The following is a 144,179-nucleotide window of genomic DNA, read 5'->3' as shown; positions in this document are numbered from 1 at the left end:
GGCACCTTTCCAGCAGTAAAATAGAGGTAAATGAGGTTTTGCATTGAGAAATTACAGTGAAATTACAGCTGGATCAGTAGTAAGACCTCTGGTAAGTTATGAATTGATTTTATTACTAAGCATGGAGTGATCTGTTTACAAGAAACATGTGTCACAACTAACACCTTTAGCTTAGATTGTTATAGATCTTTTTCCATCGCTGCTGCCCCTTCTTCCACTGGCTGAGCTAAGGGAGAGCTGATGAATCTCGAGGCACTTTCTATAAAAGGAACCTGGATGGTCCTCTAATCTACTGGCAGCAATGTTCTTCTTTCCAAAGTCTTTTAATGCTCTTTTTTGTTTTTTAATTTTATTTCTATATGTTTATGTAAGTGTTCGGTCTTCAGAAAAACCATTACACAAAGCAGCATGTTTTGCAGATTATAGTTTTCCTAATAAAAAATCATTAATACAATTTTAAAACAATGAATTCCCGTTTCACATTTGTCTGATCAGAAAAAAAAAATCTTGTTAAAATTGAGAAAACTTATCCTAATAAAAACCCTTTATAAGACAGTTCATTTTCCTTACAAGTTTTTTTGTTGTATTCCAGTAATTCTAAGAATCTATTTGGGTTTCCAGGGGATTTCGACCTATTTCCTTTAAATAAAGATTACAATTTTTTACCCCCTACAGACAAGGGGGATTGAGGTCCCTCCTAGCCAGGTGATTTCTGCTTCTCTACTTGTACGAACGTTCATGTTGTTCAATATTTCTTTTAATAATAACTTCCTTTCTTTTAATAACTTTGGGCATGTGCAGAAAATATGTTGGAGAGATTCATGTTTATAATCACACAGTCTGAAGTCTCGGTTGTGACTTTGATCTTTCCATGAAGGGATGAGATCCTTTGTTTCCCACATGCTAAAACACAATCTCATAAATTGATGGTTTAAAGCCAATGAGAAATATAATGATAAATATTCCTGAAGCTTCATTAGACCATATGAGCTGATCACCGTTCAGGTGTGACGTCTTTGTAATAAAATGTTCTCATCTGTCGAATGTGTTAGAAGTTTTACTATTGAATTGATTAATTTGTTAGAGGCCATTTTCCCAATGCTGGAGTTCCAGATGTCTTGAGCACCCAGGTCCTCTATCATCTGGTTTAGATAGCAGCCCCAAGATCCTTGAATGTTATTTACTTTTTGCGTGTCTATTTCTTTCCAGCACAAATAGTCGATGGAACCTGTTTTGGATACAGGCAGCCTCCCACATCATTTAATGAATGCACCTTGTTCAAAGCTAGAGATACTCATCTACGGGAAACACTGTCAAAAATGGACTTAAGGTCCACAAAACAGGCAAACAAACGATTTTTCTTATATTTGGCTTTTTCAGCTAATAGCGTTAGTTCTGGTAAATTTGTTATAGTGCCTGTACCCGCCCTAAAACCTGTTTGTGTCATTTTTTCAGATGGGCCAGCAGGCAGGCCGCATATAGCTTGGCTTCCACATCTATCAGTGCAATAAGTCTGTAACTGGTCGGCTTTGTTGGATTTCCGCATTTGAAGATTGGTTGGAAAATGCTACCCCTTCATAATTCAGGAGTTCTACTTGATGAGAACAGCTCATTAAAAAATGGTGTATTTTGCCCAGTACGTTGCTTCTCCTTTAAAGAGTGCGTTTGGAAGTCTTTTAGGGCCTGGTGCCCTCTCTGTTTCTAATTTATTTATGATTTTCATTAGTTAGTCTACTTCCGTTGCATCAGAGAGGTTTTTGCTTTGGAGGGCAATATGCTTATTGTTCACGTTGATGTCTCCTAGGGCTGTCTGTATTGCTTGTATGATGCTCCACCTACTATTGGTTCTTGCATTTTGACTAACTGGTTTTAATTTGAGCTCTGGTTCTTTGTACCTTGCTCTTATATGGGCCTCCCATGTATCCTCATTTATCCCTGAGATTTCTTGTTTAGATTTCCCAAGTGTCAGGGAGTTTATCTGATGCGAGAATTTTTTTCCATTCCGTTGCTTGCTCGACAGAAGAAGTTTGTTCCACATTGTGCCGGAATGGCTTATTTTTGCTTTGCGGCAGCTTTACGTATATTGTGTTCGTAATTTTTTAAGCTTGCTTTTGTATGATCTCTCTTCTTGTTTTTTTTTAAAAAACTGTTTTTATTGAGATAACAGTAGAGGTGGCAATACATACAGAAATCAATTACGATTTGATATTTTCCAATTATTATCTTCCAAAAATGACTCAGTGTGTTAACATTATGTACAACCTATTACAGTCTCTATGTTCACCTAGGTAACTACCACCTCCCCTCTCTTCTATCTCCTCATCTTAACTATCTTCAACGGATTCTGGCAATGGATCACAAATATCTCCTCTGAATTTATTCCAAGCTGCCCGTATCCTATTCCATTTCCGCAGGCATTTTCTAGTGACATACACAGTACGTTCAATGATGATTGTTAGGTCCATGTTTCTGCACCATATGGGCAGCGTTGGTGCCTCTGCCGCTCCCCATTTCTGGGCAATGTCTCTTTTGGCCATTAGTAGACCCAATGTAAGCCCATATTGTGAGAGGTCATTAGGCTCCCATATGTTTAGCAAACACCTTCTTGGTTCGGGTAGGAGGGATGTTTCCGTGGTCTGGGAAATGGTGCGCAGCACCTGTCTCCAATAGTTCGCAATTAAGGGGCATTCCCATATTGTATGAAAGAAGGTCCCCTCATCTCCACAACCTCTTAAGCAAAATGGGTGTGGCGCCCTCTGTATTTTGTGTAGGGCCGTCCTAGTATAATATATTCTATGCAGGATTTTAAGTTGCACCAATCTCAGCCTTGCTGAGATGCCTACTTCTTTAGGCGACGCTAGGGCCTCCCTCCATTCCGGTTAGTCTATGTCTACTACTTCCTCTGTCCATTTCTCCTTCAATACACCTGTGGGATCTGGCAGATTATTTATAAGTTTCCGGTATGTAAATAAAGTGGCACCTTGGGGCATATGTTCCGTCAGTAGTCTGTCCTCTAACAGGGTGGCATCAGGGACTTCCGTGTATGGTGTGAGTGCCGTCAATAAAGCGTGTCTTATTTGTATGTATCTAAATTTCTCATTCTGGCCTAGGTTGTACTGCTGTTGCAATTGTGTAAATGGGATCACCGTACCCTTGCCCCACAAATCCCCCACTGTGGAAATTCCTATGTTATCCCATGTGGTAAAGCCTTTGTATCGCCTCAACCGTCCCAGGGCCTTGGTGTCCCAGAGCGGGGTCATTTTCGTTATGACCCCTCTCCAACCCAGCTTGGCATGTGCAGCATACCAAATCAGCGCTGTGTGCTTAGTAAGGTCCACCAGTTTCTCGCACAGACTTCTGTCATAAAGCGCCGCCATCATGTTATTGGTTCCCAATTGTGCCCTATCTGCACTATACGCGGGGTCGTCATGGGGTGCATGTATCCAGTAGTTTATAACTTTGAGTTGCGCTGCCCAATAATACAGTTGGAGGTTTGGGAGCGCTATCCCTCCGTTGCCCCAGCTGTTATATAGTTTCGCCTGGGCTATGCTGGCCGGGCGATTGCCCCAAAGAAGGACTGAGACCTGTGCCGCAACTTGCTTAAAATATCGGGGCGGGATTAACGCGGGTGTATTTTCAAGGGCGTACAAGAACCGCGGGAGGGCCTTCATTTTATACAGTGCTGCCCTGCCGGCAAGTGTGAATGGTAGGGATGCCCAGTGTGTCACGTCACGTTTTAGTCTCTCCAGCGGGGGGCTAAGTTCTTGTAAAAGAAGTCTGTCGTGGATTTAGTGATGTGTATTCCTAAGTATTTGAACGAGTCTTCCGTGGTTAGCAGCGGACATTGCGCCGGAGGGATGGGTTCCGGTCCTCTGAGCATGAACATAACCGATTTAGACCAATTTATCGTATAACCTGAGAGTTTACCATGCGTGTTACATATGCTAAGTAATTCCGGTATGCCGCCATCAGGTTCCGAAAGGTAGACCAAGATGTCATCCGCATATAGCGAGACACGGTCCTCACATCCTGCCTTCCAGGTGATCCCCTTTAACAATGGTGTTTTTCTAATCAGTGTGTCTAGGAGTTCCAGCACTAGCGCGAATAGCAGCAGCGATAGGGGGCAGCCCTGCTGTGTACCCCGAGCCAGGGTTATTTCCTCCGAAATGTGACCATTGGCCGCAACTCGAGCTATCAGCTTAGTGTTTAGGAGCTTTACCTAAGCGCAGAATTTGGGGCCGAAGCCCACACGCAACAGGACTCCAAATAGGTACTGCCACTCCACCATGTCAAACACCATTTTCGCGTCTAAGGACAGTATCATAGCCGGTTCTACCAGGTCTGAGGCCCGTGCTATTGCTCCCTGCACCCGTCGAATATTGAGGGCTGTGTTTCTGTGGGGCATAAATCCCGACTGATCCGGGTGTATCAACTGGGGCAGGTGGGTTAATAATCTGTTCGCTAATTGTTTCACTAGGATTTTGCCCTCCGCATTTAGTAATGAAATCGGGCGATACGATGTACACTCCGTTGGCGGTTTCCCAGGCTTTGGGATCGCCACTATTGTCGCGATCCATTGGTCTAATGGTAACTCCAGACTCTCTTCGAACAAAGCCAAGAGAGGTGGGGCCACCGTTTCTGCCATTATTTTATACCACTCCACGGGTATGCTGTTCGGGCCCTGGGCTTTCCCTGATTTTACAGAATCTATTGCAGTTTGAAGTTCATCCAGCGTTAAGTCCGCCTCAAACTCCAAAACCCCCTCCGATGTAAGGGTGGTCATCTCTATGTGCCTGAGAGATTCTTGTATGTCCGTTTCTATTAGGCCCCCCTGGGGGGTGTACACCTCCCTAAAGTGATGTGCTAGGACACTCACTATGTCGTCAGGGTGCGAAACCAGCACCCCTCCTCTCGTCCGTAGCTGCTGTATCCCTCTTGCGCCTTCCCCTTTCTTATCTAGCCAGGCTAGCATTTTGCCAGCTTTGTCCCCTACATCATAGACTTTATCTCTCGTTGCCGTAACATTCTCAACCATCCGTAATCTCAGATAATCTCAATAGTGTTGTTGGCATAACTGCAGGGAGTGGGCTGTGTCTGGGGTTGGGTCTGTCGAGTGTGCTGTTTCTGCCACCAGAAGCTCCACTTCTAGCTCTGTCAGTTCTTTGTAGCGCTCCCGTTTGTACCCAGTGATAGAAGCAATTGCCTGCCTCTAAATACCGCCTTATATGCCTCCCAAAGTATGTTTGCTGAGTCTACTGACGCCATGTTTTCTGCAAAGTAGAGTTTGGTCACTTTACGGAGCGTTTTCTTGACACTCGGGACTGTAAGATATCCTGGATATATGGGGTTCAAACGTCTACGGGGTTTTTCTCGACAGGAGAGTGTAAGTAGCACTGGGGAGTGATCCGAAATTCCTCTAGGTTTTATATCTATGTCTTCAATGTCCTGAAGTCTTGAGTCAAGCATGAGGAAGCAGTCTATACGGGAGAGACTGTTGTGGACTGTGGAGTGGTATGTGTAGTGTTGCGTCTCTGTATGTGTGTGTCTCTAAACGTTTATGAGGCCCATAGCTTCTAGGAACCCTCGGAAGCGTGAAGGGCCAGGGGCCTGTGTTCGAGCTGGGAACCTGTCAAGTGTTGCATCTACCACAGTATTGAAATCCCCGCCTATGATGAGATCTCCTTCTGGCAGCCCCAGGAGGAAGTCACCGAGCGCCTGGAGCGCCACTGTATGGAGTGCCGGTGGTATGTAGACCAACACAATATTCAGGAGTCTGCCTTCCCACTGACCTTGCACCGCTGCAAACCTTCCCTCGTCGTCTAGTCTGCAGTATTATGAAGGTTGACGTATTTTTAATTAGAATGCCCGTGCCTCTAGACCCCGTGGAGAATTCAGAGTGCACAACCATTTTGTAACCCCAACTGTCCATTGCTTTACACGCCGACCCTGTGAGGTGTGTTTCTTGTAGGAGTGCCAGTGCTGGGCTGTGTCTCTTAAGTGCCTGTAGGACCAATCCCCTCTTTATATTGTCTCCCAGCCCTCTTACGTTCCAAGTTATAACTTTAAGGGGATGGTTGAGGCCCCATGTGCCGTCACGTCAGCTTCGTCGGGCTGTGGGTCATGAGCCATAAGTATGGCGTTTTACTGAGGGGGACACAAAGGATCGCGTCAGTAGGTGCTTGTGTGCCGTGCCCTTCCATCGTGTGTGGGACAGTGCAGGACTCATAGCGAGTAATGTGGTTTGGAGCTCTAGCCTATCCAGTGGTCGTAATTCTCGTTTGTTATTATTGCCTCTAACAGTTACAAACAAATGACATAAACTGATAACTTCCCTACCCCTATTCCTCCCATCCCTCCCTGCCTCCCTGCTTCGCGGTTTGAAAACGTCCTGCCACCCCAACTTAGCAGAGTGCTCTTTCCCTCCAAACATTACAATACTTGCGTGTCCGGGGTAGAAGGTCCAGTGAAGTCCCCAGACCCTCATGTACTCCAAGTCCGGCCCTCATTCTGCTACCAAAGCCGCCCCAGCCGTGGTTCCATTACAATGTTGCTGTCTGCCGGTAGTTGCTTGATTCAGTGTTGTTGCGTCCCAGCCTACTCCTCTTCCTCTTGCCCTGGCGAGCGTTCTGGGTCCGAGTTCCTGGCGACCTGCGTTTCAGGTAGGTCTTGTCCCTTGTGTCGGCGGGGCCGCCTGCCCCCTCGATTATCGCTTCCCACTTGCCGCCATCCGTCGATCCAGTCTTGCACTTCCTCCGGTGTCTCAAAGAACCATGTCTTACCATCAGCTACAACTCTGTGTTTTGCCGGGAAGAGCATAGAATAAGGCAGGTCCCTCGCTCTCAAAACATTTTTCACCTCTAGAAAGCTCCTCCTGCGCTTGGAGAACGCCGCTGTGAAGTCTGGAAGAAAGGTTATTGTGAAGTTTTGCATCAGCACCGGCGGAGAGGTTCTGGCGGCCTGCAGGATAACGTCTCGATCTCGGTAGTTAAATAATCGTGCAAGTACTGGTCTCGGCGGGGCCCATGGCTTCGGCCTCCCACCAGGAACTCTGTGTGCTCGCTCCACTGTGAAAAAGTACAAGAGTCCTTTGGGTTGCAGTCCCTTCCTCACCAGCTCCTCCACATATAGGTCCATCACCTGCTTGCCTTCTGTCTCCGGAATACCAATTATGCGCACGTTATTGCATCGTGCGCGCCCTTTCTGGCTCTCTAGTTTGTCAGCCAGCAACTTATTTTCTTTCTTGAGTAGGGAGACTTCAGTTTGCAATTCGGACGTGTCTGTCACCAGTGATTTCGCCACTATTTCCACTCTCACCCTGTCCGCCATTTTGTGGAGGTCCGCCTGTAGGAGTGAGACATCTGTGGAGATCGATCCAACCGTGGCTTGGACACCCGTTAAGGCCGTCATAATGTCTTCCAAGGTGATCTTTTTCGCTCCTGCTCCTTCTTGTTGTTTGCCCGTGGATGCGCGTCCTTCAGGTTGCGTCACAGGGTGTTTTTCGAACGCAAATTTGTGCAGCTTAGCTTGGGCGGCAGCGTTCCTAGGTCCCTTGCCCGCCATGATGGCGTTTGATGCGGAGCGGGTTGCTTCTTGCGTGGCAATATGGTGCCGTCCCTGACTTGTGGTGCAGGGGAGGTAATCGCGTGGCAGCTTGTAAGGTCAGCCGGGATAGGGCGACCTCCTCACCTACTGTTGTTTCTTACTAATGCGGCTGCATCCCAGCGTCACTCCGGTACGCAGGTAGTGCAGATAGAGGTGCCCCTGTGATGCAGGAGGGGAACGTATGGTGAGTCCTTACCGTGCAGTGGCCCAGTGTATGAGGTCACTCTTTGCGGTGTATTGTCCTTTGCCATCGTCGTTCTGCCTGCTGGTCTTGATTGTCCCCCCAGGCAGCGCTCGTCGTTAAAGTTGCCCTATGCCACGTGGGATGGTAACTGATGGCCAGTATATTTTCCCCCAGAAAGGTCACTGATGATGTACCGCGTTTAGCAGGAGCCGCCGCCCGCCCATCAGCCGCACCGAAATTGCCTAATTGAGGCTCTGTAGTGTCCCTGCCGCTAACCGCCCTTCTGGAGGCAGCGCGACTCTTGCCGGCGCGGGGACAACTTGCACAAACTTCCGCCCAACCTGTGCCGAGTCAGTCTCCCTGGGTCCCGCAGATCGCGGTTCGGCGTTTCCTGTGCTTCTCCTCAGCCTCACTCCCGCACAGTCCGGATTGCCACTCTCCTTGTTTTAACTGATTTGAGACTGTTCTGATTTCTAATGCTCTATTCATTCATTTCTAAAGCTCCATTTCTCCTGTGAGGTTTTAGAACATCTATACACTCTTCATGGATTTTTGGAGCAGTGCATAGCTAAACATGATGAGTTTACCTATTATGATTTATTAGGAGATTTCAACATTCATTTCGGTAAGGATGGTGATATAGGAAAACATTTCCATATTAATAGTTGCCCATACACTGATTAATATATAGAGCCCCCAGAACAGGTGGATTTTAAAACATCTTGATCCATGACTGTAATCTTACTTTATCCTTAGATTTTATAATTGATGATGACCCTTATTGTGTATCGCCTAAGTTCACCGGTTATGTTAGTACAACCACAATTTATTTCACTCCACTGGCTCCCAGTCCACAAGAGAGTCACTTTCAAGCTCCCCACTCATGACTACAAAGCTCTACACAACGAAGGACCAGCATACCTGAACCACGCCTCGCATTCCACGTACCCGCCAGACAACACCAATCCTCCCAACTAGCCCTCGCCTCGCCCCCATGATCCACAAGAGTAGAACCGGAGGACGGTTATTCTTCTACTTCACCGCCAAAACCTGGAACACCTAACGCCTGCACCTCAGGCAATTTGCGTCACTGACACAATTCAGGAAGGACCTCAAGACCTGGCTCTTCAAATGATCCTCCACCCAGTCCATCCAGAAGCCCATCTCCCCCAGCGCCTTGAGAAGCTCATGGGTGAGTAGCCATGCTTTACAAGTCCCTGATTGATTGATTTCATCCTGGTATTGGCCTCACTTTATAACATCATTAGTGGTCTATGAATTGATTGTCTTGGATTTTGCAATCACAATCCAGTATCTCTTTCCTTTAATTGGGTCAGCAACGTATGAACCACAACCCAGAACATGACAAGTCCAGTGAGCAATACTGTTAGGGGATGTCATTTTAAAATGATCCAAATCAGTTCCTGATGATTTTTGTTTAAGGGAAAATTAGCTTCTAACTAGATCTCCTAGACCCGATTCGGTGTCCAGATAGTTGGGCATTGACTGCTCTAGGGTCCACCATGACTTGATTAAGGCCTTAAGGGATAAGGATAGGGTTACATCCTGTTGAGCTATATATATGTGAGTGATCAAACATTGGAAATATCTCTTGTGAGAGGATGCATGGAATCACCTTCTATAAGCTAGCCAACTCCCTAATCATACCCTATTTTTGGAGGTAGTTAATTGGACAATATCTGCATAAACAGATGAGGGTTTCCCTAATTCTCATATCTCTCCTGATTCTGGGAGAAGTGATTTTTCAGGAATATACAATGATGCAAGTCAAGTTGCACCTCATGGAGTCTCAAATATTTATTTCTAACTAAAGGAAGTGATTGAAGCCATACAGTAACCATCCTGACTGTGATGAGATTCCTCCAGATCTTTATATTTCTGTTCCTGAGGTGTAGACTCTACTTTTACTCCAAACGATAAGGTCTCCCATAAAAGTGGTAATCCAAACACCATGGTCGCAACCCATTATTATTCCGGTCTTTAAGAAGGGTAACAGAAGTAAACCTTATTGTTATTGTCCTATTTCCCTAATAGATTCCATAGTAAAGGTCATAGGAAGGGACATTCTCAAAAGACTAACTCTTTGGGCCGAGGAACATCTAATCTTGTCAGACCTGCAATATGGGTCAGGGCAGGGTTGGCAAATATAACCTGGGTCCTAATCTTTATCTCCTTGTTAGTAAGTATTCAGTGGGTAAATTGTGCTCCATTTACATGTCTTTTATGGAGCTCATCTTGGCTCATCATGTTAATTGGGATAAACTCTGGAATATTTTATTGACCCTAGGAGTTGACCCAGACATTTTTCATGTTCTTAGGGATCTGCATTCCAACATGGCCTCAGATGTACACTATGATGTTGATGCCTCCACTGCTGAGGTGTTTGCTATCAAATGTGGTGTAAGACAGGGTTGTATTCTTACCTCTATTTTGTTTACTATATATATGAATAATTTTGGAATCATTTTGCACTCACCCTATGGTGATTTTTCCCGGGTGACAAGCCATGTTGTGCCTGCATTATTATGTGAGGACAGCGCCATGATTTTGGGTAGAACTGCACCATGCCTGAGGTGGCTTCTTGATAGCATTATTACTTCTATGGACTGATTTGAATTGACGGAAGGTGGTATTCAGTTATAATGTATGGTAATACGATAGTTGCACTTCTGTTTTAAAATTGTAGTTTTTTATAGAGGTGTTACAATGTTTAACATTTGCACAAATCATGAATTGTAAATATTGTGTATATATTCGAACATTTGTAAAACTGCACACCTATTTATTTGTATATAGTATATTTTTTAAATTGTAGCTTTCATAGCGGTGCTATAAAGTTTGTTATCAGCACAAATCATGAACTGTAAATATTGTGTATATGTATGAACAGCTGCTAAAACTTTGTACACTTATTTATTTGTACATTACTTTTTAAATTTTCTTTTGCAACTTGTATGTATGTATGTTTGATGCTGCTTTTATGATTTTAATTATTCGAAATAAAGACTTTGACTTACTGACTGACTGACTGACAACTGTTAGACCAGTCAGCCTTTGGGGGGGTCTACCCCCAAAAATGTTGCCTTACTGCTCCCTTTTTGCTGATCTTGTTTTTGTTGGCATTAGGAATCTGTGCACTCTACCACTGCTAACCAGTGTTAAAGTGTGTTTGCTCACTCCCTAAAACATGGTAACTTTGGCTTACATCCACTTGGGACAATTTATTTACTAATAGGTCTCTAGTAAAGGGCTAATATGTGTACCCAGGACCAGTAAATTAAATGCTACTAGTGGGCCTGCATAACGAATTGTGCCACCCATTTAAATAGCACCTTAAATCAGTCACAGTCCTGGCACTGAAGCCTGTGTATGCAGTTTTAACTGCCATTTTGACTTAGCAAAATAAACCTTTTGCCAGGCCTAAACCTTCCTTTTTAGGGCATGTACGTTTTCCCTAGGGTAGGCCCTAAACAGCTCTTAAGGCCGGGTGCAGCGTATTTCAAAAAGTTGGACATGTACTTTTAACTTTTACATGTCCTGGTTGTGAAAAACTCCTGAATTCGTTTTTCACTACTGCAAGGCCTACTTCACCCACAGGATAATATTGGGTTTTAATATTACATTTCATAAGTGGTAAGTTTCAATTGGGAACACTGGGTCTCACGCCTAGGTGTAGCTGACAGTTAGTCAATGTGTATTGCTCCCAGACAGTAAGACAAAAGGGGATAGGTATTGGAAGGATGGGCCATCACTGACTTGATGAGAGTGAAAAGCTGTCTCCTACCAGACTTGCACATCACAAAGGCTCAGCGTACTCAAAAACAGTTTTGACACTAGCATTTTGTGTCAAGGGAACCTGGGGCGCAGGGAAGCTAGACATTCCAGGAACCTCTGGGGGCGGAAGCCTCTGGAAACTTCTCTTAATTCAAAGTGAGCATAAATTATAGACCCTCAGACCCAAATCTTTAGTACACCTCTTGACCTGTGGAAGACTCAGAAGGACTGCTGCGCTTCTCTGCAAGAAGGACTGCTACTCTGTTGCCCAGCTACCTGATTGAAAGGACCGGATCTGCATCTTGAACCCAGCACCACCAGAGCGACTCCAAGGGCTAGTTTACTGGCCTCCTGATCAGAGACTCAGGGACAGAAAAGGCTCCACCCACCATGAACCCAGCATCTGGACTCTTTCTGCTGTGAATCTTGCCCCTCACGTGGTTCTACCACTGTCCTGGACCCTTTGAAAAGGACCAGCCAGCTGTGGTTCTGTGAGAAGAACCAATGCAGTGCAAGGCATCTCCTTGAAGCAGCATTCAAACTACGTATGTACAATACATCCCTGATGCAGGACCACAAATCACAGCACCATAGCTCCCTAGGAACAGCTGTTGTGCTTTACACTCGATGCTGAATCTCGGCAAACCAGGATTCGAGGTAGTTTGTTCAGCTGGCCTAACTTGATGCCTCTATCCGGTCTGCGCTCCATGGCGGTTAATAAAGGTATTTTAGTAAAATGCAAAATTAATATAGTTAAAATTTGTGTGCTGAATAAAGGTACAATATATAATGAACTGTAAAATATGTTTAAAAATGTACAAATGTACTAGGCAGATACATCTATTCATAATAGGCCTAAACAATGCTTAAAGCAGCATTGCTTCACAAATAGCTTGACAAGATGTGCTAAAAAACAGACAAAATGTTTAATTCTTCACCTCTCATTGATCATGCTTCATATACATCTTCAACATGTTTCTGCTTTTAAAATATTGTTTTGAAATGTTTGATTACAAATGATCATGTAATAGAATTATGAAAAATAACCAAAGAAGAACTGTAGTGAATGGAATAAGATTGACATCTTTTAACATATGTGTCTTATTTTTAACTAGAGATGCCATCCTAATTTTTTCTCCCGTTACAGCTGATTTTTCTATTTTCATGTAGCTCATTGTTAACTAACATACAATTTGCTTTATCAGAAGGTTAGAGATTTAATCAAATTCATGGGAAAGGAGGTTTAGATTGAAATGGCCTCATGTGTAGTCTAACTTAATTCAACAAAGTTGCACATTGCTGTCTGTAATCTATTGTATTTTGCCTGAAATGGGAAAGACTTATCATGTTCCCAGGAGAACACTGAAAGCCGATTGGACGAGAAGATGCAACATGGACTGCAACATTTCTTTTGACTGTTTAGAATAATAGGTAATCCTAAATGTAAATGTAAATGTATAGGCATTTATATAGCGCACTACTTACCCAGAGGGTTCCAAGGCGCTTCGACCGCTGCGAAACCCTTCCTGGCTTCCCTGAGAGATGGTCCCTTAATGGGTATCTCCAGGGCGAGACCAGGCATCCCCGGCGGTCTGGTGGGGCCGTTAGTGAGGATGAGGCAAGCTAATGCCCAGAGTTGCCGAGTGTGATCGCTGATCAGAGTGGGCACCGAGGCGAGAGAATTATCGAGTCCGCTGACCCTGGTCAGAAACCTGCCGCGCCGGGAATCGAACCCTGGTCCCGGGCCGTCCTCTGCTCTCGGGTCTGCCGCCTCTAACCAGTGAGCCACACTACCTCACCTACAGTAGACACACATGTCCCTACTACTTTCCAGACCCTTTTGAAGACTGTGGTTGCTTCTGCTACTGCACATTTATCCTGCCTTATTCCTTATTGCTTTGAGACTTTACAGAGTTCTTGTGAACTTCTATTTATGGGAAGTTCTGCTTTATTAGAATGGACTTTTGGGGATTCGCCAGTCCCTGGGGCCTCTTTTTATTTAAAAAAAACTGTGTGGGGGGGGTTTCAAGCCCCCCACACACGCCCCGGGGAATGCCACCTCCCCGGGGCTCTAATATAGAAAATAGGGGGGACGGACCACCTAGTCACGGGGACTACCACCTCTCAGGGCTTTTGAATGTTGGGAGGGGGGCCGCGCGGTCCCCTTCCTGGAGCCTTTGATGGCCCTGGGGACCACCACCTTTCAGGGCCGGCTTCTGCAGTGTCCCGAGGTGCCTTCAGTGCCGCCTTCTGCAGTGCCCTGGGTGATGAAAAGCAATGCCGGCTCCCGAAGAACGCGGGGAGCCGGCTGGGACCGTGGGGGCTCATAAAAAACAGTTCTTTTCAGAACTAACTTTACTGGTAAAAAAAGAGCTATATTTCTATGATAGTATGTAAAATTTTCTGTTTTTTTGCTGCACCAGTTTTACTCTCTACGCATGCGCAGCCTTGTTTCCAAGCCCACGGTTCTTTGTTTTTCTTCTATTTCGCCAAGCAAACCTCTCCTCATTTCAGATATTACATTTTCCGCTTTCTTCTGCCGGGTCGTGTGCCTCATCCGCTGCTATACTTTTGTAATATATTATTAATCATATTCTATCTATATTTATTTGAAACGTATTGCAGAGGCCCCAAATGTTAATTGCATGCTCCGTCCTCCGCCATTTTAGTAGTTTTCTTCTGTTATTTTTATTATACTTGCTACTTTCAATTTACCCCTCGCCTATCTTCTCTGTGATCCATGAGATTTCCTGCCACAGACACCACAGTGTTTGTCCTTGCCCTCCAATCTTATCAGACTTGGTCACACGCATACCTAAAAACTAATTTGAAGCATGTAAGGCACAGCCATTACAACGCGTGACCATCACCACAAAGCCATTACCGTGCTTATTCCTTTATCATGCGTGGTAAATGTATAGTAGTTGTAAAAGCATGCGTGGTAAAGCCATATGCGTGCTAATGAATTTGTGTTGACGTCACGCGTGGTTATGACCACGATGTAATGGCTGTTTCCCTCCCAGGACACTGCAGCAACCGGGTCTGGGCGTGGGGGACTCCAGGGCATCAGGCAGTCTCCCTCACACAATATAGAAATCTCCGGGGGGTGGTGGTTTTCATGGTTTGAGGGGCGTCATTGAGGCCCACACAGTTAATTTTATAGGGGGGTAGGTTTGCAAGCAAAAATGTCGCAAGAGGTTTGTAAATGTGGTACACATTGTTTTGTTTTTCTTTGATTTCCTTTCTATGTTGTAGTCCAGTTAACAATCTACAGAAGAGTGACATCATAACTGATAGAAAAACAGAAAAGCAAGAAGTAGTATAGTTTCTACCACCAAAAGTAAGTTACCTAGTTAGTAGAGAGGTGAGATAAGCATGCTCAGTGAGAAGAAAAGGACCCTCAGGCCCCAACTGAAAGTCGGTAGCCAGTTGTCTGATTGAAAAGAAATGAAATGAAAAATTGCACTTGTATAGCGCATAGCTACCCGGAGGCCTCGCAGCGTCTCGCAGCGTCCTTGGGTCCTTGTAGAAAGGAATAGTAACAAAATTGTGATGAAAAAATGTGAATTAAAAGGAGTGTGGACTACTCCCCAAACTGAAACATTCTTTTAATAAGAGGGTAGTTCTAACTCCATTAAAATCAGTGAAAACAGCGGACTAATGAATGGTTATGTTAGTTTGAACCATAAAGTCCTATAAACCTACAGAAACGAAAAAAAGGGGGTCGACATGTTTCTGCTAATGAGCTATAGTCAGCTCAGCACTCATCAGGACCGAAAAAAGTCCTCACACCGCGGTTGGCGCCCGCTAAGGCGCCTGAACCAATGGCGCGGGACAAAAGAAACTATTATAACCTTACCTGTAAAAAGTTTACACAGGTGTTGTCTTCTTTGGCCTCTCCAAGGTGTGTGAAACAGGAAAATCTGTAATACAAAAATCAAACAACAGATTTTTACCACATTGAAAGGGTTATATTAATTTCAAGACACGCTGACTCACACTAAAGTAGACAATTTCGCTTGTTGTGATTGCAAAGAATTATTTTGCAACAAAGTAAAATCTCTGCTGTAACTTAGCAGTGTAACTGGCATTAGATTTAGCCGATCTGGTCTATGCCTCAACATGACACGTGAGAAATTATATACTTGTCGTGAGGCAAGTCATTTGTTAACATTTCGAAAAGTGCTCGTTTAAAAATAAATACAATAAAAACACCTTCGAGATAACGGAAGAGTCAATAAATCAAATTTTTGATCGGAATAGACACTCCCAATCAGTTAGTGGTGGAAGTACCCCTTAGGCTTGTGGCAGGGGGAAACCTTCACGCCCAGAGTATCTGAGGAAAAATAGGTGAAAGATATTTACTTCAGATAGTCAAATTTTTGGAGTTTTTTTTATATAGTTAAAGTGTCACGGAAAAAAGGAAAACGGCTCTAAGCCGGAGACCGGAGAGTTACTTCAGTAAACTTACTTGCTTTCGGGCGACTGCCCGCCGTGAAACCTAAAGCGTCCACATCCACAGCCCGAAACAACAGAGTAGCCGTTCCGAACGTAGATCTTAAGTAGGGAACGTAATCAACGTAACTCGCGATCACGTGATTAATTCTTAGCATTCAGTCCTTAAAGGAACATCGTTATTTGTTTACGTGTTCACTTGTATTGCACTGGGACAAAAACAGATAGCTTCAACGGGAAAAGAGGTTACCTCCGCATCACTGACCCCCATGGTATATCATCATTGAGCCCATGTGTGTGCATGGAAAGACGGTATATCAATCTTTGTTCCTTCTCAAAGATGCTACCCTCGTTGATTTGATTCAGTTGCTCTATTATTGTCCATTTCAGGTCATTGGGACAATGGCCGCGTTCTAGGAAGTGGGCAGTTAGCTTTGTGGTACTCCTGCCGCATCTCACATTGCTGCGATGTTCCCCAATGCGTGTTTTTATCTTCCTTGTGGTCATTCCCACATACCTAAGGTCGCAGGGACAAGTTATCAGGTAGATGACATTACTTGAATTACAGTTGGTGTGTCCCCTGAGATGCCATACTTTACCCTCCTCTAGATTGAGAAATTTAGTTGCTGTGGTGAGGTGGCAAACACTGCATCCCCCGCAAGGGAAGTGGCCCGTTACAGGGGGTAAACCCCATGCATTCAGAACTGTATGATCTTGCATGGTCTGGTCAGTTCTGGGGCGAGTATGTACAAGGGAGTCTTGCAGACTTCTCTCTCGTTTATACGAAAACAGCGGTTTTTGCCATTTACGCCCACTACTTGTAAGGATGCGCCAGTGTTTGCTGATGCAGCGGCTCACAGCATTGGATATATTGCTGTAAGTCGTTACACAAGCCAGTGGAATCTCAGCTTCATTCTCCTTGCTATGATCTTCCAGCAAGGCCTCCCTGTTGTTGTTTCTTGCTCTCTTGCGGCTTTTGTGCAATATTCTTTTAGGGTAACCTCTAGTAAGTAACTTGTAAGTAAGTAAGTAAGTAAGTAGCTCTGTAAGTAAGCTCTGGACTGTCCCGCCTGGTGAAGCGCTGTGACCGTCCTGACTCGTTCAGAAGCGGTCGCTCCCCCACGCTCCCTGGCCACTTAAGTATCACTGCACTTCACTGCTCTCGTTGCTCACTGCTGAAACTGCATTTGCTGTGCTTGTCTAAAATCGTAAGCGTCGCTTTGCATCTTAAATTCCTCTGTGCTTTAATCTAATCGTAGCGCTTCACTGCTCTCAGTGCTCACTGCTGAAACTGCATTTGTTTTGCTTGTTTTAAAATCGTAAGCGTCACTGTGCATCTTAAATTCCTCTGTGCTTTAATCTAATCGTAGCGCTTCACTGCTCTCAGTGCTCACTGCTGAAACTGCATTTGCTGTGCTTGTCTAAAATCGTAAGCGTCGCTTTGCATCTTAAATTCCTCTGTGCTTTAATCTAATCGTAGCGCTTCACTGCTCTCAGTGCTCACTGCTGAAACTGCATTTGTTGTGCTTGTTTTAAAATCGTAAGCGTCACTGTGCATCTTAAATTCCTCTGTGCTTTAATCTAATCGTAGCGCTTCACTGCTCTCAGTGCTCACTGCTGAAACTGCATTTGTTGTGCTTGTTTTAAAATCGTAAGCGTGACTGTGCATCTTAAATTTCTCTGTGCTTTAATCTAATCGTAGCGCTTCACTGCTCTCAGTGCTCACTGCTGAAACTGCATTTGTTGTGCCTGTTTTAAAATCGTAAGCGTCACTGTGCATCTTAATTTTCTCTGCGCCTGAATTCAATCGTAGTGCTCTATTGCCCATTTCCATCATTGCTTGGCTCGCACTGATCGGTAAATTAAATTTTGACTGATCGTGCCGGTGCCACTACTGCCCATAGCTTACTCCACACCCCAATCTCGTCCTGTTTTGGTTTTGTTTATTTTGCGGCCATTTTGCTGTTGTTGTTCTGCCTCCTGGCCCGTCTCTACACCCCTCCCCCGCCTCCCAGTTGACCCTCCCTTGCCCCTCCCCTTCCACTATCCACATATGACAGATGCATTTGCGCGCAGCGTTCATGCGCAGCGGTCGCGCCCCATGTGCGCCGAAGGTGCGCCAAAAGTAAGCCCTTCTACGCCCGTCTGCGCCTGGACCGCGCCCAGCGCCAAACCCCCTGGCCTCCGCAACCCGCACTCCTCCCGCATAACGTATGACGCTGCCAACCTCCTAGCCCTTAACCCCGGACGCACACCACAATGCTACGAAGCTGCCCCTGGACATACCCACGGTCCCTTCGCCTGCCACTCCTGCAAGTTCGCCTGCATCAAGACCCACACCAAATCCACTAACTCCAAACACAGCTCCCACTCTAACCACCTAAAGTGCATCCTGCTGAACACCCGCTTGGTCCACATACACTCCACTGAACTCTGGGACCTACTCGACACTGCTTCACCGGACATCGCCTTCCTTACCGAAACCTGGATGAACGCATCATCAACACCCGACAACGCCATAGCCATCCCGGACGCTTACAAGATCATCCGAAAAGACCGCACCAACCAAACAGGAGGAGGCATCGCCATCGTCCATAAGAACACCATCAGAATCACGACCAGCTTCGACGATAACCTTGCAACCGCCGAACACCTCCACTTCCAGATCCACACCGACCCCAGGACCACACTTAGAGGCACCCTCATCTACAGACCACCAGGAACCCGTAAACAATTCAGCGAAGACATCACTGACTTCATCAGCCCACATGCCCTCACCTCCGAGAACTACATTCTACTGGGAGACCTCAACTTCCACCTGGAAAAGAAAAACGACAGCAACACCACCACCCTTCTGGACAACCTGGCCAATCTCGGACTCAAACAACTTGTTGACACCCCCATTCATGTAGCCGGACATACGCTCGACCCAATCTTCACCTCCAGCAAGCACATCTCCTTCGATCACACCACAGTTTTCCATTGGACGGACCACAGCTGTGTTCACTTCAGCTACAAAACTACCTCGACCCTCAACCTATTCCGCGAAGAAACTGGAACAAAATCACCACCGACCAACTCCTCACATCGCTCAACCAAAACCCTCCCGCCCTCTCATCGGACCCAAACCAAGCTGCCACCAAACTCAAACAATGGATCACTCACAGCGTTGACGAATTAGCCCCCTTGAAAAACCACCAAACCAAACAGGGTAGCAAAAAGGCCCCCTGGTTCAACAATGACCTTAAGAAATCCAAGAAACTATGCCGTACTCTCGAGAAAACATGGAGAAAAAACCCAACCACTGACAACCTGACCACCTTCAAGACAGCCACCCGCAAACACCACCAATTGATTCGATCCACCAAGAAATCAGCATTCAAGGATCGACTCGACAACAACGCCCAAAACAGCAAGGAACTATTCAACATCGTCAAAGAATTTACTAACCCCACTGCAGCCTCAAACGACATTACTCCCTCCCAAGACCTCTGCGATTCGTTATCCTCTTTCTTCTACAACAAAATCGCCAACATACATAACAGCTTTGAGAACATTTCCAAAGAACAGTCCACTTCACCCACCTCCGAACCTAATCAGCCCTCTAACAACCTTAGCGCCTGGAACCCGATCACCACTGAAGACACCATCCGCCTAATGAACTCCATCCACTCAGGGTCGCCAACCGACCCCTGTCCCCACCACATCTTCAACAAAGCAGACTCCATCATCGCACCCCATCTCCGTGATGTCATCAACTGCTCCTTCAACTCTGCTACCTTCCCAGAAAGCTGGAAACACGCCGAACTCAGCGCCCTCCTGAAGAAACCCACAGCAGACCCTTCTGAACTTAAGAACTACCGCCCCATCTCCCTCCTCCCATTCCCTGCCAAAGCCATTGAGAAAGCCGTCAATAGCCAGCTCGCCGCCTTCCTTGAATCCAACAACTCCCTCGATACCTCACAGTCCGGCTTTCGAGCCAAACACAGCACCGAAACTGCTCTCATTGCAGCGACAGACGACATCCGAACGCTACTGGACAACGGAGAAACAGTTTGTCATAACACCCTCATACAACGCCACAGCAACATCGGCATACAAGGAAAAGCCTTGGACTGGATCATCTCGTTCCTCGCCGGGAGAACCCAGAGAGTCCGACTCCCCCCATTCAAATCAGAGGCCACCGAAGTCATCTGCGGAGTACCACAAGGATCATCACTCAGTCCCACCCTCTTCAACGCTTACATGAGTCCCCCCCCACACCCAGCTGATCCTTTCCCTCACCAAAGACCCTAACACCGCCAAAACCAATCTTCACGAAGGCATGAAAGAAGTAGCCGAATGGTTGAAAAACAGCCGCCTAAAACTTAACTCAGACAAAACGGAAGTCCTCATCCTAGGTTCATCCCCCTCTGCCTGGGACGACTCATGGTGGACACCGGCCCTGGGCACAGCACCCATATCCACAGACTACGCACGTAACCTAGGCTTCATCCTAGACTCCTCCCTCTCGATGACCAGACAAGTCAACGCCGTCTCATCCTCTTGCTTCAACGTACTTCGTATGCTCAAACAAATCTTCTGTTGGATCCCCACCGAAATAAGAAAGACTGTCACCCACGCACTGGTCACTAGCCGACTGGACTATGGAAACACCCTCTATGCTGGAACCACAGCCAAATTACAGAAAAAACTCCAACGCATCCAAAACACATCAGCCAGACTCATATTGGACATCCCTCGCCAAGCTCACATTACCGGTCACCTGAAAGACCTCCACTGGCTTCCCGTCAACAAGAGAATAACGTTCCGTCTCCTCACCCACGCACACAAGACCCTCTACAAACTAGGACCCAAATGCCTCAACACACGGCTGTCCTTCTACACACCCACCCGCCAACTAAGCTCCTCCAATCAAGCCCTCGCCACTGTTCCGCGCATCCACAGATCCACCATGGGAGGAAGATCCTTCTCCTACTTGGCTGCCAAGACCTGGAATTCTCTCCCCACTCACCTCCGCCTTACACAGAACCACATTTCCTTCAGAAAGGAACTTAAAACCTGGCTATTCGATAAATAATGCACCCCCTCCCCCAAGCGCCTTGAGACCCTCTGGGTGAGTAGTGCGCTATACAAATTGCTGAACTTGAACTTGAACTTGAACTTGTTCGTAAGATCTTCTGCTTGAGTGTTAAAATCACTGAGGTTACTGCAATTTCTACGTATTCGTAGATATTGACCAAATGGTAAGTTTTCCCGTAACAGGCGTGGATGGAAACTTGAGAAATGGAGAAGGTTATTTTTACTTGTCGGTTTGTAGTAGGTTTTACTGGTTAAATGGTCACCTTCCCTAATTAGTGTAACGTCCAGAAAGACTATGGAATTTGGGTCATATTGATGAGTGAATTTAAGATGGGGATCGCAGGTATTCACCCAATCAAAAAATACCAGAAGGCTTTCCTCTGGGCCCTTCCAAATTAAAAGCACATCATCAATGTACCTCTGCCACAGGATAACATTGAGAGCGTAAGGATTGGTGGCAGCCAAAATGTGGGTCTTCTCAAAGTTGTACACATAAAATCTTACAATGCTCGGGGCAAAAATACTCCCATCGAAGTACCTGTCTTTTGCAAATAGATGGTGTCTTTGTACTGAAAGAAGTTGCGTTTCAAAGCCAATGTGGCGCAATCAATAACAAAGGCTCTAGAGGTGATATAAGACCAGGTGGTCTGCTCTAGAACATCTGCCAGTACTTTCAATGTTGCATCTTGCGGAATGAAAGTATATAAACTTTCAATGTCTAAAGAGACCAAAAAACATGGCTCCTCAGGTAACTGGACAGTAAGTAACATTGAAAGAAGACTTTTGGTATCCTTAATGTATGTACTGGTGGACATTGGTTTAAAAAAGAAATCGCAGTATTTCGAGAGTGGCTCCAACTGAGAAACAATCCCTGAGACAATCGGTCTTCCAGGAGGTGGAAGCCGATTTTTATGAGTTTTGGAAGTGTTTTTAAAATAGGGGATTTTGCCCTCAGAGTTGGTTAGGAAATCAGCTTCCTGTTTACTTATGTAGCCATCCCTTTCTGCTGTCGTGACCAGTTCCATTATTTCATCTTTCAGGAAAGGAGAAGGATCTTGTTGGAGGATGGTATAACTAGTAGTGTCACTCAGGAGTCGTCTGCACTCCTGATCGTAAGCGGAGGCATCCTGGATGTTGTAGTCCATCCAGAGAAAATATAACTTATTGTACAGCCAGTACTTTTCAACCCTACTGTCAAACATCTTACTATAGTACTTCAAATGATAAATATTATTTTTGTTGTGGACCGTTCCCCCACCCCAAAAAAAAACCAAGTATATCGTTTTTTTATTAACTTTTATTAAAACAACAATAACTGTAAACGTAACTTAAAGATAACATAATAAACAACTAGAAAAATAACTTTAATAAAACAGTATTATAAACAAATTATGATGTGGACTCCAAAAGACGTTGGGGAGGTAATCTGCAAAACAAAAAAGAAAAAAAGATTTTAAAGTTATGTATATGTGACTAAATAAGATGAAGCATTACAAGTGAAGATAACACTACGATTTTACGAGTGCAATGTGCCTAGTACATTTCATTTCTGTTATAGTCCCGCGTTCAAGTGGTGTCTATATGGAAGTGCCTACTGCGTTACTGACACAAAAGTGGCTCAACGGGATTGTAAATACGCCGATTTATTTCTAATGCATTGCAATGAAGGCATTGTATATCTAGGCCGCTGTGCTTACCTTGTATAAACACTGCGGCCACCGGAGTTCACAACTTCAATTCAACTCTGCTTCTACATTTCGAAGTAGACAGCAGTGTCTATAAGTTTAAAAGAGAAAGAGAAATTATGTCACAGAGAGTGAGAGAGAGAAAGAGAGAGAGAGAAAACAACATTAAAACTGTCTTGCAGAGTCTGGAGTTGAGATTTTTTCTTGAAAAGTCAGACGCAGAATTACAAGCTCCTTGCGCCTCTTTTCCCCTGTTTAAAGTGACACAAAAGTGGCGCAATAAGCTTGTAGATCTGTTTCTCAGTCTGTTGTAACCTATCTATTGTCACTGCTCGGAGGTAATTATACATTTCTACCCAGTCAAGATACTGCACACTACCCACTCTCTCCTTTCACACATTTTTTATTGTTGTTTCGGAAACAAAATTATTTGCTCACCTAGTGCCAATGGCGTGATTGAAAGAGGGTGCTCTACGTGTCGAAGAAGCCTTCAGTGTAACCAAGAGAGTTCACCACTTCAACTCAGATAGGGTTTTATACAGCAGACTGCAGATAGCAGCGTCCAAAACTTAAAAAAAGAAAGAGAAACAATGTGAGAGAGTAAGAAAGAGAAAGAGAGAAAAAAGGGCATTAAAACGTGGGAGAGACACATACGACAGGGGGAGGGTTCCTGAAGTCAGAGGTGCAACCACAGTCAAAAATATGGGAGGGGGGCTCGAAAATTTTGTTTTGGGGGGGCTTAACTTCAAGCAAAAATAAGAGTGGAGCTGCAGGGGCTGTAAGCGGGGGGGACATCAAAGCCTCATTAACAAGCAAAATGTCTTTAAAAGACCTGTGAAGTACTCGGGTGCTACTGTGTGTGGGCCCAGGAAGCTATCTCATCCTAGCTGAAGTCCGGTTAGCCCAATGTGTGTTTTGCGCACCTGCTGCATACTACACATTTTCCCCTTTCACAGATAACTTGTTGTTCTTTCGGAAACAAGGTTCTTTGCTCACCTTGTGCCATTGCGGTCTTCCTTGTTACATATTCCATCCTGAAGGTCTACATCTAAAAGATATTAAAAGAAAGATGTTATGATTGGTACTGTTAATATATTAATTTGGAGTTAGATAACATTGCGCTTTTATACACGTTCCTTCTCACATTTCTACGAACTGTTTGTATTGGTAATATTCTGGACATTTCAGCAATTATAAAAACGTTCCTGCTATTGGAAAAAAAATGTATACATCTAAATTAATACACTATATAGAAGTTCGTTTGTCTGAAATACTAAGTCGCGTTTTTGTATCTAGTCTGATACAACCCTTTGACTCCTTCAGATGCGTACTCAAGCATCACTGCTCACCTTTTTGTGGAAAAGACGCCTTCTTCATGATGTAGTTCCGATCTCCTTCAAAGAAGTCTCATATATGGTGCCGAGTCTTGATATCTCTTTGGCTAACGACAAACTCCTGCTCCCATCATCATCATCGCAGGTTCTTCACCCGCTCAGTGCTTCGGGCACCACTAACTCAGTGACCAAAGAGGCTTTGCATGTAGTAGTAGGCCCCTTGTTTGGTACTTTGGGAACAACTCTAAAATGGCGTACAACACGTGCGCTCCGTCTTTTTTATACATAGGGTCACGTGTGTAGTGACGAATGCGCTGGATGGGTATGGTGTAGTTGTATACCAGCCATGAGGGAGTGTGTGTGTCGATCTGACAACTAGACCTGCAACCAAGAAATCACTACAATGGAAATCTGGGCCTTGTACTGTTGTTGTGTTTTCCTGGTAGCGTAAGCGCTGTAGGCTGTACAAACGTATTCAGTCTTGATTAATTTACCACCTCCCCCAGGGGCTTTTAAATGCTGGGAGGGGGATCAATAATTGAGTTGACTTTTCTCCTTTAGCGTGCAGTACTATATTGTTTTATAAAATGTATAACTCTTCAAACCATCTTTGCTCCTACGACGCATGGCCACAATTTCCGTAATTGCTTTTAAAAGCAAGATAAAGATAAAGATAATGTCTTCCCTGAATATGTACATTAAATACATAAATATATGTTTTTGAACAATTAGAAATTTTTGCGCCGTATGCGTACGGGGCGCCGTACATGACGTCACGCAGATTTTGTATTTTATTTTTTTTAAATGCGGGGTACGCGTTTTGGGCGAAAAAGAAAGAAAAAGGCGAAGCCCGCTTTATTGTTAATTAGCCTCCGGGGGGGCCAAATCCCGGGGGCAATTTTTTTTCATAATGGGGGGCCCAAAGGGTCCCACCTGCGTGGGGATGGCTACCCCACGGGTCTTTAACTATATGTATGCAGGGGGGCTCATGGCCTACCGGAGTTCCAGAGACCACCTTCCCCCGCCCCCCCTCACGGGCCTCTATTTATAAAAAAAAACTGTGCAAGGGGGTTGTAAATGTGGTATTTTGTTTTCCTTTCTGTCTTGTAGAGGATCCAGGGTAATTTAATGTTTTTTTTGTACAGCCAGTACCTTTCTGCCTGTTACCATAGTAACAGTTCATGGATCACTTGCGTGAGTACAGAGGTTAGAAGTTCACCACAATATATTGCTAATTAAAACAGTTACTGTGCTGGAGATTTACATTTATTTTTTTCATAGGAACCGTTAGTCATAGAAGAAGTCAGTGGAAAGGTTTTGTAAGCGATTCCTTCCTGTTCGGGGAGTATTAGGGTAACGTGCTCCAAGCGGGACTTTACAAAGCTTAATGTTCATTGGCTGTGAAGTATTAAAAGTAGAAGTTTTGGCAGTTATTCCTTGCTCATCTGTGCAACAACATGGACATTTTATTGGCTAAAGTGTTCCGAGCACAAGTTTGCTCTTTATTGTGAGGGAATGGTTCACTGTTGTCAGTGATATTGTGATGCATTTTCCAAAGGAGTATGGCTTAAGAAAGTAGTAGAGGACAGGTTAGGAACACTATTAACTTTGTACAGTGCCCATAAGGTAGTGGAGAGGGATTATGAGGGAAACAATTTTTTTATATGTTTCAAGGTCCATTTATATAATTGCCGTGTGGTGTATAAATCACGGCGGAAAAATGACAGTATCTTGTGCTGTTTTTTTTTATCAAGTTTGTCGGTGACAAACTTTTTAAGAGTACTATTTACTTATAATTTGGTGTTTACTTTCCTGATGGGGAGGTGTGGTTGCGCAGCAAAAAAAATCAGTCTAGGTTTGAAACAGTTTTTATTAAGCAAATACAAATAAACTTTCTTCAGAAACTGTCGCTGTATATATGAAAGGGGTGACAATTAAAAATGGGATTTCATAAAATATCACTTAAGCGTGGCTGTATACTTCTTTTTTGTGCTACAGTTTGTAAAATTGTTGCCCCACATTCTTGATGATGTAAGAGGGCATCAGTTACTTTTAGATAAAGTAGAATAGAAGTGCTACAACAAACACTCCCGCACTACATTATCTCAGATCAAGACAACAAGTAAAAAACAGTTAACTACAAATTATTTCATATTACATAGAAATGCATGCATTATTATTTTTCAAATTTGTATTCTGTACAATTCAGGAACGTGCTGTCGTAGTGCTTAGAAGTTGAAGACTGTTCCGCTAATAAATCACATACTAACTAAAGAATATATAGGATGGTACTGTTATAATATAAAGTATAGGTCCTATATATCTTTAGGGAGAAGGTGAATAGGAACCGCAAATAAGAATATAAATTAGAAAATAACATTCAGAAATGTAGGGTTTATTAAATATTTAAAGTAACAAAGTAGGCATGATAGCTATATTTTTGTGAAAAGCAGTTTCGTAAAATATGTTTCTTGAAAAAAATATCTGATAAAGAACTTTTAATTATTTTAAAGTTATATTATAGATGGCGCTGAAAAATCTCCCATTCCTCTTCTGTAGTAATAGGACAATCTATTATAATATAATGATTGATACTATTGTGTCAGTAAAAAGAAAAGGAAACATAAAGTTATGTATTTAACAGAACATCCATAATGAAATACTTTCTAGCGGTATATATTTACTGAACTTCTTTTCTCCGGTAGGTGAAAAAGTTTGATCTTCGTGGTGACGGGTCATAAACTCCTCTGAGATCATGACGGTGCGAATATTAATATGTATGTATTCTCACAGCACATGATCAGAAGGGGAAATTAGACTGAAAAGTGCAAGCCGGTATTGTTGCTTACTTATCGTTACTCTTTGTGACGACGGATCGTGAAGTCCACTAAGATCACCAAGACTGTTAATGTTATAATATACATATTAACAGTATGTTATCTCTAGGGGAAAACACAATACCAAGTGGAAGATGGTGACGTTGATTGTCATTTTTTAGGGTTTGCGTCAACAGGTCACCAACACCTCTCAAGCTAAGTACAGTGTTAATATTATAATAGAAAAACTCCCTATATATAAGGTGAAAGGAGCCAGAAAAGGAGCAATGTTTGTTATAATCTGTCTGTTTCTAAAAACAAGCTGCTGTCGTTACAGAAAAAAAGCAAAAAACATGCAATAACATTTTTTTTCTACATATAAATGTTTCAATATTGATAAATAGCTACAAATTAAAACTAAGTACTATGCCTATGCCATATTGAAACAACTTACAACTCCAGAATATGTTTATTGTCACAAAAAGAGAATCCGATGTTAGAAAACACAACCTGCAACACAGATTGGCGACTCGGAAATAACTCGCGAAAACGAAACTAATTGCACAGCAGGTGTGGTTTATATAGTTTTTGGTTATGTAGTAGTCTACGGAAGGAAACTGTGGGTCCGCCTATTTAGATGGCACGTTTTGCAGTTTACACATGCTCACGTTTTAACTGTTTTTCTTCTGCACGTGTTCGGAAAAGTTACAAACTGTGAACCTGTAAAGGTTTCGATTTTGATCGCAACACGTATAAGGTATTATATACGTTGGAGAGTTTAAAAAGTGTTACTCATTCACTGTTGTATACAGCAGCAAACTTGCCTTTTATATCTTCAATTACCCAGTGTGTATCTTTACACTTTCATCAAACACTCTAACACTACTGTTTCAAAATTGTAGTGAGCCATTCAGCAGTATATGCTTATCTATACACTGTTGTAAAAGTAAAGCTGCTATACATTCAGCCACACACTCTCCTTTCAGAATTGTAATTATTCAGCCAGTACCCAAGTTCTCATGGTGGAAAGTGTGCCTAAAGTCATGGACTGCTTCAAAACCCTATAGACTATGCATGCATTGTTCTATGCACTGCCAAACTTGTCTTTTATACCTTCAATTCCCCAGTCTGTAACTTTACACTTTCACCAAACACTCTAACACTACTGTTTCAAAATTGTAGTGAGCCATTCAGCAGTATGAGTTTATCTATATCTATACTACTATTATAAAGGAAGAACTTTGAACCTTTGAGGCGGGTAAACTCGGGAACCACAGCACCAATCCACACACCCGATACATTGTTGTAATCGTCAGGGTGTGCAGCTGGACATAGGCTATATAAACGTAATAAATATACGTTATTTAAAAAATTTACCGAAAAAAAAGTAGTCCCTTGGAAGAAGCGCCGGCCGCGACGTGCGTGCCGGACGTGAGGAGCGCGGGGAGGAGCGGCGTCCAGGAGCGCGAGGAGGACCGGCGGACATGGCGCGGGGAGGAGCGGTGAGGAGCGGCGGACAGGCGGTGAGGGGCGGCGGACAGGCGGTGAGGAGCGGCGGACAGGCGGGGAGGAGCGGTGAGCGGCGGATGAGGTAGGTTATTTATTTATTTATTTAGGAGCGGTGAGCGGCGGAAAAATGAAGCCAAAATGAAAATCGTGAGCAAGAGGAAGCAAACGGAGCATTACAAAAGTGAGCCAAACGGTGCATTACAGGAGGAAAAAGTTACGTGTGCAGGTTACAAAAGTGTACATCGTGAGCAAGAGGAAGCAAACGGAGCATTACAAAAGTGAGCCAAACGGTGCATTACAGGAGGAAAAGTTTTCGTGTGCAGGTTACAAAAGCGTAGAAACTAAACATAGAGGTATAGGAGGAAAAAGTGACGTGTGCAGGTAGCAAGAGGAAGCAAACAGAGCATTAAAAAAGTGAGCCAAACGGTGCATTACAGGAGGAAAATGTTACGTGTGCAGGTTACAAAAGCGTACAAAGTAAACATAGAGGTATAATACTGCAATATATGGAGGAAGGCTCCGGGGGACCCACAGACAACGTCGGGGCGGGCGGGGGCCCTGAAGCCTAATTGCTCCCGGACAACGTCGGGACGGGCTGCTAGTACTGTGGTAAAACTGAGGCTGTTATAAATTTAATCAGGCTCTTTCCTTGCAGAACTGTAATCATCCACTCACTACCTAAGTACTCATTCATTAAAATAGGCCTTAGGCCATAGACTGCTTCATACCCCTATAGACTATGCATGCAGTCTTCTATGTACTTGCAGATTTGTCTTTTATACCTTCAATTCTCCAGTTTGTATCCTTACACTTCCACCAAACACTCTGTCACTGCTGTTTTAGTTTTGTGTTGACTCATTCATCGGTATGTAGTAATTCATTCACTACATTAAAACACTAATGCGCACATATACAATTACTGGCATATCCCGAGGAATATGCCAGTTATTGTGTACCGTGACTCCACCACCATGGATGCGCCGTATTTACAATGCGGTGCACCATGGGACAAAAATGGCAGAGATATGTGATGTATCTGTGCTGTAAAGGTGGTGCATTGTTTGAGTTATGTTGCAAGTGCAACGCATCTCCAGCAATGCTCTGGGGGCCCTATGCTCAGAATGCTGTGTCAATCCTTACACCTGATTCAAGCTAGTGCAGGGTTTTGACACAGCATGAGCCGAAAAGTGACAAAGTGAAATCGTGTAGATTTCACTCAGCCACTTTTAGGAGGTGTTCCTGCACCGGAACGCCCCCCCCCTTGTAGGAATGTCTCCTTCTGGTACAGGGATTTACAATGTGACACACCTCCCAGATTAGTCACATTCTAAATACCACACACCATGACGCATATTTTGCACCACTGCTGCATCAGAAAAGTGATGCAACAGTGGTGTAAAAGAGGCACAAGGGGGTTGTAAATCTGCCCCTATCAAAAACTTACAAATTCACCCAGGCAGTTTCACTAGCAGTGCATTCTTTTTGAATTTACTTCTGTTTTTATTAATTTACATTAAAAATATGAAATGTAACTTCAAAAATAAAATAAATATAAGTATTTATAATAAAAATATAGGAAATTGCTATGAAAAGAAAGAAATATAATAATTAATACATTTTCAAATTATCATTTACAAAACCTTTCAAATTCACTGAAAAAAACCATAGGTTTCAGCCACGTTATAGTTAGGAATTAGCATTTAAAAAACCTGGGAAATTCACTGAAAAAACCATAGGTTTCACACATGTTATAGTTAGCTGGACATTTCACTCATACAAAACCATTGAAATTCCCCCGTTATAGTTAGTTCACCTAACTATAACTCGCGTGCCCGCAATGCACTGCTGATGACGTCACAAACTACATCACTCATGACATGGTCAGTGACATCACTCATGACATAACTGATCACATCTCAAATGACATCACTCATGACATCACTGATGACATCATCTAGTGAATGTGTGTTGTCTGAAATTTAAATATGTTTTATATATGTATATCTCAAGGTCGATGGAAGAATAAATGGTTATATAAGTGTCTAAATGGATGATTTTTTTGTAAAATAATTGTATAACTGACTGATTAATTGTATCTTAGTGAATACATGGGTTAGTGAGTAATGTTTAAATATGTAAATATCTGTATCAGTCTCACACTTTTTGCCATCTTCTGAAGATCCTGTAAGACTGCATCGTTAAATACATCTACTGCATCATATGTGGCAGGTGGAAGGACCCGTGACTTCCTTTGTAAGTTGCTTGGATCACGTTTTTGACTTATTTCTTCCCTCCTTAGGTTGTTCATGGAATTAGGGATATCTTCTATGCCAGCTAGATTATGCGTTGTCATTAGATTTTTTAGATCATTGTCTCTAAGTTCTATTTCCTCGTTGCTGCTATTAGTAGAACTCATATTTGTAGTCATTGCCGGTTTCATTGCAAAGATCTTCTGGAACTTAAGTTTGCTGATGAACTTGAAAAGGTCTATTCTTGTTTCTACATGGTCAAATTTTGCCGTGGGGCAAAAAGTTAGGCCTCTTTTTAGTACCATTTCTTCGTCTGTAGTGAGCTTCCTGTCTGATGGGTTTATGGTTAGAAAATTCTGAATATGTTGTGACTCTTTCTGACGTAAACGTATTTCCCGGTGGCCACCTCGGTCGGATAGGGACATTATTTCAATACCAAAGAACTTTAAAAGTTTCCAGTTCATGATGGCTCTCCATATGTTTGGCTACTGCGTTGTTCCTGTCCTTATTCATTGTAGCACGTTCGTGTTCTAGTATTCGTTTTTTAAGTTCACAGGTGGCCACCAGGAAAAACTTTTACGTCAGAAAAAGTCACAACATATTCAGAATTTTTGAACAATGACACCCTTTGGTTTGAATCAGTCGGAAGAACTGTACATACATCTGTAAAAGGAATAAACTTTTGACTTCTCGAAACTCACAATGTATTCCCCTTACCCCTTACCCTACCCTACCCCAATACCCCCGGCAATGTCACTTAGAACTGGGATAGATACAAACATGGTTGTGTCAAGGAAGGGAAACATAGGCCCACTGGAGGGCAACACTAATAACTAAAAACAATGTATTTAATGCGCAGTATAAATGTATGAAATTCAATACATAACACAAGAAGTTAAAATGATAAACCATTGGCGGGGTTTCTTCATTGACATCTAAACATGAAGCGCAAAGTTTTGTAAACTAATGACCAATTGATTTGTGACTATATTTGCCGACTCATAACGATGAAATGGGTTTGTGAAAGTAAACAATAACAGTCACGGTAATGGATGAGGACTACAGGGTCCAGAATTCCTGTGCGTACATCGTGACAAACAGGAAGAAGTTAATCACATGTTTCCTGGGGGTTAAGGGTCTACTTAAACAGTGTGTAACTATAGCACAAATTAACCGTGAACAAGGTAGAAGGAACTACTGAAATGCGTTGGTGTAAGTCTGAGCTGAATATGGAATAAATACATTTGTCTGAATAGAAAGTGGCTGGAGTTGTGGCTGATTCGTTTTTTTGTTCAAAAAAACGTTGTTGGAATTGGTAGCGGCAAGGTTCTACCGCAAGAGCTACGCACCGACTGCGCAGCGCTGTGCGGGGGAAAAGGGAACCACCCAGTTGAGAGATATATGTATATACATAAAAGCACAGGTCAAAATACCAGCAGTAAAAAATACATACACTATAAAGAAAAATACACAGTGCGTGAAGCAGCAACATCATAAAAGCAATATTCAAGTGGAGACTTATATCACCTACCAAATAGCAGCAATACAAATAAAAAAATACATACTTTATAAAAATACACAGTATGCAAAGCAGCATCATCATAAAAACTGTGTCCAAATAAAAACTTATAGCAAGTATCAAATAGCAGCATAATGATCTAATAATATGAAAGTGCAGTCAAGTAAATAACAGTGCAATGATCTAAAGTAATTCAAAAAGGGGCGCATAAAGGTTAAACATAGAAGCTATCAGGGCAAATACAAAAATAAATAAATACACATAATTAACCTGAATAATTTTACAGAGCATCAAAAGTTAATAAGTTAAAAACGATGGAAAATTGCCATTAGGGGGTGCTCATTGAAGCACTTGAGCGAACTGCCACTTTCAAAAAGGATCCCGCACGGAAAACCAGATCACCCCTCTCCCGTTTAAGAATTACCATGTAGGCTACTTTGTAATCAGTGATGGCAGTTACTTTAAAAAAGGGGATAAAAATTGTTTGGTGTATTTTTTTTTAAAAAATTACAAAAGAAAACAAAATGTAGCGTTGATTGGTTGCTCTGATTGTCACAGGGGCAAGGCATTTGCTCAAGATTAACATTAAACCCAAAGGGGAAACAAAGCAGAAATGTCAAAGTGCCAGCCCTTAGGCGAAAAAGCAGACTCCTTTCCCAGTGACCTATATTTTTTAAAAGATAGCTAGATGGCAGGTATGATGAGGAACGAATTGCGTCCACTAGGGACATATTCCTTGCAACTGAAGATTTCGAGGACTCTTTTTCATATCTTGCATTACTATACCATTCATACAAAGCATCCTGAAGGGATTTTTTGTTTACCCCTTCCATCTCATTTGGATTTAAAAAGATAAGTTAATTGTTCACGCTGATCAGGCTTTTTTCTTACAGGGGCAAGCCAAGGTATGTCCCTGCGCTTATCAGATTTAAGGCAATCAGCTATTATATCTCTAGTAAGGGTCGATGCTGGGGTTTGCCAAACTTTTAGCCAGAATATGACTGGACAAGCTCGTATATAATATTCAATATAAAACAATTTCAATTCCTTATGACAAACATACTTTGAGGAAGAAATTTGGGCCCCCAGGAGTTTGACAAAATCTATTTTCCTCGCCCTGGATACTACTGCACTTTGTAAAACTCCAGACTTCAGCGCCGTATGTTGCGGTGGGGATGCACTGTGATTTATAGATTTTAATAATAGATAAATCCACCTCGGCCCATTTTTGTTGCGGGAGGCACAGAATTGAATTAGTGGCTTTTAAAAACTTGCTCCTACTATATGCCACATGATCTACCCAGGAACCGTGGGCTGACAATACCAACCCCAGTTAAGGGAAAGTGCAAGCACAAAATAAATGTTCGGAACCTAAGGAGATTGAGTTAATAATGTGCTTTTTAGGGCCACAGGCCATTAAAAATGATTTTTTATAATTGGTACAATGATCTAGGCTGATTGATCATACTGAAACTAACAAGAATAACATTTGTGATTCTGAATAAAGATGATTTACTAAACTTTGATTAATAAAACCCTTAAAAATACTTAAACTCTCATCATTGACTAAATTTGCATTTGAAGCTGTGATTGATAAACTATGATTTGCTCCTGATCTTCGCAACTTCAATGTCCAAGTTCTGTCAACCTATTGAACGGGACAAGTAAATGTGGATCAGATGCATGTGAGAAGGCGGGAGCCCTCTTACCTGCTGACCTTGATTTTCATTTGGCTGCACCAGAGATTGCCATCGTTGCCCAAGCCCCCGGCCCACTTGCCTGCTGACTTTTAACCTGTGTGCGGCGACGAGGTCCGCTATTGCCGCCTGAGCCCCTGGGACTCCATTTCCCAGGATTCTGTGCGGCGTGCACACCACGCTGTGCAACGCCCAGCACCAGGAGGTGCTCAAAAGGGGGGCCAGGGCTCCCGCCGGATGGGGGGGGGCAGGGTCCCGCGGGACGGGAGCCCACTTACCTGCAAGCCTTGATTTTCATTTGGCTGGTCAGGGATTTCCATCGCTGCCCAAGCCCCGGGCTCACTTGTCTGCTGACTTTTGGCCTGTCTGGGCACCGAGGTCCGCTATTGCCGCATTGCAGCCTGAGCCCCTGGTACTCCATTTCCCGGCATCCTGGAGAGGCGCGCACGCCGCGCTCTGCAACGCCCAGCGCCAGGAGGCGCTCAAAAGAGGGGCCAGGACTCCCTCGGGGTAGGGGCCCTCTTTCCTGCTGACCATGATTTTCATTTGGCTGCACCAGGTATTGCCATTGCTGGCCCGAGCCCCGGGCCCACTTGATTGCTGACTTTTGGCCTGTCTGCGGCGCCGAGGTCCGCTATTGCCACCATTGCCACCTGGGCACCTGGGACTCCATTTCTCGGCATCCTGTGCGGCGTGCACGCCGCGCTCTGCAACGCCCAGTGCCAGGAGGCACTCAAAAGGGAGGCCAGGGCTCCCAATGGGCGTGCCCAGGCCAAGGGCGGGCCTTCTTCGGGCCCACGTTATTTTCATTTTTTGATCAAAGCTATATGGTTAATCGTTTATATTACATGTTGATCTCCTTCTCCCTCTGGTTTTAGCAGGCTTTTAAAACGTACTATTCGAGTTCCTGCAGGTGGGAGAAGTGGACTCCTTAGGGGATCTTACTAAAAAATAAAAAATAAAAAAACTCACTTTTGATTAGTATTTGTATTGTGGTAAACTTGATAAAGGTTATAAATAGCGGGCCATCTCACTCTCAGAGGTTTCGGAAAAGTATATAGAACAGCAACTATGGGGAGGAGAAAGACCCAGGTGAATCAAGAGGGGACTATTGTTGGATCTAGAGCAACAGTAACTACCATGGATGCCTTTTTGTCAAGGGCTGCTTCAGTCATTGACGAAGAGATTGAATTGGTTAATAGGCGTCTTTCTAGATCCTCCTCCAGTGGCCTTTATCCCCTTCTGGGTGGCAATAATAACTGTTCTAAGGAATTTATTGACAAGCTACAGAGTACTCCTCTTTCCCTGGGGTTGGGCAGTGATACAAAGGTCAAGGACGTGCTTTTCCGCATCCCAGAAGTCCTGGGGGAGGTACCCCCTAGGCCCTTGTCCCCGGTAGTGATAATAACAAACAGGAAGGGTGCTGCTCACGCTGTTACAGCAGGGAAGGGTGGGACTGGTGGGAAGAATATTGACTCTTTAACAAAGGTACCCCATGGCCCTATCCCATTCCAACAATTGGGGGAGGCTAGTCGTTCCACTGGAAGCCTGAAAAGCAAAGTGTAAAGCAATAGGTAGCCAAGCCAAAAAGTCAAAACCCAATGCTCCGCTAAAACTTCCATCTGATATAGGGGTGTCTCTGGTAGTAGTGTCCCCCATGGTTGATCACCCCACGTTGGAAATTTTTTAATCTATTTTGAGCTCCATGTTGGAGGAAAAGTTGTCTCCTGTTGTAGCCAAGTTAAATTATATAGAGCAAAGTATAGCAGATCAGCTTAAAATTTTGAAATCAACCCGATCATCAGATAGCATTACTACTGTGTTAACTAAACCCAAAACTACAGTCGGCATTCCGCCTCCATCAGGGGTAACAGGGGACCCTTGCTCCTCTAGTATTACTGCAATCCGTGGTATAAATTCGGACCACAGCAGCATAGGGGGGCTGCCCGATGGTATAATTGAGGGCTTGGTAACAAATGGGGTCCGACCAGCAAGGCAACATGGTCAAGCTACTCAGGACTATGGGAATAACACGGGAAAGCCGCAGGGACATTCCACCAATGCCCTACCGAACTCCGTAGTCATTAACTTACCACCTCAATCTACCCTGTTGGTGGTCATCCTCAGGAACGTCCTGCCACTCTAAAGGGGTACTAATGAGGATTTTTCCCAACTTAAGAACAAGGTTACCCACTGGTTGCCTATTAATACCTCCGTAGGCCAGCAGTGGAAAGAAGTATCATTATGGTGCGCCATGTGGGGGGGGGAGACTGCATAATTGTGAATTTTAATAATCCAATGATCCTGGAGAGAATCTTTAGGGAGGTCCTTGCCGGTTTGGCTAATAGGGACCCCGGTATCCAGATCCTTCCCCTGGGCTTTTTTTTATAAGCCTGAGCTTCCAAGGGGTAATAATCCAAATTTACTACGTAAATAGCAGCTTTAAGGACCTGTTGAAGCCCTTGGGGCCAGACAATTTATCCCCCCGTAGTGATGCATAACATCTCGGAGGACCGCCATTTTTCCCCCATTCCGCAGGGGTCAAACAGATTCGCAGTACTCTTGAGACTGGGTGACTGCGATTGACTGAATACAAGTTTAGAATCTAAGGTGCCATATGTTCAATACCAGGTGTCATCCCACCCCTCCTTCATAGTACCGGGTCCTTTATGCAGATGTTGTCCGGGGCGCCTATTCCTGAGTAAAAAGAGGTTTTATCTACTGTATTACGGGGGAGTCAACAGAGCAAGTTGATTATAATGTTCTTTCTTGGAACATTGCAGGGCAAGCAGGGAAGTTTCAGGATCCAATGTGGCTGCTGTTCATCAGGCAAATACCTGTGATTTGCCTCCAGGTGACTTGGCTGGTGAACTGTAACTTATTTTTAGAGGGTTATAAAGCCTTTTTTGTGCCGGCCTCCCCGTTAGATAGTGGCAGAGCCTAGGGTGGCTTGGTTATTTTTACAGCATTAGCTTTGAATTGCAGGATCAATTAACATCCCACCCCTCACAATGATCTCCAAGCTGTCATCTTAAAGTGAGGAAACGTGAGCCTGTGCATGATCAACTTTTATAATGCAGTAAATACTCCAGGGGTTTGCAAGATTGCTCAGCTGAGCAACTTTGTTAAACAGTATTGCAGTCATGTCGCCCATAGCCTCATGATAGTAGGGGATTTTAATGTTCACTCGTGTGGTGACCCTGCAACCACTAGTATGGGTGAAATGGGCTGTGCCAGGATGTGGGGAATCCACTTCGAGCACTCTGCTCAGGGGGATGCACTTAATGATCTACTTAATGAATTCGAATTGATTTCTTCTATGTCTTCTGTTGTTGTATTTAGCAAACAGTCCGTTCCATCCTTTAAAGGACGGAACAGTGGGATCTTTATAGACCATATTTTGATTTCGGCTGGTTACCAGTGTATTCTTTGGAGATTTACAATATTAGAAAGCATTTTTAGTGCTCATAACCCTGTGTGCGTACGCCTGGAGGATGGTTTGTTGAAAAGGCAGGCAAGAGTGTTAGCATCGGGTGTGATGAGACCCACGGATGGGAGGCATCGCCTTAAGTGGTCTCAGGTGACCCCGGATTTGATTTATGATAAGGTATACGAATTATGTGTCTCTGAATTAGCATTATGTGTGTCCCCTGATTCTCCTGCCGTGGGTGTTCTCAAAGCTATTGAGGGGATTGTTTCAAAGGTGGGGGCCCTATTAACTGTCCCTGCACTAAGAACACCATTTAGGGATCCTAAATGGTTTGACTATGTATGCTCTAAAGCTGCCAGAGAGCTAAAGGTAGCCTTGAACGCAAGCCTGAGAGACCGACCCCGGATCCGGGCCCTCCGACTCAGTCATAAAAAGTAATTGGCAAAACGCAAAGCCAAACTAAGGGATGCAACATGGAGAGAACTCCTAGATCCAAGCCCGCTAGGTAGCAGTATGAGATTTTCGGGACTAATTAACAGACCCTTGTTTGAGAGGGAGGGGGCCAATGATATAGGCACCAATATAACCGAAGATGAATGGGTGTCCCATTTTGGGTCCATATTCAAGACTGCCACAACCCAAATATATCCCCAAGTGGGAGGTCAAAATTTAACCTTGATCCTATTTACGCAGAGGTAGGGAAAGGTATCTCTTGGCTGACGTGTAATAAGGCCTTTTTAAATCAAATCCATCTCTCTGGTCCCGGTCCTTGCGGCCGTGCTTAACTCGGCGGGAGAGGCCGGTTGTCCAGAGTCATGGGGGAGTTCAACAATTGTCCCAGTATTCAAGAAGGGCAATCGCAACAGTACTACTTGCTGTAGACCGATCTCCCTTATTGACTCCGTGGTCAAGGTCATGGGCGGAGTTGTGCTGAACAGATTGGCAGCCTGGGCAGAAGGTAACAGGATTATTTCTGATATTCAATATGGGTTTCGCCCAGGGCACTCTACCTTAGCACAATGCCTTAACCTATACGTGATTCTCGGGAAGTACACGGTTGCCCGCCAGGGTATGATCTACATGGCGTTCATGAATCTTTCCTCCGCTTTTAATTCTGTCAATCGGGGGAAATTGTGGCAGTCCATGAGGGCCATGGGGGTGGAGGCCAGCCTGGTTGACTTCCTGAGGGACCTGCATAGGGAGTGTGTAGGTATATCCCTAGACAATCTGAACAGTACATAGATACCTCACGCTAATTGCCAAGCTTGTAAATTGTCAAACGAAAACAAACAAAACAAATATAAGAAATCTAGATTTATTATGTATTTAAAAAAGGTTAACAACATACAAGATTAAAAATCTTTGTGTCTCTAAAATGCAATGCATGAGATATTCAATCATAATGTTCAGCATGCATTAAATGAATATACAAGAAATCATCAATAAAGAAATACATTATTTAAACAGTGCATGATACTGTATGGTCAAGGGTGTGGCGAGATTGAAATAAATTCCGACGCGCGTTTCGGCGCTATACCAGCGCCTTCTTCTAGGGAATCGAGCCACAGATTCCTGGGTTTCTAAAAGCAGATAGGAAGTAAGGGCGTGGAACTCTTCTTGTCTTGAAAATACGAACACAATGGTTGTTCTGTGAGGGAGTACCAATAATTCCTCCAGTGGTTCTATATATCGTGTTGTTCTTGGCGAATATAGGTGGAGGATGTTCCTCTATTTCATCATGGAACTGGGGAAGAGGTACTTTACTTCAATTAGATGAACTTAATATTGGCAATTTCTAGGGGCAGATGCCGGCCCGTCCAAGTATGATAATATGATAGGCAGGGTTGCTGATCAGAAACCAAAAGGTAGTGAAAATCGGGATAAGTGATCAGTGGATGCGTTTTTTTGCTGGTGTAGACCGCTGCCAAGGCCGTGATGGTATATTCAAGTAAAACCTGCATAGGGATACAAAGGCAAACATAAAATTCGGTCAGGGTCATAGGGTATCTAGGAATTTTAATGTCGAAAGGGCAGTATGGCAGGGGTGTATCCTGGCCTGTTTCTTTTTAATTTGTACATTAATGATTTGGCTAAGACCCTGGTAGAAACTGGGGCCGATTTCCCCTATGTGGGGCATAGGGGTCTACCCGTCCTGCTTTATGCAAACTACGCGGTCCTCCTCCCCAGAACCGCCAGAGTTCTGCAGTCTTTACTCAATACCTTTCGTAGCTTCATAGCTGAACGTGACCTAGCCATACATAATTCGAAATCTTACATAATGAAGCCACAACGCACTTTATTTGTGGTTTTCATATTTGAAATCTTCATTGAAAATCAGAAACTGCATGGAGAACTAATACATCCCATTATTGTAGCTGTCATCCCAGTAGCTATACCCCGAGAGTTTACATGTTTTTTATAGGTTACTGTTTTTATTGTATATCTATCCCCTTATCTCTACTGGAATTAACTTTTATGAATTGTGATTACGAATTATGTATATGAGCTCTCATAGATTCTATACCTTTTATTGGATGTAATGTTGCTTTTATGTTTTTTCGATTTTTAAAACCGAATAAAGTATTTTGAAATGAAATGAAATGAGAAGGCAAACCGCATTTATTCAAACCAATTTCCGCTCCAGCATGGTCGGCTTGAAGGTATAGTTCAACCAGATATCCACAGTTGGCGCTTTGTGCTTCTACAGAATATTTTCCATTAAAACGTTGACTTCCAAATCTCTGGTACTACTTATTGGATTTTTCTCATTTTGATCTCTAACAATTTATACAAATTTTAGTCTATGTTTCTAAATTGGTTTGGGAATTTTCCTGTGTTGTTTTTTCACTTAATTACTGTTTGAAGTGTTGCATAAACTCTGCCAAATAACATCTGGTGCTGTCTCAAGAGCTTCAATTTATAGGAGCTCCATTCAAGACCACTATAAGAAAAATCTTTATCCCTGCCTCACGGCAGCTAAATGTGGTATCTGAGAAATCTTTTGGACTCCCAAGAAGCCCTAGGAAGGAAGTGGTTGACAGTGAGGAGGACATGGCGGCAGCCATTCCCCTGGTTCCTTGGACTCACCTTGGTTTGTTTCATCTGGTTTAGCACTTTCTGGCATTTTGGGTACAAAGCTCTCAGAATTACGAGTCATTAGTGCCTATTCTTCTGATGGTTGTCCAGAGACTTCAATGGTGGCAGGATCCCAGGAATCTGGCAGTGGTATCTTCCCCCTGTTAAAGCTCTTGCACCAGAGCCTGAAAATCTCGTAGAAGTGACTGTGCCGTGTAAGTTGCACATGGCCAAGCTTTAAGGGCAAAATTAGAGGTGGAATAGGCCCTTTTTACTGTAGCGTCCACTTTTTTATCAACTTGGTCAGATGTCAACCGTCTTCTGAGATTATGCTAATGCTGGATGCCAAACCAGTCATGAGGAAATCAACCAGGATGTAGGAAATTGTTCAGGGAAACTTGGCAGGGATTACTGTTTTTTCCATGAATCTTGGAAATTTTGTTTTTTTCTACATTAGACCACTCTATTGATAAGAGACCTCGTACTGCCTTTTGGATCAGCAATGGATCCGGCTCCCTTCTTCTGTATTGTGAGAATAAACTGTCCTCTTCTTGCTGTTACGAAGTCACTGGAGAAGAGAGTTATTATCTAAGGTGTGAAATACACGCCTGTAATTTTGTCACCTGAACATGTCTGCCCCTTTGTTTCCCTTCCTTCTCAGAATGACCATAATCATCTTGATGTGCAGAAGACACCTTAGACATCTTGTCAGGAAGATGGCCCTTCATTATGGCTGCCTCTAGAGTCTTATTTACTGTGCGCTGTGAGATAGCCAAATCAGATACTGAGCCTAAGTCTGTATTATAAACATAGACAGGACCCTTATCCCCTCAAAAGCATTCTGACGTGGGCTTCCTCTTACTAGGTCTTCCACTCTATGGGCCAGAGGTACGACTATTTGCTTTTGCGACTCGCAAATTGAGAAAAATTTCGAGTCGCAAAAGCAAATGTACAACAGTGTCAGAGACACAGTTAGCGATTCCCAAATGGGTCGCAAAATGCGAGGCTCATGAATATTAATGAGACACTCACAATTTGAGACCCCATTGGGAATGGCTGGTCCTCCCAGGGATGGTAGCTTGCTGGGCTCAGCAGACCTCCATGTCTGGGACTGCTTTTAAATAAAGCTGTTTTTTTAAATGCAGCCCGTTTTCCTTAACCCGTCCCACGCTTGTGACGGAACCGTTCCGTTACGCCCCTCGGGTGTGCTGTGCTCGTGACGGAACGGTTCCGTCACGGCCCGCTTGCCGCGCCCGCGCTGATTTCGCGCCTGCGCGGCGCGTTCTATTGAGCGGGCGAGGCCGTGACGGAACCGTTCCGTCACAAGCACAGCTCACCCGAGAGGTGTGATGGAGCGGTTCCGTCACCAGCACGGGAACGCCGCGCAGCCCCCCCCCGCCCCTTAGCACTGCGGCGGAATAGCTGCGGCAGTGAAAGGGTTAAAGGAAATAATGATGCATTAAAAAAAAATAATAGTTTTCCTTTAATTTTTTTTAAGGGCAGACCACTGCCTGCCCTTAAAAAATATTTTCCCATTCATTCATTCCCTGTTTGCGAAGGCTTTACCACCTACTTGAAGTAGGTGATAAATTTCGACTGTTTTGCGCTCTCAATTGCGGTTGCAAAACTTTCATAAATAGGGCTCAGACTCGCTATTAGGAAGGGATGCCCTTGTAATGCCCCTTCAAATAGCAAGTCACAAATCCTAATTAACGAGTCGCAAATAAATTGCGACTCATTAATTAGGGTTTGTACATGGCCCTAAGGTATTTTTGCATGTGCAAACAGGTCGCAAACCCGTTTGCGCATGCAAAAATACTTTGTACATTTGGCCCTATTTCACATACATGAAGCACAGTGAAAGGGAAGACTTGCTTTAAAATATGTGCCTCTTCTTCCAAGGTTACCCATTGGTAAGCAACGGGAACACAATATCTGCAAAGTCTTGCGGAACCCCGGCCATCTTATAGTCAGGCAGAGCGGTCCAGCTTCAGCCAAATTGAAAAAAAAATTCCGTTTGCTTTGTGCTCTTTTTGGGCAAAAAAAACCACAGACCGTGCAGTAGCAGTGAAGAAGAGGAGGTAGCTTGTTCAATAGAACTTGTGGTCCCTATTCAGTATTCTAATCGGAACGTGGTACTGATGGAAGACCCTAACAGAGTGAGCCACTACACCATTCAATACATAAGAAAAATAATGTATAATTAAATTAAACATATATATTATACCCAAAACAATACTTATCATGTTTCCTGGGTGAAGTCTCGCCAGGAGCTATAAAAAAAAACAGGAAGTGTCCAGCTCTGCTCCTGCTATATGGGGTCATCTTGTGACAGCCATGTTGGGATAGGTAGGAGTTTATAGTTTATCTTGTATGGGTAATACTGTGTGTGAGAGGCATGACGCTCATTATGTGAAGACAGGGACGAGGAAGACGGATGAAGTAGGTAATGTACTATTAGTAGGGGTGTGTGTGTGTGTCTTGCAGAATTCCGTAATCACGTAGAATTACCTTGTGCAAAACTAACCCTTGCACCCAAAATAGTCTTGAGGATGCATTTTGCGCAAAGAAAATAGCACTAAATGCAACAGAACACAAACAGCAGTGCTAGCAATCGCTCGTATCTAAATGTGCTTTTGTTGTAGAATTTTTCCCTCCAAATTACTTTAAATTACACGAGTGGGAGTAATTGTATTATTGGCAATTCCACATCAAAGAGTAATGAGGAATTACCGAAATTACTCCAATTACTCCAGAAAAAGTTCGCTGATACAAGGGAAGAGAAAGATATGAGGGGGAAACAGTTCAGTACAGAATAAAATGAAGACATGGCTGGCTGCAAAGAAAAGCGAGCAGTGTTTCATCCTTGTTTACTACTGAGCTGAACATTGTTTGAATTTTCTAAAACGCAAAATGTCAAGTAGGGAGCTGCTGTTAAGCAGTCTTGTGAAGCAAGGCTCTTATGATCTGTCAGTACTCGCCGCGCGGCAATGCCTGCCAGCAAAGAATGGGGCCCATTGTTGCCTTACACAACATGTACACTGAAGAGCACGGAGGTCTCTCCCACTGACACTTCTCTGCGCACCTTGCGCACAACATGCCAGCCGCAGTCTGCCATTCTGTGTCTGTGAGTGCGCCTGAGGAGGGTGGAGTTACGTAAGTCATAACTGGCTGTTTCAACTTTTTTTTTTTCCTCAGCAAACGTAAAGTCTGAAGGTTGCCACTGTTGCTCAATTAAGAGAAGTAGGCCATAGGGTAATCTTTTCCGCCCTTCGTCCCCCGCCTACCAGTAGCTCAGTATCTTTTCCTGCCCCCCTCTTCCTGGCTTTCTTTGCCAATTTGCTTCTCGAAGATTTAGATGCCCCAGAGACTCTCCCTGCTTCTCTGCCTTTAATCACCTGTAGGTTTCTAATGGAGTGAGTCGGCAGAGAAGATAGCGTTGATGTTGTAGGTTTAACTGTTCCAGAGTCCCCCCTCCGACTCAAATTGCGCAAAGAATATAGAGGAGAGGACTTACCAAGCTCAAGGACACCCTGGGGCCCAGGTGCCTCGTGAACAGGTGTCTCTTCCTCTTCTGTAGCAGTGGAGCTTCGTGCCCTTCCTTCAGCGTCCGCCTCCTCTCCCACCCCCGCCACCATCGTCTCTCCCTCCAGCACGAACAACCCGGCTACCGCCGCGTGCCCTGTACTGTCCCTGCTTTCCGCTCTTCCAGAACCTCTCTGAGCCAGGCCGCCATGGAGAAGACCGCGCGCCGCGAATACCCAGCCTCGCCTCAGCTCAACGGCGGCTCCAAAGCAGCGCAGGAGATCGAGAAAAGAGCTGACACACATCCCAAGTAGGGAAGCTATGCAAATATACAATTATAGCGTTGCTAACAGCCAGCCATTCTTCATAACTCTCGGTACAGCCTGATATAGACCAAAGGAGCAGCAGAGCTGCCTAGCGCAGACACGTGACCGCTCAGCTCACGGCCGCCATGTATGGCCAGGGACTGCCGGAGGACCCCCACCCTTCCATTAACCAACATTATTAACAGGACGTGAGAGGGTTTTCTTTGGAAGGCGGGGGATCTTTCGACCCCCGGCCGTATTTATCAAGACATACAAAATAAATCAAAATTGAAAAAAACAATATTTACACAATTACGCGGAAAATTTTACAATTGATATATACAGGTATTCAGATGGCTAACCTCAAATTATTTCTAGTACAAGGTATTTCCTAACCAAAACTAACATATCAATTCATAGTGACTCAATCACTTCCGGGTCACCAGGGGACCTCGGGCGAGTGGGGGCCGCGCGCCCCGCAATAACTGCGGCGGAGCCGATGTCGGCCCCGCCTTTCCTTTCTCGCTGCTTCCACATTTACTGAGCTCTGAAAAGAGCCCACGAATAAGCAATGAAGAATGTTCTAAATCAAGCTGCTGTCATCCAAGTGTCCGTTGCAAAAAGAACAATTGATGGACAGAATGCAGAACAATGTCATACCTTCACCCCAGTAAAGAGATCTGGGCCTAAATCCATCGTTTTTTTGCTCACCATCCCATTCAAGTTTGGACCCAGCCATATGCAAATCAGTTTTGACCCTGCACCCAAGTGTCAATTGACAAGGATCATACATGCCAACCCTCCCAATCCAGGCGGTAGACTACTGATTTCATGGGTAGTCTCCCACCTACCGATTCCTGCATGCAGAAAATCGATTCGGAGTTTTGTAAAACTGTCCAAAAATGATTTTCACGCACATCATGCTCGCTCCAATCTCCCACTTCAAGAACTACTTCTGACATCAGAGTTTCACGGTTTGTCCTTATTGTTGGAGGGGGAGATTAGAGCATGTGAAAGGCCTCGACATTTTATATTTGGCAATTTTGCACAGCGCACACAAAATCGACGTTTAGAACTTTTTTTTGCACTATGCTATTTAACTGCCAAGAATGAAATACTGATTGTCTGTCAGCATACTTACCAATAGTCTATATTCAGGCAGATTGCCCCTGCTTCAATATATGTCAGTGGGAAACATATTGTCCCGACTATTTTTAAAAAATCTCCCACTTACCTGCTCTAAAATCTTGGCATGTATGAAGGATGAACTCAGCAGGTGGCAGAAAGCATAACAGTGCGATGAATGTTCAGGCTCTCGCAATGTAATTTGTGACATTTTGCTTCTAATTTGGATTCTGAATTTCATATACTCATGCTGGCCTAGCGACCTGAAAATGTGTTTTTGTGCAGCTATATTGCAGTCTCTTTATGTCCCGAGTGGTTGCTAGGCTAGGGAGTTCTTTCAAAAGCTAAAGGCTGTACCACCTCTTAAAAAACAGAGCAATCCCGCACTTACACAAAGAAGGGGCTATCTATAAACAAAGACCTTCACTGTGATAGAGCAGAGATTGCATGAAACAATTTTACTGATAACAAGAAATGATTATGACAACTTTTATGCAAACGATAACAAAACGTGTTGAGTTCCTTGTAATGAAAAATAATGCAATAAATACAATTCAGCTACTGCATGGTAAAAGCATGCAGATGAAAAGATAGATTTGAGACATATTATATGCTTAATTAATATAGATGTTCCTAATAATAATGAAATACTATGTTCACTCATTTATATGTGTAAGAATAATGTAGGAGAAACATCTTATGTTATGAACTTCAGTACTAATGGATTTGATTTGTTTCAAAAGTTACCAAAATATTATCTCATGTTATATTGTATGCCCTGAAAATGACAAAAAAAGTAGGTGCTACATGAACATACTTAAAAGTGTCTCTGAGGCAGAGGGTGGTAAACACAGAAGCTTTTTGACAAATTTGTTTTCCTCCACCTGGAGCATATTGTGATTACAATGGCCCCATACACCTGAACCATAGAGGGCCAGGGCAACACATTTATGGCGATATAAGTACAACATGTCCGGTATCCGCCTAGAGCCTAGCTTAGATGCAAACTTAAATATGCCAAAGGCACACTTGCCCATTTTAGCTCTTACATTAGTCATTTCAGACGCCCACATCCCCCCACTATTAAAAGTGATACCTAAGTAGCAAAATTTGTCAACCACTTGTATTATTTGATCCATAACTGTAAAAGGTCTTAGGTTTTTGACTTTCTTACCACAGGCCATAATAAAAGTTTTTGAATTGTTAATTTTTAATTTTCTCCCATTGATAAAATCCACAAATTTGTCCATAAGTTTCTGCAGCCCAAGAGGGGTTCTCGAAAGTAGGACCGTGTCATCAGCGTAAAGCAATACCGGAATGGGTATGCCGTCGGCGGTCGGTGCATCAGCACTGACAGCACGTAGTTCAGACTCAATGGCGTTGATAAAAAGGGAGAAAAGAAGGGGGGCAAGGACACATCCCTGCCTAATACCAGAGCCTGACGGAATATTAGGGGAACACTCACCTAATTGCCCATAACGTATCTTTGCCGATAAGTTCCTATACAATTGTGCCAGGAAGTAAATGATTTCCCGTGGGGCGCCCATATCCAGTAGAGTTGACCACAGAAGACCATGGTCAACCAGGTTGAAGGCACTGGAGAGGTCAGCAAAGCAAAGAAACAGCGAGCCTTGCTTAGCACGTGTATATTAGCCTATGATGAGATCCAGGTTTATGCACTGTTCTATTGTGCCTAACCCCTTGCGGAATCCAAACTGGGAGTCCGCAAGGACACCCTTTTCGTCAACCCAGTCCTCCAAAAGGCTCAATAATACCCTACTCATGATTTTTAGGGAGGCAGTAAGGAGTGAAATCGGGCGATAGTTTTTTGCCTCTCCTCTCGCACCTTTTTTGTAAATAGGGATAATGATGGACTCCCCCCAGGCCTGTGGGGCCAGGGTCATTGCTGCTGCATTAAATACCTTGGTCAGCAGTGGACTCCAAAGGGATACCTCAGCTTTATAGAGATCCACGGGTACCCCGTCGGGGCCCGGTGCCTTCCCCCCTTACTACACCGAATGGCATCATCCACCTCGGTGACTGTAATGTTAAGGGGTAGGGGGTGGCAACCACAGCATCCCTATCACTCCCTACGTCTAATCCATCTGGGTTAAAAATGCTGGAAAAATGAGCAACCCACTGTTCTTCGCTCACCTGGGCAGACAATACCGGGGCTTCATCCTTCTGAAGAAAAGGACTATTGACCGTGGACCAGAATAGCTTGGTATCCTTAAGATCCACGGCCATAGTCAGGTTGTTCCAGGCCTCTTCCCTTAATTCCTGTTTCCAGGCCTTCAGGTGGGTTGTATAAACCCTCCTCAGGGCCTTTACTGCTTCCCTATCCCTAGGTTTACAATTAAGAGCGGCTTTTAATTTTTGTAGGGATTTAGTGCATTCCTTATTGAACCATCCACTAGTAGTCCTAGTGCCTTTAGGTTTTGTACCAGTTAAGATTTTTGCAATATTTTTATTAATGGTATCAAAACTAGCTAATATGTCGGCACTACCTTTGTCAGGTTCAAGACAGCACTCTACCTCATCTAAACAGGCTGACACTATGGTATTTAGTCGGCGTTCCTCATTGTGCCTACCCCATTTATTTCTGGGGCCATTTGATCTGAGTGGAACTTCGTCTGTCACTGTACCATGCGACACCTTTGACTTATCCCCCCACAAAGAAAGGTACATTGTTAAGCAGTTGTGGTCACTAAGGGCTAAGTCTACTATTTCAGGGGAGGTACACAAAGCAATAATACTGGAGGAGACGATGAGGTAATCAATAACCGTCGCACAGTTCCTACCTGTAAAGGTTGGTACCGGATTACCCTCACTGTCTACTCCAGGTAACATAATACATAGATCTAGTTTGAGCATGAGAGTGTTTAAAGAGTCACCATAGGCCGAATGTAGGAAGTGGGCCTGATCTTCCCCAACCTCCCCACCATACCCGCACACCCTCATGCCGGCAAAGGGACACATGTGAATGTTAAAATCGCCTCCCCACAGAATTTCAAAAGACACTCTACTACGGCCACACAGCCTATCGACCTCCGCATCAAGTTCTTCAACCATAACAGTATTTGAGTGGTTAAAAACATTGTTATAGTGATTTATTACTAGGACATTCCGCCCATTCCTATGTTGCAACCATAACAACTGCGAGTGCAGGTCAACAGTCAGATAGGTTTTCACTTGTACCGGCAGCCTCACAGATAGCAGTATCACCAACCCGCCACTAGCTCTACCCATGTTGGATGGCTGGGCTTGACAATTATAGGCAGCATAACCATCCAGGTGGACATCTTCGGTCGCCCAGGTCTCCTGGAGACATAAGATGTCGAATTGGGTTAAAAATTCTAGCCACCCTAAACGATCCGTCTTGTTATTCCACCCAGCAATATTCCAACTCCCCAGCTTATAACCTCTCGCTATTGGACTTGCAGCCTCATTGGGCAGAGGGCTCATGTGGGGAGGGGGTACATTCCTGATCATGGGGTCATCTGGTAACCGGGGAATACTACCACTCATCGATGAGCCTATGGGTGTTATGATAACATCTCCTGAGGTAAAGGAATCCGGGTTACATTGAAACTGCCCAATATTGTATTTATTGCTACTGGAATTACGGGCAGCGTTATTCTCCATAAGCAGGTTGTCCATTGTAGAACCTCTCTCCACCATACCCGAGTCCACATCCCCCCCTGCATCTCCACATGTTCCCTCGCCCCCCTCCCCCGTGACTAGTTGGCTTCAATCACAGTACTCCAGGCCACTAAACAGGTCAAACCTATTGGTGGTCTCTAGGGGCGTGAAGGGTTTAAGATGATCCATTCTCCTATGTGTTGAGGAATTATACCTTGGGGCCACAATGTTCCACCCATGCGGGTCAGCTGCTATTGTGGAATAATGACCTCGTGGTCTCTTTGGACCACGAGGGGGGTTCGTCGAACACTTTGGGTCCATGTCTGGAGGCTGTAGCTGGGTGGATGCAACTCTCCCACCTCAAGCTCAATGGGGAGAAGACCGAGATCATGGTGCTTGGTAATTCCTCCCCTACCTCCTTCCTGGATGATTGGCCTCTGTGTCTCGGTACTCCCCCCCCTCCTAAAGAGCAGATAAAGAGTCTGGGAGTCTGGTTGGACAGAGCGCTAGACTTCTCGTCCCAAGCTACTATCACTGCCTCGGTATGCATAGGGCTAATGAAAATGCTCCGGAAAGTGCTACCTCTGCTCCCATTCCAGGCGAGGAGGGTCATGGTCCAGGCCCTGATTCTCTCCCGCCTGGACTACGGAAATGTTTTATATCTTGGGGCCCCGGCAACAGTGACAAAAAAACTTCAGGTCACTCAAAACTGCGCCGCCCGCCTACTGTTTAATATCCCTCGCTGGCAGTCAGCGAGAACCGCCCTAAAGGAGCTTCACTGGCTTCCAGTAGCCTCAAGATCACTATTCAAGGCCATGTGCATCCTGCACAAATCCCTTCATCAAACTGGCCCGGCAGTACTGTACCCTCTAATACCGCCGTATGTGCCGCTTAGAACCCTACGTTCAGCTTCACTGCACCTGGCAACCAAAGTAAAAATCAAGAGAGCCCGATGGGGCGGCCGCTCTTTCACCTATTCAGCGGCGAAGGCATGGAACTCCCTACCCCTGTCCCTCAGGAAAAACAGCAACCTGATGTCATTTAGGAGAGAATTGAAAACCCATCTGTTCTCAAAAGCGCATTAATCTTTCCCTGCAGTCGCACACAGAATTCAGTCCCTAGCGCTGCGAGGCCTTCGGGTGGTTATGCGCTATATAAATGGAATTTTCAATTCAATTCGATGTAAATCCGTTATTGTAGACGGGTGGACAGTATGGATTTGGATACAATTGCCTTAGCAAAGGGGGGGGAGGGGCTTACGGGAATTGGTGATGGGGTGGGAACACCACTGAACGAGGATAAAAATATGTGAGAGGGCGAGGGGTGATATGATTACTATCGTGATCAGAGGGCCAGTTAAGTATAAAATGAACAGCATTCTGGTCTCTAAAGTTTATGACCACTATGTCGCCCTCAATATCTTTGGGTCTTCCCCCCAGCCAGGGGAGACGACGAACATGGACGATTTCGCCATTGATGTTATTTGCAATGGGTCTATACATACTCAACCAATGCATTATTTTATTCTTCAATTGGGCAAAACCCTCACGTTTGTTCGCCTCTAGCTCTGGCACCCCGGTAAGGACCACCACGAAAGGCACTGCTTCCGGTGGAAGTTCTGGAAGGGGGCCCTTGTTGTAGTTACCCCGAGTGGGCCGCCCATTCCCCCTATCCCTCTTCTGATTCCCAGAAGCTTGACCTAAGCTCTTCGTCGGTCCGCTAGCCGTTACAGCAGGGGGCAGTGTGAGTTTACTTATTGGTAATACAGGATTAGGTTTAGGTATAATTTCTCTCGGGGTATGTAATGATTGTGACATGGCTGCAGTCTGGGCAGGGACAGATGTAGGGATTATAACTGGAGTACTTGAAGGGGTTGGTATAATGGAAGTTTGTGAAGCAGGATTAGATGGTACCTTAGTACTTGCTAACTTGCTACCCAGTCGCGCTCTATCTTCCCGAGCCTATCGTCCATTTTATTGAGTCTTTCTACGATAGCAAGAGTGTAGGTCCTTATTATGGACTCTATGCTATCAATTAGGACACAGTTTGGGGATTCCTGTGGTGTCACAACAGCAGGGGGGTTATCTGGTATAGAGCTGACCTGCACTACTTTAGGGGTGGGGCAAGAATGTATAGGTGATGTAGCTATGCTTCCCTTATCCGTTGCTAGTACCCGCTCTCCCCCTATACTAGCATCGTTTTTAATGCCAAAATCAGCATGGTTAATTTTTCTCTTTGGTAAGTCGGTCCTTTTCCGCCTTTTTTTATTAGGTGGGGGGGCCATACATTTTAATAGGCGTGACTTTCTTTGCCCTATTTCTTGCTGATTTGATTTGCCTAGGGGTAGGGGTTATTAGTGCCTTAGTTGTAATTGTGGTTTTAATTATACTGGGATTAATAGGATTAGATGTGGTATTGATAATATCCTGGGTATCAGTATCAGACGTGGACGTACCCTCTCTGAATATTAAAGGACCGCTATCCTGAGAGAGAGTACAAGCATTCTCAGTTGAGGTACCCTCCAAAGTAGAAGTAATCAGAACAGGTGAATCAGTTAATAATCTATTTTTTAGGCTTTCTACCGAGCGTCGGCGCTCAGCCCGGCGTTCTGCTAGGGTAGGAGTAGTGGGGGTGTCCATAACAGTTTTCTTAAAATAATTATCTAATTTCCCATTATTCAAGCTCACTGGTTTATCAGGGCCAACATGCTCCGGGGTTAAGATTTCAATAGACATAATAACCAATGATATTAGACCCCCAAAAACCTACTCCAATAGTGTAGGATAGTACAATGTTCGACCAGGGATTCTGGCCCGGCCCGGCCTCCTCAGGCCTCGGAGGGCCACAGAGGGCCCGCTCTTTGCCCGGTCTTAGCCCCGGCCTATGTCCCGCGCGCATCCCGCGTGAGCGTTCACTAATGCGTTTATATAAGAGAGTTGGGGGCGGGAAGAGACGCCAGGAGCGCTCAGGTGTTAAAGCGCTAGGCACCCTGGGTCTCGCAGTCCCGGCCCCGGCAGCGTCCGCGTGTGTCCCAATGTCCTCGTTGATCAGGATACGGGAATCGACAGTCCGTTGAAACAGGGATTTAATGGCAAAGTTCAGCAAAGTAATCCCGCTAAGGCTGCAAGCGGCTCCCGCGGAGCGGGGGCTGCGAGCCTTAAGTAGCCGCTAGGAAGCGGAGAGCTGGGAGCGAGAAGAGACGCCAGGAGCGCTCAGGTGTTAAAGCGCTAGGCACCCTGGGTCTCGCAGTCCCTGCCCCGGCAGCGTCCGCGTGTGTCCCAAGGTCCTCGTTGATCAGGATACGGGAATCGACAGTCCGTTGAAACAGGGATTTAATGACAAAGTTCAGCAAAGTAATCCCGCTAAGGCTGCGAGCGGCTCCCGCGGAGCGGGGGCCGCGAGCCTTAAGTAGCCGCTAGGAAGCGGAGAGCTGGGGGCGGGAAGAGACGCCAAGAGCGCTCAGATGTTAAAGCGCTAGGCACCCTGGGTCTCGCAGTCCCGGCCCCGGCAGCGTCCGCGTGTGTCCCAAGGTCCTCGTTGATCAGGATACGGGAATCGACAGTCCGTTGAAACAGGGATTTAATGGCAAAGTTCAGCAAAGTAATCCCGCTAAGGCTGTATCCAGTAATAATTGCAGAGAAGGGAGAGGATAAAAGTTTAAGGAGAGGAAAAAACATATTGAGAACTCTCAAACATTGGCACTGACTGATGAGAGTGAGAATGAAATAAATGATGCATTTTTAAACGAGTTATTACTAAATCATCCTCCACCAAATAATGAGGGTCAACCTCAAAGCATGCCAAATTCCTTTACTGTAGTTGTACTAGATGTACCTATGATGCCTTCAAATTCAAATTCACACAACCCTTTCTTAGCAGGAGTAGAAACACCCAGAGGAGCAGAATCTAATAATTCCATGATACCAAATACTCCTTATGCTCTTTCAGTCCCAGGGACGATAGGTCCGCTAGTTCCACTCTATCAAACTGGTAATAGAGGACAACAGGTACATTCATTGGCCATCCCTACTGAGATAGGGGAACCAATACTGTTTCTAGGAGACTTAGTACGGAGCCATTTAACCCAACACCTATAATTTCAAATTCTAGAAATTTCCTTCGAGAAAATGGATTAGGATCTAGTGCAGATGCAGGTCAAGTGAGTGTATTAAATAACCAAATGAGACCAATCTGCTTACCAGATTTAGCTGAAAGAAATATGAAACCCCCTAATAGAGGAACTCAAACTATGCCAGGGAGAACTTTACAAACGGGTACCTAAGATTCTGAATTACAGACAGAAGGGATATGATAGGGATCTCTCAGGAGGGGGGTCTCTGGTGAAAGTAGGAGGTGCTCCCCTCACCAACCCTCCAGCAAGATTACGAGCTTGCTGGCACTGAAAGATTCAGGTACCTACAGGTGCAACATGCTCTATATACTGTTATCCCGAAGGGAGAGGCCCCTCCTGAGGCCTCTCCTCTTGAAGATGGACCATTGGACGGATATATGCCCAAGAAGGTCATTTGCTTGACTTACTCAAAATTGATTATTCCCTCACCTGACCCACTTCCTCAACTCAGGGCAAAGTGGGACAGGGACTTAACAGAGCTAGACGAGGAGGACTGGATGGAGGCGCTAGCATCCCCAAGGGAAGGGGCAATATACTCTGAGCTAAAGCTGATACAGCTAAACATAATGCACAGAATCTAAGTTACAGGGCCAATACTGGTCAAGATGGGCTATGGGGATGAATCAAGTTGTAGACGACAGTGTGGCAAGGAGGCCATCTTTTTTGACATACTATGGCAATGCCCTTATGTTGATGAATATTGGAGTGCTGTTACCTCATGTATGGGGTAAGTTATGGGGCAGACGATAATGATGGAAGCTAGGCAGTGTCTGCTAAAAATATGGGAGCCAACAGACTTGGGTAGTAAAGAAAAAACGTGGTGACATTAGAGTGGATGATCGCCAAAAGTAACATTGCAAAGAAATGGGGAGTACGCACAGCCCAGGCACTGTGAGAATGGGAAGACGACATGGATTGGTGCATGTTTCGCAAAAAAACTGTTTATATGTCCAGGGGATGCCCTTGGAAATGATTGCAAATATGGGGGAAATGGATCGAGTACAGGGGTAATATATGCAAGCCACCCACACTACCAACGCAGTCGCACTCAAAATACCCAACACCCTGATATGCTAAAGTTCAATGTAGAACATTTTTACATAATATTACGGAACTGTATGTAATGTGACACTGTACTGTGTGCCTTTCCGCTATTCTGTTGGTACGCTGTGATGTTGTTTTGAGTAAACAACAAAAAGACATTTTAAAAAAGAAGATTCTGAATTACACACTACATCGTGTTTGGAGGGAGGAAGTGGAGGGTCGCAAGGAGATACTTCTGAAAGACAGAAAGGTCCTACACTAAAAGAACTTGATGAGTGGATTAGAGAGATAGCACAATCCACAATTGATAAAGGTGCATATGTTTTAGGACCTACGGTTCAGAGAAGCTCAAATGAAAAATCACTTGACTTAGCCAAACTTAAGGTGAAATTGGAAAAATGATCCAGGGTACTATCAGTCTTGGTAGAATTATTTATTATCAAGATGACTATTTTTTTATTCGTGTGTAAGGACATTACCATATGACCTAGAAATACCCATAGTAAATTAATTGAATTGGCACAAAAGTATGGGGTGGACATACAAAAATCAAAGTCATTACAGAAAACATATTGATTAGATTTTAGTGATAGAGATCTAAAAACCATGAAACCTTCAGGGAAAAGATTGATGATTAAGGAATTGCTAACTGTTCCTAGAAAATGGTGAGATTTGGAAAAATAGGAAAGCAGATGGGCTAAAAAGAAGGGAACATAAGAAAATGGCCATGCCCATGTATCCAATGTTTGAGGAAGAGGAAGAAAAGTCAGGAACAAAAATACTTTCTATGAGAGGGGTGCCTGGAGGAGGTTATGTTCATGTTCAATGGTCAAGGCCAGATATATTGTCTTTTGCCTAAGATTTCCAGAAACTGTGAGAAACCTGTTGAGTCGTACAAGCAAGTTCAGAGGTTTGTCAAGGTTTTGAAGATTTTGTTGAATAGATTTGGATAAATTATTTGATAACGTAGTTCCAAGTGATTTATGGACCAATTGTAAAAGTGCTACACATTGGCCTGAGACTGAACGTGCTAGGGATCCACAAATCGGTGCACTGTCTCCTGAGGTAATGGAAACATATAATCAAGCCATTACCTGTTTGAAAGGAACAATTTCACCAAAAGAAATTGATTGGGTAAAGATTGACAGGACAACACAGACATTGAAGGAGACAGTGCATGCGTATTATGAATCACTTCTTCAGGCATTCAAATAATACAGTGGAATAGAAATAGTGACCGGAATGGATATGGGACATTTTGTGCATCGGTTTGTGTACAGATTAAGACCTGAAAAAAGTGCATTGATAAAACAGCATTTGATTTGCTGGCAGAGTAAACTGATAGATGAAGTTCTCTGATATGCCAAAGATTGTGGAGCTGAACTAGACTCCAAACATAAGAGATTGAAAGAGAAGCTGATGTTAGCTCAAACAAAGGCAGCAAAGAGAGGTTACATGGGTGTTGGTAGGGATTGCCCAAATGTGGTATAAGGAAATGATCAAGTGAATTCAAAAATGCGAAGAGTAGGAGGCAGACAACAACAGGGTGTGCCGACTCAAGGCAGAGGTAGAGGTATGTAGTATTCTCACATGATGTTTCATTCCCTATGTTTCTTCATTATTGCTGCTCAGCCTGTGTGTGTCTACTCTGTATGGAATGTTGGTGAGTGGACCTTCACTAGAATGCCTGGGTGACTAGATGTGGTGTGGACAGTTAGTCAGAGAGGCTGAGCAGCTAGCAGGCTGCTCCTAGTGGGGCTGTGAAGTACCTGTGATTTACCACCTACATGACTTTTACTACCTGTTAACCAACCTGTGAATAAACCTACTTGGTTTACATCATACCAGCGTAGCGTGGTTACTACATACATTTTTGCCACAAGTTGGAGACCTTCCCACGCACTAAAAGTTGTAAAAGAAGCATGAAGAACCTGAAGATGTCCTCTACTTTTGTTCTTTCTTCTGTTCATTGAGGAAGAGGTATGTAGTATTCTCACATGATGTTTCATTCCCTATGTTTCTGAACTCTAGCTGCTCAACCTGTGTGTGTCTAGTCTGTATGGAATGTTGGTGAGTGGACCTTCACTAGAATGCCTGGGTGTCTGGATGTGGTGTGGACAGTTGGTCAGAGGGGCTGAGCAGCTAGCAGGCTGCTCCTGGTGGGGTTGTGAATTACCATCTACAAGACTTTTACCACCTGTTAACTAACTTCTGACTAAACCTACTTGGTTTACATCATACCATCGTAGCGTGGTTACTACAAGGTGTTCCTATAGAAACTTTGAAAAATACTAATCCGTGCCACGTTTGCAACAATTTCAGGCATTGAAAGCGGGAGCGGCACTCCCGCTGCCAAACGCATTGCGATCTTCCTGCTTCTGGAACTAGGCTCCCAGACTTGACTGCGGCCCATCTTTACGCTGCATGAAAGTGGCATCAGGATTGGCCTCAGCACTGGAAACTTACACTCCCAGTCAGATGGAGAGCCTGTGCCTGCTCTCTTCAGCCCCAGCAATGCCGCTGGAACTGGAGAGAGCTTCACTGCAAATGAGGGTTTGGCCAGCCTGAGACAGCCAGCTAAACCCTCATGTGCAGTGAAGGGAGTGCACTACCACTTCCCCACCAGCAGTGTCATACCCTGGACCCTCCCCAAAGAGTAGTCAGAGTTCTAGAGGCAGGTTCAGGGGATTAAAATAAAGCAAAAATAAAATGGGTTTAAAACCTTTTTTATTATCATTTTACTTGAGAGTGATGGCAGGGGGTAGAGCTCCCCCACTTTAATTTAGGGCCTGCGGCTGGTGTCGATTCAATCCACTGAATTAACTGAATGGGCAGGTATCACAGGGTGGGGATGTGTAATCTCAAGTGAATGATATGATGCAGAACCAGAAAACAGAAAATTTCAATCTAAACATGCTACAAGCCCCGATGCCTTACATAGATGGTCAAGTTAAAAAATATAATTTAAACAAAGGATTCCACACCAATGCTCAAATTGATTCAAGCCTAAATGTTAACCAGCAATATTTATTTCAAGTTGACAACACCACTTCTGATTTGTCACAATGACAGTGCCTGAGGAGAGAGGAGAAATGCTTGCTTGGCCCATCCCTAGAGGTAGACCAGAGTGGTCCCTATGTGAATGGCAAGGTGAATGGAATTCCTGTTTTGCTCCTTGTTGACACTGGTGCTACCCATTCCACAGTAAGAACATCGGAAGTTCACAACCTATCCATGTCGGGAGAAAGAATGTAAGTTGTAGGAGTTTCAAATCGATTAATATCAAATCCTGTAACCAAACCAGTCTCTGTGCAGAATGGGACATTTGAAGATTTTCACAAATTTGCATTGTTTCATTCTAGTCGAGTGAATCTACTAGGACGGGACTTGTTGCGCAAACGTAATTGTTCCATCTATCGTAAACCAAAAGGAATTGAATTCTATATGAATGATGAGGATGCTGTATTTGAACTAGCTATGCAAAAATTTGGAGCTAAAGGTTTATTCCTATTATTTACAAGTGATGATTTACCATTGGAGTTAGGGACACTGCCTCACCTGCGGTTTGGAATTGTACGGGGAAAGATATTGGATTAATGAAATGGGTTGTTCCAATATGCATTACTCTAAAACCCAATACAGAGTTTCCCCAAATGCCTCCATATAATCTGAGCCCAGGAACAATTGCAAGTATTACACCATAAATTGAGTCACTGATTTAACAAGGCATCTTGAAAGAGATAATGGGGAGCCCATGTAATTAACCTATTATGTGAATTCAGAAATCGAATGGAAAGTACTGAATGGTACAGTATTTGTGCTGGATTAAACAGATTGTAATCACATGTTGCTTGATTGTGCCAAATCCAGCTATGATGCTTTACCAGATTCCATGAAAAACTGAATGGTTTTCTGTCATTGACTTGTGTAAAGACTTATTTTCTGTTCCCTTGCACCAGGATAGCCAATTATTATTTGCTTTCTGGTTCAGAAATTGTGTCTTGGCATGGTGCTGAGTTCCACAAGGGTATACGGGAAGTCCATTCATCTTCACTCAGATTTGAAAAAGGATCTTGAATCATTAGTGATGCCAAACCACTGTGTTGGTTCAGTACATTGACAACCTATGGATAGCATCAGATACACAAGAGGCTTGTATATGTGACACCATCGCACTCTTAAATCATTTGGCAGCAAATGGACATAAAGTCTCACCAGTTAAATAACAATTTTGCAGGAGAGAAGTACGTTACTTGGGACACCATATTAAAAATAGAGCCAAAAAAGTTTCACAGGACAGGATCACTGCCATTCTTCAGATGAATCCACCAAGCAAACACAAGGAAGTTTGCATGCTCCTAGGAATGGTTGTTTATTGTCAATAATAGATTCCCAATTTCTCTTTGTCAGTCAAACCACTTCAAAGGCTTACTCATAAAGATGTGTCAGATCCAGTTCCATGGATCGATGAATGCATGCGATCTTTTAACAAACTGCAAGAGTCTTTGTTGAGCTCCCGGTTTGGGAATGCCCGATTATACCAAAAGCTTTACTCTGTTCTGCAGGGAGGACGAAGACTGCCCATTGTCAGTATTGACCCAAATACATGGTATTGCTCGTAGACCTGTTGCCTGTTGTTTGGCTACCTCAGATCCTGTAGCCGCAGCTTTATCTGAATATGTAAAATCTGTTGCTGCAACACGCGTGAGTTTGAAATAGTGTGAAAGCATTGTAATGGGTCATCCATTGAGAGTGCATGTGCCTCTCTCTTTTGAGATTTTGCTTACTCTGACTCAAACGCAGCATCTCACTAGCAGTCCATTGACTAAGTATGTGCGTGTGATCTTGGTTGTTGAGAATGTGTCTTTGGTGCGATGCACAAGTTTGAATCCTGCTACACTGATGCCTTTGCCTAGAAATTAATTTGTGCTTGATAAAGCAGATCATGACTGTTTGTATGTGACTGAACTATGTACAAAGCCATGACTAGACATTCGGAATGTCCCATTACCTGAGGCAGATCATGTGTTGTTTGTGGATGGATCATGCTTGCAAGTTGCTGGAGGTAATTTGAGAGCTGTGTATGCAATTTGTACTGTATTGGGATTGGTGGAAGCTTCTTGGTTGGAAGGAGTGTATTCTGCTCAGGATGCAGAGTTGGTAGCCTTGACTAGAGCTCACAGCATTACTGAGCGATTAAGAGTTACAATTTTTACCCACAGTCAGTATGGCCTTGGTGTTGTACATGACTTCAGGCAGTTGTTGTCACAGCGTGGGTTTATTACCTCTCCATGGTTGCCCATTTGAAATGGAAAGAGGGTGAGGAACCTACTGCTGTCATTACAACCGCCCACCCAAATTACGGTGGTCAAGCGTCCTGCCCACCGTCTGGGAACCGATTATAATACAGTCGGCAATTGCTATGCCGATGAGACTGCATGCTATTACACACTAAATTCATGCACTTTCAATGGGGAACCTTTAAAAAATAAACTGATGTCACGGAATGTAGGATGATGTTGTCAACTGTAGAAACATGGGAAGAAATAAAAGGATTGTAAATACCAGACACCAGAAGACAGGGTTGGATCTGAGCAGTGTGTACAGAGAGAGAAGAAGATGAGGTCTTGGTGTACGCAGATGAAAGACCGGTATTGCCAGATGGTCTGTTAAGCCTATGGCTCACCATTACCATGGCCCTGCACACATTGGGAGGGATGCAATAATGTGTTTTGTTCATCAAACATGGTTTAATCCCCAATTTAGTTTAACTGCAGAGGTATTGTGTCAAAGATGCATGGTGTCTCAATATCAAAATGTGGGAAAGAAAACACTGGCCACCATGAGTCATGTAGGGAAATCTGGAGGACCATTTAACCTAATGCAATTTGATTTTATTGAAATGCCTCCTTGCAATGGTATGAAATATGTTCTGGTAATTGTGTGTCTGTTTTCCCATTGGGTGAAAGCATACACAACTAGGCGAAATGACAGTTTAACTGTAGCAAAATACCTCCTTTGAGAAATCATACCGCATTTTTGGTTTCTTACTTCTTTGGAATCGGATCGAAGGGCTCACTTTAATAATGAGGTCTTAAAGATGTTTTGTGCAGCATTCAAAATGGAGCAAAAGCTACACTGTGCGTATTGACCAGAAACATCTGGATTGGCTGAACAGGCTTATGGAACATTAAAGTCCAGATTGGCACAAGCGTGTTAGCCAACATCTGTAAAATGACAAGATGCATTGCCTCTAGTGTTGATGAGTTTGAGAAGTACCACAGACAAAAGACTGGACTGTCCCCAAATTAAATTATTATGGGGAGGGCTAAGAAACAGCCTGCAGTTCCTGCTAATCAGTTGTTGAACAGTACAATGATTTGGTACTCGATTATTGTAAAAGACTAGCTGATGTGGTAGGTTCTGTGTCTCAGCAGGTTGGGGAAGCTGCAACTTCACCTCAACAGGAGCAGAGCCATGACCTTAGTCCCCTTGACTTGTTGCTGGTGAAGAAACACATACACAAGTTGTGTCTGGAACCGCGCTGGTGTGGGCCCGTCCAAGTGATACTTGTGATCACAACTTCTGGTAAATGTGGTGGTCTCCCTAATTGGGTACATGCTGCCCACACTTACCAAGTTTCATGTTCCCTTGAAGATGCAGCACCTGTAGCAGACATACCTGTGGTTACAGTAAGACACTTGATTCAGGTCAGTCAAACAGTAGAGGAGGCTTCAGCTACTAGGGCTCGAAGCACTGATTCTTACAGGCATCGATAGAATAAGCTTTTGTAGGCACTGAGGGTCACAGAGAGGAAGAGCTGACTAGGTGAGTTACTGACCCAGTGGAAGGGAACAGTGCTGCAGAAACATGAGCCAGAATGGAGACAGTTGGCCCAAAAGAATGGACAGATTGAGGCAAATCCAGACTGAAGGTGGATTCCCCCCAACTGATATTGAAGTCTCAAGTCAAGACACAGATGATGATGGACCATCAGTAAGAAGGTCAAAAAGAGCCAAGGTACCAAATCAAAAATACGCTGCACCTGACTGGACATACTTTGCAGCAAACAGCGACTTGGAGAAAGCATATCACACTTTTTGCTTCAAAGACACAAGCTCACATAGACCACCTCGAGGAGTTGTTATAACAAACTGAAGAAATCAAAGCAAAAGAAACAAGAAAGGTCTACAAAACTCTAAAGAGATGAATCTGCACTGACCTCAAAAAGGGTGATGCGCAAGTTGCAATGGCTCTAGATTGGCAACATAACAAAAAGCTTTGTATGTTCAGATGCAAAACAGAATTTAATAATTTGTTGGTTCTAGTGAATGTTACCACACATTCCAAATTGTGGGAGGATGGAGCTGTATCCTGGAAGTTTGGATCCTGTATTTCTGAAATGTATTAGATCGGTGGAAAAAAATGGCTATTATAAGGTCACTAAAACACTGGTTCGGATACTGCTATATCGGAATAGTATTTCAGAAATGCATCATGTGGGACAATCAGATTAAACCAATGAATTTAATCACACACGTTTAAAGAGGGTAGCTTAAGCTGCTGAAGTAATAGGGGACGTATTTGTTGCAATAATTGCCTCCGTTGGGGTGATTCTAAATTTTCACAAAATCCGAAACCTTTCCACTGTAGTTGATAGATTATCAGCTGGTACAGCTGGAGGATTTCTTGCCATAGATACAGAAATGATTGCTATCAGATCTATGGTGCTCCAAAACTGACTTGTATTAGACGTTCTTCTCGCAAAAGAAGGAGGGGTCTGTCGAATGCTGAAAGTTCAACAATGTTGCATGTATATCAATGACAAAAGTAACAATTTTCAGAGGTATATTACCAACATTACTCACTTGGGAAAAGATTTGAGTGAACTAAAAGCTGATGGTGCTTGGGAATCAATTGGGAAGGGTATATCCTCCATGTGAAAATGGTTCACAGATCTGGAAGGTAGTTTAGTGGGAAAAATATTGGTATTCAGTCAATATATCATGTTAGAAATGTGAAGTTACACTAATATCGAGTTTTAAATATTGTGATACAGAAATAGGGACAACAAGAATATCATGGTCAAGAATATCGACTTGAATGGTAAGAAATATCAATTTAAAAAATATAGAAGTCATTATTATTGTTTGCAAAAATATAGCTCTTTAAATTATCAATATTTTAATTAGTGTCATGTATTTTAGTATATATTTTAAATGTATATGATGTATTTTTCAGTATAAGTATTGGTTTTTTAAAATATATGTTGTACATTTTTAGTAGGTACAAAAGTGGATGGTGATGGACGGAGCGTCTGAATCAATCAAACACTCACACCGAGTCAAAAGATCTGGGTTTAATCCATCACTGTCCTTTAGCCCACTCTGCCACCCCAGTTTAGACATGGCTATTTGCAAATCAGTCTGACCCTGTGCCTCATGGGAACAGTCCAGCCCGAACTGCCAAGCCATGTCTTCCCTGGACTGGAAAAAAGCTTCAGAGGACCAGTTTCTGGCATTCCAGCCGTCTTCAGCCCGGCTTGCTTGAATCCAGTGGCAAAGTGAGCAAGGGACTCACGTCTGAGCATACCCTGCCACACTTGTGGCGGTCAAAAGCGGTACAAAAGGGGGTGGTGATGGACGGAGCATCTGAATCAATCAAACACTCACACCCAGTCAAAAGATCTGGGTTTAATCCATTAGCCTTCTTTAGCCCACTCTGCCACCCCAGTTCAGACATGGCTATATGCAAACCAGTCTGACCCTGTGCCTCATGGGAACAGTCCAGCCCGAACTGCCAAGCCATGTCTTCCCTGGACCGGAAACAAGCTTCTGAGGACTGGTTTCTGGCATTCCAGCCGTCTTCAGCCCGGCTTGCTTGAATCCAGTGGCAAAGTGAGCAAGGGACTCACGTCTGAGCATATCCTGCCACACTTATGGCGGCCAAAAGCGGTACAAAAGTGGGTGGTGATGGACGGAGCATCTGAATCAATCAAACACTCACACCCACACTTATAGCGGCCAAAGTGTGGCAGGGTATGCTCAGACGTGAGTCCCTTGCTCACTTTGCCACTGGATTCAAGCCAAACAATAATGCATAAATAATGCATCAACCAATGCATTATTTTATTCTTCAATTGGGCAAAACCCTCACGTTTGATCGCCTCTAGCTCTGGCACCCCGGTAAGGACCACCACGAAAGGCACTGCTTCCGGTGGAAGTTCTGGAAGGGGGCCCTTGTTGTAGTTACCCCGAGTGGGCCGCCCATTCCCCCTATCCCTCTTCTGATTCCCAGAAGCTTGACCTAAGCTCTTCGTCGGTCCGCTAGCCGTTACAGCAGGGGGCAGTGTGAGTTTACTTATTGGTAATACAGGATTAGGTTTAGGTATAATTTCTCTCGGGGTATGTAATGATTGTGACATGGCTGCAGTCTGGGCAGGGACAGATGTAGGGATTATAACTGGAGTACTTGAAGGGGTTGGTATAATGGAAGTTTGTGAAGCAGGATTAGATGGTACCTTAGTACTTGCTAACTTGCTACCCAGTCGCGCTCTATCTTCCCGAGCCTATCGTCCATTTTATTGAGTCTTTCTATGATAGCAAGAGTGTAGGTCCTTATTATGGACTCTATGCTATCAATTAGGACACAGTTTGGGGATTCCTGTGGTGTCACAACAGCAGGGGGGTTATCTGGTATAGAGCTGACCTGCACTACTTTAGGGGTGGGGCAAGAATGTATAGGTGATGTAGCTATGCTTCCCTTATCCGTTGCTAGTACCCGCTCTCCCCCTATACTAGCATCGTTTTTAATGCCAAAATCAGCATGGTTAATTTTTCTCTTTGGTAAGTCGGTCCTTTTCCGCCTTTTTTTATTAGGTGGGGGGGCCATACATTTTAATAGGCGTGACTTTCTTTGCCCTATTTCTTGCTGATTTGATTTGCCTAGGGGTAGGGGTTATTAGTGCCTTAGTTGTAATTGTGGTTTTAATTATACTGGGATTAATAGGATTAGATGTGGTATTGATAATATCCTGGGTATCAGTATCAGACGTGGACGTACCCTCTCTGAATATTATAGGAACGCTATCCTGAGAGAGAGTACAAGCATTCTCAGTTGAGGTACCCTCCAAAGTAGAAGTAATCAGAACAGGTGAATCAGTTAATAATCTATTTTTTAGGCTTTCTACCGAGCGTCGGCGCTCAGCCCGGCGTTCTGCTAGGGTAGGAGTAGTGGGGGTGTCCATAACAGTTTTCTTAAAATAATTATCTAATTTCCCATTAATCAAGCTCACTGGTTTATCAGGGCCAACATGCTCCGGGGTTAAGATTTCAATAGACATAATAACCAATGATATTAGACCCCCAAAAACCTACTCCAATAGTGCAGGATAGTACAATGTTCGACCAGGGATTCTGGCCCGGCCCGGCCTCCTCAGGCCTCGGAGGGCCACAGAGGGCCCGATCTTTGCCCGGTCTTAGCCCCGGCCTATGTCCCGCGCGCATCCCGCGTGAGCGTTCACTAATGCGTTTATATAAGAGAGTTGGGGGCGGGAAGAGACGCCAGGAGCGCTCAGGTGTTAAAGCGCTAGGCACCCTGGGTCTCGCAGTCCCGGCCCCGGCAGCGTCCGCGTGTGTCCCAAGGTCCTCGTTGATCAGGATACAGGAATCGACAGTCCGTTGAAACAGGGATTTAATGGCAAAGTTCAGCAAAGTAATCCCGCTAAGGCTGCGAGCGGCTCCCGCGGAGCGGGGGCTGCGAGCCTTAAGTAGCCGCTAGGAAGCGGAGAGCTGGGGGCGAGAAGAGACGCCAGGAGCGCTCAGGTGTTAAAGCGCTAGGCACCCTGGGTCTCGCAGTCCCTGCCCCGGCAGCGTCCGCGTGTGTCCCAAGGTCCTCGTTGATCAGGATACGGGAATCGACAGTCCGTTGAAACAGGGATTTAATGACAAAGTTCAGCAAAGTAATCCCGCTAAGGCTGCGAGCGGCTCCCGCGGAGCGGGGGCCGCGAGCCTTAAGTAGCCGCTAGGAAGCGGAGAGCTGGGGGCGGGAAGAGACGCCAGGAGCGCTCAGATGTTAAAGCGCTAGGCACCCTGGGTCCCGCAGTCCCGGCCCCGGCAGCGTCCGCGTGTGTCCCAAGGTCCTCGTTGATCAGGATACGGGAATCGACAGTCCGTTGAAACAGGGATTTAATGGCAAAGTTCGGCAAAGTAATCCCGCTAAGGCTGTATCCAGTAATAATTGCAGAGAAGGGAGAGGATAGAAGTTTAAGGAGAGGAAAAAACATATTGAGAACTCATAAACATTGGCACTGACTGATGAGAGTGAGAATGAAATAAATGATGCATTTTTAAACGAGTTATTACTAAATCATCCTCCACCAAATAATGAGGGTCAACCTCAAAGCATGCCAAATTCCTTTACTGTAGTTGTACTAGATGTACCTATGATGCCTTCAAATTCAAATTCACACAACCCTTTCTTAGCAGGAGTAGAAACACCCAGAGGAGCAGAATCTAATAATTCCATGATACCAAATACTCCTTATGCTCTTTCAGTCCCAGGGACGATAGGCCCGCTAGTTCCACTCTATCAATCTGGTAATAGAGGACAACAGGTACATTCATTGGCCATCCCTACTGAGATAGGGGAACCAATACTGTTTCTAGGAGACTTAGTACGGAGCCATTTAACCCAACACCTATAATTTCAAATTCTAGAAATTTCCTTCGAGAAAATGGATTAGGATCTAGTGCAGATGCAGGTCAAGTGAGTGTATTAAATAACCAAATGAGACCAATCTGCTTACCAGATTTAGCTGAAAGAAATATGAAACCCCCTAATAGAGGAACTCAAACTATGCCAGGGAGAACTTTACAAACGGGTACCTAAGATTCTGAATTACAGACAGAAGGGATATGATAGGGATCTCTCAGGAGGGGGGTCTCTGGTGAAAATAGGAGGTGCTCCCCTCACCAACCCTCCAGCAAGATTACGAGCTTGCTGGCACTGAAAGATTCAGGTACCTACAGGTGCAACATGCTCTATATACTGTTATCCCGAAGGGAGAGGCCCCTCCTGAGGCCTCTCCTCTTGAAGATGGACCATTGGACGGATATATGCCCAAGAAGGTCATTTGCTTGACTTACTCAAAATTGATTATTCCCTCACCTGACCCACTTCCTCAACTCAGGGCAAAGTGGGACAGGGACTTAACAGAGCTCGACGAGGAGGACTGGATGGAGGCGCTAGCATCCCCAAGGGAAGGGGCAATATACTCTGAGCTAAAGCTGATACAGCTAAACATAATGCACAGAATCTAAGTTACAGGGCCAATACTGGTCAAGATGGGCTATGGGGATGAATCAAGTTGTAGACGACAGTGTGGCAAGGAGGCCATCTTTTTTCACATACTATGGCAATGCCCTTATGTTGATGAATATTGGAGTGCTGTTACCTCATGTATGGGGTAAGTTATGGGGCAGACTATAATGATGGAAGCTAGGCAGTGTCTGCTAAAAATATGGGAGCCAACAGACTTGGGTAGTAAAGAAAAAACGTGGTGACATTAGAGTGGATGATCGCCAAAAGTAACATTGCAAAGAAATGGGGAGTACGCACAGCCCAGGCACTGTGAGAATGGGAAGACGACATGGATTGGTGCATGTTTCGCAAAAAAACTGTTTATATGTCCAGGGGATGCCCTTGGAAATGATTGCAAATATGGGGGAAATGGATCGAGTACAGGGGTAATATATGCAAGCCACCCACACTACCGACGCAGTCGCACTCAAAATACCCAACACCCTGATATGCTAAAGTTCAATGTAGAACATTTTTACATAATATTACGGAACTGTATGTAATGTGACACTGTACTGTGTGCCTTTCCGCTATTCTGTTGGTACGCTGTGATGTTGTTTTGAGTAAACAATAAAAAGACATTTTAAAATAGAAGATTCTGAATTACACACTACATCGTGTTTGGAGGGAGGAAGTGGAGGGTCGCAAGGAGATACTTCTGAAAGACAGAAAGGTCCTACACTAAAAGAACTTGATGAGTGGATTAGAGAGATAGCACAATCCACAATTGATAAAGGTGCATATGTTTTAGGACCTACGGTTCAGAGAAGCTCAAATGAAAAATCACTTGACTTAGCCAAACTTAAGGTGAAATTGGAAAAATGATCCAGGGTACTATCAGTCTTGGTAGAATTATTTATTATCAAGATGACTATTTTTTTATTCGTGTGTAAGGACATTACCATATGACCTAGAAATACCCATAGTAAATTAATTGAATTGGCACAAAAGTATGGGGTGGACATACAAAAATCAAAGTCATTACAGAAAACATATTGATTAGATTTTAGTGATAGAGATCTAAAAACCATGAAACCTTCAGGGAAAAGATTGATGATTAAGGAATTGCTAACTGTTCCTAGAAAATGGTGAGATTTGGAAAAATAGGAAAGCAGATGGGCTAAAAAGAAGGGAACATAAGAAAATGGCCATGCCCATGTATCCAATGTTTGAGGAAGAGGAAGAAAAGTCAGGAACAAAAATACTTTCAATGAGAGGGGTGCCTGGAGGAGGTTATGTTCATGTTCAATGGTCAAGGCCAGATATATTGTCTTTTGCCTAAGATTTCCAGAAACTGTGAGAAACCTGTTGAGTCGTATAAGCAAGTTCAGAGGTTTGTCAAGGTTTTGAAGATTTTGTTGAATAGATTTGGATAAATTATTTGATAACGTAGTTCCAAGTGATTTATGGACCAATTGTAAAAGTGCTACACATTGGCCTGAGACTGAACGTGCTAGGGATCCACAAATCGGTGCACTGTCTCCTGAGGTAATGGAAACATATAATCAAGCCATTACCTGTTTGAAAGGAACAATTTCACCAAAAGAAATTGATTGGGTAAAGATTGACAGGACAACACAGACATTGAAGGAGACAGTGCATGCGTATTATGAATCACTTCTTCAGGCATTCAAATAATACAGTGGAATAGAAATAGTGACCGGAAAGGATATGGGACATTTTGTGCATTGGTTTGTGTACAGATTAAGACCTGAAAAAAGTGCATTGATAAAACAGCATTTGATTTGCTGGCAGAGTAAACTGATAGATGAAGTTCTCTGATATGCCAAAGATTGTGGAGCTGAACTAGACTCCAAACATAAGAGATTGAAAGAGAAGCTGATGTTAGCTCAAACAAAGGCAGCAAAGAGAGGTTACATGGGTGTTGGTAGAGATTGCCCAAATGTGGTATAAGGAAATGATCAAGCGAATTCAAAAATGCGAAGAGTAGGAGGCAGACAACAACAGGGTGTGCCGACTCAAGGCAGAGGTAGAGGTATGTAGTATTCTCACATGATGTTTCATTCCCTATGTTTCTTCATTCTTGCTGCTCAGCCTGTGTGTGTCTACTCTGTATGGAATGTTGGTGAGTGGTGCCTGGGTGACTAGATGTGGTGTGGACAGTTAGTCAGAGAGGCTGAGCAGCTAGCAGGCTGCTCCTAGTGGGGCTGTGAAGTACCTGTGATTTACCACCTACATGACTTTTACTACCTGTTAACCAACCTGTGAATAAACCTACTTGGTTTACATCATACCAGCGTAGCGTGGTTACTACATACATTTTTGCCACAAGTTGGAGACCTTCCCACGCACTAAAAGTTGTAAAAGAAGCATGAAGAACCTGAAGATGTCCTCTACTTTTGTTCTTTCTTCTGTTCATTAGGGAAGAGGTATGTAGTATTCTCACATGATGTTTCATTCCCTATGTTTCTGAACTCTAGCTGCTCAACCTGTGTGTGTCTAGTCTGTATGGAATGTTGGTGAGTGGACCTTCACTAGAATGCCTGGGTGTCTGGATGTGGTGTGGACAGTTGGTCAGAGGGGCTGAGCAGCTAGCAGGCTGCTCCTGGTGGGGTTGTGAATTACCATCTACAAGACTTTTACCACCTGTTAACTGACTTCTGAATAAACCTACTTGGTTTACATCATACCATCATAGCGTGGTTACTACAAGGTGTTCCTATAGAAACTTTGAAAAATACTAATCCGTGCCACATTTGCAACAATTTCAGGCATTGAAAGCGGGAGCGGAACTCCTGCTGCCAAACGCATTGCGATCTTCCTGCTTCTGGAACTAGGCTCCCAGACTCGACTGCGGCCCATCTTTACGCTGCATGAAAGTGGCATCAGGATTGGCCTCAGCACTGGAAACTTGCACTCCCAGTCAGATGGAGAGCCTGTGCCTGCTCTCTTCAGCCCCAGCAATGCCGCTGGAACTGGAGAGAGCTTCACTGCAAATGAGGGTTTGGCCAGCCTGAGACAGCCAGCTAAACCCTCATGTGCAGTGAAGGGAGTGCACTACCACTTCCCCACCAGCAGTGTCATACCCTGGACCCTCCCCAAAGACTAGTCAGAGTTCTAGAGGCAGGTTCAGGGGATTAAAATAAAGCAAAAATAAAATGGGTTTAAAACCTTTTTTATTATCATTTTACTTGAGAGTGATGGCAGGGGGTAGAGCTCCCCCACTTTAATTTAGGGCCTGCGGCTGGTGTCGATTCAATCCACTGAATTAACTGAATGGGCAGGTATCACAGGGTGGGGATGTGTAATCTCAAGTGAATGATATGATGCAGAACCAGAAAACAGAAAATTTCAATCTAAACATGCTACAAGCCCCGATGCCTTACATAGATGGTCAAGTTAAAAAATATAATTTAAACAAAGGATTCCACACCAATGCTCAAATTGATTCAAGCCTAAATGTTAACCAGCAATATTTATTTCAAGTTGACAACACCACTTCTGATTTGTCACAATGACAGTGCCTGAGGAGAGAGGAGAAATGCTTGCTTGGCCCATCCCTAGAGGTAGACCAGAGTGGTCCCTATGTGAATGGCAAGGTGAATGGAATTCCTGTTTTGCTCCTTGTTGACACTGGTGCTACCCATTCCACAGTAAGAACATCGGAAGTTCACAACCTATCCATGTCGGGAGAAAGAATGTAAGTTGTAGGAGTTTCAAATCGATTAATATCAAATCCTGTAACCAAACCAGTCTCTGTGCAGATTGGGACATTTGAAGATTTTCACAAATTTGCATTGTTTCATTCTAGTCAAGTGAATCTACTAGGACGGGACTTGTTGCGCAAACGTAATTGTTCCATCTATCGTAAACCAAAAGGAATTGAATTCTATATGAATGATGAGGATGCTGTATTTGAACTAGCTATGCAAAAATTTGGAGCTAAAGGTTTATTCCTATTATTTACAAGTGATGATTTACCATTGGAGTTAGGGACACTGCGTCACCTGTGGTTTGGAATTGTACGGGGAAAGATATTGGATTAATGAAATGGGTTGTTCCAATATGCATTACTCTAAAACCCAATACAGAGTTTCCCCAAATGCCTCCATATAATCTGAGCCCAGGAACAATTGCAAGTATTACACCATAAATTGAGTCACTGATTTAACAAGGCATCTTGAAAGAGATAATGGGGAGCCCATGTAATTAACCTATTATGTGAATTCAGAAATCGAATGGAAAGTACTGAATGGTACAGTATTTGTGCTGGATTAAACAGATTGTAATCACATGTTGCTTGATTGTGCCAAATCCAGCTATGATGCTTTACCAGATTCCATGAAAAACTGAATGGTTTTCTGTCATTGACTTGTGTAAAGACTTATTTTCTGTTCCCTTGCACCAGGATAGCCAATTATTATTTGCTTTCTGGTTCAGAAATTGTGTCTTGGCATGGTGCTGAGTTCCACAAGGGTATACGGGAAGTCCATTCATCTTCACTCAGATTTGAAAAAGGATCTTGAATCATTAGTGATGCCAAACCACTGTGTTGGTTCAGTACACTGACAACCTATGGATAGCATCAGATACACAAGAGGCTTGTATATGTGACACCATCGCACTCTTAAATCATTTGGCAGCAAATGGACATAAAGTCTCACCAGCTAAATAACAATTTTGCAGGAGAGAAGTACGTTACTTGGGACACCATATTAAAAATAGAGCCAAAAAAGTTTCACAGGACAGGATCACTGCCATTCTTCAGATGAATCCACCAAGCAAACACAAGGAAGTTTGCATGCTCCTAGGAATGGTTGTTTATTGTCAATAATAGATTCCCAATTTCTCTTTGTCAGTCAAACCACTTCAAAGGCTTACTCATAAAGATGTGTCAGATCCAGTTCCATGGATCGATGAATGCATGCGATCTTTTAACAAACTGCAAGAGTCTTTGTTGAGCTCCCGGTTTGGGAATGCCCGATTATACCAAAAGCTTTACTCTGTTCTGCAGGGAGGACGAAGACTGCCCATTTTCAGTATTGACCCAAATACATGGTATTGCTCGTAGACCTGTTGCCTGTTGTTTGGCTACCTCAGATCCTGTAGCCGCAGCTTTATCTGAATGTGTAAAATCTGTTGCTGCAACACGCGTGAGTTTGAAATAGTGTGAAAGCATTGTAATGGGTCATCCATTGAGAGTGCATGTGCCTCTCTCTTTTGAGATTTTGCTTACTCTGACTCAAACGCAGCATCTCACTAGCAGTCCATTGACTAAGTATGTGCGCGTGATCTTGGTTGTTGAGAATGTGTCTTTGGTGCGATGCACAAGTTTGAATCCTGCCACACTGATGCCTTTGCCTAGAAATTAATTTGTGCTTGATAAAGCAGATCATGACTGTTTGTATGTGACTGAACTATGTACAAAGCCATGACTAGACATTCGGAATGTCCCATTACCTGAGGCAGATCATGTGTTGTTTGTGGATGGATCATGCTTGCAAGTTGCTGGAGGTAATTTGAGAGCTGTGTATGCAATTTGTACTGTATTGGGATTGGTGGAAGCTTCTTGGTTGGAAGGAGTGTATTCTGCTCAGGATGCAGAGTTGGTAGCCTTGACTAGAGCTCACAGCATTACTGAGCGATTAAGAGTTACAATTTTTACCCACAGTCAGTATGGCCTTGGTGTTGTACATGACTTCAGGCAGTTGTTGTCACAGCGTGGGTTTATTACCTCTCCATGGTTGCCCATTTGAAATGGAAAGAGGGTGAGGAACCTACTGCTGTCATTACAACCGCCCACCCAAATTACGGTGGTCAAGCGTCCTGCCCACCGTCTGGGAACCGATTATAATACAGTCGGCAATGGCTATGCCGATGAGACTGCATGCTATTACACACTAAATTCATGCACTTTCAATGGGGAACCTTTAAAAAATAAACTGATGTCAAGGAATGTAGGATGATGTTGTCAACTGTAGAAACATGGGAAGAAATTAAAGGATTGTAAATACCAGACACCAGAAGACAGGGTTGGATCTGAGCAGTGTGTACAGAGAGAGAAGAAGATGAGGTCTTGGTGTACGCAGATGAAAGACCGGTATTGCCAGATGGTCTGTTAAGCCTATGGCTCACCATTACCATGGCCCTGCACACATTGGGAGGGATGCAATAATGTGTTTTGTTCATCAAACATGGTTTAATCCCCAATTTAGTTTAACTGCAGAGGTATTGTGTCAAAGATGCATGGTGTCTCAATATCAAAATGTGGGAAAGAAAACACTGGCCACCATGAGTCATGTAGGGAAATCTGGAGGACCATTTAACCTAATGCAATTTGATTTTATTGAAATGCCTCCTTGCAATGGTATGAAATATGTTCTGGTAATTGTGTGTCTGTTTTCCCATTGGGTGAAAGCATACACAACTAGGCGAAATGACAGTTTAACTGTAGCAAAATACCTCCTTCGAGAAATCATACCGCATTTTTGGTTTCTTACTTCTTTGGAATCGGATCGAAGGGCTCACTTTAATAATGAGGTCTTAAAGATGTTTTGTGCAGCATTCAAAATGGAGCAAAAGCTACACTGTGCGTATTGACCAGAAACATCTGGATTGGCTGAACAGGCTTATGGAACATTAAAGTCCAGATTGGCACAAGCGTGTTAGCCAACATCTGTAAAATGACAAGATGCATTGCCTCTAGTGTTGATGAGCTTGAGAAGTACCACAGACAAAAGACTGGACTGTCCCCAAATTAAATTATTATGGGGAGGGCTAAGAAACAGCCTGCAGTTCCTGCTAATCAGTTGTTGAACAGTACAATGATTTGGTACTCGATTATTGTAAAAGACTAGCTGATGTGGTAGGTTCTGTGTCTCAGCAGGTTGGGGAAGCTGCAACTTCACCTCAACAGGAGCAGAGCCATGACCTTAGTCCCCTTGACTTGTTGCTGGTGAAGAAACACATACACAAGTTGTGTCTGGAACCGCGCTGGTGTGGGCCCGTCCAAGTGATACTTGTGATCACAACTTCTGGTAAATGTGGTGGTCTCCCTAATTGGGTACATGCTGCCCACACTTACCAAGTTTCATGTTCCCTTGAAGATGCAGCACCTGTAGCAGACATACCTGTGGTTACAGTAAGACACTTGATTCAGGTCAGTCAAACAGTAGAGGAGGCTTCAGCTACTAGGGCTCGAAGCACTGATTCTTACAGGAATCGAGAGAATAAGCTCTTGTAGGCACTGAGGGTCACAGAGAGGAAGAGCTGACTAGGTGAGTTACTGACCCAGTGGAAGGGAACAGTGCTGCAGAAACATGAGCCAGAATGGAGACAGTTGGCCCAAAAGAATGGACAGATTGAGGCAAATCCAGACTGAAGGTGGATTCCCCCCAACTGATATTGAAGTCTCAAGTCAAGACACAGATGATGATGGACCATCAGTAAGAAGGTCAAAAAGAGCCAAGGTACCAAATCAAAAATACGCTGCACCTGACTGGACATACTTTGCAGCAAACAGCGACTTGGAGAAAGCATATCACACTTTTTGCTTCAAAGACACAAGCTCACATAGACCACCTCGAGGAGTTGTTATAACAAACTGAAGAAATCAAAGCAAAAGAAACAAGAAAGGTCTACAAAACTCTAAAGAGATGAATCTGCACTGACCTCAAAAAGGGTGATGCGCAAGTTGCAATGGCTCTAGATTGGCAACATAACAAAAAGCTTTGTATGTTCAGATGCAAAACAGAATTTAATAATTTGTTGGTTCTAGTGAATGTTACCACACATTCCAAATTGTGGGAGGATGGAGCTGTATCCTGGAGGTTTGGATCCTGTATTTCTGAAATGTATTAGATCGGTGGAAAAAAATGGCTATTATAAGGTCACTAAAACACTGGTTCGGATACTGCTATATCGGAATAGTATTTCAGAAATGCATCATGTGGGACAATCAGATTAAACCAATGAATTTAATCACACACGTTTAAAGAGGGTAGCTTAAGCTGCTGAAGTAATAGGGGACGTATTTGTTGCAATAATTGCCTCCGTTGGGGTGATTCTAAATTTTCACAAAATCCGAAACCTTTCCACTGTAGTTGATAGATTATCAGCTGGTACAGCTGGAGGATTTCTTGCCATAGATACAGAAATGATTGCTATCAGATCTATGGTGCTCCAAAACTGACTTGTATTAGACGTTCTTCTCGCAAAAGAAGGAGGGGTCTGTCGAATGCTGAAAGTTCAACAATGTTGCATGTATATCAATGACAAAAGTAACAATTTTCAGAGGTATATTACCAACATTACTCACTTGGGAAAAGATTTGAGTGAACTAAAAGCTGATGGTGCTTGGGAATCAATTGGGAAGGGTATATCCTCCATGTGAAAATGGTTCACAGATCTGGAAGGTAGTTTAGTGGGAAAAATATTGGTATTCAGTTAATATATCATGTTAGAAATGTGAAGTTACACTAATATCGAGTTTTAAATATTGTGATACAGAAATAGGGACAACAAGAATATCATGGTCAAGAATATCGACTTGAATGGTAAGAAATATCAATTTAAAAAATATAGAAGTCATTATTATTGTTTGCAAAAATATAGCTCTTTAAATTATCGATATTTTAATTAGTGTCATGTATTTTAGTATATATTTTAAATGTATATGATGTATTTTTCAGTATAAGTATTGGTTTTTTAAAATATATGTTGTACATTTTTAGTAGGTACAAAAGTGGATGGTGATGGACGGAGCGTCTGAATCAATCAAACACTCACACCGAGTCAAAAGATCTGGGTTTAATCCATCACTGTCCTTTAGCCCACTCTGCCACCCCAGTTTAGACATGGCTATTTGCAAATCAGTCTGACCCTGTGCCTCATGGGAACAGTCCAGCCCGAACTGCCAAGCCATGTCTTCCCTGGACTGGAAAAAAGCTTCAGAGGACCAGTTTCTGGCATTCCAGCCGTCTTCAGCCCGGCTTGCTTGAATCCAGTGGCAAAGTGAGCAAGGGACTCACGTCTGAGCATACCCTGCCACACTTGTGGCGGTCAAAAGCGGTACAAAAGGGGGTGGTGATGGACGGAGCATCTGAATCAATCAAACACTCACACCCAGTCAAAAGATCTGGGTTTAATCCATTAGCCTTCTTTAGCCCACTCTGCCACCCCAGTTCAGACATGGCTATATGCAAACCAGTCTGACCCTGTGCCTCATGGGAACAGTCCAGCCCGAACTGCCAAGCCATGTCTTCCCTGGACCGGAAACAAGCTTCTGAGGACTGGTTTCTGGCATTCCAGCCGTCTTCAGCCCGGCTTGCTTGAATCCAGTGGCAAAGTGAGCAAGGGACTCACGTCTGAGCATATCCTGCCACACTTATGGCGGCCAAAAGCGGTACAAAAGGGGGTGGTGATGGACGGAGCATCTGAATCAATCAAACACTCACACCCACACTTATAGCGGCCAAAGTGTGGCAGGGTATGCTCAGACGTGAGTCCCTTGCTCACTTTGCCACTGGATTCAAGCCAGCCGGGCTGAAGACGGCTGGAATGCCAGAAACCGGTCCTCGGAAGCTTATTTCCGGTCCAGGGAAGACATGGCTTGGCAGTTCGGGCTAGACTGTTCCCATGAGGCACAGGGTCAGACTGATTTGCATATAGCCATGTCTGAACTGGGGTGGCAGAGTGGGCTAAAGAACGGTGATGGATTAAACCCAGATCTTTTGACTGGGTGTGAGTGTTTGATTGATTCAGATGCTCCGTCCATCACCACCCCCTTTTGTACATTTTTAGTAGTTATACATTTTATTTTAATTAAATGTTGCATTTTTCAGTTCCATAGAGGGTTGTGGGTTTATAGGGGAATAGGGTGGAAAGTAATTTAATTATATTAAATACTTTTTATTTATTCATATTTATTTAATAAAGATTTTATAATGTTAATTTTATTTAAAATTTTGGGGGTACATTTTATGTGTGGGTTGTGTGGTTCATATGAGTATAAGGTTGGAAGTATTTAACTCTGAACTAAATATTAATTAGTTGTTATTTAATATAAAATAATAGAGTGATAATTATGGTAATTGTGGAATTAATTTTGGGTGTGGGTTTTGGGGTTTATAGGGGTAAAGGGTGGAAAGTAATATATTTTTAATAATTAATAATTAGCTGTTAATTAATAATAATTCATTGAAAAATAAACATGGAAATTGTGTAGTTAAGCTCAGCTCGTCATGAGCACCGGAGCACCGTGGGTCATGACGAGCTGAGCTTGTCATGACCATGGGGAAGCAGTGCGCGCCCCTTCACCCCCAGCACAGCAGGGGAATAGCCCCAGCAGCCAAGGGGTTAAAATTACTGCCTATTATGTGTAAGGAGGGAAGTGCATCTAGTAATAAGAGCTGACCTCGTCCAGTGTGTATTCCTGTAGCAGTGGTGGGGTGTAGACATCAGCACTTAAACATTGGTCCTTGGTCATGGGCTGTAGAAACCCATGTAGCATCTATTGGAGTATGTCAATTTTTCTTTGATTGCAAAGAAAGGTTTCTTCCAGATTAGTATTTCAACAACTCTGGAACCTTGGGGGAATTCTGCATGGAGCAGCAACTTTTAATTACCCCTTCCCACAAATCTCATCCATGTAGCTATTGGTGCATTTTAAAAGCACATCATTTATACATTACATTAAAAGCGATGTTGCCAATTAAACTCTAAAATGCGTTTTGCACACATTTAGATAAAGAACAATGAAACTGAGAAAAGCTGAAGTGCCCGCACCGTAAAGTGTGCTTGGATTTTTGGAGAAGAAGATTTTGAGAATAACGAATTTAACATTGTTAGAAATGGGGTCTCTAGTTGGCAGTGGTTTGCATCCTGTCCAAGTAGGGACCCTATCTCTAGTCAAGGAAAGATAGTCACATAGTTAAGATAACCCCTGCTCATCACTTTGGCCCAAGAAATCAGACCTATCTCAGAGGCAATGTGTAAAGCATTTGTACATACACACAGAGTAACAAAATGAAAACGCTATAAAAGGAGTTCACACCAGTTAAGACAAAACAAGACCAGAACGACAAAAATCCAACATACACAAGAAAAAATATCACTTTTAAAAGGTTCAAAAAGTCTTAGAAATCAATGGTTGCCAGTGTTTTACCACAAAGTACCTGAGATGCATCAAAAACAAGGATGATGAGGGCCGCAGGTAAGGTGAGGCGCCAGAAAACACAGTGATGAGTCAGTTCCTTACTACACAAAGGAGGTGACATGTCGATTTCTTAATGGTAGAGGTGGTGATGCATCGGTTCCTCACTCCTAGGCAGAGGAGGGGATGCATTGATTCTTTGTTGACAGAGTAGGTGATGCGTTGGTTCCTTTCTGACAGAAGAGGTGATGCATTGATTCCTTGCGAGGGGAGGTGATGTGTCGTGGTCCGGACTGCAGCCTCGGTTTCTTACTGCGGGGCAGTGTCAATGAATAATTGGTGCCAAAAGACGATTGTTTGTAGTAACAAACTACAGGAGGTTACCCATAAACCCGATAGAGACCAAGGTAAATATTGTTTAACACAGGTTGCATGAAATTTAATTTAACACAGTGAATTTATGATTGTTTGTTTATCTTTGACAGTATAACTAAATATATATGAAAAGCAATTCCTTATTCTTTTTGTTTCCTGGTCTTTTGTATCACTGCTCCCCTTCCCTTGTTCTTGGCAATTTATTGTTCTCTTTTATACATTTTCTATCAAACAATACCCCTTGAGACACTATCTTATGCTATACAGAGACGATTGCTGGCAGAATGTCCTTTATTCTAGAACTGTTCTGATTTAGGAGTGTCAGAGGTCCAATACTTATACCCCTTTCCGCCTTTGGAGTAGGCAGACTTCAAAGGGAAGTCTTTGTAGTGCACAAGACCCTGGTTTTCCCTGACCTGGCTCCAGACACACTACACAGGGGTGGAGAAAGCTTTGTGTGAGTATAGGCACAACCCTATTCAGGTGGCAGTGACAACTCTTCCCATCACTCTAGCTCAGGAAGACCCCTAAACCTGATGATCACCCATCAGGATGTGCAAGGCACACCTCAGTTCCCTCTGTGTGACTGTCTAGAGTGAATGCACAAGAGCACAACGGTCATTCTAACCCAGACATAGGTTCCACAGACAGGCAGAAGCACATTGGGGGATATTTACTAGGAAATGGCGCAGCGAGGCGCTACATGCAATTAAGCAGTGCCACGCTGCATCATCTCAAAAACACTGGGGTTCACCATATTTACAAGAATATGGCACACCCCTGTGTTCTCCCTTGCACTAAAAAAAGCTGCCTAGTGCCAAAGCAGACACCCTTGACACCATTGTCCATTTGGCGCTGCAGCACGGACAATGAAATTCGTTTTATTTATTTATATGTTTGCTTACCTCTATTCAGCCGTATTCCGTACTTTACTACCTCCCACCCTGCCCCTCCCCCTATGTCACCGCCCGGCAGCACTCCCACCATGGGCCGCTACTGCTGATCCCTTTTTCCATGATAAGAGAACTCTTTTGAATCATCCTCTTGAACCTTTGCTAGTGGTGGGAAACCCTAACCTGAACCATCCTTTTTATGGATTGTTTTAATCAGCAATAGATTTACTTTGACTAAATGTGTGATATTATACTGCGCAGTGTAAGACTCATGATTGAACTGCTTAAAATGCCACTTATATGCATTGATTTTGCATCTTTAATACAATAAAAATACATCTAAATGTTGTTTGAGTCTTTTATTTATGTGTCTTAAATGTTCTTTTGATAGAAACCATATTTACAATTATCTGATTTCTAATGCATAATAGAGAGAACCATAGATCATTTTCAGAACATCAAGTTATGTTGCTCTTGTTCTGTGTAGCCACAGAAAAGCTTCCGGTATGTATGATTCTTGTTAGATTGAACTTCTTTAGGAGGGTTGGCCTTCCATTTGCAATACTCTATGTCTGTTGCATAGTTCTAAGAGTAGTGTAATTAAATTAGATCACTAATTTGTGAGTTGGCTACTAATTGTTGGTCCTTTTTAGGTGGCCAACAGTTTGACACCCTGGTTACTCACCACTCACTGCAAAGAAACATGGTCCTTCTGAGGACCAATGCCTCTGTAGGTGAAGTACAGAATCTGAGTAAAGTGACAAAGTCATTGTTGGGCCCAGAAATGCAAGAGAAAAGGAAAAGAGAAAAAGCTTCAGTTGCAAAACTATTGTGGTCAAGCAGGTGGTGAAATTGGTTCTTGTCACAGGTTTCTTGTCCATAAGGGAGAGTATCAATTGTCTGTCATCTGAGTAGTAAAGAATGTTGATGCCATGCAACCTGATGATGTCGGCCTAGCAGCGATAATCAGCGCCAGGCCTGCAATACACACCTGGCAGGTGGGAAAAATCACCATAAAAATTGAAAAAACACCCAAACACAAACTGACCAACACCCAAGCACCATGGAGGCAGCCGGAGCAGGTGCAGTGGATGAGCGCAACCCCACAAACACCCCGGACCACCAGCCCAGGACCTCGGGGACAGGGAAGGGCGAGGACAAGAAGAAGAGGAAGACGAAGTTCAGTCCGCAGACGAATAGGATCATAGTCACGGAGGTGATGGAACACCATCAACAACTGTTCGTCACCTCCACCGTTTCATTGGGCACCAACTATGGAATATAGCGGGACATCGTGGACAAGGTGAATGCCGTCGGGAAGCACAAGAAGACAATGGACGAGGTCAAGAGGCGATAGAATGACATCAAGCGGAGGACCAAGGAGAAACTCTCCGGCAACCAGAAGGCATCAACACAGGCTGGAGGTGGGGCCCAGTGCCACAGCTCGAGCTGGATGACATAGAGGAGCTGGTTTTGACAGTCATCAGTGGGGAGACTGTGGCCGGAGTGGGGGGGATCGGACACTGCTCGACAGGACACAACACAACCGCAACAGGGTGAGTGACAACCAGGTACTGGGTGGACGGGTGGAGATGTCCACACTGGCACACATGCACAATCAAGCAGAGCACAGTGCACACCCACAATGTTTCTTGGTCCTCGCCTAGATCTACAGACTGTCACAATGTACAATGCCATGCCGTCTGAATGTCAACATGTACCTTATGGCTACATACATGTGGACACATTGTATTACACCATCTCCCATTCACATTGCAGGGGTACCGTCAAAACCTTCTGCAGAGCAGTCCCAGCTACTCTTCACTGATGACGAGGAGGACAACACCAGCATCAACACCCAAACCATCCAAGACATCATTGACCTCATCCACCACTCACCTCCAGGATCAGGGCAGCCCAGCTACATCGAGGAGACCCCACCCACTACCCAAAGCACCCAGCAGGAGGCACCCACAGCCCTGGCACTCCCCCAAGATCCCCAGGAACAAAACATGGCCTTCCAATGCCTTGTGCTAGGGTGCCAGGGGGAAACCCCAGAGCAGGTGCGGTTGGGCTTCGGCATCATGGCAACCAAACTTGACGCCATCCTTGGGTGTGTCGGCCCGCTCCATGGTCTCCAACGAGCCATAACTGACATCCCTGGAGTCATGACGCAGAGAAAAGAACACCTGTTCGCTCAGAGTGGCTCCAGCGATACCAGTTGTGAGCTGGCATACATGCGGAGGCTGATGGAGAACATGAAGCGGATGGGGGCGGAAAGGATGGCAACCACCACTGCAGATCAGCGGAATGTAGCTGGGATGTACCATGCCCTACAGATCCTCATCATGGCATTGCTGCCACAAGGCGTGGTGATGATGAATGCCGCTGCCCCCACACCATCCACATCTCCGCCCCTGGTATGTCTCTGCCTCCCAGTGCGGAAGGCCTAACTACTCCGGTACCTGATCTGTCAGTGGGACACAGTGCGGCCCACAATCCACCTCCAGCCCCTGATGTGTCAGTGGCACACAGTGCCGCAGCCAGTACAACAACAGCCAGATCCGGGGACAAGGATGTGGATGTGTCTGTGATCCGAAGGACTCAGTAGCATTGATTTTCGCCACATGGCCTGTGTCTGCTTGGTCCCGCACATGGCCGCATGACTTTCCACTGACTTCCAATTCACTATGATGCCCTCACCTTCGACAACGACATGGACTGCCACGTCCTGTTTGATGACCAATGACATGGCGACCAGACTGCAGACTGTGCCTTTCCTCTTCCACAGTACTTGTCATCCCGAAATGGACTCTGACTGGCCCTCCATGGGCCCATATTGTGTAGTGGGCCCGTCATTGCCCTGTACCGCCACAGCTGCAGAACTGCACTAGATGTGCAATAAACACCCAGTGACGCACTGCTGTGTCATGTCTTCCATCATTCATGTATGTATGTGTGGATGAATGTAGGGACAGAGATTTCTCTTGCGTCAATGATGCTCATCCTGTGGGATGCCATTGGAGGTTGCTACATAGCAATTTGTGTAACGGGTCCCAAGGACACCACAACAGGGACACATGCATCAGCCACTTCCTTGTCCAGACTTAGACTGAACTACGCCCAGTGCCCACAAGTCTTTTTTGCAAGCCCTATGCTGTTCCCGCGTATGGAAGGCCAGACCACTCCACTAACACTCCGAGGCGGGGGCCTCATTGCTACCCGTCACAGGCATACTCGATGGTGGTGTGCAGGTCACTGGTCTAGTTGTCAGCATGTCACAGCCACTCCTTGAGGGCAGGTTTGCACGCACACCACACCCATCCGGCACAGGCGTCACAGGCCATGTGAACCCGCAAATGTAAGGGGCCGAAGATGTCACATACCCCTCTGCCGGTGGTGACTGGATGATGGACCTGAGGCCTTTAGGCCAGCACGGGACTACCACCACATGGCAGTGACTAGCGTTGAACAGGGTTTGTGACACATGGTGCATTGCGACCGGCACGTGCCTGCCACCACGTGACGCTGACTGGGGTTGAACAGGGTTTGTGGCACATGGTGCATTGCGGCTGGCAAAGGCACCCCACCACGGGACGGTGACTTTGGGTGCACTGAGTCATTGGCACCTTAAGCTGCAGAGCAGGTGTGCAGCCTGCTATGATGTCCCATCCCGGCGGTCTGGGCTGCTCAGGATAAGTGTGCCCGGCTAGAACCGCAGTGTAGGCCAAGCCAGCGGGCAGCGCGGGCATACCGCCAAGTGGCCTTGCTTCCAGGACCCCAGAGTTATTGGCACCCATTGGGCTTAGCGGGTGTGCAGCCTGCGATGGGGACTGCTGCCCTTGTATGTCCTATGCCATAGAGTAATCAAGTCCCAGCAACAGACGTGAGACCTGGTGGCCTGCGCAGCGTGGCTGCATGGCGTGGAGAGTGCCATGTCCGCGGGCCCTGGGCTTGTGACTTGCAGCAGCACGTGGTGGGACCTCCTGTCCACACGCCAGTGGCGGAGGGTGAGCAGTGAGGCCTGGGTGTGCATGGGCAGGCATGCTCCGATGGGCGTCAGGAGGGGCTTGGGTGCCTCTGCCTGGGTGTGCATGGGCGGGCGATGTTGTCTTGTGCAAGTGTGTACTGTGCCAGTTATGTATCTGGACTCAGATGATGGCTATGACTCTGTTGTGTGACCTGGTGTACTGCTATACATACCGGCAAGTGGTTGGAGACACACCGGTGACAGCAGGTGAGCAGTGTGGCCTGGGTGCGCAGGGGCGACTCTCTCTCTCTCTCTCCCTCTCTTCTTCTCTCTCTCTCTCTCCCCCTCTCTTTTTCTCACTCTGTCTCTCCCCCTCTCTTCTTCTCTCTCTCCCTCTCTTCTTCTCTCTATTCTTCTCTCTCACTACCCCGCTCTTCTTCTTCTCTCTCTCTCTCTCTCTCTTTCTCTCTCTCTCTCTCTCTCTCTCTCTCTCTCCCCCTCTTCTTCTCTCTCTCTCCTTCGCTCTCTCTCTGTCATTTGATGTGCGCAGGACACACCTTCTCATCATGTTTTTTGTCATGTAAGCTGTGACCTACGGATTGTGTCGAGAGGAGCCTCCATGTGTCTTCATTTCATTTCAGTTTTTATTTCAATTAAGTTAAATTGGTCGCTTGGAAAGTGAATGTGTGATGCTCATTTCTGTGGCGACACATGCATGTCCGCAGTTGTGAATGTGCAACATCAGGCAGAATATTTCATACATGTTTAGGTGTAGATATGTGGCATGTCTTTGGTCGAGGGGTGTGAGGGAGGGGTGGTCCTGGGTGTGGTGTCGGTGGGTGTTGTGGTCTTCTTGGATGTCCGTTCTGCTTGTTCAGTTGTTCCATGGCATCTGTTTGTCTTCAGGTTTGGCTCTGCGCTGTGCTCCCTTTTGTTGTGCATGCTGTGGTCCGACTTTACACCAGGTTAGAGCAGGTGTTAATTTCCTGCTGCTAACAAGCCTTATGGTGTGTTTTGTGTTCTTGTCGCCGATCTGGCTGGTCTTTGAGAATGTTGAGGTGTGGTGTTGTAGCCGATTTTTGCATGGAAACGCCTACTCTGCATCTCATTGGCGATAGTTGTGGGGGTCCTCTGTGGCGATGTTTTTTGCGGCTGCTATCTCGGGTAAACTGGTGCTATGGGCTGTTAATACCAGCTTGTGAATGGGGACGTTGGCTGCAATAAATTGCCATTATTTCGGCAAAAGCTCCTTGTGAATATGCCCCGTAATTTACTACGGTTGGTTCACCCAATCGAATTGCATTTCTGTGCATTAAGCAATGACCAGAAGATGGGAAGTCAGACCGCAACACAGAAATCATCAATGTGTTAAAAAAAAGGAACAAAGTGGGCTTAAAACTGTCCCTACAGAGCAATCACCTAGTACAAACGGAGTAGGAATAGAAATTATTTATCAGCCACAAATGAAGGATGCAGGTCCCGTCCCCTGTAGAAAGCTGGAATAGTTCACGTCTCCAATTGAAAAGGCATGCAACTGAATACAAATGTACAGAAGGTTATCATCGTAACCAGCCATAGATCATATTAATACAAAGTGTCTGCAGATAAATAGAATGCATTCGTATGTGCCATTTTTCTGGCAGAAAGAACTTCATGTGGCTCTTTCCCTTTTTCCACATAGAGAGCTTCTGCATTTTTCATCAGCAAGCAGTCGCTGTTAAGGAGTGCCATGATTGGCCTCTAACACCATAGCTATTGAGGGCTTTGGTATGGTCGGAGTCAAAATACACCCAAACACTGTCAATATTCCAATATTGATTAGAGGTGAGAAAAGACAGGCTATACCATTCTTGCTGATTTTTCTATTTGTGGCAGGACAGGGATGTAAAATTCTATGCTTTTTGAGCCTCAGTGTCAATTGACGCACGATATGCTAATTGTTCTTGACTAGTGGCGTGCAAAATTTGTATAACCTGCTTTCGATTAATTATGCAAAATTTCGATGTAATTATACAAAATGCGAATCTGTCGTGGTGCGCTATATTTTAGCACATCATGGGGACGCTTATGCATTTAAACAAAGCACAGCGAACAACAGCTGCTCGCATTTTGTTGTTCCCCTGCATTCACAGTAAATTTTAACAAAAAAATCCTCAAATTATGTCCGCGTTTTAACCGGCCTATTCTTAACATATATCTGAAATGTTTAACAGAACAGCAGATGCATTTTAGAAAGTGGCCTTCAGAGCTGTAACACATATTGACTATAAGGATGTTACAGGCAGGGTAAAGGCAGAAGAGAATGTGAGAGCTTTATGTGCACTATTCTAACTTTAAGATCACAAAAATCCAACTCTTCACAAACTGAGCCAGCCGGGGCCTTTTTTTGAATCTCTTCGCTTTTCCTTTGATACCTTAGCCAAGTTCAACGGTTATAGTTTCAAGACCTGCTGGGGCATGCCAGAAACAAGCAGGATCCAAATATTAAGGTGGTAAATAACTTAAGGCTCCACAAGATCATGTATTTATAATTTCAAATAGAAGGTCAATGGTGAAACCTGGAACATAAATTAACAGTTCAGAAAGGGTTTAGGGCCCAATAGTTCAAAGCTGTTGTAAGCAGCCCCAGCCCCAAGACTGAAGCATTGGTCCTTTAGTTTATTGATGGCAGCCTGGACTCTGGCTGTCTGAGATACAATTAGCTAATCATAGCACAAATCATAAAGGTGCCCAGTTGATCGTTATAGCGCACGGTGCAGAACTCCTGGGGGTGCACTGAGGTTTTGGGCGAGATGGCAAAAGCTTGACAGACTCCAAAAGCAGGGCCGGTCAGGCCCTAGCAGGTACCGGGCGTTTTCCCGGTGGGCTGCCAGGGTGGGGGCCGGTTTTCAGTCCCTGGGGGGCGCATTTTTACTTCCAGGGGTCAGCAATATAGGCCCCCTGTAACAAAATCAGCCAGCCCGGCCCTAACAGCTCTGCTTCACCCCCCACCCCCCTTCCCCTCCCAGCGGGGCGGGCCGAGCGGCTTGCCATGGCCGGTTTCTGTTCCCAGTCCGGCCCTGTCCAAAAGTAGTGTGTAAAAGGATGCTTCAATCAAAACAAGCAGTGCTTAATTTGGAAATGGAAGCAGGCCAAAATGTTGCCCCTGCTAAAAAAAACACAAGCAGTAATTATGGATCTGTCTAATTACTGACCAATCTCGCTTCTCCCAGCCCTTTCCAAAATATTGGGAAAAACATGTTAAGCAGCAGCTGTCTCGGTACCTAGAAAGCAATGGCCTGCTACACCCTAGACAACCTGGCTTCGACCCCAGCTGTAGAACAGAAACAACACTTGTGGAGGTAGTCGATTCTATCAGGTGTACTCTTGATGCAGGTGGTAAAGCTATACTGATTACGCTAGACTTGTCTACTACGTTCGACACAATCCCCCACTTAACTCTTCTGTCCCGCCCCCAACCCATTGGGATTGGTGGACAAGCGTGGAAATGTCTGACCTCTTTTCTTGATGATAGGGGTTAAGAGCTGTAGTGTCCCCCTTTTTTCCTGTGCACGGGGCCTTAAGGTGGGAGTTCTGCAGGGGTCGGCTTTGAGCCCCACCCTTTTTTAAATATATTTCTTGCCCCAGCATGCCTTGCAGAGATGCTGGGTGCTAAAGTTGTCTCTTATACAGACGACACCCAGCCTCTTTTCTCATTGTGCAGGGGCCAAACTATCCCAGGGGAGAAAATCAGAAAGTGTTTGGCTGCAGTATTTGAATGGCTTTCCCTGTACAAGCTGAAATGCAATGCAAGTAAAACCGAGCTCCTCTTTTTCGGTCTAAGATCGGACGTGCCTTGGCAGACCTTTTGCCCTAAGGATGCTTCTCCCCATTGTACTCACATTAATGCTATAAAAAATCTAGGTATTAAGGTTGATGGGGGACTTTAATTTCTTTCTCAAGTAAACGCAATAGTAGGAACATGTTTTGGCATACTATGCATTCTGCAGATGTTTTTACACTTTCTGTCATTGCCAGCTCAGAAACTGGTTGTCCAGGCTCTGATTAAAGCTGGACTGGATTATGGTAATGCCTTATACCTGGCCTCCCAGACTACCTTATTAATAGACTGCAGGTGGTCCAGAACGCAGCTGCAAGCATGATACTCAGCCTACCCATAAAAAGCCATGTGTCTCCTTTCCTCAGAGAACTTCATTGGCTCCATGTAAGGAAGAGGATTGTGTTCAAAACTCTATTTCTCATTCGTAGAGCTTTGCATGGAACAGGTCCTAGTTACCTGAAAGTGCAAATCGGATTCTACATCTCTCCAAGAAATCTGCGTTCAGCAATTATTTTTGTGGTCAAAATCCCATGGATCCATAAATCTAGAATGGGAGGTCGGTCCTTTTCTTTTCTGGGTCCTACCTTATGGAATAACCTCCTGCTGGATCTAAGATGCCTCCCTTCCATCACTCTATTCCGAAAGAAGCTGAAAACATGGCTGTTCTTGAATGACTAATTCTGTTCTTTTGTCGCTCGTTTCTCATTTCCTACATTGTTAGTGCAGAGCGCCAGGACACTCTACAGAGTAACAGTTGTGCTTTAAAAGTTACCTTTAGATTACATTACATTACATAAACAAAGCCTCAGTTTCTTTAACCTGCCACTCTTTAGCTCTACAAATCGATTTTACTTCCAGTGTATCCCTCCAAATGTCAAAACCATGTACAGAGAGTTGGGAAAAGAAAAAAGCAGAGTAAATCAGTTTAGTGCCAGCTAACATGTTTTTCTTTCTAGGTGACGGTGCAAGCCTGTAATAAAATGAGGCTAGATTGTTGTGCAGTTCCTATAGAAAGTATACAGGAACTGCGAGTTTGGACAACATACACTGTAGGAATGGTGTCAGACGAACTCTGTATGTTGGCCTTTTGTACCAACTAGCTCACAGTGCCACTAGAATCTCCTCTTATTAAGGGGAGAATAGTTCTTGGCACCCATCAAACATGACAACCCTGATCCCTTAGGACCATGGAAACAATATACTAACTTTAGCTCAGTCACTTGTGCTTATTTAGGGGCCCATTAGGATCACAGGCAGATCTCCACCGCCCGCATGGCGGTGGCGATCCGCCAGTGATCAGACCCCGCCCGCCACCAATTTCCCCCTGCCATATTACTATGGCGGGGGGCCGCAGCAGACGGAATTACTGTCTGCCACTTTTAATATGGTGGGTGTGTCTGTTGGACACCGCCAGCCATATTACCATGGGTGTGGTAACATGTCTTTCCGTGGGGGTATTGCCGCCATAGAAAGGCATGTGGGAATAGACTGCAGGGGCCCATTGGTTGACCCCAGGGACTCTGGAGGGTGGGGGGTGCACATGAGGGGTACCTATGCTACCCCCCTGCAGTTCCATGCACAACATGGCAGGCACTGCGCGGTGCCTGCCATGTTGTGAATGGAAGTGCACAACATGCCTTCCTGGCATTGTGGTGGGCGGTGCTGAGTGCACCGCCCGCCACAATGACAGGAATGCAGGATGCGCCTGCCACTGTGGCAGGCACATCCTAATTTCCCCCACGGGAACCCCGCCCTTATGGCGGGCGGTCCTGTTTCCTGATAGGATGGCGGGCAGACAAAGTCCGCCCGCCATCCCAATGACCCCCTTAGCTTCTCTCAGAAAGATACACTGAATAAAACAGGCTGGGCGTTTTCAATAAGCATTTATTGAACAGTTGTTACTCTGGTGTAAAATAGATGTGCTGCAACAACCATAGACAGTATGAGAAATAAATGATTAACAGTACTATAAAGGTAAAAGGATGGTATAGTTGTACCATCTTACTATAATCATGAATACAGTCAAGTATATAAAACACATGGTAAAAGATGCATTCTCGTACAATGTCTTCCCTAACTAGAAGTACCTACGTGTACCTAGCATGGCTGTAGGTGTTAATCCAAGAATCCCTCTAGGATTTAGTCAACCCCATTACCTGAAGTGAGAGACTATGGGACCCCGTCCTGGTCTCGAGTTTGACACCCCACAAGGGATGTTTACATCACTGCGAGCTGGAGCATCTGCATGCCAGAACCTCAGCGTCTCTGGTCAGTGTATCAGCCGGGAAGTCTCAGTCTCCTCTGTCTATCTTAGAAAGATGTGATGTATGTGTACACCTATAGGTCTCCCCAGGGGTCTAACCTTGCTGTATTACTGTGTCGGCCTAAGGATGATGTTGGGCATGAACCTTATACATAGATTTAATACAGGATATGGTAGTCCTGCTGTGCTTCCAAGAATGTATGAGATTTCGAACTAGGTAAAACCCGCGTTCTGAATGCAGTGTAATATCTATGTAAAAGGTCAGTCCCTGCAAACCTTGACAAGTGCAATGTAGAGAGAGAATATAGGTGAAGGGTAACGAGTTTACAGAGGCCTATATTATGGTACCTATATGGAATGTAACAGGATCAGATGTGTCATAACTAGAAAAATAGTCAAACTTCTGTGCAACTGCTTTTTGAACTACCCCTTGATGTACCATCATAAAACTCATCAGTCGAAAATACAGTTGCATGTTCTAGATCTTCCAACATTTCATATACTGTATCATTGTCCCAATCATCAGAAATAGTACTCGGAGTAATAATATCATTCACATTTCTTTAAACAAATGTTGAATTTGCAAGACTACTGTGGGACCATACACATTAAAGGATACCCTGGCCCATACAATTCCATCCGGAACTGGAACAGCTGCAATGTTCACCAGGGACAGGTCTCTATGTTCATGGTGTGATGATGCATGTGGTTTCAGAACCATATTCACTGTGTGTACTGCAGAGCACTCTGGGACAAAGTGTCCATTGAAGAGAAGGAAGAACACAGTCATAAAGCCAATCCAAAACACTAGGAAAAGTAGCGCAATTCTAGGTGGCCTAGCAAGATGGTGGCTTAGACGTATCATCAGAGCTCTCCTTGACAGCCTGAATTTGCCACTATCCTTCAATATCCTGCTCCAAAAAAGAGTTTTCATGACGTCGGAACATAGCAACTACCCCTTCTGTGGTTTAAACTTGACGGAAAGTAGCCATAAGGGCCAGGATCGACCAGATGGGGAGCATGTTCCCGAGAGCCTTGCGGTGCCATTTTATGTGAGGAGGAGCCAGCAGAGACGTGTGGGAAGTGCGGCAAACTCCGATCCTGGGGAGCCTCACTGGGCAGCTGCAAATCCAGACAGTGTTGAGGGGGCAGAGAAACAGAGAAGATACGGAGGGACCCATTCAGAGCTATCAGGAAAGGTGAGAAGGGGAGCTCCACCTGCGCACTATCACACGAGCGGCTGGCCCTTTGATGCGGCTTGGGCGCTGATCGGCAACACAGGCCCCTGGGTCCTAGCTGGATCATGCTGTGGGTCAGAGTGAGCCAGCATCCTGGGTGAATTCAGAGATAAAAACGAGGCAGGGCACCCGAGACCCTCAGCAAGGTGGCCTTCTCGCTCAGGCACTAACAAGAGAGTAGAGGAAGATTTGTAAACTGAGGAACCGGCCTGATACAAACGATGTGGAAGCACCGGGGTCCGTGGGCACCCATCACCTAAATTGAAGTAGCGCGGCTCATTCACACATCCAGGCTAATCACAACTGGTGGCCTGTTATAAACAACACACAAGCTCCAGATCTGTGTGTACTCAGCTCCCAAAATAAAGCAGCGTGGCTCATTGACTGCTCCAGGCTAATCATAATCAGTGGTGAGTCCAGAAGGTTCACTATCGAAAGCCAGTAATTGGAAGAGGTTAAAGGGGGAGATCTGATCTAAACCCCCAGTGCCGACAGGGCATGATCAACACCACCTTACTCACAGAGGGACAGTGCATAGGCTGAGACCACGATTCAAAGACTTGATGGTCAGTGCGCCCATAGAAAGATATTAAATACAAATATCACAGTACCGGAACTGCAGAACAGGGACCAGCTAAAATTGGCACAGGAAGCAACATTTTCTGCAAAGATAGAGAAGCCGTCAAAAACTCAAGTGGATAAAATATCAAATTACACACAACCAATTATTCAAGGCCCGGAAACTGGGGAAGAGGAGGCTAACGGAGGGCAGGGTTCACATGAACAGAGCAATACAGTTTCCCCTACTCTGACTGATGTACTCCAAGCGATCAAGTCGACAAGGGATGACATGGTGAACAGAATTGATGCAGTTACCATAGACGTCAACCTTTTCAGTTACCGGACCACCACTGAACACAATATCGATACATTTCAGAAGGAAGTGCGCAACCTTAGCACAACGGTGGTTGACCTTAAAAAAAAGGGTAATACAACTGGATGAGAGGGCAGAGATTACGAAGGACGATCAAGACGGAACAACCCATAAAAAGCAGAGGGTCCTCAATGGAATTATTTTTGGAAGACTGGATCATTAAGGAACTGACCCCTAAGAGACTTTCTAAATTCTTCAATGTGGAGAGAGCACATAGGGAACTAGTTCCCCCGCCCAGGCAGGGCGCACCTCCATGGGCCATCATTTCCAGATTCTTTAACTATTGGGATCATGACATCATACTGCAGGCTACACCCACTAGAGGACAAATACACTACGAGGGACGCCCTATCTCAATATACCCGAACTACACACAGAGAGTCCAGGAGCCGAGGAAAACTTTAATAGTGGTCAAAGGTAGAGATCTACATCTAAAATGTGCCCACATGTTACCGGTAAAGCTACACTTTGAAAAAGAGGGATGTGTTTGGTTCTTTTTCTCAGCCGCTGAGGTCAGTGACTGGTTGTATGCCAGAGGAGAAGGAGGGAACTGTTTGTTTCCACCCAAGGGATCTGGTGGAACCCCGGCATCCAGAAATCAGACACTGGGCCACTGGAGAAGAAAAGAACAGGTACCACCAGGACGACAAAGCAGCCTGGGTCGGATCAAAGTTCTACTGGACGGGACACTGCAGGCCTCTGATACGGAAATGGTGCCCGAGTCAGACATGGCATCACAGAAACTAACGACAGATCCTGGAGGCTCCCGGAGTGGGCATAAAAGAATAAGACCCAAGTGAACAAATGGTCAAACACAGATAATTGATCTATGAGCATGTTGCGGCAGAGGGATAACTTTTAAACATAAGGACAAAGTGGCAAGGGCAACATTTATATGGGAAATGAGTTGGGATGAAGCGGGCGGTCGATGGGTAGCATCCCCCCAACAGAGTCTGAACTTCACCTGGAAGCTTGAAGAGGTCCCTTTCACCCTGTTGGAGACAGTTCACTGGTACAGCAATAAGAACAAGAACTCTGGCATAGAAACTAAGGTTAAATAATTGTAACAATCTCTGTTTATGAAAATGACTACTCTGAAAGCTAAAAGTACATATTAATTGAGGGGGAGGGGAATAGGGCTGTAAATATTGAAATCAAAAGTGGTGCCTGGATGAAGTGTCACAGTGGAACCCTTCATCTGTTGACAGAGGTATTATTTCATTCGGCTGAGGATATTCTTGCTCACACTGGAAAAATGCTTTTGTCTGTAATGTAGCGTCAAATCTGTAATAACAAAACGAAAGGCGGGTGGATGGGTTTGGTATGCGCTAAGTCGTGAGAGAGTCACACAGTAAACATTATATATCTTCAGAAGAAATGCTCAAAGGATAAAGAGTACCGACTACCTAACGTTACTAGATATGTAGACAGAAGTCTACACATATACAAAACATTAAGAATCAATATCCTGAGTAAAAGTCCGAAATGAATTTATGTGTCCAAACAATATTATTGTAGGAATCTTCTTTGGTCTTCTTTGTTCCAAGTTCTGTAAGGTTAGAGCCACTTCAGCCATCAGCAAAACAACTTTAGCCAAGACGTGTTTCATCTTTGTTAAAGTATCCACCGACTTTCTCAGGGCTAAAAGTAAACAGATAAGCTCACATAATGACTGATATAAAGATACGCTAATATAAAAAAGTGTCAATCCATTAGAGACAGAAACAAGGGAGAAAATGATAAATTACAAGATAGTAAGGATGATCTAAGAAAAAGAAAAGTAAAGCAATAAGTCGGGAAGAGGAAGAGTAACTCATGTACACCGAGTGTGAAGCCCAAAAACACTTAGTAAGTGACAGACAAACTGACAAGGTGCTAAAAAAATAACTAGAGGGTTAAAGAATCATAACCCATGTGCAGAAATGCAAAGCCAGGGTAATACCACATTCAGTGCCAACTCACCAACTACGTCAAATGGACCGGCGAAATTAAAATTAACTCATGTCATCTTGTTCGATGAAACCCAGTTCTATAGATGTAACAAAAACAATATCCTGTAATGTAAAGTACTATAGGCACCAGGTAATATATGCTTTATTTGGGAAAAAGTAAACATAATTAATTTACCAAAACCAACACAGATTCAAACAGACAATCTTCCATTTGATCAGATCATGATATAACTAATAGATGTTGCCTGTAAGCCTTAGCCTAAACAGAAAAGAACCCTAGATATCTCGGTAACTAAGGGCCCGATGTAGGTAAATGCCATTTACCGATTTTAAAATACCGAATCCTACCGATTAGGTATTTCAAAATCGGTAAATGGTATGTAGGTCCCAACATCTGGATTCGTTACCGAATCCTTAACAATTCTTGAATTACCGATTCGGTAAATACTGAATCGGTAATGCCCATTCATTCCTATGGGCTTTGAAGCCCATAGGAATGATTAGGCATTACCGATTCGGTATTTACCGAATCGGTAATTAAAGAATTCACAAGGGTGCAGGGGGTGTCACTTTGACACCCTCTGGCACCCCCGAAACAGGCACAGGTGCCATGTGGCAGGCATACCATACCTGCTCTAAGGGCAGGTCTGCCTGTCACATGACATAGGTGTGCATGCACACATGTGCATGCACACCGGAATCGGTATTTTACCATGGATTTGTATTCCATGGTAAAATACCGATTCTGTAAGCCATGTGCAGAAGGTACATTGCCTACCTACATAGCATTTTCGGTAATTTTACCGAATCGGTAAATATTACCGAATCGGTAATTTTTTTACCGATTCGGTACATATTACCGAATCGGTACATTTACCGATTCGGTAATGATACCGATTCGGTAAATTTACCGAAAATGTGCCCCTACATCTCGGTAGCCCTTTACCGATCGGAAACGGCCAAAAATCGGTATTTTCGGCCGTTTCTGACCGGTAAAGGGCTACCTACATCTGGCCCTTTGTCCCAAGACCGTATCATAGGAACTCTATCCAAATCATGATTTCGATAATTACAAATCATCAAAGGAACCCATACCTCAAATATACTATACTCAAGAGACTCTACCTTTGAAAGTTTGGTCCTCAAGGAGAGTCCTCCTCATGTTACAATGGTGTTTTGCATTTGCGCCGTCTTGAAGTGTCGTTTTATACAGTTCCCCATCAAATCAACAGCAAACATGGCCTAAATTTGTATGTGAAAATCCTGCAAGCGTCATCTTGTAAGTACAAACTATGCTCAGCATACGTGTAGCAGTCTAGTGGAGCTATAATCAATATGGTCAAATATATATTGTGAAAAAATGGGTTGTAAGTAAATAAATTACATGTAAAGGACTATACTGCAGAAATCGGTCCTCAAGGACAATACTCCTCTTACAGCAAAGGCGTCTAGCATTCACTCCATTAAATAATTGGGTTTATTCAGGTACCCCGTCAGGCCAATAAAGGAAGGACTATACCAAAAAAGCAGAAAGCCGCTCAGTGCCATCTTGTAAGTATTCACAACACTGGATGCTTGAGTAGAACAAATCTAAATCCAAATTAAATGGCAGGCTGCAATACTCATTTAACCACAAGCTGATATGTAAGTAAATCTCTACCAGCACAATTACCAGCAAGCTATATTGAGTATGGATAGCACACAACCAACACATAGTACCAAAATGCCTGTGTTGCAGGTAAGCAACAACTACCTTCGCAGCGGCAGTCAAACTAAAAGTAAATAAAAGTGATTGTGAAATATCACACGAGATAGCACAGTTCAAGCTACTGGCACACATGCTGCCCATATGGCTCATAAAATATATATAGTTGATCAGTCCAAGGATCCAATTAAAATGTGTCATAATGTACCACAAGTAGTTGTACAGAAACCATTAATAATAAAAAAAATAGAAGCAAATCTGTAAGATGGTATTAGAGTAGAAGAAAAAGTCATTACAATATGTACACCCACATAATGGTGAGTACACTTAAGTACTGAGTAGCAAGGAGAGAAAAATGTAAGGATAAGATAGTAGTGAATGAGCAGAAATGTAGTCTATGTCTGTTGCAGTGAGGGAGCGTGCCAATTGTATCCATTTTTGTTGTAGAGCTTTAAGGTTTGGAACACTTGCTCTGGAACCGCCTCTAAGGTCGGTACTGGGGTCACGACAATTTGTTTCCCTTGAGCAATGGCACGCTCTCTCACTACAGCAGTCTGAACTGCTGTCAGTATCTTTTAAATCAGTGCAAAACTTATATCAGCATTTGTATAAAGATGCAATTTATATACAGTTGGTACTGTTTCACATACATTTAACGTGTCCTATGTATACCCTTATGTACTCACGGTTACATGGATCACCAAGTTTGTTGTGTTTACACATGTATGGAAATATTTGAAAGCTGTCATGTCAGCTATTATGGAACGTAAACTTTTCATGTGCTCTTGTGTCCAATGTGTACCTGAGAATTCTGGGTAAATAAGGTTGTAGAATGGTTTTACCCATTCTGGGTAATCTGGATTATATATGTTCTGGCAAAATTTTGAAATCCCAATATAGATCGTAATCTTTTCAGACTTGTCGGAGGCTGGAGCCACTCCCATCTTTCTAAGAAATGCTTGACAGACTCTTGCTATCACTTAACAGCTCATATCCCAGAAAAAAGACACTGAGGTGGGCAATTTTTGATTTTATTTAAGTGAACCTGTCGCCCTTGTGAGCAGACCCCAAGATTATATGAGCCACTCTGCTAAAGTTCTCCATCAGGTAGTCATCTGAAAAGTATATGTAATTGACATATGACTAGGCCTGGGCGAAGCACTACGCTACGCTCGCGGAGTTTGTGAAGTTTGCGCATCTTCGCACTACGCGAGCTGCACGTAGCACAGTGCGAACACGCGTAGTGCAGCGCTCATTTTTTGCTTGTTCGCGGTCCTGAACGTCATGTTTGCGACCGCGAGCAAGCAAAATTACATCCCAGCGAGATTCTCAACGCGGGGAGGTAAGGTTTCTCATTGTGAGTAGTTGCGCATGCTCGCGACCACTCTCAATGAGAAACTACCAGTTCGCGTTGAGAAAGCTGCAGCTCGAGTAATAATTACTCGAGCAGCAGAAAACTATAGCTCGCACTCTGCAAGATGCCGTTTTCAATGAGTGCACAGTGCCGGATGCTTGTCCGCACTGTGCAATCATTGAAAACACATCTTGCACAGTGTGAACATGCTACTACGCAGCTCGCGTAGTGCTACGTGAAGTTCGCGTAGTGCGAAGTGCACTTTGCGTAGCTTCGCGTAGCGCGACTTCGCGAACTACGCCCGCTCTTACATATGACAATGCCTGATCATCAAAGTTTTCAAGTAATTCTGTGACTCTGGCTGAAAATACTGTTCTTTTACCCATGTGGAAAAGGCAGAATTGTTTCTGAGAACCTAGCGCTGTTAAGGTGGTCAAGTGTCTGCTTCCAGGCACTATATTTTGGCAAAAGAATCCATTTGAGATATCTAGTGTTTTGTATTTTTTCCTCACAATGTTATTGATTAGTGCAGCACTGTGTGCATTTTTTACTGCAAATGTGCGAGTATCTGTGTTCAAATTTCTGTAATATAATAGTAGACAGTATGATTGATCTGGTTTCCTTACTGGAAACACAGGAATATTCATTGAAGAGGTACAGCTTTCAATCACCCCATGATATTCAAGTTTTGATTGAATTTTCCTAACCTGTTGTTTCGCTTCATTTGTTATTGGGTATTGTATCTGAGGTTGTAGGGTTGTCCTCAATGGTATATCATTATAAGTTGAACCATCATCCTACCCCCACATGGCTGCAGTATAATGCAGGAGCTGGCGCTAAAGCCCATTTCCAGGCATGTTTTTTTATTATTCTGGAATGAGGTCGGAGAAGAGTGGTGAAATCTCAATTTCCCCTTTTAGGCAATCCATTACGGAGTCAGATGGCCAATCTTTTTCGGACAGCAAAATGTCATAACCTTGAGTGAGTTCCTCTAAGAAGAGAACAGTATAAAACTTGGTACCTTCCCTTGCAACCGTAGTTGGACTTCATATAAATGATGTGAAATGCTTACCCAGGTATCTAGTGTTTCCACTGTGATATACTTACTCAGAGCTACCCACACCAGACAATTCATTAGGTTCTGGCCATATATATAGCGACTTCTGCTGCGCTGTCCAGCATTGTCAATGCCCACTCCCCCGTTCAGAAGCAGAATCCTCAAAATCCGGGACATGCCAGGCCTTAAGTCTGGCTACCTTCTTCTTATTAAATTTAGGTTTCAATATTTTAGGTTTGTCTTCCTGTTTAATGAAATACTCAGATGAGTGTAGTGAGTCCTTCCTTGGTTTCACGTGCTCTTCTGATCTTTGGTCCGACAGTCCTCCTTCCTCCGAACATCTATCAGATGTATCCTGAGAGGGATGAGAGGAACATGTATCAGTACCCTGTATCATGTGGTTTAACCTTATCACGGTTACTTCAATTGTAACATCTCTGGGTATTTTCCTGTATAGGACACCCACATCGTGAATCTGTTTTTTCTTGCTGTCCCCCTCTTTCTTTGTGGAAGAGTTTGGTGCTTGCTTAGAGTTATCCTTTTCAGAATGACTCTTAACATGTGGTTTTCCTGGTCTGGCTCCCACATTTTCTCTCACCAGCATAGCATAGGCTTCTTTGCTAACTTTAGGTCATTCGCGTTCCTGCTGGGCAGGAGACAAATCCCCTCCCAGTTGACGTATAGCTAACACTGCTGCTTCCTCTTTAATGTTGCTCAACATTATGGCAGATATTGTGGCAAAGTTGCACCTCAGTTTCATCCCTAAGTCCAGGGCAAGGGCTGCCACATGCTCATTCTGTACCTATTTTTAATACCTTAGGTAAAATCACAAAAGGAAGGGTACCATGTGTTCTGGTATATAGTGTAGCAAAGACTGTACCCCAAGTGGAACAATTTAAGGTAAATTGTTAGTATCCTATATTTTTCCCGTGGGCCCGTATGGAAAAACCTGCTTCAAGCGGGTTTGTTTTTTGGGTCTCATTTTTTCATGCATCACGGTGCTGGATAAAGGCTCCCTGTGGCTTCCACATTTCAAAATGTGTACAGGCGGAGCCCGGGTCAAGGTCAGGCCCGTCCACACCCCTCAGAGCCCGAAAGAGGCCGAGCTAGGTCACCTCTCTTTCGCCTGACCCCTGCCTAAGGAATTGTGCCTGTTCCCATTACTGTGCTGCCTGCTGTCCCAGGCTCTGTACTGCCTGCTGTCCCTGTGCTGCCTGTTGTCCCTGCATTGCCTGCTGTCCCTGCCTCTGCACTGCCTGCTGTCCCTGTGGTTCCTGCTGTCCCTGTCCATGCACTTCCTGATGTACCTGTGCTACATGCTGTCCTTGCACTGCCTGCTGTCCCTGTTCCCCTGTGTTTCCCATCCCAAGTCCTTGCCCAGTGCCAGGATCAGTAGGACAAATCACTAGGACCACAATGGAGGCTTCCGCACAGCCATGCAGTGGACGCATGCAGCGGGTGCAGTATTTCATGGGGACATCCCCAACATCTTCGCCCCTTTAGCAATCGATTCTCGCCAATGCGTCCTACTCGACGACTTCAACTTCTACAATGACAACCCCAGCCTCGCCAACTCCATCACCCGTCTGGAGAACCTCAACAACATCAGCCTTACCCAACTGGTCACAGAACCCACACACAAAGATGGACACACATTAAACCTCATTTTCACCACCAGCAACAGAATTTATTTGAGCCACATCACCCAAGTTACCTGCTGTGACCACACTATCGTACACTTCACCATCACCAATGACCAGCACACCATCACCAGGCAACAAATCCCCTCCCACCACAGCTGGAACAAGGTCACCAAAACTCAGCGGTCCTAGGCCCTCACCACCTCCCAACCTGAGGACTTAACAGACCTCGATCAGGCCGTCCATAACTTTGCTGCCTGGATTACCTACAGCACCAACAGAGTCCCCCACTGATACCTACAAAATACGAAATGACCTCCAAACATGCCAGCTGGTACACCCCAGAGCTCAGGCTCACCAAGCACAACTGCCACCAACTTGAAAAACAATGGCCTACCACTAAGAACCCCACTGACAGAGCAAGTCACAATACAGCCCTTAGCATCTATCACCGACACATCAAACAAGACAAGAAGGCAGCCGTTACCAAATGCATCGACTCCGCAGCCAACCATATAAATTAACTCTTCAAAATAATCAAAGAATTATCCAATTCGACAGCCATGTAGAACACCATCCACACCTCGCAAGATCTCTGTGACTCCCTCTGAAACTACTTCAAATGCAAAATCACCAACATCTGCAACAATTTCAACCTCCAACCTGCCACTCTCAACTCCAATGACCTCAACCAACCAGCGAACATCAGCCAAACAATTACCACCTGGTCTCCACTCACAACCCAGACCACCTCAGCCCTTGTGTCTTTCACCCACTCCAGGACACCCACCGACCCCTGACCCCACCACCTCTACAGCCTCACAACGGCCCCAATTATAACACAACTCACCAGCCTCCTCAACATCTCCATCTCCACATCAACCTTCCCAGACATATAGAAATACACAGATGTCAGACCCCTCTTAAAGATAGCCTCTGCAAAACTCAGAGAACTAAAAAAATATTATCTTATCTCCCTGCTCCTCTACCTGGCCAAAGTAATTGAGAACAGCAGCAAACAGAAGCTCACTGAATTCCTGGAACAAAACCACCAACTGGACGCCTCACAATCAGGATTTTGTGCCAATCACAGCACTAAAACTGTGCTGATTGCCACCACAGACTACATCAGAGCACACCTCGACCATGGAAAATGGCGTCCCTTATCCTCCTCGACCTCTCAGTGGTGTACGACACTGTCTCCCACAACATCCTCATCAACAGACACCACAACATAGGCATGCAACAAGACTCCCTCAAGTGGTTTGCCTACTTCCTTACAGGACGCACAAGGAGTACTCAAATTGTTCCCTTCAGCTCCCCACACAATGACATCAAATGCAAAGTACTATTTGGATCATCCTCTGCCTCACCCTGTTTAACATAGTCTCCCACAAAGATGACACTCAATTGATCCTCTTGGTCACTGAGGACCCTTTTAATGCCAAAACCAACTTCTGCAATTCCATGACCAAAGTAGCCAAATGAATGAGAGACAACTGCCTCCATCTCAACTCCGACAAAACTGAAATACTGACCTTTGGGAAGACCACCTCCACATTAAGCCATAGCTGGAGGCCTGCAGAATGTGGACCTACACCCACACCGACTAACCATGCATGCAACTTCAGCATCATGCTCGACAGCCAACCGACCAGGAAACGACAAGTCAACTCAGTGACCTCCTCCTGCTTCCGCTCACTTTGCATGCTCCGCAGAATCTTCAGATGGATCCCAACCAACAGCAAAAAGATAGTCATTCAGGGGCTCATCACCAACCACCTCGACTACGGCGATGCCCTCTATGCCGCCATCTCTACCCTGCTCTTCTGAAGACTCCAGGCGATACAGAAGGATGCATCCAGACTCATTCTGGACCTCTCCAAATGAACCCACATCAGCCCCCCACCTGAGATACCACCACAGGCTCCTCATCTAGAAGAGATGCCAGCTCAAGATCCTCAAGCATGCCTACCAAGCCCTTCATGGCCTAGAACCTGCCTACATCAATTATTGGCTGAACTTCTACCAGCACTCAAAATACCTGCATTCCTTTCTATTCACCCTCACCCACATCCCACATCTGTTTCAGATGCCCACACTCACACACATCCCACATTCTGTTTCAGATGCCCACTCCTTCTACATCTCAGCCAAGACCTGGAATTACCTTCCTCTCTAGCTTCAAACAGTCCCTGGCAGACTTCAGAAAGAGACTCAAGACTTGGCTCTTCAATAGAGGCACAGTGCCCAGATACCTCTTGTGGTGCCATTGTTGCGCTATACAAATACTGTTTGATTGATTGATTGATTGATTGATTGATTAAAGGAGACCTGTGCTTAATGTTACTGTCACTTGGCTAGTGGAGGACTTATGAGAACACAAGCAACGGTCACATGTCAGAACTGGCCATTCATTGGCTTTTATTTTATGATACTTCCTGTACATGTGTAAGAAGGCAAGGTAGTGTTCCAATGTGCAAGATTACATGTGGAATGATGAATTCAATTTCAGAATAATGTGAAGATCATCTGTATAACCGTAGCAAGTAAGAATGAAAAACCTGTTAAAGTAAGGAAGGGGATTAATAGGAAATTGAACAGGAAAGGAGAACAGAACATGGTAAGGAAAATTAGTGAGGAAGAAAAAATGATTTGGAGAGGGAGAAACATGGAGATGCAAAACACAGTCATAACTCAGAGACCATATCAGAAGGCAAAGACAGTGGAATGATGTTAAATGTCAAGTGCTGTCTACAAATCCAGCAGGATAGATGTAGAAGGATAATCTCTATCAGCCTTATTGTATAGATCATCCCAGGTGGCAGTGAGAGAGGATCCACACCCAGAACATCCAGTAAGTATTGACCTTCCAGTACAAAAGCAATCATTTCAGTAAGATTTATTGTATTTTCTCTATAGACCCCTCTCACCAAAGCGCTAAACAGAGAATTTTGAAATGTGGTACAAAACAGAGTATACATGCCCAAATACTGGTGGCAGCATGACACTTAATAATGAATGCTATTAGCTATGGCCTTTGCAAGCCTGAAGTGTTTCTTTTTTCAGGTGGATCCAGATGGGTTAGTGGACCCTTGCATACTGAAAAAAACCATGTGTGAGTGGTTGTTTGAGTGTGTGAGTGGTTTTGTGGGTCTGTGAATGGCTGTGAGGGTCTGTAAGTGGGTATGTGACTGGCTGTGTACGTGTGTATGTGGGTATGTGTATGTGTGAGTGGGTGTGTGAATCTGTGAGTGGATGTGTGAGTGACATCTTGGGTCTGTAAGTAGGTGTGTGAGTAGTAGTCTGGGTGCGTGCATGGGTGTACAAGTGGTTTTCTGGGTCTCTGAATGGATGTGTGACTAGCTGTTTTGATGTGTGAGTGGGTGTGGGAGTGGTGGTGTGAGTTTGTAAGTGTGTATGAGTATGTACTGGGCATTTAAGTGGGTGTGTAAGTGGCTGTGTGGGTCTGTGAGTGGGTGTCAGTAGCTATATGTGGATAAGAGAACCTGTGTGGGTCTGTAGTGGTAATGTGAGTGGTTCTTTGGGTCTGTAAGTGGGTGTATGAGTAGCTGCATGCATGTCTGAGTAGGTGTGTGAGTGGTTTTCTGGGTTTCTGAGTGTGTGTGTGATTGGCTGTATGTGTGTGTGAGTGGGTGTATGAGTGGTTGTGGGGGTATGTAAGTGGTTGTATTAGTGAGTACCTGCGTTGGTCTGCGAGTTGGTATGGAGGGGTTCTGTGAATGGATGTATCAGTGACTGTATGGGTGGGTGAGAGAGTATATGAGTGGGTCAGTGAGTGAGTGTATGCGTTTTTCATTTGAGGTATGGATTTGAGGATCTGCAACAGATTCACATGGGTGGCCATGTCGAGCGCCACAGTGGATCTGCAGATCCTTGTGTACCACAACATTTTAGGGCGGAGTATTGTTTGACCATATAGGAGGACTGACCCCAGAGTATGTTTAAATATACTAGCCTTGATGAAGCCATAGGGATAATTTCCCAAGATGACAAACCACGTGTTGGCTAAAGTAGGTCTAACAGAAAAAAAGAAAAAGCTGGTAAATATATCCAAAAGACAAGACAAGAAGCTCTCTTTGTTCATTGTAATGTGTAATCTGTAAGTACTTTATATGAATTGTGTGTGCTTTATGAGGTTAACCATTGGTGTTCATTCCTAGGACTGAAATTAGGGGAGTAGGCTTTATCTTCCCACCTTTTGAGAGCACAGCGGGCCAATACCCTATTTATTTATAACTGAATTGTATGGTTATATGAGGGCCCAGAGCTCACAAACACCCACGTTTTAGAATCAGTGATAGTAGAGGTAGGCTGCTCTATACACATATAAATAGTTAGTGAATCAGTGAAGGCCAGGATAATGAGAGACATCCTGGATAGAGATAGACTAGCAGAGGAACACTTTAGTAACCTAAGAAGAGGCAGAATAGTAGTAGATGCAGTGAAGAGTGGAAACCCATCACATAAGGAAGGGCTTTGGGAGAAATATACAAAACTAGAAAAACTATACAAAAATGAAAAGTCAAATTGGTCGGATGGTAGCACCTTAAAACAATATATCAAACTCCATAGGATTCTGAGCGGTTTAAGAACTCCGATTATCCCAACCTATGATGATCTTGATGACAATCTTTTGCCTCAATGGGAAAAAGAACTCACATCAAGTTCTATGAAACTAATAGATATTCTAGTAGAAAATGAGAATGGGAAGGTCTCTAAGCTACAAGAAGAGATCGTACCACTAGTAAATGAGATTAAGAATCTAAACTTACCTGAGACCACTACTAAGAATTTTGAGATCAGACAAAGGAAAGCAAGAACATTTAAAAGAGACGAGACAGAATAAAGTTTTGGCAGGATATTCACATTCTCCCATAAATATGACCAGCTGATACACACAGATACTGACAAACAGGCACGTGAGACGATCTCAGCCAGTTCCAGTTCTGCCTCTCTCAGTGTTGCACTTACTAGTGATAGCAAAACTGATGGGGGAAAGGACCACCAATGCAACAGATAAACACTCTGGAAAATTGTTGTTTACGGGAAGTAAGGAGGATAAAAAGAGGAAATCAGGAACAGACCAGGAGGGTAGACAATATAAGAAAGCCAGTCGGGGGAAAAGAGGAGGCAGCACAAGGCCATAGAGCAGCAATGAAGACCAGGTCATGGGCCAAGACGACACATACAATTGTACAGGGATCAAAGTCAATGTTGTGAATTTATCTGACCAAATACTGACCAATGACATGATATCTTTACTATAAAAGGGGATGGGTTTCTGTCCAGAAAGTAGAGGTGACATATGTAGAATGAAAATTGATTTGTTCAAATTTACTCGTAGACTTAAACTAACAAAATGTTTTTAATGGAACCCACAGGATGATAAATCACGAGTAGTAACTAACTAGTGTGATGTCAAATTCATTATCCATACAAAATATTCATGACACAGTGACACTCTTATCCATTATGGATTTGGAAGAGGATCCCATCTCAATGGCCAGGGCGCTGGATGATTTGAACATAGAGGCAGATCTGAGTACTACCAGTGGTCTAAAGAACAAATCCAGATGGACACCAAATCTGTAGAGTGGTAACAATATAGAAGTATTCTACAAACTGGTAAGCAGGGTCTTAGACACACACGCTATAAAGCAGAGGTCAATTCATGAGGGATAGAGGGATAATTTGAACCATATGGAGCCCTTGGCTCTGAAGTATGAGGAAAAGGGTCTGATTGTCAGGGAGGAGGATAACTTGGGCAACATTGTAGTGATGAACTGCTGTGATTATGATCATGACATTTACTCACAATTGCATGACGCGCAATGCTAATCCTATGTGTGAATTAACAAATAATATCAGCAGAGTGTTAAAAACATCGAATGATAAATGTTTATTGGACCTGGATGAATTTCTGTACTTAAGGGTGGATCGCCCAAGATACCCCTGTTTTTACATTCTTCCTAAGATTAACAAAAACTTTTCTTCCCACCTGGCAGGCCCATTGTATCGGGCATAGGAGGACCAACAGAGAAACTATCAGAGTTTGCAGATATATTTCTGCAACACCTCATCCCGAACTTACCCTCTTACATCAAAGACATGAGACATATACTCAACCTTGACCGACCAACAGTCAGGGGACACCCGGGATTAGAATGGTCCAGCACAGGGAGGCCATTGTAACACCCAATGGGAGAATCCTGATTTTCAGTCAACTCATCCAATGCATTATATATTTGCAGATACATGGAACACACCGGTGAAAGGGGGGAGGGGGGAAAGGAAGGGGGGGAGTTGGGGGAAGGGAGGGGTTGCTGTTGTTGGGGTTAGAATAGTTTATAGGTGGGACTATTTACTTTGAATCTGAGCAGGAGGTACATTGCAACTGTGTGCAGAATGATTAGTACACATTATTGTGAATGTAGCGAGGATCAGGTAAATGGCAAATTATTTGGTGTAGTATGTGGATCTATTGGTTACCATAGAGGGGTTTGGAATGGTAATTGTTGGAATGGACAGTAGATTACCCGAATGTTGCGATGTAAAACAATAAAATATGTTTTTTTTAAAATGAGACATATACTCAAGCTACTATGTGACATTTACTGGGAACCATGTATGATCATGGTGACATTGGATGTAGTAGCACTATCATGAATTGGGTATATGGGTACCATGTAATTTCTTAGGCAGGATATCTGTCAGTCTGTGGGAATATACAGAGACAGCTTCAAAAAGTGAACCTATTAAAAGTATAAAAACATACTGGACAGAGAGTCAAAACAGTTCAAAAGAAAGAATTCTCGCATTTTTAGTGAACCACTGAAGGAAAAAAAGGACATGGTATGGTGGGTCATAGATGTTGTTAAACCTACAAAAAAGTCAACCAACATTGACTGTTTCCTAACAGTTAACGTTGCTTTTCAATTGCAAATTTTAGGATAACTGTGCTAAGTCTCTTGCCATTGTCTATCTGTATATCTTTTATACTCCCACTGTGAATAGCCAAATGATATTCACTTACCAAAGATCCTTGAAAAATAGTTAACATCCCCCGTGATGGAGCAAGGTTTCATATATAAAGAAGCTTGCTTGGATTCAACCCTCTCGAAATAACATGTAATTTATTAACCAATATGTTTTGTGAGTACACAACATTTCTAGTATCTTGGGGAAGCTTGCATATGTACTATTACTAACAGTAACCTGAGTGTTTTAAAATGGCCGCCGAAAACGCGGGAACTCTGTTGCTCATGCGTCTGCCACATCTACGTGGTGTGACGTATCAATCGCTTTTGGTGGGAATTCTTGCAGCTGCGCACTAGTCATAAAGATGGCCGCTTCATGTATCACATGCTAATGCACATGCTCCTGCTTGAACTAAACTTTGTTTGTCCTGATTAACTGTTAATGCTATAGTTAAAACAAAGTAATGGGGTCAGAGTAGAAATAAGTAGTATACAGTGCATTCATTTATTTTCACATTCTAATATGTCTCTCTTTGACTTTTATTATTAGCTTGTATTTGGCCCTGAAGGTTGTCTAAGAACTCCATTTTGAAAGGGCTGTGTCTGCACAGTTGAACATAGAAAACCTTGAAGCTGCTGACATTGACAAGCAGCCAAGTCCTGTCTTACCCGCAGTGCTCCTGGGAACTTGACCGTGTGACCCCAGGAGAGGTCTGACAGAAGAATCTGTTTTTTTCTTTGAGGGAGGAGAATCGATTACCCAGTTGGGGTCCAGGTGTAGCCAGAGAGGTGTGTGACGCTGGTGTTGCACTTAGCTGAGGATACCTGTCCTGATCTGCACCTGTCCTGTCCTGTTGGCATCTGATTAGTCGGGAGCCTTCTTCTTTGTCCCAGCCCCTGGCCAGGGTTGGTTCTCGCACCATTCTAGGTAAATATAATCTGTGTGGTATGTACTTGTACTGTTTTCCCTCTCTCACCCTTCCCAGGTACCAATGTCTAAAGATTTTCACTAAAAGTCTTGCAGAATTTATGCTTTAATACTTATTTCCCTACTTGAGAAGTCCCTGACTGCATTGCTTTGGCTCTTGACTCTTACAATTTTGCATAGATAAAGTTTTTAAAACTTTCCCGAGTCTGTGGTTATTTCATGAAGGTAATTGTTATTCCCTACCTATTATTTTAAAACCCTTGATCCTTAGGACTTAGAGCACAGGTGACAAGGATTTGGTAAGTCATGGTGAACAGGTATAAGTCCTAAAGTGAATAAAATTCTGATAGGCAGAAACTTAAGCTGGATTACCGGTTCAAGGTGTGAATGTTTATGGGTCCGTGTGATTATGGTAAACTGATCTGGTAATCCCTCCCCATCACCCGTGAAGAGCTGAGAGATATACACATATCATTGAACATCAAAATATGGTTGACATTCACAACAATATCACACTTCTGTCCAATGGCTTTGTTTTGTAAGTTGTTATAAGCAAATGTGAGTTCTTCAACCACCTGCTGCCGGCCGTTTTAAAAACTGCACCATTTGTATTATCTATAATTTGAGATTCAAATAATACTCTATTACCAAGCTTACATTTATGGATGTCTAACTGTTGTGTTAGGTATACCTTTTGTCGTAACGTATACTGATTGATATGCTGTCTCGCCCTAAGTGCGCCAGGTTTGCCCTGACGTAGTTCCTGGGCTCACTGTGCCCCTTTAATCAAGATATCCTAGCTAAAGAGGGGTGATACCCCGAAACCGGTCCTTGGATGCTTGTTTCCAGTCCAGCGAGAACCCGGCATGGCAGTTCAGGCTGAACTGTTCCCAGGAGGTACAGGGTCAAGACTGATTTGCATATGGCCAGGTCTAAACTGGGGTGGCATGGTGAGCAAAATAATGATGGATTTAACCCAGATCTCTTGACTGGGGTGAAGGTTTTGATTTGTTCTGCATTCCGTCCATCAATTCCGTGTCTTTTGCTGTCTCGCCCTAAGTGAGCCAGGATGCCCAGACATGGGTCCTGGGCTCACTGTGCCACTGGAATCAAGCTATCCTAGCTGAAGAGGGGTGAAACCCCAAAACCGGTTCTAGTATGCTTGTTTTCGGTCCATTGAGAAACTGGCTTGGTAGTTCGGGCTGAACTGTTCCCATGAGGCACAGGATCAAGAGTGATTTGCATTTGCCAGGTCTAAACTGGGGTGGCATGGCGAGCAAAAAAATGATGGATTTAAGCCAGATCTCTTGACTGGGGTGAATGTTTTGATTTGTTCTGCATTCCGTCCATCAATTGTGTGTCTTTTGCTACTGATTGATATGTTAGATATGTAGTTGAGTTACTAATATTCATTACTCCAAGTCCTGGTCTCCCCGTCCCATTCCTTAACAGTGAGCAGCTAGTCTGCCCTACAGAAACCTATTACCTAGCTGAGCTTTTGAACTTCCCCCAACATGGCGTCACTATCATGTGACATTAAAGGGGAAGTGCAGCAGAGAAACATCCTGAGAATACCAAAGAAAACAATCCCAGAAAATGAAACAATCACCCAAAGAAACAAAGTAGCACAGGGAGGGAGGGAAGGGCTCAGGAATGGGACGGGGAGACCAGGACTTGGAGTAATGAATATTGCCGGTGAGTAACCGGGCATTACCTCCTCGTCCTGTCTCCCCGTCCCATTCCTTAACAGTAAGCCCATACCCAAGCACACAGTGATTGTAAGAAAAAACAGACCAGAAAGTGCCAGAAAACAGGTCCATTTAATCAACAGAAAAACAGTGCATACCACAAACCATGTACCGCAGACAGGACATGAGCCCCAAAGGAAGCAGAGGCCGCCATCCACAACTGAAGACAATAATGTGAAACAAACGTATGGGGAGCAGCCCACGTGGTAGCATTACAAATGTCCCTCAAGGAGCCCCCTTGAACATGGCCCAAGAGGAGGTAACGCCCCTGGTCCACCTACCCTGAACAGAAGAGGGGAGAGGACAGTGGGCAGAATCGTAGGCAGAAACCACAGCACCCTTGACCCAACTAGTCAAGGTGGACAAAGAAGGACGAAGATCCAGCCCAGAGAGGCCATATGTGACAAACAAGGAACCAACCTTACGGAAACCAGAGGTCCGCTCCAAGTAGATGTGGAGAGCCCTCAGCACATCCAACAAATGGAGGACCACCTCCTCAGGAGAGGCAGGATCCAGAAAAATAAACGGGAGAACAATATCCTCCTGACAGTGAAAAGACGACAACACATTAGGCAGAAAAAACTGACTGGGATGGAGAATGACCTTGTCAGCGCAAAAGCGCAAAAAGGTGGGAGAAGCCATCAAAGCCCCAATCTCACCAACCCGCCGCCCAGAAGTAACGGTGTCAAGATCTACATGGCGCGGGTGAGCACTGAACTCTACCTCAGTACAGAAGACGGATTACAGCCCGGAAGGCTCAGGAACTACAAGATCTGGCATGCCAAGCGGGTGCGTCACACCCGGAAATGAGTATTTAAAGCGCTTGGGCCGAAGGGACATTGTCGAATATTTTGATTCCTGATCGGCTGTCCGTTGTGTCCCGTTTGTTCCATGTTCACGGGAACTAGGAGCTGTGTCTTGATAGACGTTGGAGTAGGTATCGCAGTTTGGAACTACGGTAAAGTCTCCAAGAAACGAGCGGCTGCTCGTTGTACCTTGCAGTTGTGGAGTCTTGGTCGAGCGTTGGTTTCTACGCTCCCGAGACGGACAGGAATAGAGATGCCCACCAAAGGAGGTGGTTGCCGCGTCTCTATTTTGGGTTACTGGTTGATTACTGAACCATTTCGGTAGAGCACCTGGACAGGTGTTCCCGAGGCCTTTTGGATTGCAGAGGACTCCTCAGCGTGCCTCCCCATCAGTCGTGTTCGAACGGCATTTTCGGCCGTTTCTCTGCACAGTGTCCTCTGTTGGCCGGACACCGGGACCGGTGTCCATGCAGAGGACGGTTGGATCTCGGCTCTTATATTAGAAGCCAACGGCTGATGGGTAACGTATGTGAGACTTTGTGTTGCGAGACTTGAATCGCTCTTTCTATTTTTGTTTTTCTTATTCTATGTGTACTTGTGATTATTAAACAAGAACATAGAAATACAATTGTTTCCGTGATTTGTTCTGCCATTAGTCCTCGATCCCGAGAAGTGGGGGATTACATAATATTCGACCTTAACATTTCAATCGTCTCCCGATCAAGGCAGACAGAACATGGCCACACTGGACGATGTGGTGGCAGCCTTGGCAGCAGTCCAAGTAGAGCTTGCTGCGTCCAGGCAGGAGAATGCGGATTTAAAGGCCAGGTTTGACGCAGCTCAGAGGAATCCCTTCGATGCAGGAAACGCCACCGTGCCTACCGCCCCTGCAGTAGTAGTAGAGATGCCTGTGGCTGTTCCTCTAGCCAATCCGGAACGGTACAGCGGAGACCCCGAAACTGTTCAAGTGTTCATGACTCAGGTGGCATTACATTTATCCTGCAAGCCCAAGGCATTTCCCACGAGTCAGATCAGAGTGGCCTTTCTCATCTCGTACCTCGCTGGAAACGCGGCTCAATGGGCGGTGCCCCTTGTGAGCAGGGATGACCCCATCCTATGTGATTGAGGTGCGTTTCGTGAGGAATTCATGAAAGTGTTCGATAGACGGGCGGATACCTACACCGCTGATCGTGAATTACTCGAATTACGTCAGGGCAACCATGACGTAGTACATTATTTAAACGCCTTTCGTCGGCTAGTTGCGGAAACGAAATGGCCTGTGTCTAAACAAATAGCCATATTCCACCAAGGGCTGAGTGAAGATCTCAAGGATGTCGTAGCACAAATCGACCCCCAGCCCAAGACATGTGAAGGGCTAATAGCATTGGTCCTACGATTGGATCATCGGTTAGGGGAACGCAGAGGAGATCACAAAAAGAGAGTGAAAACCTTGCCCTCTCCGGGGACGTCAGGGGCTTCAGAAAGCAGAGTCTCTAATAAGGCCGAGCCCATGGATATTGTGGCCGTTCGGGCCAGTCTTACCGCCACAGTAAAAGAAACCCGACGTAAACAGGGCCTATGCCTGTATTGCGGTAAAAAGGGACATTACGTCCGTGAATGTCCGGCTAAACCAAAGACTATCCGCAACAGGGCTGGTAGGCCTGTAACCGCTGCCATTGATGTACCGTCGGGAAAATCCCTGACTCCCTGAGAGACGAAGGGACCTCTCGGAGTCGCACTGTCATCCCTTCTTTGTTGAGTCCTTCTGGATCCCCACCACAGCACATCTACATCACAGTCCACATCTTTGTAGACGCCAGGTGGAAGGCGGTAGAAGCCATGGTGGACTCCGGGGCCACTGGTGTTTTTATGGACCAAGAAGAGGCAGGTCGACTGGGGATCAGCCTAGTATCCAAGGAACGCCCTGAGGATGTGTATGCGGTGGATGGAAGAAGACTTGTCACAAGCCCCATAGGGCATCACACCGGTGTGCTACCGGTGAGGTATGGAGTAGAGCATGAAGAGGGCATCGATTTTAGCATCATTCGAGCCCCAAAGTACAGGATCATCTTGGGCCTTCCCTGGCTGGTAAAACACAACCCGACAGTGGATTGGGCAACCCACCAGATCAGGATGACATCGCCGTATTGCAGACAACACTGTGGAGTGCAAACGGTGCCCACATCCGGAGCAGCAAGAGAATACATGGTGGCCACAGCGGCCAAGAAAGCAGCTGTGTTGCCTGAAGTCTACCTTGCCTTTCAGAATGTCTTCGATGAGGCTAGGGCTGAAGTGCTGCCCCCGCACCGGGTCTACGATTGCCAGATTGATTTGGTTCCCGGTGCCAGCATCCCTAGCGGCAAGTTGTACGCACTGACTGAACCGGAGAATCTCCATTTGCGCTCATACCTAGATAAACTCCTGGGGTTAGGGTTCATCAGACCATCAAAATCTCCCGCCGCTTCACCCCTTTTCTTCATCCCGAAGGCCAATGGTGAGTTAAGGGTCTGCGTAGACTTCCGGGAGCTGAACGCTATCACCGTGAAGAATCGGTATCCTCTGCCGCTCATAAGTGTCCTGCTGGAACAGGTGAAACAGGCCCAGGTGTACACGAAACTGGACCTCAAGGGGGCATATCATCTGGTGTGGATGCGCGATGGCGACGAATGAAAGACGGCGTTTAAGACCCGCTTCGGCCTCTTCGAATACCTGGTCATGCCGTTCGGGCTCTGCAACGCCCCTGCGGCTTTTCAGTACTTCTTAAATGAGGTGTTCAGAGACATCATGGATGAGTACGTAGTGGTGTACATAGATGATATCCTCCCCTATTCCAACAATGAGGAGGACCATGTGCGCCACGTGGCCACCGTACTCCAGAGGCTCAGAGATCACCAGCTGTTTTGCAAACTAAGCAAATGCGAATTCCACGTAACATCTGTGGAATTCTTGGGAGTGATGCTGAGCCCTGCAGGACAGGAAATGGCGGAACGTAAGGTTAAGGCCGTGGAAGAATGGCCAGCCCCACAGTGGGTGAAAGATGTACAGTGCTTCATTGGGTTCGCCAATTTTTATCGTTGCTTCATCGATGGGTTTTCAGGATTGGTGGCCCCTATTACACAGTTGCTGCGGAAGGCACAGCCCTTCAAATGGACCGCAGATGCGCAGAACGCCTTTGTAAAACTGAAGAAAGCTTTTATTTCTGCGCCTATCTTGGCTCATCCGATTCCTGACTTACCATATGTGGTGGAAGCAGACGCTTCCGAGGTGGCTATAGGAGCCATATTGTCTCAACGACACCAACACTCTGGGGTGTTACACCCTGTGGCGTTCATGTCCCGAAAGCTGAACCCTGCAGAAAGAAATTACCATATTGCAGAGAAGGAACTCCTTGCCATAAGGGACGCTTTTGCGGAGTGGAGACACTGGCTGATGGGGGCCAGACATGAGGTGACGGTGTACACGGAGCACCGCAACTTGCAGTTTATGACGGCAGCAAAACACCTATTACCGCGGCAAATGCGGTGGATGCTTTTCTTTTCCGGATTTAGTTTCCACATCACCTACAGGCCCGGCTCGGAAAACAGGAAAGCGGACGCCTTGTCCCGTCAATCATCTGCGATTGAAGCACCCCCTGCTCCGGTGCACTCAATCATCCCGCCGGGTGCGGTGATAGGAGCAGTACAACCTGACCAGTTCCTAAAAGGGGTCCAGAAAGGAATCTGTACATTCGCATGGAGACAATGGCTATCATGCCACAAGGAATGGAAGACGATAGACGGCATGCCGATGCATGGCAACCGTTTGCTGATACCCACTCACCGTTTGAGAAAGCAGGCGTTTGCTTGGTGCCACTCATCGCCATGCGCGGGCCATTTGGGGATCAAGAAAACCGTGTCCAGTCTGGGTAGACACTTCTGGTGGCCATCGATGCGGTCGGATGTCCGTCGATGGGGAATGGAGTGCACCGTGTGTTCCACAGTGAAACAGGACCACCGCAGACCACAGGGCCTGCTGCAGCCTCTTCCATCGCCCAACAAACCATGGGAAAGTATTTCAGTGGATTTTATAGTGGGGTTGCCAAAGGACCAGGACTGTACGGCAGTGATGGTGGTAGTGGACTACCTCACTAAGATGGGGCACTTCATTGCCTGCAAGCAAGTAACCTCGGCAGGCCAGCTAGCCTTGCTCCTCCTGAAAAATGTGGTACGGCTGCATGGATTACCCACCACTATCATATCGGACAGAGGCTCGCAGTTCACGGCACAGTTCTGGAGGAAGTGGTGTTCGGCGCTGCACGTCAAATCGGCTTTGTCTACCAGCTATCACCCGCAAACGGACGGCCAGACGGAACGCCTTAACCAGTCCCTCAAACAATATCTACGATGTTTTGTGGATCAAGGAAAGGAGGAATGGGTAGATCACCTATGGCTGGCCGAAATCGCCTACAACAATGCTACCCACAGCTCCACCAAGTCATCCCCATTCTACTCCAATTATGGTCACCATCCCAGGTTCCTACCTTTCGTTCACCCGACAAGAAACCTGCAGGTGCCAGAAGCTGCCAGGAGAGTTGCACGCATCAAGGATGCTCTTCTGCGATCTTGTGCATGTCTGGAGGCAGCTAAGAGGTCATACAAGGCTGCTGCAGACAAGAAGCGGAGACCGGGACCTCTGTACATGATGGGGGATTATGTGTGGGTGTCCACTAGGAATCTACATTTCCGGAAGCGAAGCATGTTTCACCCTAAATTCATAGGACCGTATCGCATTACCAAGTGCCTCAGACCTGAGAATGTACGCCTGTGTTTGCCTAGCCACTTGAGGATCCATCCGGTGTTCCACGTATCCCTCCTGAAACCGGCCGCTAAAGGCGATCGAGTGTACTCAGCTCCTGTGTCTGTTGACGATGTGGAGTATGAAGTCGAAGGGATTCGGGACTCCAAGTGGCGGGGAGGCAAGCTGTGGTATCTGGTGGCCTGGAAGGGATACAGCCCAGAAGAACAATCATGGGAACCCGAGGCTGGCATCAACGCACCTAGGTTGGTCGCAGCATTCCACAGGAAACACCTGAACAGTGCGGGGCCTGTTCGGAGAGGCGGATAGGGGGGATGTACTGTCAAGATCTACATGGCGCGGGTGAGCACTGAACTCTACCTCAGTACAGAAGACGGAAGGCTCAGGAACTACAAGATCCGGCATGCCAAGCGGGTGCGTCACACCCGGAAATGAGTATTTAAAGCGCTTGGGCCGAAGGGACATTGTCGAATATTTTGATTCCTGATCAGCTGTCCGTTGTGTCCCGTTTGTTCCGTGTTCACGGGAACTAGGAGCTGTGTCTTGATCGACGTTGGAGTAGGTATTGCAGTTTGGAACTACGGTAAAGTCTCCAGAAAACGAGCGGCTGCTCGTTGTACCTTCCAGTTGTGGAGTCTTGGTCGAGCGTTGGTTTCTACGCTCCCGAGATGGACAGGAATAGAGACGCCCACCAAAGAAGGTGGTTGCCGCGTCTCTATTTTGGGTTACTGGTTGATTACTGAACCATTTCGGTAGAGCACCTGGACAGGTGTTCCCGAGGCCTTTTGGATTGCAGAGGACTCCTCAGCGTGCCTCCCCATCAGTCGTGTTCGAACGGCATTTTCGGCCGTTTCTCTGCACAGTGTCCTCTGTTGGCCGGACACCGGGACCGGTGTCCATGCAGAGGAAGGTTGGATCTCGGCTCTTATATTAGAAGCCAACGGCTGATGGGTAACGTATGCGAGACCTTGTGTAGCGAGACTTGAATCGCTCTTTCTATTTTTGTTTTCCTTATTCTATGTGTACTTGTGATTATTAAACAAGAACATAGAAATACAATTGTTTCCGTGGTTTGTTCTGCCATTAGTCCTCGATCCCGAGAAGTGGGGGATTACAAACCGCCACCAGGAAAAGAACCTTAGTAGAGAGGAACTTTAGGTCCACGGAGGCCAAGGGCTCGAAAGGGGGACCCGTCAAGGCCTGGAGAACCAAGGGAAGATCCCAGGCAGGCACAGGAGAGCGAGAAACAGAACGCTGAAGCAAAAAACTCAGCAGAAGGCGAGCCACCAACGGAGAGACAGAGGACACAGAGGAACCCCGAAAGGCAAGAATGGCAGCCCACTGCGCACGCAGGGAAGAAACCTCAAGTCCCAAGATGAAACCATCCCGCAAGAAGTCCAACACCCTCACAGCCTTACAGGAGGCAGAAGAGAGACCCTTCCCAAGACACCAGGAGGAGAAATTCTTCCAATGAAAAAGGCAAAGGACTTCAAGGTGGAAGGGCGTTGCGACAACTGGAGACACCGGGCAACCTCAACCGAGCAACCCTGACCCAACAAGTTCAACCTCTCAAGTGCCAAACCCCCAGCTGGAGGCGGCGCAGGGAGGTAATCCCGAGAAGAGGAGCCCGCAGTGGGGAGGGACACAGGGGAACCTCCAATGGGGCCAAACAGACAAAGTCAGCAGCAGGGGAAACCAAGACTGGTGAGACCACTCCGACACAACCAGCAGATCCTCCACCCCAGTCCAACCGAATCTTCCGGAGGACCCGCGGAATCAAGGCAAACAGAGGGAAGACAAACAGCAGCCCTGGCAACCACGGAACCGAGAAAGCATCGGTCGACCATGCCAGCCGGAAGAACAAGGCTGCAAAACCGAGGAAGAATCCTCAGATCCAGCCAAGGACGGCAGAACCTGAGGACAATCTGTTTGAACAGATACGGGGACAGACACAGAGACACCGAGGAGGGGAACACTCTGCTCAAAGAGTCCCCAGGCCCATTCTCCGTCCACAAAAGATAGACCGCCGTCAGAGACAAGAGATTCAGTTCGGCCCAAAGCCCGATCTTTCTGGAGAGGAGAAACAGAGACCGACACATGCCCCCTTGCCAATTGACATAAGCCCGAACCACCTGGTTGTCGGTCTGCACCGAGACAGCTTGACCCCGAAGAAGAGGAGCGAATCACCGAAGAGCCAAACAAACCGCTCTCAACTCCTTGGACTGGAGGGACTCGAAATGGGACCACCGACCCTGAGCCTTGGAGGCACCCAGGACAGCACCCCAACCCAAGGCACTGGCATCCGTGGACAACACAACCACAGTCCAAAGAGGAAGAAGATCGAACCCCCGGGAAAGAGACTGAGGGGACAAACACCATTGGAGATCCACCCGAATCCCCGGAGAGACAGGTATCAGTGCCTCGTAGTCCAGGGAGGCAGGATCCCAGTGCGACAGGACATGATGCAATAGGGGATACAGATGCAGCATGGCCCAAGGAAGGAGATGCAAAGTGGACCCCATCTCCACCTGACTCCGCAACCAGAGACGGCCGGACACCTGGGACTCGGACAGAAGCCAAGAAAGGTAATGAAACAAAGTCAACTGGCGCTCCTGGGAGAGGAACACCATGCCCAGATCCATGCGGAAGAGAGCCCCCGGGAACTTCAGGAACTGGGAGGGCACCAGGGAGGACTTCCAGTGGTTGATGAGGAACCCAAAAGAGCCCAGGAGAAGACACACCTGGTCCACATCCGACAGAGCCTGAGAAAAAGAAGGAGAAACAATCAACCAGTCATCCAGATAGGGAAAAATCTGCAGCCTCCTGGAATGAAGAATACCCACCAGAGGCGCCAAGAGTTTGGTGAAAATCCTGGGTGCCGATGAAAGGCCGAAGGGGAGCACCCGGAACTGGAAGTGATGGGAACCCACAGCAAACCGGAGAAACTTCTGGTCCGCCGGATGGACAGGGACGTGCAGATATGTATCCATCAAATCCAGGGACGCCAGGAAGCCCCCCGGAAGCACCAGAGGCAGGATGGAATGCAGAGTCACCATCTTGAACGGACGATGGAGAACGAAGCGATTGACCCGCTTCAGCTCCAAAACAGGAGACCAGAAAAAGGATTGAATAACAAACCTCACCCCTTTCCAGAGGAGGAACCCCCACAACAGCCTTCTTATCCAACAGAAGTCGCACTCCCGCCAACAACTTCACCCTTCGCAGAGGAAGACGGGGCAGGGGAGTCAGAAGGAAGGCCGGAGGTGGAGGAGAAGAAAACTCCATCCGGCAACCCTCCGACACTGTCTGAACTGCCCAGGCATCTGGAACTGACAACCACTGCGGCAAGAAGGTCTGGAGGCGACCACCAACTGGCAAAGGCAGATAGTCATTGGGAAGAGGAAGAAGCGGCGGCAGCAACACTGGCAGGGCCCCGGGACTTGATACCTCTAGGGGCCCCCCGGCCATGACCCCTGCCACGAAAGGGCTGTGAAGTGCCCGAGCCCAAAAGCTTGACCGTAGCCAAAACCACCCCCGTAAAAGCGGGCGGACCGGAGCCACAAGCTTGCGGTTCTCCGCCGATTGGTTGACTGACTTCTGGGATGACTCAGCCTTCCAGGAACGCATCCAGATATGCCGTCGTGCAGCGCTTGAAGCAACAGAAGCAGCCGCCGCTGCACTCAAATTGTCAAAGGAAAGATCTGATAAGTACCGCAACTGCAACTCCATCAGAGACAAAAGAGGGGTGGCATCCTCACCGTCCTGCAACAGAAGGGACAGGGACTGAAAATCCTTGAGGAGGGACTGGACCATGTAATTAGAATAGGCAGTCGCATGGACAGAAAAAATGGAAGCAGCAAAAGAACGCTTCACCAACCCCCTCAACACGCTTATCCACAGCGTCTGCAGGGAGGGCATCATCCGAGAGGACCAAACCTTGAGAGGAAAGACCAGCCATCAAGTTGTCCACCTTCACAGCCTGAGGAAACTCAGCAGCAAATCCCTCCAGAGGGTTACGCCTGGACAAGAAGCGAGGGAAGGCGGACTTATCCACCTCCTTCCACTCGTGATCCAGCACCTTGCGCAAAGCACCATGCAACGGGAAGGAGTCAGGAGCCGGCTGGTGATATTGTGTAAAGAAGTCATCCTCCAGAACATACGCAACAGGAGGAGAGAAACCTAAATTGTCCTGTACATGGGCGAATAGGCCAGAGAGCTCAGCACCCTGAACAAAGCGCCCCCGGGCACCCTCATCCTCTTCAGGACCCATCTCATCATCCGGAGTGGCCTGCGGATCCACAGAACCACGAGGCACCTTGGAAGGAGGCCCAGCAGCGTCCCTATCCAGGAAAGCAGCAGCCACCGCCTTATTAATTAACAGGCGCAGGGCATCAAGAGGAGCAGCAGAGGATGAGGCATTTGTGTCCCTGACTACAGACAACAACGTCCAAGAACCAAAACAGGCACTCACAGAGGACGAGGGATGCAAGAAAGGACCCCATCTTGAAGAAACGAAGTCCTGAGGACTCGAGCTCCCGTGGGACCAGAAAAAAGGGGCTGGACTACAAAACACAGCTGGCTGCCCAAATTTTGCCCCCAGGATCCAAATGGATCACACGCGCTGCCGAGAGCACCGCCACAACCCCTGGACGCTAAAGCAGGGCGTCCCGGGACCTGCAAAGTGGAAAATGGCCGATGAGGCAGGCCCCGACCCCCCAGGTGAGCGCATTCAGCCGAAGCGGCCGCTAAAGTGAACCGCATAAAAAGGCATAACAGTAAAGGGGCAAAGAAAGAAAAACAAAAAGGCAGCTGCTAAAGCAGGCCGCCGGAACACAATGGAAATAAAAAAAGGCAACACTTACCCACAGCACAGCTAGGTAGCAAGGCAAACTGCAAACGCAGAAAAAAAGAACAGGATGTTTCTCTGCTGCACTTCCCTCTTTACTGTCACATGATAGTGACGCCATGTTGGGGGAAGTGCAAAATCTCAGCTAGGTAATAGGTTTCTGTAGAGCAGACTAGCTGCTCACTGTTAAGGAAAGGGACGGGGAGACAGGACGAGGAGGTAATGTATACCTCAAAATGTGTTTATTAGCCACATGTTTATATTTCATTATTTATGCTTTCCTTTGCCTTTCTATATAATTGCAAAACTAAATGATCTACTTACTATCTAAGTGCTACCTATACTTACTCTAGTAGCTCCACTTTAAGATGGCTGACAAGGCTCTGACCGCCCCCTAACATCCCTGTAATTACCGTCTTTCCCAGTCTTGGAAGCATATGGAGACCGCTCACAGTTGCTGCAGAACTGCCTTCTCAAGTATGAAACCTTTCTTTTGTGACTTAGCATGATTTTCATGCTGTCCTTTGTTTTATTCAGTTTTCTTAGGTGCGTCTGGCCAAAGTCATTTAAAATGTTTCCAAATAACATTATCTATCCACCAAACTGTGTGTTGCAAGAAGATGTCACCACCACCACTTGGCGTACACGTAATCCTGCCTTCCGTCTTATTGTTGACGACTTTACGATACAGCACATACATTAAGGAATCTTTGATTACTCAGCTAAGCGTCTCATCCCCCACTAAGTATGCTTGCAACTTTGCGATGCTGTTCGTAGTGTTCATTTATTAAAATTTTTTCTCTTTTGTAATTTTGACCAATGTCCTTGCCACTTTGACTTTTTTTTTTCTGGCCACCTATTAATTTTATGTTGCATTCTCAAGGTCAATATAAAGGTCTAATCTTGTGACCCCTTCCTATTTTTTAGGTGTTTGAACTTGCACCGACAGTGCTCGAAACTTAATGATGCTGTTTCTATTGTTCATATGTACGCTATTTCACTTTTTGTCCCTGCGGTTCTCTTGAATCAGCTAGATTTTGAGTCATTTGATCAAATTGAGACCCCACACTATTAGTAGGGTTCAAGTTTCATCTAATTAGCTATAGATACAGACACAGCTCTAAATGTTCTTAGACGTGGTCTGATACTGTGGATCGCTCTATAATTCTCTTCAGCTAAGCAATGCGAGGGGCGTTCTTTGGATCTTGCAACATGTTATTCCATCCAACATGGTTTCTTTACGTCATTGATTTTCCAGATTAGGCAATTTAACTGTGAGAATTCTTTCTTTTGAACTGTTTTGACTCTCGAATCAGGATGCTTTTATACTTTTAATATATTCACTATTTTGAGCTGTCTCTTGTGCTCTTACTGAGGTTAATTACACTCTCTATTGTAATCTTAATGATATCCTGTTCTCTCATGGTTTATTCACATCATTTCCAGTATAGACTCACTATTCACTTTTTTCACGTGTATTCATTATTTATAGTTGCTGTTTTTTTCTTTCAAAAGATCATTTCAAGAGGGGTCTTGAATCTTCACATGAAAAATTCTGTCATGTAGATGGTCTCATGGATTTACTTCAGTAGAGATCGAAACATTGACCCCCTTAACCAATATTCCTTTGAGTTTCTGTTAAGATTTAAGCTGGGAGATTTTGTTCCTATGTTTAGGACAGTCTCCAAAGTGTACACTATTTGAAATCGGTTATAGTGCATTGATAACGAGATCTAAGTGTGGAGGTTTTTTTCAGTTTTGCTATCAGTATTGTTGGCATACCTTTTTGTTTTGCACTCATAATGAAACCATCATTCCATTAGTGAAATATAATGAGTTAGGAAATACACCCTGTTGTATTGATTGATTTCTTTTTTTAAATAATACAGATTATTGTGCTTTGAATTGGTTTCTTGATGTCATGATTAGAATTCTTGTAAGTAATTAGAGAATTCTACCTGAATATATTTTCAAATACATCCCTTGTAGGCATCATTATCCAACACAAGGGTATATTGGGTCGCCCATTTCTTTATAAACTTTCTAAAGTGGCATTTCCAAATTTGCAATTTAAATCCGACTTCACCAAAAGTTAAGATTTTTCGTTACAATTTAAAAGACACCAGACAGATTTAGTTACAATTCCAATTTGGAAGTTAGAGAGTAGTACATTTAGTACGGTAACTTCAAAGTTATCCTATGGGAGAGGTAGACCTTGCAGTAGTGAAAAATGAGTTTTCACTACCAGGACATGTAGAACTCAAGAACACATGTCCTACTTTTTAAATATATTGCACCCTGCCCACGGGGCTGTCTAGGGCCTACCCTAGGGTTGACATATATGTATTACAAAAAGGAAGGTTTGGGCCTAGCAAAAGATTTTGTTTGCCGGGCCGAAATGACAGTTTAAAACTGCACACACAAGCTAAAATGACACCCCAGAGATATTTGTGTAATGTACTGCTTAAGTGGGTGACACAATCAGTGCTGGGGCTCGCTAGTAGCATTTAATATACAAGCCGTGGGCACAGGTAGTGCCACATTACTACAGACATACATGTAAATTAAATGTGCCAATTGGGTATAAGCCAAATATACCATGTTTTACAAAGAAAGAACAAGCACTTTACCACTGGTTAGCATTAAACCCGACTAAGCACAACTTTCACCCTGTACATAGGTGTATGTGGACAGGATAGTCACTAACCAAACCCGACTACTCACAGTCTGCGTTTTAGAGGTGTCTTTGCGGACAGGCGATTCCTTCACCAAACCCTAATATGCACACTCTACACCCTGAACAGAGATCTTTGCCGACAGGTCAGAAACTCATCAAATACTACTACACAGAAACTTTGCCATGTACAGAAATGTTTGCAGACAGGACAGTTCCTCAAAAACCCCACTACACACGTCCTTAGATATACATGGAGGTCTTTGCCAACAGGTCAATCCCTTATCAAACTCTACTACACACTGACTTTGCCCTTTACAGAAGTCCCTGTAGACAGGCCTGTCCCTCACCAAACAGTACTATGTGCAGCCTTCACCCTGTATAGATGTCTTTGTGGACAGACTAGTACCTTATGACACACTAGCCCCTAAAGCACCATAACTTGAGAAGCTATGCTGCACTGCAGAGGTCTTTGCTGTTGATGGAAAGCTGAAAAGAGGGTACATTAAGTTCAACCAATGGTTGCTGTTGCAGTTCCCTTTCTGGCAAAAAAGTTACAATCTGATTAACTACCGGTTTAAAGCTGTGCTATATCTGTATCCCTGGCATAACCTTTCCTAACTGAGTTTTTCTCTGGCTGATTTGTAGGTGCACGATGTGAACTCTCTTCTGCTTCTGATCCTCACAGGTGTCCTATTGTGATTTTGCACTAAAGTCATCCATTTTTAACATACAGTTGCGTTTACAGTTAAAAGAATATATAGTGATAGTAATTGTTAGCATGTGTTATTGACCAAATCAATATTAAGAACATTTTAAAAGCTATACAATTAAATTGTATGTACATTAAGACTGTGGTTATTGTTGTTAATATTAAAAAAGGATGTGTGCATCAAATTATACTGTAATTAAGTTCTGTATTTATGACACTTTTAATTGTGTGCAGATTAACATACTGAACAGTTAATTTAATAATGTATTTTGAACAAGAAAAGAGATATAAAACGTATTAACGTATTTGTTTACATGTTATTGCCAAGAGTACGCATTTGCTTTATTTGAAAAGGAGTTTATATAAAAAAATGGATGCACTTTATATTGCAAAAAGGCAAAGAAACACTAAATGCTGGTTCTACGGATGGGCTAGGGAGTATCATTGGTGTCAGAGTATGGAAGTCACATGAATTGTGAGTGCTCTATATTCTATTAATGTAGCTGCGTTTGTACTTCAAGCTTTTAAGCACTATATCCAATTTAGAGATGTTTGTGATTTGTTTCTTATAAATCACAGTATATGCAAGGTGCCGGAGAGCACATATAAATGATGAAGATGTGAAAAGGTGTTTGCAATAGTGCTGGGAAAATGCTTGGATCCATTTATTTTGCAGATTCTTTAGTACAAAGTGCAGTATAGTTCCTGCATACTAGGCACTATACATGTGGTTTGAACAGTTAAAAATGACACAATATATGATGTAATAATGGTATTTATGCTAGAGCATGTTGTAAGTGATTAATTACTTTGACATAAGAATATCTATTACAGCTATTAATGTAGGCAAATGGATGGTGGCCAACGTAGGTCCATATTTTCATAGTGAAGTGTGTGGTGTGCTTTTCAAAATGTTGTTTGCTTTTATATGTACTATTTGACTTTTTCATTCCTGAGTTTTTATGGTAAGTCTGCACCCTGCAGACATTTAAACCCCATAGATTTATTTATTAAATTTATTATTCATTTTATTTTATTGTTTTATAGAGCGCGAACTTGACCCTAGGGTATCAGAGCGCTTTACAAAGGAAACATAGCAGTGTACAATAGGCAAGGAATCACAATAAATAAGCGGACACATATGAAACAGTTTACATATAAATAACTCCAGATAAGACCCCTGATTTCTTGAAGAGGTAGGAAGGTATTCCGAAGGGAGGCGCTAGTCTGTATTAGGTCATGGTCTGTGTATTAGTCAAGGACTGAGAATTGGCAGGAGGCAGCATTTAGGAGAGGAATTTAGCCAAAAGGAAGGTTTTGGCCTCCTTTTTGAAGCGTGCCAGAGAAGGGATTCTTCTGATGGCGGGCGGGAGAGAGTTCCATATTCTTGGAGCGGATCCAGAGAAAGCCCGGTTATACGTTTTTTTTTCTGGAACCGTGCAGATTGGAGTAAAAGGTCTCTGCTGGAACGGGAGTTTCTGCTTCGGCCTGATACCACAAGTTTCTGTGCAAGGCACAGGTTGGACTATAAAGCTTTGCTCGTGATGCAAGCCAGTTTGAATTGGATTCTGGCCTCGAGCGGGAGCCAGTTCAAAGCTTTCCGGTGTGGAGAGATATGGTAAATTTTTTTTGAGCTTGTTAGAAGTCTGGTGGCGGCATTAAGGCAGGCTTTTAGGGGTGCCGGGGAGATCTTGGGTAAGCCTGTGAGAGTGGAACAACCGTATTCCAGTTTAGAGATTACTAGCGCTTCGACTGCGCTTTTTAGGTCGTAGTGTCAAGGTAGGGTTTTAGTTTCAAGAGGAAGCTCAGGTGGAATCTGGCTGATTTGGCCATCGAGTTGATGTTGTCTTGCATGTTCAAATTACAGTCCAGAGTTATTCCCAAAGATTTTGTTGAGGCCACAATAGTCAGTGGGCAATCTAAGATTGTGATAGCCTTGACCCATAATTGCATCTCAGGATTAGTTTTTGGAGGGGAGATTAGGAGGAATTCTGTTTTCTTGGCTTTAAGTTTAAGTTGATTGGAGGTGAGCCAGTGGACGGTTGATTTCAGGGCCTCGTTCAGGGAGAGAATGTCCTCAAGAGAGGAGGGTTTGATGTAGAGCCGAGTGTCATCAGCATACATATTGTAGGAGATATTCGCTGTGCGTAGAACTTCGCTGAGTGGTTCAAGATAAAGGTTGAAGAGTGTAGGGGACAGGGTTGATCCTTGAGGGACTCCGACCTTGACCCGCGAGGGAGCAGATAGTTTGCTGTTAATTACGTATCGCTACGATGGGTTTTGGAGGAAGGATTTAAACCATTCTAGGACAGAGCCGTCCAAACCATTCGATTAATTTTTTGTGGTTGACCGTGTCGAAGGCCGAGGATAGATCTAGGAGGATTAACAGGCATGTTTCCCCTTGGTCCAGGGCTGTTCACAAAGAGACCAGTCTCACCACACAAAGAAATCAATTACATAGCAACGTAGCTACTATACACCTGGTTTTCTCTGTACTTAGATGATCAGTAGGAGGCAGGTCCTTTCAGACACTAAAACATCATTAAGTGGGCAGACCTCTACTATGTTCAGTGTACTCTCCCCGCACATTTCTGTTGCAATGAGTCCAGTCTCTCTAGAGACACCTCTAGCATTAGATGACCAAGCCCCTTCAATGCAGAACTTTTGCCCCCTGTACAGGTCCTCACAGAGAGGACTTTTCTTTCGGACAATAAAGACCCATTGGTGGCCAAATCCCTACTATACAAAGCCTTTACCCAGTGTACAGCAAATTTCCTAGAGGCCAGTTGCTCCAGACACAGAAGCCTCATTAGGTGGCTATACCCCCTCTTCATTGAGTCTTTGCCTTCTGGAAGCATGTCAGAGAGAGGTCAGTCTCTCCGGACAACCAAGGCTTATTATCTGAGCAAGATCCTAGTATGTAAAGACTTTATTCTGTTTAGAGCTCTACACAGAGAGCTCAATCATCCTTCCAGACACTCAAGCTCCATTAGGTGGTCTTACTATGCATAGTGTTTACCCTGTGTATAGAGTTTCCTCAAGAGTCCAGCTCCTTCACACAACTAAGTCCTATTATGTAGCTAAGCACCTACTAAATACACACTACCCCTGTGCACAGCTCTTCATGGGGTAAATATTAGCTACATATACTCAAGCTCCATTGCTTGGACATCCACCTACTATGTACAGATCTCTTCCTCTGGCCCACTCAGGCATGAAGAGGCAAGTCCCTCTAGACACACATGTCCCATTAGATGGGCAAGCATCTTCAGTGCATTGATTTTTTCCTATTCATAGGTCTTCATGAAGTGGTCACTCAGTTAAAATAATGAAGACCCATTAGATGGACAAGTCTCAACTACGCCCAGCTTTTACTCTGTTTACAGATCTTTATGAAAAGGCCAGGTTTACCACGCAATATGCCACATTACAAAGCCAAGCACCTACTATAGATAGACTGCTTGGGTAGAGCTGTTTTTCGGAAAGTCAGTCTTCAAACACTAAAACCCCACTATGTAAGGAATCCCCTAGCACATGCAGTGTTATCCATCGTTACAGTTTAGCCATAGAGAGGGCTCTCCATACAGAAAGACGCCCCCTATTAGATGACCATACTCCTTTAATAAACAGCTTTCTCCCTGTGTACTGAATTTACAACATCAGCTGAAATAACTAACCACATATGTGCTTGCTCCACTACAAGGCACAAACAGAAAAATAGCTATTTGTGAAAAAATCTGAAGATAGAGATCCAGTACAGTGGTTCAAACTAGCTTTGTACCTATTGCTGAGGAACAGTTTGCGTAAAGTATGAGTCAAGTTGTGTGCAAGTATTGCATTAGCAAACTGAACAACAATAAAAGGCCTGCAACAGTCATTCACAGTAACTTGGAATTCGCTGCAATTTCTGCTGTGATTCAGCAATTGAATGTGTATGAAAGTTTTTTTACTAAGACTGTACACCTTTTCCAACCTGTAGTATGAATGCAGCCAAAAACTAAAAAGTTGCCACCAACAGAGTTATTGAAAGTCCTGAAAAGGAAAATCGAATATCTTACACTAGACTTGAAGTAGAACAATGAAACTATTGGCATAGATTGAGAAGTTGCTGACCCACTGGTGGTTTTAGAAGAGGTGTGCCAACAATAAAAAAATTGACAGGAACCGGTTAGGATATATAAGGTGGAAAAAGCCCTACAATACCGGAAAGTAGATAACAAATGCTACAAAGATATGTGGAGTAATGTTTGATTTTACTGGAACATACCCTTCAAACTCTAAAGAGAGTGGTCGGTTTGAGAAAGTAAACGTTTATCAACATTATGGATTTCCCTACCCTCTACCCTCTAGCGATGTGATGGGTGATGTGTTAAAATTATATCAATTAAGTTAAAGAAAAGGGGAGATCATTAGTATGTGGGAAGAAAGTTTAGAAACCTACTGTTTCCCACTTTTCTTTCCCATAGGAGGAGTATAGGTCAACTAGACTGTGTTCTAAAGGTCCACGAATCAGGCACAGCATTCTGTACATGTTTCACCTTCTGTTTGAAAGGGGACAGGCCATTGTGAAACATGCTGTAGCACATGCACTAAATATAGCAGCACAATTTTTGAATACAATTGATAGATGTTTTCTGGAAAACGTTTCTGGGAAAGAAGAAATTCTTGAGTGCATCCTCATAAATCTCCTGGCATGTCAATGTGCAACAAATAAAATCTGGTTTTGTCAGCATGCAGAACTAAACTGCATGTTGCACCTACCCCGTTCATAAATCTGAGTTGTGCTGAGTATGCTTGAGATGATCTGCATGAGTGGTTAAGGCAAGCTAACTTGCTGGTATCAATTTTAAACTGACTGCAAAATTCTGTTCTATGGATACAGGAAATGTGTGTAGGTATTTTAACCCCTCCCATGCTCATGACGAGCTCAGTTCATCATGAGCCACGGTTCTCATGTGCTCATGACGAGCTGAGCTCGTCCTGACCTTTAGAACGCTTGCACGCTGGGCAAATTCCCCTGCTGTGCGAACGTTCTAAAGAAACAGGTGTGGTCATGACGAGCTCAGCTCGTCATGAGCACACGACATGACGAGCTGAGCTCGTCATGAGCACGGGGGCGCTGTGCGCGCCCACCCTCCCCCCAGCACAGCGGAGGAATGTGACCAGCAGGGAAGGGGTTAACCATAGGTTTTAAACAATACTTTGCTTCATCTGCAATGAAAAGCCTCCTTTAGATGAGGTTGTTAGGTTGTTGCTCTCTTCATGCTATTTGTGGCTCTCAACCTCCCTCCGGCATACCGAGGAAGTCTGCGAGGCCTCGACTGACTCCACGCCGGCCGGCGGAAACTCCCTCGCTCTCAGCGAGGCCCTCTGAATCTGTGCTTGACCTTTTTTGCTCCAGTGCACAACCCTTTGGGGTTCCTATCTTTGACACATATATTGGATCTGTTGGTGCTGACTTTGACACCAACAGCACTAATTGCCTCTACTTTGTTTCTTCCTCTGTTAGGGATGGCGCTGGTGTAGCAGTCCCTTTCGGGCTACCTTCCTCCACTCTCGGTGAAGCCCCCTGCTCTTTTCTCCATGGCACACAAATATTTTAATGATGTACATGCTCACATAGATGAGCCTCCTCCAGAGTTTCATTGGGTTTCTGGCCTTGGTCACCTCAGTGGCCTTGACTCTTCCCCATCCTTAGACCTGTAGTCTCCTTCTTGCCTCGCTTCGGAAGCTAGCTTTGCGTTTGCTCAGCTTTTACAGAGAGTGGATGGAGTTCTAGGGCTGCAGCTTCCTTCTGTGGATGTGTCCAATGATCCCTTACTTGGAGTGCTTCAGCAGGGCCAGCTGAGAACTGAGCTTGGGCTTCACTTCAGTGAAACCATCTTTGATATTCTGTTGTGCACTTGGGCTAAACTAGTTTCAAGGCCCTCCGTGAACTGGTCTATTGCTCATAGGCACCATCCTGCCCCTGGGGACACACTCTGACTTTTCTTTCAGCCTTCTCTGCGAAGCTTTGTGGGTCAGGCTACTACAGCCCTCCCGACATCGACACCATGCCTGACATCCCTCTGGTCACGGAGTCTAAAGGCCTGGAAACTTTGGGCCAATATCTCTTTTCTGCTACCAACTTCCCTTTGCAGTCCCTTAGAAATGAAATGAAATTAAATTAAATTAAATGAAAATGCATTTTGTAAAGCGCAAATAGTTGCCCAGAGGCGTCCAAGCGCTATCACTAAAAGGTGTTCTTACAGTAAGGCAGATGGCACGGTGGTTTAAGGGGGCCTACTTATTAAACAAAAAAGTTTACAGTTGTTTCCTGAAGGAGGTTAGGTCTGGATTGGACCTTAAGTGGAGGGGGAGAGTGTTCCACAGCCTGGCCACATTTAGGGTGAAGGAGCGGCCTCCCACTCTAGTTCTTTTAACCTTGGGCACGACAGCAAGAAATGCGTTAGCTGAACGCAGCTGTCTGCTGGGGAGGTAAGGGGTAATTAAAGGGAGATTAATTGCTGGACCAGTTTCCCAGAATGACTGATGGGCAATGCAGAGGGACTTGAAGCTGATCCTGTCCCTAACAGGGAGCCAGTGCAAGCTTATTAGTCCAGGTTTGGCAGAGAGCCTGCGGGGAATTTGCAGTAGGGTGCGGGCCGCGCAGTTTTGAATAACTTGCAGTTTCCGCAATGTGGAGTCAGGGGCTCCAAGATAAAGTGCGTTTCCAAAATCCAGCCTAGAATGGATCAATCCCTGTACTACAGTTTGTTTGGCCTTGAATGGTAGCAGAGGGAGTATCCTCCTTAAAATTCTGAGAAGGCCAAAACAGGTGGCAGATAGCTTGACGGCCTGATAGTCTAACATTTGGAACCTATCCAGCCAAATGCCCAGGCTCTTAATGGCACTCTTGGGAGCAGGAGGGGGACCCAGACAGGCGTGCCAGACCGAGCCAACCGAGGCTGGAGCCGATCGTCCCAGCAGCATGACCTCTGTCTTGTCCCCATTAAGTTTGAGACAAGACAGGGTCATCCAGTTTCTCACTTCACTCATGCAACCCGCCAGATCTACCATGGCCGAAGAGCCCTCGCCCCTGAGCACAACTTTTTTTTCCGGTTTTTCTCATGTGTTGGGGATTCAGTCTTGTGCCTTCCCCCCTCCATCCCTAATGACTCTTGGGAAACTCCTGCTCATTTGATCCAGGATGGCCATCAGATGGATACATTGCTGATTCATTGTGGCATGGATGGCACATATTCTGCTGGATGGGCCATGGTCCTTTCGGAAGTTCTCCACTGGTGTACCTGCCTACATACCTCTTGCTTGTCTGAGGCTGTTCAGTCCATCTTGGTGGACATGCCTTATGATCGTCAATTTCTGTCTCGCTCTCAAGCTGACTTTACCTTGCACAGTTTTCAGGATAGTCAGAGTGGAGCAACATCTTAATCCTCGATTGCCCTCTCCCCCACCGCACTCAGTCAGACAGGGCATGGTCTCCTGCATTCCTTTCTGTGCAGACTGTTATAGGGATGGGCCAGTTTTCTTCTTCTTCTTTTCCTTTTTAGCCTCCACATGGAGTTTGGTGTGGCCCTGCCCCAGCAGGGGGTTCCTATCTTGCATTTCTTACCCTTTTGCTGACAGGTTATTGTTCCTGTTTGTTTTTCAGGATGTAGCTTACTTTTTGGCTCAGTTTGGTGTTCACGATGATGATTGAACGGTGTACTTGTTTCCTTCCTAGGTTCTGTTTGGGGCGTTGTTCTGATATTGCGCAAATGCAATGTTACCTTGTTCCCTGTGTGACAGGTACTCTTCATCCGTATGTTTCAGTCACAAGAGTACCCCATATAGGGGCCTCCATTTGCAGTGTAGTTTTGCACAGGTGCACGTCAGTGTGTGTTGCACAGGGGTTCTTACCCTCCCCCTGTTGTTGAGTGTTTTTCCACACCGGGCAGGGGTATCGTTCTCACCACTCTGCCAGATGCCCTTCTCTCCTAGCATACGCAAGGGTAGGGGTGTGGTTCTCTCTTTTTTCTCTCCAGTTCTTTGCGGTCATCACTTGTTCATTTCTTGACATGGGTGGCCGGCTCAGCTGCCCTACCTCTTCTATGCCTATGTATGGCAAATTTTTCCTTTGCTTCTGCCTTGCGCAAAACTGTGATTGTTTTTTCCCTTTAATTGGAGATGTTTTCTTGACACTTCCGATGCCAACGTCAACGTTTTGTTACTGGACTGGCTGTTCTTGGATGTGCCTTCTACTGCTTTTTGGGGAATTTATGACTATTTTCCATCCTCCGTTCTTTTCATACATGGGTTCCTTACCCTCCTCTCTGGGTTTGCTTGTATGGAGGTTTGTGATCTCTTGGGATTCTTTCTGGGGTGTTTCCTCTGCTTCTTGGGTGTTTGGTTCCACTCCTTGGGGATTTGTCTTCCTTGTACTTGTCCATGTATCGAGTTCAATCTTGGGTGACGTCAAGATCCTCTCTCCCATTGTTTACTGGCTTGTTGACCGGGTGCAGGTTATCCCGTGCACCCAATGTTTTTCCTTGATTCTGGCCTTCAGGCTTGTTTGGCTGTGGGCCCTGCCTATTCATCTGTCACTTCAGTTCTTACACTGGCCCTTGGTTGGTCCTTCAATCGTGGAATTGGTCTCCCATACTATTTGTGTTTGCAATGAGGACTCATTCGCTGACTAGTCCTCCCCTGTGTTGGCCCTGTTCCACTCGACCCTTTTTTCCAGTCCTCCACTGTGTTCTTTATTCCCTCTTCTGGCACGATTGTCTCTCCTCTGCAGGTTTCTTTTCCATTGTCTTTCGACTGCCAAATAATGCAGTTCATTTGGTAGTTCAGTTTCTGTTCGCTTACTTTGTTTTCTGGGGAGTGTGATTTTATACCCCACCATTCCCCTGTTGATGGGGCACTGTGGCTGGTTTCAGCCTCTGACCACTGTTATGGTCGCTTGCATCTACCTCTCTGGGGCACGTTTTGTTGTTCTCTGTATGTTTATGTTTCGATATGTTTATATATCTCTTCATACCTACCTATTTAGTTATATTTTCTGTCTTCTTTCATGGGATTCTGCATTACACAGACCCAGGGTGCCTCCCTCATTATCTCAGTGTTTCCTCTACATCATGTGGTCTGCGGCCGTGATTGTGGTTTTGGCTTGCACTGCTTTCTTGGACTATTGACTGGTGCTCTACCTAATGCATTTTTCTATGACTAGAAGCTTTGGCCCAATAGTTTTAGCTATTGTCTTAGCATTACGCCTCGGTCACTTTGGCCCGTTGACATTCCAGGAGGTGTTGTAAAGGTGGGTTTCATTGGAGTGTTCTTCCCACTTGCCTTATTCTTCTGCCTTGGTGTTCTTTTCCATGTTGTTGCACAGCTGCGGATCTGGTTCCATACAGCGTTCTCCCCGAGTTTTCTGGTTGGATTTCTTCTTCTCTTTCTTATGCTAACCACATGGCCTAGTTGGGAATCCTTCTTGGAATCCATTTCCAGTTCCTCCTCCTGGGATGGTATCGCTTGGGTATCTATTCTAAGATAAGGCATCTGCGGCTAGATGCCTCGATCAGGTGAATAAGTTACTTACCTTTGGTAATGCCTTATCTGGTTGAGACTAGATCTAGCCTCAAATTCCTTACCGAACCGCCCATCCTTCCTACTCTGCGAACTGATTCTCTCTCTCTCTTTCTTCTGGATTCCTTCTATGCATCCTTGTGCCTTTTGGTTAAAAAAACAACAACAAAGCAAACAGGGGGAAGAACAGGAAAAACAATCCAAACTACCAGTCATTCTTCCTGTAAGAATTTTTTTTAAATGATGACTCTTTTTGGGCACACTGTTTCCATAGCAGTTTCTATATGTGACTCTGCATTTTGGCACAAGAAGTAGTCACAGAAGAAACTGATGTCAGTGCGTCTGGGGAGGATTTATATGGAATCTGACGGTCACATGTGGTGGACAAAATCGTACGGAGCCACCCGGTGCCTTCTACTGATGTGCAGAGGTACTGCTGTACGAAAATTTCCAGATCCGGTCTCGGGCCTTCTTGATAATTCTAAGGTTAGGAGTCTGTGACTAGATCTAGTCCCTACCTGATAAGGCTATACTAAAAGTAAGTAACGTATTCTTTAAATGTCTCCTTGCACCGAAAATTGATACAATACACATTTCGAGATAAAGTACAGAGTGAAATGACTGACATGCATTTTGAGTATTTACATGTAAATTTGCATACTTTTTTCATCATTTTGCATAACTACACAGAACTAAATTCCGCAAATGTTACTACCCCTAGATACAATCTCTTTTTGAAGCCTTTGATTTGTGTTCACACTAACGATTAAAGTGTTAATTAATGCACCCGTGTCTTTCTTTACATTTGTGTATGGGTGTTCATCTTTTGCAAACGGTCCTGCAGCATGTGCAATTATGGAATAGATCGGTTCCATATAGAACCCATCTTTCTGACTTAATTTCTCAAAATATCTCAAGGCAGTGATATTTTGATGTGGCACTCCAGTAGCAACTTTTTGTCAATCTTTATTGCGATGCCTTTGGCAGTTGCATCCTTTCTCCTTTGTAGTATATAATCATCGAGGATTCTGTACTGCTAAAACAGACATTTAATTATGTACATTGTAAAGTTCTAATGATTTGGGACCTCTTAAATGAGGCCTTTTCCAGGTACTCTGTTAGCTTGCCGAATAATCCTCAGCTGCTGGTGGGCTTTGAAGGAATGAATGAAATTAGTGCAAATCCTGCAAAGGGTGACCAGTATGTAGTTGACTACTTGTTTTTTAGGATGTCCTGTACAGTTAGGTAGATGGTACGAGCTATACATAAGACTTTGAAGTATCTCAAGCAGTCATGTTTTGACAATATTGCTGTAATTGGCAGTGGAAATAAATCCACAATTGAGAACTCTGGGTTGAAGTCATTCATACACTTTGGTATTAAATTCTTCCAGTTGCTGGTAGCTGTATGCAAATTCTCTATGGAGAAAATTGCAACGGTTGAATGCTGCTGGATGCCTTGAAAAGCATCATCTATAGTGAGACCAGCATCTAGCCTTTGCTTAACTTCCTTGAAGGAGACCCAGATTGAAGTGATACACACGTAGTGTGTGGCTTTGCAATTAGTCCACATGACTGCCATGAGGTTGATGGGCTGAACGAATCTCTCCTATATTGCTTTGCTAAATAATTCCAGCACTGGATAGTACAGCACTAGAATAGTAAAAGTTTGAAAATTGGTCCAGCTTGAAACCTTTCATTTTGGACAGAGGGTCTCCACAAATTCTCTGTGTAATGGTCTAGCACACAGGGCTCATGATGCTTTACTCCTATGGCTCCCTTTGCGCACTATTATATTATGATTGATGTTTCCCTGCATCCTCATGATCCATGTGCCCTCAACTCCTTCATGACAAATATTTACCCAGGATCCCTCATAACTGATGTTCCCCCAACTCCCTCATGACTGATGTTTTACCAGCATCCCTCATAACTGATGTTGCCCCAGCACCCTCATGTCTGATGCTCCCCCAGCAGCCTCATGACCGATGCTTCCCCAGCACCCTAGTGAATCCATTGCATTTGCACCTCTGCACGCTTTAACCTAGAACCTGTGATTACCCCAACCCTTAGACCCGTGCACCATAGAGCCCCTTGCACCCAGGGCATTGGTGTGGTTTCCCTTTGAGTCTTTGCAAGCCTTCCCAAGTATCCTGTGAGTCAATAAAATGCCTTGCACTTGCTGTTACTAGGACCTTATATTGTTTTCCATCGAGCACGTTTGAGCAAGAACGATACATTTATTTCCTGTTGTTGGTACCGATGTTCACATTGCACCTGCTTTTCCTGTAAGGTCATAGCAAGTGTACTAACACATGTTTTTCACCATGGTTTGGGAACCTTACAGAAAGCTATATGCTCCACATGCCCCTCTGGCCACATGTGACCTAGCTACTTCCTTCAACCCTTCAAGAGGGTATATACATTCCCGTCCAACCTCTAGTATTTGCTTGGCTGCACTCCCTGCAGAACAAGATTCACCCTTCCCACTCACCTTAAGAATCCTGTTGGAACATAGAAGCTCTCCAGGCTCCTTCAAGTCCATAGTGAACTGGTGGTTCTGTGGCTCCAGCTCCCTCGATGTCTCCCTCCTGCCCAGCTACTCTGGACTGCCTGCAACTCCCTAGGTTAAGTCTCCGTGTTCTTCTTTGAACATCAGCCAAGTGGAAAAACTAGTCTAAGCACTTGATATCAGGTTAGTGCACTCTAATCCTCCTATAGTAGTTAGCATAACCAAGCACCAGCATAGTATAAGACAATAGACGTTTCCTCCATGCCCTTTTTGTGATTTCCTCCAGTGCTTCTTGTGTATTCCTAATATGCACCCCCTATGTTCAAATTTGGCACGTGAACTGATTGTTCAGAGCCTAAAGACTTAATGAACAGTAGTTCCAAGAGAAAGCATTTCTGAGTATTCGATATTTGTATGAACCTTGTACCTAAACACATGCAGTGAGTTTACCATTGGGAGTGCCAATATCTCCAACCTATGCATCATGTTTACCTTTGGGAGTGCTAGTAACTCCAACCTATGCATGAGTTTACCTTTGCGGGTGTTAAGAACTCAAATGTATAAACTGAGTTTACCTTTAGGAGTGCTAATAACTCCAACCTATGTCCTGAGTTTACTTTTGCAGTGCTATTAACTTTAACCTGTGTTCCAAGTGTTGTCATTCGGAGTTCCTCACTCCAATCTGTGATGTTGGTCACTCTGCACTCATACTGTGCTGCTGGCAAAACCTGTAAGTGTATGTAACTGAAGTCAGATTATAGTCAATGTATGTTGAGGTCATTTAGTGTATTGGTGGTAATTGAATTCTCTTTTTATTTCTTTTGTATTGCATCTAGGCAAACCCAGAGGCTCAGGTCCAGTGAGTATCTAACTCACAGACACTGAAGGTCTCTGATTTGATCAAACCCTGTCACGCAGTATCTCCCGGCTGCTGAAGAAATCAAGTACCGCAAATTTCTCTTTTCCTATTTTATCCCAACCCCCCTTCCCCTCGGAAGACAGCTTATACTAATAAGTTTGGCTTCCTTTGGCATGTCCTGTCTTCGAGAGGGATAGGAGGTCCAGCATCGGCTCCAGTGTCATCTCCGTGGTTAGATAAAAGCAAACACAAGGAGTTCGAGCTGGACTGTTCCCATTGGGCACAGGGTCAAGACTGATTTCCATATGGCTAGGTTCAAACTGGAATGGCATGGTGAGCAAAAAAACTATGGATTTAGGCCCCGATCTCTGTACTGGGGTGAATGTATGACATTGTTCTGCATTCTGTCCATCAATTGTTGTTTTTGCATTTGTCATCCCGAGTGGGATGGTATGCCCAGACGTGGGCCCCGTGCTCTCCATCTACTGGAGTCAAGCTATCCTGGCTGATGGGGGGTGAAACCCTGAAGCTGGTCCTAGGATGCTTGTTTCCAGTCCAGGGAGGATCTAGCCTGCCAGTTCGAGCTGGACTGTTCCCAGTGGGCACAGGGTGAAGACTGATTTGCATATGGCTGGGTTAAAACTGGACTGGCATGGTGAGCAAAAAAACGATGGATTTAGGCTCAGATCTCTGTACTGGGGTGAATGTAAGGCATTGTTCTTTATTCTGTCTATCCATAGTTGTTTTTAAATTTGTCACCCCGAGTGGGAGGGGTATGCCCAGATGTGGGTCCCTTGCTCTCCATGCCACTGGAATCAAGATATCCAGGCTGATGAAGGGTGAAACCCCAAAACCGGTTCTAGGATGCTTGTTTCCAGTCCAGAGAGGACATGGCCTGGCAGTTCGGGCTGGACTGTTCCCATTGGGCACAGGGTCAAGACTGATTTGCATATGGCTGAGTTCAAACTGGAATAGCATGGTGAGCTAAAAAACTATTGATTTAGGCCCAGATCGATGTACTGGGGTAAATGTATGACATTGTTCTGCATTCTGTACATTAATTATTGTTTTTGCATATGTCTCTGTGGCTGGGACTTGAACAGTGCATGACAAGCACAACCATTTTGACTTGCTTCCCATGGTATATACGGATTAACTTATGGATTCAAGGATACGTCTCCTCTTTGTTTAAAATGGACTTCTAAGTGGGTTGTTATGGCAGCTGTTTCAGTATAGCAAAAAGCATAAAAAATGGACATGAAGTATCCCATTTTAATATGCTTCAGTAAGGCCATACATAATTTCTGTATCCTTGTCTTCTTTACTTTTAACTCTACTAGGACGAGGTCAATTATATAGGAGACCCCAGGGTGTCCACGACAACCGAACACACTAACTGGATTATTTCTAAAGGTATATTGTCTCAGGTTACCATTATCTCTATATATAGACGGAAAGTTTCTTTGGTTCCTACTATCTTGTTAAAAATATTCACACACTAGGGACCAGATTTTTGTTTCTGGTCCTTAGCTAACTTCTAATCATGAGATGGATTTGGGTCTATGTTCTGCAATCTTTTGCATAATTTCTCTCTCTTCAGCACAGAAAGGTAGAATGGAGAGCACATTGACTACTTACTCTGCACGTAACTTTGCCTGTTTCTTTTCACTATATTTTTGCTTATATATATTAAATTTCTCACTATTTGGCATTATTTGCAGCCTTGAAAAAGTTACTATGTAACGTAAAATGTGTCGGCTGTCCATCCATCGCTCTACAGGAAGCTTACTGTATCACATCTTCCATCGGAGCGATATAGTGTTATTTCAATCCATGTGCTTTGAATGAAATTAAATACGATCCATCGCTTCATAATAAGTCTACTGTATTACACTTTCTATCTTTGTAATATTGTATCATTGCGACTTATGTGGTTGGAACGTAAATGAACGAAATGTATTAAGAATAGTACTGAGTGTATATATCTCACACATATTAAATAGAACTAAAAACTACTCATTGTTGTTTGTATACATTGGGTATCTTAGGAAAGAATAACTTTGTATGAATAAATCAACAAGCAGGTTAGAGTGCCGAGGTTACCTCTATATGTCATGCCACTCTACATAGGAACAATCACTGTTTCATCTTCCTTGCTTATATTGTATTTTGCAACCTTCCTTTTTCCTTGTCTCACCAGGTTGGGCTCAGGGTTCCATTTCTTGGTTTGGTCTTCTGATGACAGGTTTGGAGAAGATGTGGAAGGGTTATTTCTTTCCTTTGCAAGAGATAGTAAAATCGTTGTGTCCAATAGAAAAGCAGTAACACCATCCTGCTCTGAAGCAAGCTCAAATTCCTATCAGAAGCTCAGTTTGCTACATTGTTTCCTGTGAAGATTAGGTTTGCTGCTCGGACAATTCAGTTTCAGAGTAACTGCTTTCAGCTATGACTGTAGTCACTGTAGTACTGGCAGTCATCTGCTTTGTTGTTGATAGTGGTGTTTTTTTTGTTGATTTGGGCATGATCCACCTTATGGTGTCCTCCTACTCAGAAGAGTGTATTGCATGTATGGTATGTTGGTGGAAAAAGATGAGGGCTTGATGCCACTGGTGGCAACAGAAATCTTTTCCTCACTGCAGATTTCTTGGTAGGAACCTGGGGGCATATTACCAAGGAGTGCGTTGGAAAACGCACAACGCACATTCCCGTATCGCCGGATATCGCCGGATTTCATCGCCATTTTAGCGCACAATTATCAATGCGCATCAGGTAGGCGAATTGAAATCCGGAGATAGTCGGCGATATGGCACATTATCGCATGAAAACAACCGTTGTTTTCACGCGCTAATGTGGGCCTTGATAATATGGGGGGGGGTGGATTCAGCTTTATGATCCACACCCCCATGTTATCAATGCCTAACGCCTGGTCAGAGCAGGCATTGGGAGACCTGCGATAAACGAGTTTATTGCAGGTCTTTTCCTCCCAACGCCTGCCTTGGTAATAGGGTGTTCCCACCTCCAACCACATTTTTCATGTGGTTGGACTTGGGAACGCCCACTTTGCATGTCATTAGCGATGTTCATCGCCGACATGCAAAGTGGGCTTGGGCCAGACTTTAAAATGCCCTTGTTAATAGGGCTCTAGCAGTATCGCCGCTTTCTCGGCACAATTCGCGGAAAAAGCGGCGATACTTGCCCTTGGTAATATGCCCCCTGCTTATTTGGAGCCACCTTCTTAACTTTCTTTACTGTTGAACAGCAGCATGAACAAAAGCACTTAGCAAAGAGGGCTTCTGGACTCCGGAGAAAGCAGAGAGTATGGACTGTATGTAGGAAGTAAATTTTAGAAATGTATATTTACTCTTACACCTAGGAATGCTTTTACTACATTTTGCTATTCATTATTTATGAGTGTAACATTACTCCTAGGTGTTGATTGCTTGTCTCCACCCCTCAGTTAAGGGGCGGAGTCTGCATACATATAATTAAAAACATTACAGTTACTTCTTGAAACGTTATAACTGTATTTCACATTCCACACACTTGACAGGGACTTTCTTAACTGAGGCAAAGACCTCCACAACTGGGGCAGAGACCTCTGTAACCTGGCAGAGGACCTCTGCATGTAGGCGATAGAACTCAACATTGCCCGACCATATGATTTGCTTTTTTCCTCTTAGTCAATGCTGCACCCATGTCATTCTTCTGCAATAATGCAGATCACAATTATGAAATGGAGATTAAATTAATTGGATTTATAAAGTTCAAAGTCTGTAATGGTGTTAATCCAGACAGGAAAACACTGACTGGAAAACCAAGAGACAGTCAATTGGGAGAGAAAAGAGCCAGGTTTGAAGATGCTTGTGAAATAGAGGGAAGGATTTCAATGCAGCGATGTGAGCAGGCAGGCTATTCCACAATTTAGCTACCACGACAGAAGGAATTGTTCCCACATTTGGTTTTACAAAACCTGGGAACAATCACCCTCCTGCTAAAGGATGATCTGAGCAGTCTTTTAGGAGTATACCATGGGTAGGATACTCTTAAATGCATGGGTTCTTGGTGATGAAGAGCAAAAAAGACCAAGGAAAGGGCTTTGTATACTACGCCCTCCCTAACTGGCAACCAATGAACGGAGCAGATGCCATACCTCAACGAAGGATGTTTAGGCACATTTAAGATAAAGCAGGTTGCTGCATTCTGAATCACCTGAAGTTTATTTAGGGAGAAATTGTTAATATTCCTATGTAGAGCATTGCAGTAGTCTAAATGGGATTTTACCATGGCAGTGAATACTGATACTCAAAGTTCTGGGGGTTAAAATAGAAGATTTTGTTCATAGTCCTGATGATAAAAAAAGCATGTACTGGTGATATGACTGACCTCTGAGTCAAAATTGAGGGAACGGTCAAAGAGGACCCTCTGGTTTTTCTCTGGGATGGGATCCTGCCACCATAACTCAGACCAAACTGAATGCAGAGTCCTGAACACAAGCACCGCCATTTTTTCTGCTTTCAGTTTTAGACAATTATTTTCCTTCCTGAGGCTTATGTCATATAGGCACTGTTTGAATTTATCAACTACCAGCGGCAGATTGTCCAGGATAGACACAATAATTTGTGTACCGTCCTTATAGGATAGAACTTGGAAACTGAAAAATCACACCAGCTTAGCAAGGGGAGAGACGTAAAGTTATAAAGAGTGGGGCGGAGGGAAGGCCCCTGTGGCACCACACAAGGGAGCTTAAATGCCTTAGCCCTGAAATCTTCATAGCTTGCTGTTTGGACTGTCTGTTTTGGAAGGAGCATAGGCGGTCCAAGATGGTGGCACTCACCACGACCTGCTCTCTAAAATGCATGGCTACTTTATCACTTTGTGAATTTTCCATTCGTTATTGAAAAGGAGGGGCGGGAGCTCCTTCAACATCTTAAAGTGTTCATCAGAGGAATTGCTAGCTAATCTGATTTATTAAGATGGAAACAGAGCGCTTAGAAATGAGTAAGAGAGCTTTATGCTTTTCTTTATCAGCATGGGGCCAAATTCACCCTCCATTGTAGTTCCTGCCTGTGACAGTGCTATCTGAGGTCTTTAAGTTCAACAAAGAACCAGCTCTGTGCAAATATTTGCTTTTAAATGTGCCACTTTATCAACCGCTGACTTGACCCAGCCTACAAAAACTTCTGAGAGGAAAGGAAACATCTCTGAATAAGAGACATCCCTTGCAGTTTACATTTGTGACAAAACACTACAGACAACTAAGTGAGCAACGTCCAGTCACCCTTGGTGGACCACAGAAGGCATATTAAAAACCAGTTGCAAGTTGATGGTAGGCATGTGAGGAAGAAGTACTTCAGGATTCAGCTGGCACAAACGTTTCTGGAGGTGCACATGGATCTCATTCCCAACCCTCCTCCCGCCCCCTGGAGAAGGCTATCCTTTCCAAAATATACTTCCACTACCAGTGGGATTACACATATAATTTTCTGTAGCATAATTACGTGAGATTGCAGTAAAAATACATGCGATTAAGCAGAATTACGCAAGGAGTGTAATCCTTCTAATAGCGATATGCACCATTTCATCCAATATGGGCCCAAGGATGCCTTTTGCTCTAATAAAATAGTGCTAAATGCTACAGAACCCAAACAGCCTCAGCCAGCAGCTGCTTGTGCACAGTTCCTCTGCTCTTGTGGTAAGCATTTTTCCTCAAATTAATCTAAATTAGGCACCTGGATGTAAATGCATAATTTTTGGTAATTTAAAAGTCTAAAACAAAATTACTGAAATTATTTCGATTACTCCAGCCTAATTTAAATTTACCCAGGCCTAACTCACACCTTCTATATGGGCAATTTATTTCTGACAATAGTAATGTTGTGCCAGATAAGATTCTAAATGCCGCTCTGTCACTGAAAACAAACCTTAAATAACTCACCTGTATCTGTCCAACTCCCATATCTCAATTGGTAGGCACACATCACATACATACCCTAAAATATCCTCTATCACATACCCTATAAATATTCAAATGCTTGGAATATAATTCCTTTACTTATATTATTTTCTTATAGTAGATTGGTTGCTTTAGGAGGGTCAGGAGTAATTTTTAGTGCAGCTGTGCAACACACACGGCAAGTCTCCAATAACACCCACCTACACACATAGATATGACTTTAAGCTACCAACGCCACTACCGCAAATGGGATTTCTGTGACTTGGTTTGCTAAACCCTCAAACTATATTGTTCAATTCATTTTTTATTACTTTTAATTGTAGTCAAATCTGACCTTGGCATGCAGATTGCTAAACCATAATATATTCATACGCTTCTATATCTCTGTGTTATGGTCTCATCCAACTTCTGTCAGAACATCTAGTTCTGATCCTAGTGCTGGACCACAATTCCCCTCGTACCATGAACACATAGATGGTAAAGACAGGTAAGGTAAATGACCACTCATTGGGCTTTTGGTCCAACCCTCAGTATTTGGCAGGGTGACTGGGTGACTATATGGCTAGTTGTATATTCTTGCACATCACTATTGACACCCCTGTCAAAATGTAATGTAATTGTTAATTAAGTTATATTTTTATGACAAAATTGCCCTTGGACTTGACAATGTGAGGCAAGCCAAATATAGTACCATCTACGGACTCTTAGTTAACACATGCCAACACTTGGACAACCATAAGAATCTGATAAGACGGGTAAGTGCAGTGCAGAAAGAAAAGTGCGTGAAATATTAAAATAGGATAGAGAATCTCATTCTAATTTTTATTCTACCAAGACCTCTTCCTGATTAAAAACAAGGAACAGCACAAAATAATAATCCTGCAGTTTAATAAATATCTGCATAGGGGCCGACATGTTTCAGCCTTAACGGGAATTTGACCCTAGGCTTTCTTCAGGGCCTCTGTTCTCATTACAATGCGACTGCGAAAATAGTGTTGGTGCAAAACTCAATCTAAATGAAAATGTTACAGTGATATATTTTAAACAGTAAAGGATATAAGTCTCAAAATACTATAGCTTCACTCCTCCATGACACCTGGTAATTCTGTTAGATCTGTAGAGGAAGAAACAAATAAAACACAGAGAAAACCATCTATAAGCGAAGGACTAGATTGCCTTAGATATATGTCTAACTTCAGTACATATAATCACTCACCCAGTGTGCCCGGGAAAAAGACCTCACCTCGTCCTGGACCTGGCTCAGGCGTAGTGAGACCCCGCTCTGAAAAAGGAAAGTACACTGGAACTGAATATAGGCTGCAGGACTAGTTAATCCTGTGCAATCCTACTTCCTGCATGTGCCAGTGAGTTTACTCCCCTTTATTTAAAAAAACTATGTTACTGGGATCTTGCTCTCTGGAACATCACCCCCCCACACTCCCATCAACTACTTCTCTCATAAATCATTTAGTTGTTTGTTAAAGAGATCACTAAACACTAGCAGTGGTCAGTGTCTCTCTGTCCATCTAGTCTCAAAAAACGCTGTGCTGCAGTGGCTACTGTAGGCTAATCAAAGAGGCCCAAAAGGGCTCCTTACCTGTCCGGCGTTGTCTCTGGCAATAGCTGAGACAGGGGGAGGCAAGGAACCGAACTACAGCCTTCCCTATTAGTGGTCACAGAATGGCCTCTCCACCAATCAGGTGTGATAGCATGTCAATGTCGCTGTCTCTATTTTGCTTCATAACTGAGCAAAGTCTCAGATGCCCTGTCATTGTTTCTGCATTTAGGGTCCTCGCTGTGTGTTTCATAAACGAGTCAAACAACAACAAAAGGCAAATCGATCAGCGATGAACCGCAATCGCGTGATCTCGCAATATTACCGTGGACTACAAAATGACGTCATAGCGTCCGTTTTAGTAGTTTAGATAAGGCGTGTTATTATTTCGCCTCTGCTATTATCGAGTCAAAAGCTACAATCATGCTTGAATTATTGCACATTTCATGCAGTGCATCAGAAACTCGCTACTATCTCCATCCGGGTGTCTCAGAGTTAAAAACCGGATCATTATGGTCTGAATCGCATCATGTAGCGTTTTAGCCATAAACTCTAAAGTAACACCATATTGCTTATGATCCATCAGTAGACGTATTAGTCACTCTCAATGTCTCCGATGTTTCCAAGCCAGACGTAACTAAGGGACAGAAGGAACTGGAAGCCTGATGATCTTAGTCTCGGAATTATCGCGAGAACTATAAGAACTACAAGATGATGTCATCATGACCTCTCCTGTAGTTCTAAAGTAAATACGAAGTGATCAAAGCTCTGAGCAAGGTAGGGGGCCCGGGATTAACATGGGAAAAACACCTTCTTTCGATAGGTAAATGATTACCCCTTGAGGGGAAAGTTGCTTATTCCTTTACTTTGTTAGTCCTTTATCTCATGAAAGCTGTTGGATCAGTGGGGACAGTAAAGGGCATCAAAACATCTATATTTCATCACTCAATGTATCACAAGTCTGTGCACTGTGTATCAACCCATTGTAAAATCAAAACTCTTGTACATTAGACCATGACTTCTATATAATATGCATTTCCCACTCAGAAAACCAAGCGTCTCCTACAAAGAATGTAGAGGGAGTGCTAATCCTGCTCAAGTACAATACCGATTGTATCTCTGAATCTTTGAATGATTACTACTGTTGGAGTGTGCGAGTAGTCACCAGGTTCACTTTAGACTCAGCCAGGGGATGTCATTGTTAAGCCCCCGTGTATCTGTACATAGTTTAAAAACCCATTTTTGTTCCTTCCGAAAAAGAAAGTTTGTCACGTCTGTAACATATGATGGTATGAAAGGTTTCTCAAGTACGGTCCATGTGAAGTCTGTTTCTCCATGGTTCTTCACCA

The sequence above is a fragment of the Lissotriton vulgaris genome, chromosome 11 (genome assembly GCF_964263255.1).
Source record: "Lissotriton vulgaris chromosome 11, aLisVul1.2, whole genome shotgun sequence".
Taxonomy (NCBI): domain Eukaryota; kingdom Metazoa; phylum Chordata; class Amphibia; order Caudata; family Salamandridae; genus Lissotriton; species Lissotriton vulgaris.
This window is presented reverse-complemented; position numbering follows the sequence as displayed.